General features: G+C 53.5%; 5 protein-coding genes and 1 long non-coding RNA gene across 18 annotated transcripts; 1 reads left to right on the top strand and 5 right to left on the bottom strand.

Annotated features, from left to right (window-relative positions):
* The first annotated feature begins 16,474 nt into the window (after positions 1-16,474).
* LOC116951287 (uncharacterized) lies at positions 16,475-30,405 on the top strand. The gene is made up of 3 exons (XR_012946585.1): positions 16,475-18,081; positions 19,358-19,596; positions 26,318-30,405. It is a non-coding gene; the product is annotated as an uncharacterized LOC116951287 (long non-coding RNA).
* Positions 26,581-33,500, bottom strand: LOC116951285 (uncharacterized). The gene is made up of 6 exons (XM_032969803.2): positions 33,166-33,500; positions 32,359-32,508; positions 31,574-31,785; positions 30,923-31,083; positions 30,278-30,410; positions 26,581-27,129 (listed from the first exon to the last, which is right to left on the bottom strand). Exons 1-6 carry the CDS (start codon positions 33,320-33,322, stop codon positions 26,845-26,847), a joined length of 1,098 nt encoding a protein of 365 aa, XP_032825694.1. The 5' UTR covers positions 33,323-33,500; the 3' UTR covers positions 26,581-26,844.
* Positions 33,501-36,390: 2,890 nt separating this feature from the next.
* On the bottom strand, positions 36,391-88,727 carry LOC116951286 (tetraspanin-33-like). The gene is made up of 8 exons (XM_032969804.2): positions 88,233-88,727; positions 87,126-87,183; positions 45,123-45,250; positions 44,859-44,933; positions 44,598-44,693; positions 44,129-44,257; positions 43,089-43,310; positions 36,391-38,247 (listed from the first exon to the last, which is right to left on the bottom strand). The coding sequence occupies exons 1-8, from the start codon at positions 88,305-88,307 to the stop codon at positions 38,104-38,106; spliced, it is 927 nt and encodes a 308-aa protein (XP_032825695.2). The 5' UTR covers positions 88,308-88,727; the 3' UTR covers positions 36,391-38,103.
* A 922-nt stretch (positions 88,728-89,649) lies between these two features.
* Positions 89,650-107,125, bottom strand: MTMR14 (myotubularin related protein 14). Of its 3 annotated transcripts, none has more exons than XM_076073615.1 (18): positions 106,658-107,124; positions 102,334-102,485; positions 100,810-100,918; positions 100,044-100,228; positions 99,799-99,924; positions 99,538-99,611; positions 98,825-98,895; positions 98,496-98,570; positions 97,158-97,224; positions 96,740-96,825; positions 96,077-96,153; positions 95,731-95,767; positions 95,394-95,464; positions 94,700-94,758; positions 93,708-93,840; positions 93,181-93,324; positions 92,596-92,709; positions 89,650-91,505 (listed from the first exon to the last, which is right to left on the bottom strand). In XM_076073615.1, exons 1-18 carry the CDS (start codon positions 106,754-106,756, stop codon positions 91,346-91,348), a joined length of 1,839 nt encoding a protein of 612 aa, XP_075929730.1. In that variant the 5' UTR covers positions 106,757-107,124; the 3' UTR covers positions 89,650-91,345. The 3 variants fall into 3 exon arrangements, with proteins under 3 accessions (XP_075929730.1, XP_075929731.1, XP_075929732.1); XM_076073616.1 differs by having other exon boundaries at positions 93,199-93,324; positions 106,658-107,123; XM_076073617.1 differs by lacking the exon at positions 93,181-93,324 and having other exon boundaries at positions 106,658-107,125.
* A 5,745-nt stretch (positions 107,126-112,870) lies between these two features.
* LOC116951177 (putative protein BRICK1) lies at positions 112,871-117,075 on the bottom strand. Its single transcript, XM_032969648.2, has 3 exons — positions 116,908-117,075; positions 114,884-114,966; positions 112,871-114,372 (listed from the first exon to the last, which is right to left on the bottom strand). The coding sequence occupies exons 1-3, from the start codon at positions 117,023-117,025 to the stop codon at positions 114,346-114,348; spliced, it is 228 nt and encodes a 75-aa protein (XP_032825539.1). The 5' UTR covers positions 117,026-117,075; the 3' UTR covers positions 112,871-114,345.
* Positions 117,076-120,381: 3,306 nt separating this feature from the next.
* On the bottom strand, positions 120,382-130,117 carry LOC116951128 (nuclear respiratory factor 1-like). Of its 11 annotated transcripts, none has more exons than XM_032969555.2 (12): positions 129,909-130,044; positions 129,375-129,424; positions 126,473-126,546; positions 126,168-126,372; positions 125,946-126,060; positions 125,451-125,577; positions 124,486-124,632; positions 123,935-124,093; positions 123,264-123,548; positions 122,928-123,022; positions 122,294-122,394; positions 120,382-122,181 (listed from the first exon to the last, which is right to left on the bottom strand). In XM_032969555.2, the coding sequence occupies exons 2-12, from the start codon at positions 129,418-129,420 to the stop codon at positions 122,075-122,077; spliced, it is 1,461 nt and encodes a 486-aa protein (XP_032825446.1). In that variant the 5' UTR covers positions 129,421-129,424; positions 129,909-130,044; the 3' UTR covers positions 120,382-122,074. The 11 variants fall into 11 exon arrangements, with proteins under 11 accessions (XP_032825446.1, XP_032825447.1, XP_032825445.1 ...); XM_032969556.2 differs by having other exon boundaries at positions 123,270-123,548; positions 126,467-126,546; XM_032969554.2 differs by having other exon boundaries at positions 126,467-126,546.
* Positions 130,118-131,851: the final 1,734 nt, after the last annotated feature.

Raw genomic sequence — 131,851 nt, forward strand, 5'->3', positions numbered from 1 at the left:
TGGTGGTGATAATGACACTGATAATGGTGGATGAGATCATGATTAATAGTGATGGTGGTGGTGATGCTACCGATGGTGCTGATAGTGGTGATGATGAAGCTGATGTGGATGAAATTATGTTAATATTGCTACTGATAGTGATATTGGAGTCAGTGTTGCTGCTGATGATGATGTGTGTAATTATGTTGTGGAATCACGGTTGTAATAACGGTAATGGTGATGTTGGTGAAGGTGGTGATGGTGCCATTGAGGATGTTGGTGATGGTGCCAATGATGATGTTGGTGATGGTGCCATTGATGATGTTGGTGATGGTGCCATTGATGATGTTGGTGATGGTGCCAATGATGATGTTGGTGATGGTGCCATTGGTGATGTTGGTGATGGTGCCAATGATGATGTTGGTGATGATGCCAATGATGATATTGGTGTTGATGACGATCATGCTGTTGGTGATGGTGCCAGTGATGATATTGGTGATGATGCCGATCATGATGTTGGTGATGGTGCCAATGATGATGTTGGTGATGATGCCAATGATGATGTTGGTGATGGTGCCAATGATGATATTGGTGATGATGCCGATGATGATGTTGGTGATGGTGCCAATTATGATGTTGGTGATGGTGCCGATGATGATGTTGGTGATGATGCCGATCATGATGTTGGTGATGATGCCGATCATGATGTTGGTGATGGTGCCATTGATGATGTTGGTGATGGTGCCAATAATGATGTTGGTTCTGGTGCCAATGATGATATTGGTGATGATGCCGATCATGATGTTGGTGATGGTGCCATTGATGATGTTGTTGATTATGCCGATGATGATGTTGGTGATGGTGCCATTGATGATGTTGGTGGTGATGCCAATGATGATGTCGGTGGTGATGCCGATCATGATGTTGGTGATGGTGCCATTGATGATGTTGGTGATGGTGCCAATGATGATGTTGGTGGTGATGCCGATCATCATGTTGGTGATGGTGCCATTGATGATGTTGGTGATGGTGCCAATGATGATGTTGGTGATGATGCCAATGATGATATTGGTGATGATGCCGATCACGATGTTGGTGATGGTGCCAATGATGATATTGGTGATGGTGCCAATGATGATGTTGGTGATGATGCCCATGATGATGTTGGTCATGGTGCCATTGATGATGTTGGTGATGGTGCCAATGATGATGTTGGTGATGGTGCCAATGATGATGTTGGTGGTGATGCCGATCATCATGTTGGTGATGGTGCCATTGATGATGTTGGTGATGGTGCCAATGATGATGTTGGTGATGATGCCAATGATGATATTGGTGATGATGCCGATCACGATGTTGGTGATGGTGCCAATGATGATATTGGTGATGGTGCCAATGATGATGTTGGTGATGATGCCCATGATGATGTTGGTCATGGTGCCATTGATGATGTTGGTGATGGTGCCAATGATGATGTTGGTGATGATGCCGATGATGATGTTGGTGATCGTGCCATTGATGATGTTGGTGATGGTGCCAATAATGATGTTGGTGATGGTGCCAATGATGATGTTGGTGATGTTGCCGATGATGATGTTGGTGATGGTGCCATTGATGATGTTGGTGATGGTGCCAATGATGATGTTGGTGATGGTGCCGATGATGATGTTGGTGATGGTGCAATTGATGATGTTGGTGATGGTGCCAATGATGATGTTGGTGATGGTGCCAATGATGATGTTGGTGATGATGCCGATGATGATGTTGGCGATGGTGCCATTGATGATGTTGGTGATGGTGCCAATAATGATGTTGGTGATGGTGCCAATGATGATATTGGTGATGATGCCGATGATGATGTTGGTGATGGTGCAATTGATGATGTTGGTGATGGTGCCAATGATGATGTTGGTGATGGTGCCAATGATGATGTTGGTGATGATGCCGATGATGATGTTGGTGATGGTGCCATTGATGATGTTGGTGATGGTGCCAATAATGATGTTGGTGATGGTGCCAATGATGATATTGGTGATGATGCCGATGATGATGTTGGTGATGGTGCCATTGATGATGTTGGTGATGGTGCCAATGATGATGTTGGTGATGGTGCCGATGATGATGTTGGTGATGGTGCCATTGATGATGTTGGTGATGGTGCCAATGATGATGTTGGTGATGGTGCCAATGATGATGTTGGTGATGATGCCGATGATGATGTTGGTGATGGTGCCATTGATGATGTTGGTGATGATGCCGATGATGATGTTGGTGGTGATGCCGATCTTGATGTTGGTGATGGTGCCATTGATGATGTTGGTGATGGTGCCAATGATGATGTTGGTGATGATGCCAATGATGATGTTGGTGATGATGCCAATGATGATATTCGTGATGATGCCGATGATGATGTTGGTGATGGTGCCATTGATGATGTTGGTGATCGTGCCAATGATGATGTTGGTGATGATGCCAATGATGATGTTGGTGATGATGCCAATGATGATATTGGTGATGATGCCGATGATGATGTTGGTGATGGTGCCAATTATGATGTTGGTGATGGTGCCGATGATGATGTTGGTGGTGATGCCGATCATGATGTTGGTGATGGTGCCATTGATGATGTTGGTGATGGTGCCATTGATGATGTTGGTGATGGTGCCAATGATGATGTTGGTGATGATGCCATTGATGATGTTGGTGATGGTGCCAATGATGATGTTGGTGATGGTGCCAATAATGATGTTGGTTCTGGTGCCATTGATGATGTTGGTGATGATGCCGATGATGATGTTGGTGATGGTGCCATTGATGATGTTGGTGATGATGCCAATGATGATGTCGGTGGTGATGCCGATCATGATGTTGGTGATGGTACCATTGATGATGTTGGTGATGGTGCCAATGATGATGTTGGTGGTGATGCCGATCATGATGTTGGTGATGGTGCCAATAATGATGTTGGTGATGGTGCCAATGATGATGTTGGTGATGATGCCGATGATGATGTTGGTGATGGTGCCATTGATGATGTTGGTGATGGTGCCAATGATGATGTTGGTGATGGTGCCGATGATGATGTTGGTGATGGTGCCATTGATGATGTTGGTGATGGTGCCAATGATGATGTTGGTGATGGTGCCAATGATGATGTTGGTGATGATGCCGATGATGATGTTGGTGATGGTGCCATTGATGATGTTGGTGATGGTGCCAATAATGATGTTGGTGATGGTGCCAATGATGATATTGGTGATGATGCCGATCATGATGTTGGTGATGGTGCCGATGATGATGTTGGTGGTGATGCCGATCATGATGTTGGTGATGGTGCCATTGATGATGTTGGTGATGATGCCGATGATGATGTTGGTGATAGTGCCAATGATGATGTTGGTGATGGTGCCATTGATGGTGTTGGTGATGGTGCCAAAAATGATGTTGGTGATGGTGCCATTGATGATGTTGGTGATGATGCCATTGATGATGTCGGTGGTGATGCCGATCATGATGTTGGTGGTGGTGCCATTAATGATGTTGGTGATGGTGCCGATGATGATGTTGGTGATGGTGCCGATGATGATGTTGGTGATGATACCGATCATGATGTAGGCGATGGTGCCATTGATGATGTTGGTGATGGTGCCATTGATGATGTTGGTGATGGTGCCAATGATGATGTTGGTGATGATGCCATTGATGATGTTGGTGATGGTGCCAATGATGATATTGGTGATGATGCCGATCATGATGTTGGTGATGGTGCCATTGATGATGTTGGTGATGATGCCGATGATGATGTTGGTGATAGTGCCAATGATGATGTTGGTGATGGTGCCATTGATGGTGTTGGTGATGGTGCCAAAAATGATGTTGGTGATGGTGCCATTGATGATGTTGGTGATGATGCCATTGATGATGTTGGTGGTGATGCCGATCATGATGTTGGTGGTGGTGCCATTAATGATGTTGGTGATGGTGCCGATGATGATGTTGGTGATGGTGCCGATGATGATGTTGGTGATGATACCGATCATGATGTAGGCGATGGTGCCATTGATGATGTTGGTGATGGTGCCGATTATGTTGGTGATGGTTCCGATGATGATGTTGGTGATGATGATGATGTTGGTGATGGTGCCAATGATGATGTTGGTAATGATACCAATGATGATATTGGTGATGATGCCGATGGTGATGTTGGTGGTGCCAATTATGATGTTGGTGATGGTGCCGATGATGTTGGTGATGATGCCAATGATGATGTTGGTGGTGGTGCCAATGATGATGTTGGTGATGATGCCGATTATATCAATGGTTGTCATTTAAACCGCCGCCCTCTCGTCACGTCGACTCAATGGCTCTCTTATCAGACCCCAATTAACCAATGAATTCCCTTTCCTCCGCTCCCTCTCACCGCATGTAACCCACTGCACCCACCCCCACACTCACCCCTACCCCCACACTCACCCCCACACGACATGTAACCCACTGCACCCACCCCCACACCCACCCCCACACCCACCCCCACACTCACCCCCACACCCACCCTCACACTCACCCCCACACCCACCCCCACACTCACCCCCACACCGCATGCAACCCAATGCACTGCACCCCCACCCTCACTCACCCCCACACTCACTCACCCCCACACTCACTCACCCCCACACTCACTCACCCCCACACCGCGCTGCTTAACTCACAACGCAGTTTACTCCGTTCGCTCAGCTGACGCGGTTCGGCACGCATATTCAGCGACCTCCCTAGTTAATACTGCGTCAGTGGTGTATGAACTAAGAACCCACATAACGCTACACAGTGGATCGCTCTGCGTCCCGTGACGTCAATTAGAAAGAGTAAGCCATCGTGTGTCGGGGTCACGGTCATGTACAGTGTAAGTGACAGTGCGTGCGTTTGCCAAATTTTGTAAAAATAACGGTGCAGCAACAACAACCACAACCTCAGTTGGTATTACACCGCACTGCAGCAATTAGAGGCCTCCCATTGGCACACTCGTGTAACGACTACAGGTCAAGCTGCTCCTGGCTGCTGAGTCATCCTTAATAGAGTTTTTATTTGGATTAGATCGCGTATATATGTGTTGTGAAACCCGCCACCACCCGGCACAGCCAACTAGTAAGGGTTGTCACGTAAACAGAACGTGCCAATTCGTCACTAGTACAGCACACCGGTGTGTTGGAGAGCCAAGCCACAACATTTATAATCTGAGTACAAAGTTTCGGCACTAATACAACGACCTGAGAGAGGGCAAGTCGGGACATGGTAGTCTGGGTAAGCTCGAGAGGGCACGTGACCGGGACAGGGTGGTGAGGGGGGCCCGAGGGGGGCTTGAGGGACACGTGACGCTCGGTCGAGATCCTTCGGGAAAGATCTCGAAGGGGGCGTGGCCGAAGGCGGAGCGAGGCCACGCCCAGGGGCATAAAGGGGCGGTCCCGGGAGCCTTCTTGGCTGTTCTCTGGAATCAACCCTCGGGGCTACGTTTTTTCTAACTTCAGTCTTCGCTCGGCATCGTGGGTCATGTTGTTACCCTGCTAAAGTAGTCTTGTTACCTAGCTAAAGTAGTCTTGTTAACCAGCTAAAGTAGTCTTGTTACCCTGCTAAAGTCGTCTTGTTACCCTGCTAAAGTAGTCTAGTTACCCTGCTAAAGTAGTCTTGTTACCCAGCTAAAGTAGTCTTGTTACCCAGCTAAAGTAGTCTTGTTACCCTGCTAAAGTAGTCTTGTTACCCTGCTAAAGTAGTCTTGTTACCCTGCGAAAGTAGTCTTGTTACCCTGCTAAAGTAGTCTTGTTACCTTGCTAAAGTAGTCTTGTTACCCTGCGAAAGTAGTCTTGTTACCCTGCTAAAGTCGTCTTGTTACCCTGCTAAAGTCGTGTAGTTGCCCTGCTAAAGTAGTCTTGTTACCCTGCTAAAGTAGTCTTGTTACCCAGCTAAAGTAGTCTTGTTACCCTGCTAAACTCGTCTTGTTACCCTGCTAAAGTAGTCTTGTTACCCTGCTAAAGTCGTGTAGTTACCCTGCTAAAGTAGTCTTGTTACCCTGCTAAAGTCGTCTTGTTACTCTGCTAAAGTAGTCTTGTTACCCTGCTAAAGTCGTGTAGTTACCCTGCTAAAGTAGTCTTGTTACCCTGCTAAAGTCGTATTGTTACTCTGCTAAAGTAGTCTTGTTACCCTGCTAAAGTCGTGTAGTTACCCTGCTAAAGTAGTCTTGTTACCCTGCTAAAGTCGTATTGTTACCCTGCTAAAGTAGTCTTGTTACCCTGCTAAAGTCGTGTAGTTACCCAGCTAAAGTCGTCTTGTTACCGTGCTAAAGTAGTCTTGTTACCCTGCTAAAGTAGTCTTGTTACCCTGCTAAAGTAGTCTTGTTACCCTGCTAAAGTAGTCTTGTTACCCTGCTAAAGTAGTCTTGTTACCCTGCTAAAGTAGTCTTGTTACCCTGCTAAAGTAGTCTTGTTACCCTGCTAAAGTAGTCTTGTTGCCCTGCTAAAGTAGTCTTGTTACCCTGCTAAAGTAGTGTAGTTACCCTGCTAAAGTAGTCTTGTTACCCTGCTAAAGTAGTCTTGTTACCCTGCTAAAGTTGTCTAGTTACCCTGCTAAAGTAGTCTTGTTACCCAGCTAAAGTCGTCTTGTTACCCTGCTAAAGTAGTCTTGTTACCATGCTAAAGTCGTGTAGTTACCCTGCTAAAGTCGTCTTGTTACCCAGCTAAAGTAGTCTTGTTACCCTGCTAAAGTAGTCTTGTTACCCAGCTAAAGTAGTCTTGTTACCCAGCTAAAGTGGTCTTGTTACCCTGCTAAAGTCGTCTTGTTACCCTGCTAAAGTAGTCTTGTTACCCTGCTAAAGTAGTATAGTTGTCCTGCTAAAGTAGTCGTGTTACCCTGCTAAAGAAGTCTTGTTACCCTGCTAAAGTAGTCTTGTTACCCTGCTAAAGTAGTTTTGTTACCCTGCTAAAGTCGTGTAGTTACCCTGCTAAAGTAGTCTTGTTACCCTGCTAAAGTAGTCTTGTTACCCTGCTAAAGTAGTCTTGCTACCCAGCTAAAGTCGTCTTGTTACCCAGCTAAAGTCGTGTAGTTACCCTGCTAAAGTAGTCTTGTTACCCAGCTAAACTCGTGTAGTTACCCTGCTAAAGTAGTCTTGTTACATTGCTAAAGTAGTCTTGTTACCCTGCTAAAGTCGTGTAGTTACCCTGCTAAAGTCGTGTAGTTACCCTGCTAAAGTAGTCTTGTTACCCTGCTAAAGTAGTCTTGTTACCCTGCTAAAGTAGTCTTATTACCCAGCTAAAGTCGTGTAGTTACCCTGCTAAAGTATTCTTGTTACCCTGCTAAAGCTGTCTTGTTACATTGCTAAAGTAGTCTTGTTACCCTGCTAAAGTCGTGTAGTTACCCTGCTAAAGTCGTGTAGTTACCCTGCTAAAGTAGTCTTGTTACCCTGCTAAAGTAGTCTTGTTACCCTGCTAAAGTCGTCTTGTTACCCTGCTAAAGTCGTCTTGTTACCCTGCTAAAGTAGTGTAGTTACCCTGCTAAAGTAGTATAGTTGTCCTGCTAAAGTAGTCTTGTTACCCTGCTAAAGTAGTCTTGTTACCCTGCTAAAGTAGTATAGTTGTCCTGCTAAAGCAGTCTTGTTACCCTGCTAAAGTAGTCTTGTTACCCTGCTAAAGTAGTATAGTTGTCCTGCTAAAGTAGTCTTGTTACCCTGCTAAAGTCGTGTAGTTACCCTGCTAAAGTCGTGTAGTTACCCTGCTAAAGTAGTGTAGTTACCCTGCTAAAGTAGTCTTGTTACCCTGCTAAAGTCGTCTTGCAACCCTGCTAAAGTAGTCTTGTTACCCTGCTAAAGTAGTCTTGTTACCCTGCTAAAGTAGTCTTGTTACCCTGCTAAAGTAGTCTTGTTACCCTGCTAAAGTCGTCTTGTTAACCAGCTAAAGTAGTCTTGTTACCCTGCTAGTCTTGTTACCCTGCTAAAGTAGTCTTGTTACCCTGCTAAAGTAGTGTAATTACCCTGCTAAAGTAGTGTAGTTACCCTGCTAAAGTAGTCTTGTTACCCTGCTAAAGTCGTCTAGTTACCCTGCTAAAGTCGTCTAGTTACCCTGCTAAAGTCGTCCAGTTACCCTGCTAAAGTAGTCTTGTTACCCTGCTAAAGTCGTCTAGTTACCCTGCTAAAGTAGTCTTGTTACCCTGCTAAAGTCGTCTAGTTACCCTGCTAAAGTGTAGTTACCCCAGCTAAAGTAGTGTAGTTGTCCTGCTAAAGTAGTCTTGTTACCCTGCTAAAGTAGTCTTGTTATCCTGCTAAAGTAGTCTAGTTACCCAGCTAAAGTAGTCTTGTTGCCCTTCTAAAGTAGTGTAGTTACCCTGCTAAAGTCGTGTAGTTACCCTGCTAAAGTAGTGTAGTTACCCTGCTAAAGTCGTGTAGTTACCCTGCTAAAGTCGTGTAGTTACCCTGCTAAAGTCGTGTAGTTACCCTGCTAAAGTAGTGTAGTTACCCTGCTAAAGTAGTCTTGTTACCCTGCTAAAGTAGTGTAGTTACCCTGCTAAAGTAGTGTAGTTACCCTGCTAAAGTCGTGTAGTTACCCTGCTAAAGTCGTCTTGTTACCCTGCTAAAGTAGTCTTGTTACCCTGCTAAAGTTGTCTTGTTACCCTGCTAAAGTAGTCTAGTTACCCTGCTAAAGTAGTGTAGTTACCCTGCTAAAGTTGTGTAGTTACCCTGCTAAAGTAGTCTTGTTACCCTGCTAAAGTAGTCTTGTTACCCTGCTAAAGTAGTCTTGTTACCCTGCTAAAGTAGTCTTGTTACCCAGCTAAAGTAGTGTAGTTACCCTGCTAAAGTCGTGTAGTTACCCTGCTAAAGTAGTATAGTTGTCCTGCTAAAGTAGTCTAGTTACCCTGCTAAAGTCGTCTTGTTACCCTGCTAAAGTAGTCTTGTTACCCTGCTAAAGTAGTCTTGTTACCCTGCTAAAGTAGTCTTGTTACCCTGCTAAAGTCGTCTTGTTACCCTGCTAAAGTAGTCTTGTTACCCTGATAAAGTCGTGTAGTTACCCTGCTAAAGTAGTATAGTTGTCCTGCTAAAGTAGTCTAGTTACCCTGCTAAAGTCGTCTTGTTACCCTGCTAAAGTAGTCTTGTTACCCTGCTGAAGTAGTCTTGTTACCCTGCTAAAGTAGTCTTGTTACCCTGCTAAAGTCGTCTTGTTACCCTGCTAAAGTAGTCTTGTTACCCTGATAAAGTCGTGTAGTTACCTTGCTAAAGTAGTCTTGCTACCCTGCTAAAGTAGTCTTGTTACCCTGCTAAAGTAGTGTAGTTACCTTGCTAAAGTAGTCTTGTTACCCTGCTAAAGTCGTCTAGTTACCCTGCTAAAGTCGTCTAGTTACCCTGCTAAAGTAGTCTTGTTACCCTGCTAAAGTAGTCTTGTTACCCTGCTAAAGTTGTCTAGTTACCCTGCTAAAGTAGTCTTGTTACCCAGCTAAAGTCGTCTTGTTACCCTGCTAAAGTAGTCTTGTTACCCTGCTAAAGTCGTGTAGTTACCCTGCTAAAGTCGTCTTGTTACCCAGCTAAAGTAGTCTTGTTACCCTGCTAAAGTAGTCTTGTTACCCAGCTAAAGTAGTCTTGTTACCCAGCTAAAGTGGTCTTGTTACCCTGCTAAAGTCGTCTTGTTACCCTGCTAAAGTAGTCTTGTTACCCTGCTAAAGTAGTATAGTTGTCCTGCTAAAGTAGTCTTGTTACCCTGCTAAAGTCGTCTTGTTACCCTGCTAAAGTAGTCTTGTTACCCTGCTAAAGTAGTTTTGTTACCCTGCTAAAGTCGTGTAGTTACCCTGCTAAAGTAGTCTTGTTACCCTGCTAAAGTAGTCTTGTTACCCTGCTAAAGTAGTCTTGTTACCCAGCTAAAGTCGTCTTGTTACCCAGCTAAAGTCGTGTAGTTACCCTGCTAAAGTAGTCTTGTTACCCAGCTAAACTCGTGTAGTTACCCTGCTAAAGTAGTCTTGTTACATTGCTAAAGTAGTCTTGTTACCCTGCTAAAGTCGTGTAGTTACCCTGCTAAAGTCGTGTAGTTACCCTGCTAAAGTAGTCTTGTTACCCTGCTAAAGTAGTTTTGTTACCCTGCTAAAGTAGTGTAGTTACCCTGCTAAAGTAGTCTTATTACCCAGCTAAAGTCGTGTAGTTACCCTGCTAAAGTATTCTTGTTACTCTGCTAAAGTCGTCTTGTTACATTGCTAAAGTAGTCTTGTTACCCTGCTAAAGTCGTCTTGTTACCCTGCTAAAGTCGTCTTGTTACCCTGCTAAAGTAGTGTAGTTACCCTGCTAAAGTAGTCTTGTTACCCTGCTAAAGTAGTATAGTTGTCCTGCTAAAGCAGTCTTGTTACCCTGCTAAAGTAGTCTTGTTACCCTGCTAAAGTAGTATAGTTGTCCTGCTAAAGTAGTCTTGTTACCCTGCTAAAGTCGTGTAGTTACTCTGCTAAAGTCGTGTAGTTACCCTGCTAAAGTAGTGTAGTTACCCTGCTAAAGTAGTCTTGTTACCCTGCTAAAGTCGTCTTGCAACCCTGCTAAAGTAGTCTTGTTACCCTGCTAAAGTAGTCTTGTTACCCTGATAAAGTAGTCTTGTCACCCTGCTAAAGTAGTCTTGTTACCCTGCTAAAGTCGTCTTGTTAACCAGCTAAAGTAGTATAGTTGTCCTGCTAAAGCAGTCCTGTTACCCTGCTAAAGTAGTCTTGTTACCCTGCTAAAGTAGTATAGTTGTCCTGCTAAAGTAGTCTTGTTACCCTGCTAAAGTCGTGTAGTTACTCTGCTAAAGTCGTGTAGTTACCCTGCTAAAGTAGTGTAGTTACCCTGCTAAAGTAGTCTTGTTACCCTGCTAAAGTCGTCTTGCAACCCTGCTAAAGTAGTCTTGTTACCCTGCTAAAGTAGTCTTGTTACCCTGCTAAAGTAGTCTTGTCACCCTGCTAAAGTAGTCTTGTTACCCTGCTAAAGTCGTCTTGTTAACCAGCTAAAGTAGTCTTGTTACCCTGCTAGTCTTGTTACCCTGCTAAAGTAGTCTTGTTACCCTGCTAAAGTAGTCTTGTTACCCTGCTAAAGTAGTGTAGTTACCCTGCTAAAGTAGTCTTGTTACCCTGCTAAAGTCGTCTAGTTACCCTGCTAAAGTCGTCTAGTTACCCTGCTAAAGTCGTCCAGTTACCCTGCTAAAGTAGTCTTGTTACCCTGCTAAAGTCGTCTAGTTACCCTGCTAAAGTGTAGTTACCCCTGCTAAAGTAGTGTAGTTGTCCTGCTAAAGTAGTCTTGTTACCCTGCTAAAGTAGTCTAGTTACCCAGCTAAAGTAGTCTTGTTACCCTTCTAAAGTAGTGTAGTTACCCTGCTAAAGTCGTGTAGTTACCCTGCTAAAGTAGTGTAGTTACCCTGCTAAAGTCGTGTAGTTACCCTGCTAAAGTCGTGTAGTTACCCTGCTAAAGTCGTGTAGTTACCCTGCTAAAGTAGTGTAGTTACCCTGCTAAAGTAGTCTTGTTACCCTGCTAAAGTAGTGTAGTTACCCTGCTAAAGTAGTGTAGTTACCCTGCTAAAGTCGTGTAGTTACCCTGCTAAAGTCGTCTTGTTACCCTGCTAAAGTAGTCTTGTTACCCTGCTAAAGTCGTCTTGTTACCCTGCTAAAGTAGTCTAGTTACCCTGCTAAAGTAGTGTAGTTACCCTGCTAAAGTCGTGTAGTTACCCTGCTAAAGTAGTCTTGTTACCCTGCTAAAGTAGTCTTGTTACCCTGCTAAAGTAGTCTTGTTACCCTGCTAAAGTAGTCTTGTTACCCTGCTAAAGTCGTGTAGTTACCTTGCTAAAGTAGTCTTGCTACCCTGCTAAAGTAGTCTTGTTACCCTGCTAAAGTAGTGCAGTTGCCCTGCTAAAGTAGTCTAGTTACCCTGCTAAAGAAGTCTTGTTACCCTGCTAAAGTAGTCTTGTTACCCTGCTAAAGTAGTAGTTACCCTGCTAAAGTAGTCTAGTTACCCTGCTAAAGTAGTCTTGTTACCCTGCTAAAGTCGTGTAGCTACCCTGCTAAAGTAGTCTTGTTACCCTGCTAAAGTCGTCTTGTTACCCTGCTAAAGTAGTCTTGTCACCCTGCTAAAGTAGTCGTGTTACCCTGCTAAAGTCGTGTAGTTACCCTGCGAAAGTAGTCTTGTTACCCTGCTAAAGTCGTGTAGGTACCCTGCTAAAGTCGTGTAGTTACCCTATCATAGTCTAGAGTGTGTATGTTTATGTAGCTCGCCCTGTTGGGGATGTGTAATAATCGTGTTGCCTCCAAGCCGAATGTGTGCCTCTGTGTTCAACACTCGTAACGAATTGGCACTTTCTGTTAACGTGACAAACCTTACTAATTGACTGTCGGGTGGTGGCGGGTTGAACGACACATTTATATATTTATGCGATCTAACCCCAAAAAAAACCTGTATTATGGATGATATTGGTCGCGAAAGCCTACTTACGTGTTAAACTGCTGAGCCATATTGCTACCGCACATGTGTTGAGATGAGATTGCGAGGGCGTGGATCGTTTCGAGTGACCGAGGCACCGTTAGTACCAGCGCCATAGCGATACAAAATGACAACACACATCGTCGTCAGGGATGACACTGTGTTGTGGCCTGACATGAAGAAGGGCCATTTGCCCGAAACGTTGACTATTGTTTTCCCCGTTCAAGACCACACTGCGGTGTTGACGAATGAACTGTTGTCGCTGTTTGCGTTGGTGCAGCACTGCTAACGCAGCAGCAGCAGATCACGAAATATTTAATTGAAGTGGAAATATGATTGTTATTAAGCTCCCATCTCTCCTCCACTGCCTTGCGGTAGTAGAAGTGGGGGGGATGAGGCGGAGTCTTAGGAGGGGGCGGGAGGAATTTCCGCCCAGCCCCCCCCAACCCGCGTCTCGACATCGCGAAGCTGAGCGGCAGTGGAAAATTCCACCCAGCCCCGCCCCCTCTTGCCTCTCCCTTCTTACCCCCCCACCTCTCCACGCTGCTTATCACTGAGCCCCCCCCCCCCTTCATAATCCAAGTCCATACGAAATGCCCCCAACCCCTCCCCTCCATCCCCCAGCCCCCTTCCCACCTCCATGATCAACATCGCCTCCTCCAAAGTTCCCCCGCAGCCCCCCCCTCCGCAGGCTCTTCCCCCCACAGCCCCGCCCCCTGCTGCCCACAACCCCGCCCCCACCCACCCCACAGCCCCGCCCTTCCATTGTATTGCGGGACCACGTGATCCGCCGTTATAAAAAAAGTCATCGTGGAAAAACCCCGCACAATTGACGCCACGTGGTTTGCGCGCAAGAGTGTATGTGCACCTAGCCTGGCACAAGCGTCGTGGTAACGTCACTGCCGGCTCAGTTTGGCGATCCTGGGGGTGTTGTTGCCACACGGTCTGCGTGAACACACGCACGTATACACACGCGCACACACGCGTGCGTGAACACACGCACAAACACACGCTTGCGTGAACACACGCGCGTGAACACACACGCGCGCGTGTGATAGCTCCGTACAACTTGCGCGCGTGGGTTGTGCGTGCGCGGCCCCATATGTGTGTCACTGTCTTCACTGCGCGCGTACTCTCGTCGTCGTGGACGGCTGACTCCCGTGTTTGTCGATTTGGAGCCGGACCTGTTATGGACTCGCGGCGATGTCACGACAGAATTTTAAAAATATATATTTGTATATAACGGTTCTCACCAAATATGTAAGGCAGTCAAGTGTGGACAGACATCCCCCCCCCATCACCCTCCTCGTATAGCCCGAGCAGACTGTTGGGGCAAGTGCTTTTAGCGAATACCTATGAAGGCCGGAACGACACACGAGGGGGCGATGTGGCCAACACCACGCATGGCCGTCTTTGTCTCGCTCGTGATGTTTACACACCGCGCCAGGTACTCAATCTGAGGCTGAGTCGACCTAGGGGAGGCCCAGGACCGGTTCAGATATTGGTCACCGGTGTTGGCCGTGAGCTGGAATCGGAACTCGGATCGACGGGTTCGCAAGCTCAGCGCGCTGACAGCTGCGCTACCGCTCCCCACGTACACACGTGTAACAGCCACGTGTCTCCATGTGCAGAGGGTGTAGTGTAGCACTGTGTATACCACGTAACATACGTGGTATGTCAGGTTACATGTCAAGTGCTGACACGCCAAAGCCGTGACCATCGGTGGAACACTGCTGATTAGTGAACGCAGTGGCCGGATGGGGTTCACGGAACTCCAAACACATTCACCGGTCTGCTGCGTTCTTGAGCATGATGGCAAGCTGCAAGATGTTCAGGAGCTAGATAACAATGTCGCGATCTGCTGCTGACCACGACGAGGGGCTCCAGCACACAGAGAGAATTCGCGACGTTTTGCTGCTCTTCCATTTGGAGGAGCGCAGACTACAGTATTTTTACTATATGGGTCAATAGTATGTCTTGCATGGCCACAATCGCACGACTATGGCTCGTGTATTAAATTTTCCATTGGTGAAGGAGATGCGGTGCCACATAGGCCTGGTGATGATGTTCTAATGTGGTTGATGGTTGCATCACCAGTGTGTTCGAGGAGGAGGAGGTGGAATGTCAAAGTCAGGAGCGTGTGCGGTGGTTGTGTCTACAATGAGGTGTTTATTCTGGACGTCCCCGTGGTTTCAGGCGGTTCGCCAGCGATTGAACCATGCGTTTAGACAATTTACATTATTTTTCTGCTGTAAATGTCAAAATGATAAACCATATTGTTGAGCTATCATTTGTGGCGAGGTCGCTTTTGAAAAAATAAGTCAATACCTCAGTGGGCTAAGCTGGTAGGATGAAGATGGTTCAGTTTTATTTGTATGTGTTGAGTGATTTGTTTATGTTTCTTGTACTTTGCACTCCTAAACGTGTTTTTGTACTGTTTGTTGTTTTAGCGTTCTGACCCGCCCCGACTGGACATCTGTGAAAAAGAAGTTTATAGCTCATCGGATTCCTCCAGCATAAATACATATTCTGATTACGATTGGTTTGGACCAGGGTGAGATTCCCAGATGGTCACCGCAACAGCACGCTCCCAGAAGGGCGATCGGGACGTGAGTCGTTCGCGGCGAGGTTTAATGTTGAGATCTTGGTTGAGGATGGTTGCAGGTGGTGGTTGTCGTTGGCAAGAAAACCTGTCAACTCCCTCGCAGTTTCCGCCATGTCCCCGCCGATATTGGCAGAATGTTCGCTAGAACGGGGAGCCAGGGGATTGGTGTTGGTCTCAGTGTTCGCGGTTGTGATGCGCAGAGCGTTACGTAATCGTGCATCTCGCGGTTTTTTTTTGCGTACGAGCTCCTGGACCAGTATGGAGCAGCAGTTCGCAGTCCATCAGCTGAGGCGCCCCCAGGGTCGTTCCTGCAAGCTTCTGTAGCAGGCCGACTCTGGATTTAGTCTTACCATAAATGTTTTATATGGGGTTTAAAGGTCAGGCTCCGATCCATGATAACCGCTAGATCGCCTGGGAGCACTGGGCTACCAGAGGACACATTAAGGGTGGCATTTGCTGCACAGTTGTTCACGTGGAAGGGCGCTTGCGGTGGTTTTGGAAAGATTTGATCAGTCTCCAGCGTCGGAAAGATGCCTCCAGTAAAGTGAGATCAGCTGTTAGCGCATTGGCAATGTTCTCGAGGTTGGTGCCCTTTGCAGCAAGGGCTATGTCACCTGCATTACGGACTTGTGAGATGATGTACGTGGCAGGTCACGTTATAAATGTTAAATAGTGACGGTGCCAGTTCCGATGTACACGACTTGATGATGAATACGGGTCCATCACCCCACAATCCACCATGTTTCTATCTGCATGTTATCCCGTACCTTGCTGCACTGAGATCAATGGGTGGCCCCAAGGTTGTAAATACTGGCAAAACGTCGTACTCAGTTTGTAAATGTTGTGGCTTGGCTCTCCAACACACCGGTGTGCTGTACTAGTGACGAATTGGCCACGTTCTGTTTACGTGACAACCCTTACTAGTTGGCTGTGTCGGGTGGTGGCGGGTTTAATGACACATTTATACATTTACGCGATCTTACCCAAAAACTTCTATTATGGCCCCAGAGTGTTTCAGAGAGACAGGGAGAGAGACAGAGAGCACTCGCGAATAACACCACGGCCTAGCCCGGCGTTATGGCATTTGTCTTAAGAGGCTACACCCCTGCTGATGATTTCTAGAACGTTTAAATCGGTTCAAAAGGGCGATGTAGTTATGTTGGTGCAGATGCCACGGGTTGATGAGGTAACATCCGCGAGTCCTGATGCCATCACTGAGCGGTGGTGATGATGATGATGGGGCATTTCCCGTAAGCGGCTTGGCATGGTGCGTGGTGCGTGGTGCGTGGCCGACATGTCTTGTCATGCTTTACACAACTGCGTTGTGTCATCTCCGTGACACAACGCTGGGTGTCGTCAAGGCCGTTACGTGACCAAGGCTGAGAAATGAGGGAGTGTTTGTGGGGGGGGGGTCGTGGGGGGCGGAAGGCAGGGGGCTTCACTCAAATCCATGTACGAGCTGATAAAGGCGCAGGTCTGCATCTGCCCGCCCACGCCACTGTTGACTGAAGATTCCTCCACTAGGGGCGTCGCTCTGGAGAGAGATAGAGACCCTCTCGTAAAGGGTATGTTTGTCCTACTCTTCCAAGTCTTGGCCAGACGTCTTGGAAAAAAAGAGGTGGGAGCTATCCACTATTTACTCACGCAACCTGCCAATCACATACTATGCATGGTGTACACAGTACACCCGTGCACACCCGTGCGCTGTATCATGCTTTATGGACAAGTAAGGGGGGGGGGGGTTAAGTATTACCCTTTGTTTAACCAAATGAATTACCTCCCACAGGTTACAAGCAACACGAGTCCTGCTGCCAGGGGACGCGTTCCTGAGTCAGCAACCAGCGGAGCAGTGAAGTGGCAACATCCGCCAACCGCCAATCCACTCACCCCCCATGTCACCCATGCCCCCACGCTCCACGTCACCCTCCTCCCATCTCACCTGGCTGACAGCCACCACAGGGGTAGGGCGCGACGCACAGGTGTGCGCCGCCCAACCCAGGAGGAACCACAGACGAGAAGCCGGAAGGCAGCAGCAGCCGAGCCAGCGCGAAATCCCCCCCTCCCATCAAGCTCTGCAGTTCTCTATATATGAGGAAACCAGAGCTACCGCAAAAAAATCCACGTGTGAGAGGGATAACACTATATTCCCGTACAGATGGAAACAGATGGCGATTAGTCCACTTGCTGTACCACCTTTTCCTGGCGAGCTAGGGTATGGATTTGTGGTGCCACTGCAGTGGAGCCGCTCCGTCGGGGCCGTGCCCACCGCTGCGACGCCGCCACCGGGGAGTAACGACGCCGCCGCTGCGCGCCCTTGCCGCCCCCTCCCCGCATGAATACACACACACCCCGCACACGCATGCCCCAAATAGGGCCTGCGGGGTGGGTCACCTGGCCAACAGGTTTTCGTCCAGAAGCTCCTAATGTGATCGAGCTTCATGGCTTCCTGCGGCCGGGGAATTGGGCGACCTACCTCCGAGGCTGACCAGCACCGCGGCGCCGTGGCCTGATATTATAATTATATAGCCACGGCAGGGGGCTGTAAAGCCACCACGGATGAGATCACACACACATGGCACGGGGCGTGGGAACAGCGATACGCCTTTGTTATAGGTAGCATTAGGGACCCCAATAACAACGGGACAGGAGCATTCCGAAATCTGAATGGACAAGGCAGCACGGGGGGTGGAAGCAGCGGGACGCTTTTTTTACAGGTAAGATTACAGATCCGAATGTGAAAGAGACGAGAATAACTCGATCTCTGAATGGACAGGGCAGGCACGGGTGCGGAAGCATCTGAATGCCTTTTGTTCTAGGTAAGGTCACGGATCCGAATATAAAAGAGACGAGAATAACTTGGCCTCTGAATGGGCAGGCACGGGTGCGGAAGCATCTGAATGTCTTTAGGGTGGATAAAAACGCGGAGGCTTAGGGTAGCGGGACCAGTGTTCTTCAAATCATCGCGGTCCACGGAGCAGGAGAGTCAGCCGTTCGAGACGTCCGTGTGACGAGCTCCAGCGCAGCCAGCGTTCAGCGCTGCAGAGTGGAAGTAAGTGCAAGTGAGAGAGAAGTGAGTTTGAGTGATTTAATCGAGAGTGGAGCGACAGGCAGAGTAAATTCAGTCTCGGATCCCAGGGGGAATAGGCTGGCACCCACTGACCCACACAATTACGCGTAGCTTAACGGGTTACTCGCGGTAAATAAAATCACTAGTAGGGGGATAAACTGTGTCGTGTGGTCTTTGGGAGTGTGAAGAGGAGGGTAGAGCGTGCTGGGTGTTCGCGTGCGTACGGGGTTTACCCCGAGGCGGAGTGTTCAGCGTGCGCATGCCTACGCGACTGTTTTTGGTGGTATTTAGCGCTCGCGTACCTGTGCGATTGCTTACAGTAGTGCTTAGCGCTCGCGTGCCGGTGTGACTGTGTTGCGGTCGCGCGCCTGCGCGATTGTCTAATAGCGAGATAGCGAGCTAAGCGCCTGGCGTGCGCGTATTCGCGCGGCTGTTTAAACGGCCCTTTAAATCGGAGCGACCCCCCCCCACTACCTCGCGTGTGATTGGGGTACGGAGCTGGCAGGTAGCGGCGTCGGGTGTGTTATTGCCTGGGCGCGTGGAGCGTGTGTGTGAGGGAATCGCGCGTCGGCGCGCCGCACCTGTTCATGTGCGGGACAGGGTTTTACTTTGCGAGCGCGCTCACCGCGGCACGCCGCCACTGAACAGCGTAGGGCGTCGTAAGCGTAAAGCAGGCGGCCGCATCGAGTGAAACATACGTACGCGGTCGACAACACAGTCAGGGGCACAGGGGGGCGAGGGATTGGGGGTCGGTAGCCCGGACCCGACAGAGCAGCCGGGGGGTAGTGGTATGAATAGAACGGGGGAGTCGGAGAGCAACGGCCCCGACAATTCGGTGATGGCGGGGGACGGTAGCCCCCACAGATTCACAACGCCCACCCACGGGGAGTTTCACAACAACATCCGTGCGGTGATCCATCAACCCTCGCTGCTGCCTCCACAGTGCTGGATGATCACAGCAGAACCACCGGCGGGGGGGGGGGGGGTTCATGACGAGGCTGGGTCCATCGACTCGGTGAACTCCAGAACCGGGTCTCGCCACAGGCGAGTAAAACCCGGATTTGAACTCATGACCTCAACAGTGCCAGCTGTCTCCGACAGGGCCATTATGAACCCACTGACCCACCTGGAAGGTGTGTGCGTGTGTCAGAATGAAATTGGAGAGCGGTAGCGTAGCGGTTCGTGCGCTGCGAATCCGGCAATTCGTGGCTCAAAGGTGTGAGGGACTTTCAACAGGATCTACATCTTTTCTCTGTAGACTTGGTCAAGACCTATGATGCCATCAAGGGGCACGATGCGATGGTTGCGCACGCCTGGTTGAAGCTGCGCGGCCGGGAGTCGCAAGCGCAGTTCCCCTGTTCACAAATCGCCGGTGGGACACTGTCGCCACTTAGGGGCGAAGGGCGGTAGTTGCTGTCGCCCGGGAGAGTGTCGCCCGGGAGAGTGTCGCCCGGGTGAGTGTCCTGGAATCCACACAGCCTCGAACACCGCTACAAGGTAAGAGAGTCCAGACACAGTCACTACATTTGGAGATTTAATAAATTACAACAGAGGCGCCTCGGGTAACTGTAACTCTCCACCGTAATCAGACCACTCACCACACTCACCACAATCATCCCAGTCACACCACAACATACTCACTGCACTGACACCACCCACTGCACTCACCGCAATCATCTTACTCACCAATCTCACCCCACTCACCGCACTCACGCCACGAACTCCGCACGCCACCGCACGCCCTGCGTGGATGCTTCTGCCGCGTCCCCCCCTCCACCCGCGCCCTCTGGATCAAACTGGGCCCCTAGCGCAGTCGCGCACACGCTCTTCCTCATCCGCCACAGGGGGGGTGCCCCGCGAGTAGGGGAGTAGCGGGCACCCTGTCGTCATGGGGGGCGCAGGGCCCCCCCCGGGCCTGGAGGCCTGCGAGCGTAGCCACGCTCGCAGGCCTCCACGCTCCGCACGAACCAGGTGCGGTCCACGATGGCGGCCAGCAGGTCGGTGCGCACCAGGCAGACGCCGAGGAGCGAGGCGGTGGGCACCGGGGGCAGCGTGCGCTGCCGGGCCCTGCAAACACCTGCACGGTGCCCGCACACAAAGGGAAACCCCCCCCCCCCCCCCACCGCGTCGCGTTCAACGGATCGTCCGGGATAATGAGAGCTGCTCACGAGCGGCGCCTAGAAAGGCCAGCACGGCACGCGACGGTGGAAATGTGGTCGCCTTTGTCTCCACCCGCGCTGATGTTTACACGCAGGGAACCGGGTACCCATTTGATGCCGAGTCGACCTAGGGGAGACCCAGCACTAGACCAGATATACGTGACCAGTGTTGGCCGTGAGCGGGAATGGACCCCGGGTCGCCAGTTTCGAAGTGCAGTGCGCTAACTGCTGCGCCACCGCTCTCCACACACGTGTACACGTGCAAACAAACACGAACGTGTACACAAAGATGCGTGCGCGCATGTATACACACGCGCACACACATACACAGACAAATGTACAAGGGAAAGCGTGCAAGAGCGCACCCGTGTATATTGTTGGTGATGGTGTGAGTGAGTGATGTTGATTGTGTTAGTGATGGTGTGAGTGAGTGATGTTGCTGGTGTTGTTAGTGATGGTGTGAGTGAGTGATGTTGCTGGTGTTGTTAGTGATGGTGTGAGTGAGTGATGTTGTTGTTGAAAGGGGTGCGGTGCCGCATAGGCCTGGTGATGATGTTCTAATGTGGTTGATGGTTGCATCACCAGTGTGTTCGAGGAGAAGGTGGAATGTCAAAGTCAGGAGCGTGTGCGGTGGTTGTGTCTACAATGAGGTGTTTATTCTGGACGTCCCCGTGGTTTCAGGCGGTTCGCTAGCGATTGAACCATGCGTTTAGACAATTTACATTATTTTTCTGCTATAAATGTCAAAATGATAAACCATATTGTTGAGCTATCATTAGTGGCGAGGTCGCTTTTGAAAAATAAGTCAATACCTCAGTGGGCTATGCCTGGTAGGATGAAGATGGTTCATTTTTATTTGTATGTGTTGAGTGATTTGTTTATGTTTCTTGTACTTTGCACTCCTAAATGTGTTTTTGTACTGTTTGTTGTTTTAGCGTTCTGACCCGCCCCGACTGGACATCTGTGAAAAAGAAGTTTATAGCTCATCGGATTCCTCCAACATAAACACATATTCTGATTACGATTGGTTTGGACCAGGGTGAGATTCCCAGATGGTCACCGCAACAGCGCGCTCCCAGAAGGGCGTTCGGGACGTGAGTCGTTCGCGGCGAGGTTTAATGTTGAGGTCTTGGTTGAGGATTGTTGCAGGTGGTGGTTGTCGTTAGCAAGAAAACCTGTCAACTCCCTCGCAGTTTGCGCCATGTCCCCGCCGATATTGGCAGAATGTTCGCCAGAACGGGGAGCCAGGGGATTGATGCTGGTCTCAGTGTTCGCGGTTGTGATGCGCATCTCGCGTTTTTTTTTTGCGTACGAGCTCCTGGACCAGTATGGAGCAGCAGTTCGCAGTCCATCAGCTGAGGCGCCCCCAGGGTCGTTCCTGCAAGCTTCTGTAGCAGGCCGACTCTGGATTTAGTCTTACCATAAATGTTTTATATGGGGTTTAAAGGTCAGGCTCCAATCCATGATAACCGCTAGATCGCCTGGGAGCACTGGGCTACCAGAGGACACATTAAGGGTGGCATTTGCTGCACAGTTGTTCACGTGGAAGGGCGCTTGCGGTGGTTTTGGAAAGATTTGATCAGTCTCCAGCGTCGGAAAGATGCCTCCAGTAAAGTGAGATCAGCTGTTAGCGCATTGGCAATGTTCTCGAGGTTGGTGCCCTTTGCAGCAAGGGCTATGTCACCTGCATTACGGACTTGTGAGATGATGTACGTGGCAGGTCACGTTATAAATGTTAAATAGTGACGGTGCCAGTTCCGATGTACACGACTTGATGATGAATACGGGTCCATCACCCCACAATCCACCATGTTTCTATCTGCATGTTATCCCGTACCTTGCTGCACTGAGATCAATGGGTGGCCCCAAGGTTGTAAATACTGGCAAAACGTCGTACTCAGTTTGTAAATGTTGTGGCTTGGCTCTCCAACACACCGGTGTGCTGTACTAGTGACGAATTGGCCACGTTCTGTTTACGTGACAACCCTTACTAGTTGGCTGTGTCGGGTGGTGGCGGGTTTAATGACACATTTATATATTTACGCGATCTTACCCAAAAACTTCTATTATGGCCCCAGAGTGTTTCAGAGAGACAGGGAGAGAGACAGAGAGCACTCGCGAATAACACCACGGCCTAGCCCGGCGTTATGGCATTTGTCTTAAGAGGCTACACCCCTGCTGATGATTTCTAGAACGTTTAAATCGGTTCAAAAGGGCGATGTAAAAATGTTGGTGCAGATGCCACGGGTTGATGAGGTAACATCCGCGAGTCCTGATGCCATCACTGAGCGGTGGTGATGATGATGATGGGGCATTTCCCGTAAGCGGCTTGGCATGGTGCGTGGTGCGCGGCCGACACATGTCTTGTCATGCTTTACACAACTGCGTTGTGTCGTCTCCGTGACACAACGCTGGGTGTCGTCAAGGCCGTTACGTGACCAAGGCTGAGAAATGAGGGAGTGGTTGTGGGGGGGGGTCGTGGGGGGTGGAAGGTGGGGGGCTTCACTCAAATCCATGTACGAGCTGATAAAGGCGCAGCTCTGCATCTGCCCGTCCGCGCCACTGTTGACTGAAGATTCCTCCACTAGGGGCGTCGCTCTGGAGAGAGATAGAGACCCTCTCGTAAAGGGTATGTTTGTCCTACTCTTCCAAGTCTTGGCCAGACGTCTCGGGAAAAAAAGAGGTGGGAGCTATCCACTATTTACTCACGCAACCTGCCAATCACATACTATGCATGGTGTACACAGTACACCCGTGCACACCCGTGCGCTGTATCATGCTTTATGGACAAAGGTGGGGGGGGGGGGGGAGTTAAATAAAATCGCCCCCATTATTTCAACTGCCGCGCCGGGAGATCGAACTAATCCGTCGATCTCTCGATTGCAAGTCCCGTGCACTGCTCTCCCACTGTCAATCTGCTGTCAATCCACTGCTGGACTGGGCACCTCTCCCCTCCCGCCTTGGGGGGCAGCGAGGAACCGTTGATCATACTTCACTAGCCCTGTCCCTCTGCTGCCCGCAATCCCCAACCACACCTCTCTATGTCGCCCCTGTCAAGCGCTGTCCAGGCTGAAACCTGCTTAGCTTCCGAGGTATGGCACATCCCGGATGGACGTGCGTAAGGGAGGGGGGGGGGGTTAAGTATTACCCTTTATTTAACCAAATGAATTACCTCCCACAGGTTACAAGCAACACGAGTCCTGCTGCCAGGAGACGCGTTCCTGAGTCAGCAACCAGCGGAGCAGTGAAGTGGCAACATCCGCCAACCGCCAGTCCACTCACCCCTCACGTCATCCATGCCCCCACGCTCCGCGTCACCCTCCTCCCATCTCAGCTGGCTGACAGCCACCACAGGGGTAGGGCGCGACGCACAAGTGTGCGCCGCCCAACCCAGGAGGAACCACAGACGAGAAGCCGGAAGGCAGCAGCAGCCGAGCCAGCGTGAAATCCCCCCCTCCCATCAAGCTCTGCGGTTCTCTATATATGTGTAGTGCCTTGGATTCACTCAGACGACAATCGCCTTTCTTCCACCGTCGCTTTTATTTCCATCGTTCCGCACACACACTATGTAATTTCTCCTCTCCGCGCTCCGCCAACTCGAACACTCGAATTCCCCTCAGCACCGTCCGCTCATACTCCTTGTCTCCCCACACAGTCTCTTCTTCTCTCCACGCACACACAGTGGTTCGATCTCTATCTCCTCACACACAGTGACTCGTCTATCTCTTCACACGCAGTGACTTATCTATCGCTAACTCTTCCTGTACCTACCTATACCGTAATCTCCACTCTGCTAACGCTATCGCTATTTATTGTCCTCTGGGTTCGGCTCTCAATCTATTTCCCACTAACAGTTGCCGGCTTCCCTCTTCGCATCTTTCTCTACCCGCTGCTGTCTCCACTTCTCGCCAACAACTCTCTCGCCGTCCAAATCACCTAGCGTTTTTATCCCCTTTCCAATCAGCCTTAATTAATTGCCACGTGCCTCGCTGGCATTTTCCCGCCAGCTCCGCAACAGTCCAACGGTCCAGACTCCGTGACGCCGCCACTTAATGCTAACAGCCTCTCGACCAATCACAGCCCTCGTCCCTTGACTCCCTTAATTAATTTGGCTTGCTTACGCCACCCGTGACTTCATCACCTGCCCGACCTTACATGACCCACACTGTTTGTATGTACTGTATATGGCCAATTTACCTATGTGTATCTTCTACTCCACTATATATGTAGTGTTCGATTTCACTCGGACAACTTGTCTTTCTCCGAACACCACTTTATTTACAACTCTCAGCATGTCCTCCACATTCCACAGTATCCAGGTCGCCACGGCTCGCTCGCCATGCTTCACTCGACTCACTCGCCACCTTTGTCTCTCCACTCCCCACGATTACTTCGCTTACTCCCCACGATTACTTCGCTTACTCTGCCGCTACTTCTTCGTCTACGCTCTCCGCTATCACCGTCACTGTTCTCTCCACTGCTAACTTCTTCGTCTTTGTTCACCGCTATCACGTCACTATGCTCACTCCGCTGCTAACTGCTTCATCCCTGTTCACCGCTATCACCGTCACTGTGCTCACTCCACTGCTGGCTGTTCTTGTCTTCAGCTCCGCTATCGATACGCTCTCTCCGCTGCTGGCTATTCTTGTCTCCAGCTCCGCTATCGCTACGCTCTCTCCACTGCGGGCTATTCTCGTCTTCAGCTCCGCTATCGCTACGCTCTCTCCACCACTAACTACTTCGTCTTTGTTCAGCTTCGCTATCGCTACGCTGTCTCCAAGCTCCGTCTCCCTTCCACTCTGTCTTCCAAACTCTGTCTCTCAAACTCTGTATTCCAAACTGTCTCAAACTCTCCACACTTCAATTCCCCCTGTTGACTCCAAGCTCTCCAAACTCCAACTTCCACCCCCTCTGTTGACTCCGACTCCCGCTCTTATACCCGCTTTCATTACACCCTCAATTAATTAACCTGCGTCTCAACGGCACTCCGCGTGACCGTACACCTGTTTCTCGCCAGACTTCCAGAAGCCCCTCCGGCCCTGGCAACAGCACCAACCAATCACAGCCGTCCTTGGCTCTCCCAGCTTAATTGCCCTAACATAACCTGCACTGTATTTGCCTTCGTTACAGGCTGACCCAACATGAACCCGAATGACTTTGCCTTCACAACAGGCTGACCCAAGATAACCCGTACTGTCTGTGTGATCATGTAATCACGCTGTTTGTACTACGCACCTTCCTACTCCACTACATATATGAGGAAACCAGAGCTACCGCAAAAAACCCCACGTGTGAGGGATAACACTATATCCCCGTACAGATGGAAACGGATGGCGATTAGTCCACTTGCTGTACCACCTTTTCCTGGCGAGCTAGGATATGGATTCACAACGCCCACCCACGGGGAGTTTCACAACATCCGTGCGGTGATCCATCAACCCTCGCTGCTGCCTCCACAGTGCTGGACGATCACAGCAGAACCACCGGTGGGGGTGGGGGGGGGTTCGTGACGAGGCTGGGTCCATCGACTCGGTGAACTCCAGAACCGGGTCTCGCCATAGGCGAGCGAAACCCGGATTTGAACTCATGACCTCAGCAGTGCCAGCTGTCTCCGACACGGCCATTATGAACCCACTGACCCACCTGGAAGGTGTGTGCGTGTGTCAGAATGAAATTGGAGAGCGGTAGCATAGCGGTTCGTGCGCTGCGAATCCGGCAATTTGATTTCGATTCTCGCTCACAGTTACCAACACCAGTGACGATTACCTGAACCAGTCCTGGGCCTCCTCTCGGTCGACTCAGTCTCAAATGAGAATTTGGTGCAGTGTGTAGCAAGCATCGCCGCGATGGAGACAAAGGCGGCCGGGCGTGGTGCTGGAAACCCACCCCCTCGTGTGCCATGCTGGCCTTAATAGGTGCTCGCAAACATCACTTGCCCCTACAGTCTGTTGAGGCTAAACCGGGGATTTTTGTCTTTGTCAGAGAAAGAAGAGGCTTATCGCAGCCGTGGCTCAAAGGTGTGAGGGACTTTCAACAGGATCTACATCTTTTCTCTGTAGACTTGGTCAAGACCTATGATGCCATCAAGGGGCACGATGCGATGGTTGCGCACGCCTGGGTGAAGCTGCGCGGCCGGGAGTCGCAAGCGCAGTTCCCCTGTTCACAAATCGCCGGTGGGACACTGTCGCCACTTAGTGGCGAAGGGCGGTAGTTGCTGTCGCCCGGGAGAGTGTCGCCCGGGAGAGTGTCGCCCGGGTGAGTGTCCTGGAATCCACACAGCCTCGAACACCGCTACAAGGTAAGAGAGTCCAGACACAGTCACTACATTTGGAGATTTAATAAATTACAACAGAGGCGCCTCGGGTAACTAACTCTCCACCGTAATCAGACCACTCACCGCACTCACCACAATCATCCCACTCGCACCACTCAACATACTGCACTCACCACCCACTGCACTCACCACAATCATCTTACTCACCACTCTCACCCCACTCACCGCACTCACGCCACGAACTCCGCACGCCACCGCACGCCCTGCGTGGATGCTTCTGCCGCGTCCCCCCCTCCACCCGCGCCCTCTGGGTCAAACTGGGCCCCTAGCGCAGTCGCGCACACGCTCTTCCTCATCCGCCACGGGGGGGGTGCCCCGCGAGTAGGGGAGTAGCGGGCACCCTGTCGTCATGGGGGGTGCAGGGCCCCCCCGGGCCTGGAGGGAGCGAGCGTAGGCACGCTCGCAGGCCTCCACGCTCCGCACGAACCAGGTGCGGTCCACGATGGCGGCCAGCAGGTCGGTGCGCACCAGGCAGACGCCGAGGAGCGAGGCGGTGGGCACCGGGGCGCAGCGTGCGCTGCCGGGCCCTGCAAACACCTGCACGGTGCCCGCACACAAAGGGAAAAAAACCACCCCCCCCCCACCGCGTCGCGTTCAACGGATCGTCCGGGATAATGAGAGTTGCTCACGAGCGGCGCCTAGAAAGGCCAGCACGGCACGCGACGGTGGAAATGTGGTCGCCTTTGTCTCCACCCGCGCTGATGTTTACACGCAGGGAACCGGGTACCCATTTGATGCTGAGTCGACCTAGGGGAGACCCAGCCACCGCTCTCCACACACGTGTACACGTGCAAACAAACACGAACGTGTACACAAAGATGCGTGCGCGCATGTATACACACGCGCACACACATACACAGACAAATGTACAAGGGAAAGCGTGCAAGAACGCACCCATGTATATTGTTGTGGATGGTGTGAGTGAGTGATGTTGATCGTGTTCTTGGTGATGGTGTGAGTGAGTGATGTTGATCGTGTTATTAGTGATGTTGTGAGTGAGTGATGTTGATCGTGTCGTTAGTGATGGTGTGAGCGAGTGATGTTGATGGTGTTGTTAGTGATGGTATGAGTGAGTGATGTTGATCGTGTTATTAGTGATGGTGTGAGTGAGTGATGTTGATCGTGTTGTTAGTGATGGTGTGAGTGATGTTGATCGTGTTGTTGGTGATGGTATGAGTGAGTGATGTTGATCGATTTGTTGGTGATGGTGTGAGTGAGTGATGTTGATCGTGTTATTAGTGATGGTGTGAGTGAGTGATGTTGATCGTGTTGTTAGTGATGGTGTGAGTGATGTTGATCGTGTTGTTAGTGATGGTGTGAGTGATGTTGATCGTGTTGTTGGTGATGGTGCGAGTGATGTTGATCGTGTTGTTGGTGATGGTGTGAGTGATGTTGATCGTGTTGTTGGTGATGGTGTGAGTGAGTGATGTTGATCGTGTTGTTGTTGATGGTGTGAGTGAGTGATGTTGATCGTGTTGTTGGTGATGGTGTGAGTGAGTGATGTTGATCGTGTTGTTGGTGATGATGTAAGTGAGTGATGTTGATCGTGTTGTTGGTGATGGTGTGAGTGAGTGATGTTGATCGTGTTGTTGGTGATGGTGTGAGTGAGTAATGTTGATCGTGTTGTCAGTGATGGTGTGAGTAATGTTGATCGTGTTATTAGTGATGGTGTGAGTGAGTGATTTGATCGTGTTGTTGGTGATGGTGTGAGTGAGTAATGTTGATCGTGTTGTCAGTGATGGTGTGAGTAATGTTGATCGTGTTATTAGTGATGGTGTGAGTGAGTGATGTTGATCGTTTTGTTAGTGATGGTGTGAGTGAGTGATGTTGATCGTGTTGTTGGTGATGGTGTGAGTGAGTGATGTTGATCGTGTTGTTGGTGATGGTGTGAGTGAGTAATGTTGATCGTGTTGTCAGTGATGGTGTGAGTAATGTTGATCGTGTTATTAGTGATGGTGTGAGTGAGTGATGTTGATCGTTTTGTTAGTGATGGTGTGAGTGAGTGATGTTGATCGTGTTGTTTGTGATGGTGTGAGTGAGTGATGTTGATCGTGTTGTTGGTGATGGTGTGAGTGAGTGATGTTGATCGTGTTGTTGGTGATGGTGTGAGTGAGTGATGTTGATCGTGTTGTTGGTGATGGTGTGAGTGAGTGATGTTGATCGTTTTGTTAGTGATGGTGTGAGTGAGTGATGTTGATTGTGTTGTTAGTGATGGTGTAAATGAGTGATGTTGATCGTGTTGTTAGTGATGGTGTAAGTGAGTGATGTTGATCGTGTTGTTAGTGATGGTGTGAGTGAGTGATGTTGATCGTGTTGTTGGTGATGGTGTGAGTGAGTGATGTTGATCGTGTTGTTGTTGATGGTATGATTGAGTGATGTTGATCGCGTTGTTGTCATTGATGGTGTGAGTGATGTTGATCGTGTTGTTAGTGATGGTGTGAGTGATGTTGATCGTGTTGTTGGTGATGGTGTGAGTGAGTGATGTTGATCGTGTTGTTAGTGATGGTGTGAGTGAGTGATGTTGATCGTGTTGTCAGTGATGGTGTGAGTAATGTTGATCGTGTTATTAGTGATGGTGTGAGTGAGTGATGTTGATCGTTTTGTTAGTGATGGTGTGAGTGAGTGATGTTGATCGTGTTGTTGGTGATTGCGTGAGTGAGTGATGTTGATCGTGTTGTTGGTGATGGTGTGAGTGAGTAATGTTGATCGTGTTGTCAGTGATGGTGTGAGTAATGTTGATCGTGTTATTAGTGATGGTGTGAGTGAGTGATGTTGATCGTTTTGTTAGTGATGGTGTGAGTGAGTGATGTTGATCGTGTTATTAGTGATGGTGTGAGTGAGTGATGTTGATCGTGTTATTAGTGATGGTGTGAGTGAGTGATGTTGATCATGTTGTTGGTGATGGTGTGAGTGAGTAATGTTGATCGTGTTGTTAGTGATGGTATGAGTGAGTGATGTTGATCGTGTTGTTTGTGATGGTGTGAGTGAGTGATGTTGATCGTGTTGTTGGTGATGGTGTGAGTGAGTGATGTTGATCGTGTTGTTGGTGATGGTGTGAGTGATGTTGATCGTGTTGTTGGTGATGGTGTGAGTGAGTGATGTTGATCGTTTTGTTAGTGATGGTGTGAGTGAGTGATGTTGATCGTGTTGTTAGTGATGGTGTAAGTGAGTGATGTTGATCGTGTTGTTAGTGATGGTGTGAGTGAGTGATGTTGATCGTGTTGTTGGTGATGGTGTGAGTGAGTGATGTTGATCGTGTTGTTGTTGATGGTATGATTGAGTGATGTTGATTGCGTTGTTGTCGTTGATGGTGTGAGTGATGTTGATCGTGTTGTTAGTGATGGTGTGAGTGATGTTGATCGTGTTGTTGGTGATGGTGTGAGTGAGTGATGTTGATCGTGTTGTTAGTGATGGTGTGAGTGAGTGATGTTGATCGTGTTGTTGGTGATGGTGTGAGTGAGTGATGTTGATATTGTTGTTGTTGATGGTATGATTGAGTGATGTTGATCGTGTTGTTGTCGTTGATGGTGTGAGTGATGTTGATCGTGTTGTTAGTGATGGTGTGAGTGAGTGATGTTGATATTGTTGTTGATGGTGTGAGTGATGTTGATGTTGTTGTTGATGGTGTGAGTGATGTTGATATTGTTGTTGTTGGTGATGGTAGCAATGTGACGGTGATGTCCACCTGTGGGTTGACGATTGTGTTCCCGTCATCGGGGCGGATGTTGTCGTCGATGAAGATGTGGTGGACGCTGGGGTCAAACGGGTCCACCCACAGGGGCTTTCCCCCCTTGCTCGTGAAGCCGTGCCTCGCCCACCTGCGCCGCATCCACAACCACAATCACCACCACTGCAATCACAATCACCAAAATCACAATCACCACAATCACTACCACCAACAACCACAGCCAACACCTCCACCACTACAATCACAACCGAGACCACAACCACAAAAAGGATCTTGTCTGCAGACCGGACGACAAGAACAACAACACAGCTGTGACCGCAACCAAGAGAGCACTCTTTGGGTGAGTGAGTCCTTAGACCAGAGAGTCAGTGAGCGAGTACTTAGGCCGGTGAGTACTTAGGCCAGAGAGCCAGTAAGTGAGCGACCATATGAGAGTAGATGACAGCTGAGTCAGCGCTTGGGCAAAGAAGCACGTGGACGAGCGTGAACATGGGCGAGCGACGGGGCGAGTGAGCGGGCATACCCAGGTAAGTGAGTTATGGGCGAGTGAGCGAGCCAAGTTGGCGAGTACACGGGTGAGTGAGCGAGCAAATCTAATGACTGTGTTGGCGAGTGCGGGTGAGCGCGTGGGGGAGTGCGTACCAGCGGAAGTCGTCCTGCAGTCCGTGCACGCCGACGAGCGCCGACAGGACCCTGTATGGAGCTCTCCCGTCCTCCCAGCTATTCACGCTCGTCCCCTCCATGCTCAGAGTCACCCCCCGGGGGCCCGGGCACACGCTCCCCACCTGCACGGCCACATCCACCTACGGGGGGTGGGAGAGGGCATGCGGGTAGATTTGGGCACGGAATGGTGGGGGGGGGCAATAAGCTGTGGCAAGAGTCAGGGCAAGGAGTCAAGGTGGTTGTGGTGTAGGAGGTATTGGGGTCACAAGAGGACAGTGTCGGGGTCACAGGGGTCGGGATTGAGGTTGGGTAATTTAGGGTTGTGGTCAGATTGAACTAGGTCAAGGAGGTCGGGAATAGAGGCAACGACTGGGGTCTAGGTCAGGGAGGTCGAGGCTGGACGAGGGTCGGTGTCAGGAAGCGTGGCGAGGTCGGCGAGTTCGGGGGTCGGCGAGGTCACCATCGGCGTCGTAGACTTCGAGCCGTGCATTCGTCGTTCACGGCAAAGGGAACTCAATCACTGCACACGGGGCAGCAGAACAAGCGGGTTACAGCGGCTACGAATCGGGGAAGTATGTCAAAGGTCAGAGTTCAGGAGTCAGCCCCTTCCACCCCCACGTGTGAGCACACCTGCCGCTGGGCGAGCTGGGGGAAGTCCGGGTGGTGTCCGTCGAAGGCGCGCCGCACTGCGCCCAGCGCCGCCTCAAGGTCAGTGCCGAACGTGCGCAGCACCAGGCCGAAGCCTGGGCGCCAGCGCGCAAGCCAGCACAGCAGCTCCAGGAAGCCGGGCAGCAGCAGGTGGCACAGGCGGCCGCGGGGTCGGCGGGGCCCCCCCTCGCCGCCTGCGGGAGACGAGGGGTCAGGGCCGCGGCGTAGGGGGACGGGGTCACGGTCGGGGCACATCGGGTAAGTTCAAGCGGTGGGAGACGAGGTTAAGGGACAGCAGGAGGGGGTCAGGGGAAATTATTTGAGGTCAGGGGTGAGCGGGAGGGGCGTGTAGCAGGCTTGAGCGGGGGGGAGCAGCAGGGGTGAGCAGCAGTGGTGAGCGGGAGGGGTGAGCAGCAGTGGTGAGCGGGAGGGGCGTGTAGCAGGCTTGAGCGGGGGGGAGCAGCAGGGGTGAGCGGGAGGGGTGAGCAGCAGTGGTGAGCGGGAGGGGTGAGCAGCAGTGGTGAGCGGGAGGGGTGAGCAGGAGGGGTGAGCGGGAGGGGTGAGCAGCAGTGGTGAGCGGGAGGGGTGAGCGGGAGGGGTGAGCAGCAGTGGTGAGCGGGAGGGGTGAGCAGCAGTGGTGAGCGGGAGGGGTGAGCAGGAGGGGTGAGCGGGAGGGGTGAGCAGCAGCGGTGAGCGGGAGGGGTGAGCAGGAGGGGTGAGCGGGAGGGGTGAGCAGCAGCGGTGAGCGGGAGGGGTGAGCGCCGCACCTCCGGGCAGGGTAAGCTTGGGGTCGTCCCCGTGATTCCACTCCAGCCGTTTAACCGCGCTCCTCACCACGGCCTCCGTGCCTCCCAGGGCCCCCCACTCCTCCAGCAGGGGGGCCACCACGGGGTCACTGCTCAGGGGTTCCCCCTCCTCTGTTAGGGATGGGGGGTGGGAAGGTGGGGGCCACAGCCACGTCTCGGATGAGTCAAGTGGGGCCGTCTTTCGGTGACACTTCCAGGGTGCGTCTCTCCCCGCTTGATCACAGCGGAGTTCAAGAACCGCGTGGCGCAGCAGGCGGTACACGACCAACACATTGGGGTCATCCGTCCCACAACGGTTCAATTGACCGAGGATGCACGTTTGGGGTAATAGCAACCCGAGAAGGGCACCCCCAGCGGCAGCTGTCCTCGTGCGGCATGAGGGGACTCGTATACCGTCAACCCATACGGTTTATCCGTATTCCTGTACAGCGAAATTGGGTAAAACAATTTGTGTTGCTTATTTGTTTGTACCTTGTGATGGGACTTTGCAGATGAACGTTGAGATGTACAAGGGCACGGGGTGACTAAGAAGCTCTGAGTTGGTCTGTAATAAGGGGTTCACAGCTATGAGCTATGGCCACTCAGCACCTGACCTGACAACGCTACTCTGCCATTCGTGATGCTGCTGTGCGTGTAATCCCGGTCGAGTAGCTTGCGTCTTAAAACCCACTACGGAGAAGGCCCGTTGCCCGAAACGTACATTAACATAATTTACATAATTTATGCGGCCACGCCCACCGCGGGCGCCTCGCGAAAGCCGGGCCTCACCAAGCCTTAGGCGCAGGAAGTTGGCGAGCGCCTCTTCTGGGCCCTGCGACGTCACGGAATCGGCCACCACCACGGTGTTGTTGAGGTCGACGTGAAGGACGAGCTTGGGCCTCCATCTCGTCCCCTCGTCCACCTCCTCCTCGTCGTCGTCCGCCATCGCCTCCCACGTTATCCGCCGCAAATCGCAAGCCGGCTTCTCAGCAGGAATCGATTGCTTCGATGTAATTCGTAACGCCGATTATCGATTCCTTACTTTATACTTTACGGGAATCGATTGTCTCGCAGGGAGCGCAAAGTGGAATCGAACCGCGTCGCCCTTGAACCAGCTTTTTGCGTCGCGCCGGAAATTGGCAACGCGTGGGGGGCGTGGCTTGTCAACGAGTGACGTCATTCGCTAACATAATTTATGTGTTCTTGGTTCTTTCGGTAAAGTCACGTAGAAGGGAAACAATAAAATAATAAAAATAGAAAACATTTTTATTTTATTGTTTCCCTTCTACGTGATTTTACCGATAGAACCAAGAATATGAATCCCTGCAGTCACGAAAGCTTTAAATCAAAATTTATCATTTATGGGGCTCAATTGCGTACCGCCTTACGTCATCTGTGGGGCTATACGGTCCTCCTCCCTGGCTCCGCCCCCCCTCTCTTACCTATACAGCCTCGTGATACAAGCATCTCTTTTACTGGTAGGAACCTCCTGGTTACACCAGCCCACAGGGGATTATTGTGGACGTCCGTCGTGCATCCAAAAATGGGCGTGGTGGGGCTGGGTGGAGAGGGGAGGGTGGGGAGGGTGGAGAGGGGCTGGGTGGGGAGGGGAGGGTGGTGAGGGGCTGGGTGGGGAGGGTGGTGAGGGGCTGGGTGGGGAGGGGCTGGGTGGGGAGGGGAGAGTGGGGCTGGGTGGGGAGGGGCTGGGTGGGGAGGGTGGGGAGGGGCTGGGTGGGGAGGGGCTGGGTGGGGAGGGGCTGGGTGGGGAGGGTGGGGAGGGGCTGGGTGGGGAGGGGCTGGGTGGGGAGGGGAGAGTGGGGCTGGGTGGGGAGGGTGGGGAGGGGCTGGGTGGGGAGGGTGGGGAGGGGCTGGGTGGGGAGGGGCTGGGTGGGGAGGGGCTGGGTGGGGAGGGTGGGGAGGGGCTGGGTGGGGAGGGTGGGGAGGGGCTGGGTGGGAAGAGTGGGGAGGGGCTGGGTGGGGAGGGGCTAGGTGGGGAGGGTGGGGCTGGGTGGGGAGGGGCTGGTCACCCCGTGGTGCCCTTATAAAACTCAACGTTTATTTCTAGATTTGAAGCTTTCGTGACTGCAAGGATTCATACTCTGTTTTTTTCGGTAAAGTCACGTAGGTAAAAAATAAAAAAAATGAAAACTAAATTAAATCACGACGTTTCGGAGGCAACACAAGCTTCCTTCATCAGGTGTAAAAAAGGGCACATCAAAATAACTGTAGAGAGCTATTTGTGGTGATACACTGTTATATAGGGTAAGAGGAGGGGGAGGAGCCAGGGAGGATGGGCGCAGTATGGGGGGGGGGGGGGTGTGGAGCCAGGAAGGTAAAGCTAAAGAAGAACATCGGAGCCACGGATGGGGGGGTGGGGATGCAGGTGGGGGAGAGTATCGGTTTAGGTTTAACATGGTTAATCGCATCTTTCCAATGATTGCTCAATTTGAATCCATCTTCTCGGTTGAAGTTATGTCTATGTTTGTATATCTGTATGGCTTCATGGACAAATCTTTGGTGGTATCCAGACGGCTTGCAGAGTACCTTGGTATCGGAGAAAACAATATCATGATAACCCACAGTGTTGTAACAGTGATCAGTCATTATGCACTGCTGTAGTGAAAGCAGGTACCACCACAGTCGGTATGCACTGCTGTAGTTATAGGAGATACTGCTATCGAGTTGGTAGATACTGCTATTTAGAGTTAGTAGATACTAAAACAGTCAGTATATACCACTACAGTCAGTCAATACTGCGACAGTATACAGTCAGTACATACTACTACGGTGAGCAGCTACAAGAGTCAGTAGATACTACTATACAGTGAGTAGATACTGCTATAGAGTTAGTAGTTACTACTATACAGTTAGTGGTTACTACTATAGAGTTGGTAGATACTACTGTAGGCCCAGTAAATACTACTACACAGTCAGTAGCTACTACTGGCTCAGTAGATAGTACTGTACAGTCAGTAGATACAACTACAAAGTCAATATATACTACTTACTCTGTTGTATGGATAGTGTGTAGGTATATATACTTACGTGGGGGTAAAGATATTTTTTAAGGGGGGGTCCACAATTTTCGGAAACCTTTTACATCAACTATTTAGCCCACACTTTCCATATCTTTTTGGACTTTTGCAAGCCTCTTATAATTTTGTTGGTGGAGAAATGGACAAACGGCCCACTGGGCTTTTACAATACCTTAGTATCTGTGTATGTATATGTAAGGTTTTTAAGATAAGTTTTGAAATAAAATTTTCGCCCGGGCAACGCCGGGTACTTCCCGCTAGTACCCTATATAACAGTCTATCACCACAAATAGCTCTCTCTACAGTTATTTTGCTGTGCCCTTTTTTACACCTGATGAAGGAAGACTGTGTTGCCTCCGAAAGGTCGTGATTTAATTTAGTTTTCATTTATTTTATTTTTTACCTACGTGACTTTACCGAAAAAACCCAAGAGTACTCAACGTTTAACCTACTCACGCCGGCTTGTGCCCACCCTCACAGTCGGGCATATTTGCGGAATACACCACGTGGTGCCGCCGTTGACCCTGGCCATTGACCGAGCAACCCAACGTTCCTACCAGCTCCCTCCGCAGGAATGTGTTGCCCATTTCAGCAGTTGCTTCTTGCTGTGGTTGTCCCACCTGATGACGGACGCTTGTGTTGCACCCGAAACGTCGTAATTTAATGCATTTTTTATTTTATACCTACGAAACTTTACCGAAAGAACAAAAGAGTAATCGAGGTGTTTTTGCAAAACCGGTAACCGGTTAAATTCGATTCCCCGGTGTGTGGTGGGGTAAAGAGTGGGTAAGTTCCACCTCCTAATTAACATTCCACTGTAAACGACGACGAGACTTAATATATTATCCAAATGGTTACCGGTTTCCGACCCGAGCCTGACTCTGCTGATGAGACCTCAGAAGGTTGAAACCAGTCCGGAGCTGCTTGCTGCAACTTGCTGGGACTGCTACTGCTGTTATCGCTCTGGACAGCCAAGAGGTGCATTCACTAAAACACAAAAGTTATTTATTCACATATAGAGTATAGTTTTACACAGCTGCTGAGAACAGTAGGCCCAAAGGCCCGAAACATCAAAATGACCAGCAACAAATAGCACTATCAAAGTTGTAATAGATCATTAAGAGTGTAGCCTGTGTCTAATGAGTAAATGGTTGGGTGAGTGGATGGCTGGGTGAGGTGAGTGGATGGGTGGGTGAGTGAGTGGATGGGTGGGTGAGTGAGTGAGTGGATGGGTGGATGAGTGAGTGGATGGGTGAGTGAGTGGATGGGTGAGTGAGTGGATGGGTGGGATGAGTGGATGGGTGGGTGGATGAGCGGGTGGATGGGTGGTTGAGTTTAATACAATGATGGGAGGCAATTCCAAAGTGACTGGCGCTTGTGTCGCCTCGTCGTGTCGTGTATGCAGTCAAATGTCTTCGTAACCCTCCACCACCCAGCAAGTCAGCCAATCTAATCGCGTTGTTCCGCCGTGGGCAAACGCCCCCCCAATCGACTTGGTTTATCAGTAACGGAGGAGGAGGAATATTGAGAAGCCCAAACCAACATATTGACAATGTTGTCCGACTTTCAGCTGACGTTGCCAGCAGACAACATCAGACGTTAACAAAAACCCTCCGCGTGAAATCAAAGTGTGGGCGAGAGACACGGACCCTGACGAAGGGAATGGAGCGACGGTCAAAGCGTTCACAAAGAACGCTTGGAGAGGAGCATGCTGGGGATTACACCGAGAAACAGGAGCACTTGAATTAGAGAACGTGCACAGGGTTAGACAACGCCGCATTGATCTTCAACCGGCAGTGGATAGACCATGACGACGACGACGATGATGTGATTAAACCAAAAGGCGGCGGTGCTGACTCGTACCCGTACCTAACGTGTTGTCTGGCGCGTCCTGCTCTCATTGTATGTGTGCTGTCTCTTTCGTTTGCGGCCGTCAAGCGCCCCGTTTGTTAGTGGTACAATATTCCCCGTGTCCCCCGTGTCTGCAATGTCGATGCTTCTGTCTTCGCTGCTCCTGCTACTGTTCTCACGAACCACGGATCACCCGTGCAACATACCTGGGCAATTGGCGAAACCTGATCATCCGTGTAACGAATCAAATAAACTTTACACTCAAGTATTATGACCCTCGTTTACCCAGCACAGTCTCACCGATCCTAAAAACTGTTTCAGGAGGGTTCTGACAAATGTTTCGCAGGAGGGGACTATGACCGCAACGTACACTATATCTGCTATACACACATAGCAAGTCTGTGGGTCTCTCTGTAAGTCTATAGGTTCCTATACGAGTCTGTCGGTGTGGGAGACTGTCAGGGTAGTTCTATGGATGGTCTCTGTTCGAGTGTGTGGGTGACGATGCGAATCTAAGGCCAGATGGTGCAGGTAGGCCGTCAGGGCGGATCTTGGAGTTCGCTGTGGGATTCGAGCGGACAGAGCGCGTTAGTAGTGGTGAGGTGCGGTGATGGCTTCATGTGGGTGCCGGGTTGGCGCGTTATAAGCAAGTAGGGCCTGGGTTCGATCCCCATCGCAGCTGTTATTTTGCGTGGAGTGTTTCCTATGAATGGTTAATACCACACCAGAGTATTAACCGGGGTGGCCGCTGGATTCAAACCGTGTAAACCCTTTGCCCACAAGCGGCGAGTGCACTACCACTGGGCTGCGTCACCGCCCTGATGAGCGATGCACGAGTCACCTACAAGTCCACCTGCTCCATCATCAGCTTCATATCCTGCGGCTGCAGATGCTGCTGCTGTAGCTGTTGCTGCTGCAGTTGCTGCAACTGCTGCAGCCTCTTGACGTAGGCGATGAGCGCGCAAGCCAGGCTGATGCCGATGAGCTGAGGACACAGGGCGCACGAGGAGACACTTGAAGATGCGGAAAAACACATGGAGACACATGGGACACGCGGAGACACAGGGGGACTCAGGGGGGACGGGGAGACACGGGGAGACACGACGCCCCGAAAAGCCCAGCGGCCAGCAACAAGCAATGCTATCCAAGTTGTATGATATAAGAGCGCCTGAACACGTGTCTTGCATTGAGCAAGGTTATTGTGAGACCTTGGAGGGGGGGGGGGGAAGAGATGACGATGATGATGGAAGGAGGAGGGAAGTCCAGAGTGGAGCAGTGCAAGAGAAGATGCAGAAAGAGAAGTGAGGTGAACTGTAGTGTGGTGAGTGGATGGGTGGATGGGTGGGTGAGTGGTTGAATGCGTGAGTGGGTGGTTTCACGAGTCAATGTTGTTTCTTGATGTGAGAAGAAACATAATAAGGAGTGGAGAGTGCCGGGGGGCATAAAACTGTGTAACAATTTTATATTTTTTTGTTCCTGGGTAGTAAGTGTTATTTTCTAATTGCTTATGCCTCAAAAGTAGAGAAAATGGCTATTATTCCCCACAAACTTTGCTTTTGTGACCAAGACAGTGATATTTTGAAATTTACTTATTTTCCAGAACATTCCAGATAGATTCAGTGCTGAGTAAACTTGGAGTGACTTATAGAACATTATGGAACTTTCCAGTAATATAAATAGTATAAATACAGGGGCCTTAAGCCCACCAGTTCAGTTTAGTTCCAGCTGCCTAAGTGGATACATATCTGCATTTTTCTGAGATGGTATCAAGAGGCTGCAAGCAGACGCATTTTGCGATGTCTGCGGCCAATATATCAAGACAAGAGCGACAAAGTACTCTGTGGAAGCATCTGCTAAGATGTGTGAGGCCTACAAGGCATATTTTGGCATGCCTGTCGGGGATCAACCAAACCCTGGGCACCTCATTTCACCTGCGAGCAATGCAAAAAAAACTCTGGAAGGTAAGATGGACAATTGTTGCTCGGAATTTTGTTATAAAATTTGTTAACATTTTTAAAATTGTAAAAGTTTTTAATTTCAAAATGTTTTACAATTTTCAATGTTATTGAAAAAATATATATCATATATGCAATACGTTGCGATAATCTCTTACACATTAGTCATGGTTAAATAAATGTATTTTTGTAGGATGGTACAGAGGGGAAAAGAGAGCCATGAAGTTCGCTATCCCAAGAATTTGGCGGGAACCCACTGACCACTCAAGCAACTGCTACCTCTGCATGGTGGACCCTTCCAAACGTTGGACTGGCAAGACTGTACCTATACTCTTTGGTTCTTTCGGTAAAGTCACGTAGGTATAAAAAATAAAATTAAATCACGACGTTTCGGGTGCAACACAAGCGTCCGTCATCAGGTGGGACAACCACAGCAATAAACCATTGCTGAAGTGGGCAAAAGGGCTGCTGTAACAAGAGGCAATATAGGCAAGAGAGGGGGGAGGAGCCAGAGAGGAGAGAGAGCGGGGGGCGGGGGTGTGGGGTAGGGATTAGGAAACGCGCAAGGGAATGCTGGGGAGGGGGGAAGTGGGCAGGACTTGGAGTGGGAGGGTGAAGAAGCTGGAGATGTTATTAGGGGGGTGTGGGGTAGGGGAAGTGGAGCACTGCAAGAGGGAATAAGGGGCGAGTACGGAAAAATGCCGAGCAAGGGAATGCTGGGGGGGGGGGGGTGAGGAAGTGAGCGGGGCTGGGACTGGGAGGCTGAAGAAACTGGAGATGCAGATATGAAGGCAAACCATAAAGCCGTTAAGGTTTTACCTGGATAATAACATCCTTCCAATGATTGCTTAATTTGTATCCATCTTCTCGGTTGAAGTTATGTCTATGTTTATATATCTGGATGGCTTCATGAACAAACCTTTGATAGCCCGAAGGTTTGCAGAGATTGCACCTGCTATCACGTATCCGGACCTTCCTTCATCTATTGCCCTGGTGCCACATTGCCATGAACTCCTCGTACCAACTCATCCAGAGAGATAGCAGACATCTTTAGAAGAGAGCAGCAAGTCAGATTTCCAGATGACAATTTTAGAGGAGGAGCTGAGGAGAGAAACCCATACTACCCCAAGCAAAAAGACCTCAACAATTTGATCAGAGATCTTGGTCTCACCAAGTCCAATGCCGAGCTTTTGATGTCGAGGCTCAAGCAGTGGAACTTGTTGGATGAAAGTGTGCAAGTCGCAGATCAGAGGAAGCATCACAAACCTTTTTGCAGCTTCTTCACCCGTCAAGATGGGCTCTGCTTCTGCCAGAATGTGACCAGTCTGTTTGAGGCAATCGGAATTGCCTGTAACCAGAATGAGTGGCGCCTCTTCATTGACAGCTCATCCAGGAGCCTCAAAGCTGTGCTGCTCCATAATGGTAACAAGTACCTATCTCTCGCCTGGCTCACTCGGTGCACCTCAAAGAGGATTACAACAGCATCAAGACCTTGCTGGACGCCTTGAAGTATGATGAGTACGGCTGGGAGGTAAATGTCAGACTTCAAAATGGTGGCAATTCCTGATGGGTCTCCAAGGCGGTTTTACCAAGTTTCCCTGCTATCTTTGCCTTTGGGACAGCAGGGACACCAAGGTGCACTACCACAGGCGAGACTGGCCACAGCGGACCGAGTTCTCTGTGGGGAGGAACAACGTCAAGTGGTGGACCCCCGGAAGGTGCTGATGCCACCAATGAACATCAAATTGGGCCTTATGAAACAATTTGTCAGAGCTGTAGATAAGGAGTCGGCAGCCTTCAAGTACCTTCAAGACTTCTTACCTATGCTGTCTGAGGCAAAGGTCAACGCCAGTGTCTTCGTCGGACCACAGATAAAGAAGATGCTGGAGTGCAATGAATTCCCCAAGAATCTCACTAGTAAATAGAAAGCGGCTTGGGACAGCTTTATCACAGTGGTTCGTGGCTTCCTGGGCAATCACAAGGTCGAAAACTATGTGGAGCTGGTTGAGACTCTGGTGAAGAACTATGGCACAATGGGCTGTAGGATGTCCCTCAAAGTCCATATCCTTGATGCTCATCTTGATCAATTCAAGGAGAACATGGGAGCGTACTTGGAGGAGCAAGGGGAGCGCTTCCACCAGGATATACTGGACTTTGAACGCCGCTACCAAGGACAATATAACGAGAACATGATGGGAGACCACATTTGGGGGCTGATCCGTGAAAGTGATTTACAGTATAATCGTAAATCTCGAAAAACTACTCACTTCTAAATCTTTTGTACTCATTTTTGTATTACTTTAGTATAAATATATGTTGTTTTTCTGACTTTATGTGAACGAAAAGACAGATTCCCCCATTTTCTCATTGAAAATAGGGACATTTAAAAATATCTCTGTCCTGGTCACAAAAACAAAGTTTGTGGGGAATAATATCAATTTTCTGTACTTCTTAGGCATAAGCAATTACGAAATAACATTTACTACCCAGGAACAAAAATTGTGTTACATAGTGCAATCATAATAGCCCTGCCAGAGCCAGTGGTGAAAATTACACATTCCTATGCAAGGGGTTAGTCCATCTACAAGACAACCACTGTCGATTTTTATCGACTCCCGAGGAGGGAGTGGGGCACCAGGAGGCGGTGGGGCTGAGATGAACATACGAGAGTCGTAAGGGGTGAGCAGTGACGGTGTGGAGGAGCTGTAGCCAAGGGGCAGCACACAAGGCAGATCGATATAAGAGGTGCTGATGATACTGCTGATGGTGATGTTGGTGACAGTGACGATGACAATGACTACGATGATGATGATGATGCTTCTTCTGCTGACGATGATTCTTCTGCTAACGACCCTGATGATTTCGATTTTAAGCTTTCGTGACTGCAAGAATTCATCTTCTTTGGTTCTTTCGGTAAAGTCACGTAGAATGAGAATAAAATAATAAAATAAAATAAGACAACAAAATTCTCACGACGTTTTGGCCACAACACAAGTAGCCTTCATCAGGTGAAAGAACAGAACTGTCGGGACGACAGTGCTCGTAGTGTCTTTGACTCTAACACAGCTATTTCTGTCACAAGCTAATCCCTCAGCTATTTCAATGCTAAATTCTGCTTTGATACGTAAACTCCTTTGTCAAGACGTTTCATGCATCTCACCGAGCTTAAAAAACACTTATTATATAGTGTAGTGTATACCCAGTTGCTTTGTGATTAATAGCCCAGCTTATTGAAGAATATATTAAGTACATTTATTATATTGATGTAATATAGACTTAGTTCGTTTCACATCGGTTTACTGTATGATAGTTGGGTAGTTGGAGGCCTTTAGCGTCCATATACTAAATGCCTCTGTTGATAGGTAAACTCTGACTTTAACATAGCTATTTCTGTCACAAGCTAATCCCTCAGCTATTTCAAAGCTAAATTATCCTGCTTTGATACTTAAACTCCTTTGTCAAGAGGTTTCACGCCTCTCATCGAGCTTAAAAAGATGCTACGAATCTTAACAATGCTCATTGGAGCACTGTCGTCTCGACAGTTCTGTTCTTTCACCTGATGAAGGCTACTTGTGTTGTGGCCGAAACGTCGTGATAATTTTATTGTCTTATTTTATTTTATTATTTTATTCTCATTCTACGTGACTTTACCGAAAGAACCAAAGAAGAAGGATCCTGATGATGCCATTGCTGTTGACGACAATGATAATAATATTGACGATGCTGCTGATGACTTTGATGTCGATGTCACTGCTGCTGATGACGTTGCACCTGTGGCACAGTCGGTCCGATGGCGTTGCTACCCTGCTACCAAGAGGAGGAGAAGGTTCGAGCGGCAGAGCTGCTGACGAGCACGGCGATGGCGAGGTACCTGCAGCACGGCGAGACCGAACGCGAGGCCCAGCAGCAGCAGGAGGTTGGAGTCGACCCACCGCTCCACGCGGCCCAGGCACCCCTCGGTGAACACCGGGGCTCTGGCCACAACACCGCCATCACCGCTGCCACCACCACCGATCCCACCACCACCGCCGCCACCACCGCTACCGTCCGGCAACAACTGGGCTCCATAGCCACACATGGTGTTCATCACCACCTGCACAACGATACCACCCGGTGGACGACCACACCGCAAGTGGGGATTCAGCCACATCACCCCTGGTGCTCAAGCACACAACCTGAGCTAGCACACACCACCAGGGTCAGCAGCAGCCAGAAGGGGCAGCCACACCACCAGGAGGTGAAGCAGCGACACTATCAGAGGTTAGCCACACCACCAGGCTTAGCCACATTATCTGGGTCACCCACACCAGCAGAGCTCACCCACATGACCAGAGGTCACCGACACCACCAGAGGTCATCCACAACACCAGAGGTCACCCACACCACAAGAAGTTACCCACACCACCAGTGATCACCCACACCACCAGAGGTCATCCACACCACAAGGAGTCATCCACACTACAAGAAGTCACCCACACTACCAGAAGTCACCCACATCACCAGAGGTCACCCACACCACCAGAGGTCACCCACACCACAAGAAGGTACCCACACCACCAGAGATCACCCACTCCACCAGAGGTCATGCACACCACCAGAGGTCATCCACACCACCAGAGGTCACCCACACCACAACAAGTCACCCACACCACAAGAAGTCACCAACACCACCAGAAGTCACCCACACCACAAGTCACCCACACTACCAGAAGTCACCCACACCAGAGGTCACCCACACCACCAGAGCTCACCCACACCACCAGAGGTCACCCACACCAGGTTCTCACCACACTACATTACCGAACCAACATCACCACCACTCCCGAGGTCCACGCGTGTCCCCACGTGACCTCCGAGCCCCCTTCATCCCCCTGTCCCTACTCTGACCCCCACACCCTGCAGCCCCCTCACCTCCCCCTGGATGGGCACACAGCACGAGTAGGGGACCCCACAGCGCTCGGGGCTTGGGTTGTCCGCGGAGCACTGGAAGTACCGGCTCCGATTCCAGTCCAGGCGGCTCAGGGCCCCACAGCACAGGAACTGGGGGGGAGAGAAGGGTAGGGAGGGAGAGGGACAGAAAGCGGGGAGATGCGGTGAGTGGAAGTGGTGATATCGATGAGGTTAGGCTGCAGTCGTGTAAGTGATGATGATCTGTAGTCCACCTCTCTCTGCATGTAGTCTATCTGTAGATGACGATGCGGATGATGGTAACGGTGAGGATGGTGACGACGATGCGAATGGTGACGACGATGCAGATGGTGACGACGATGCGGATGTGGAGGAGGTGGCGGTCCAACTCTCTCTGAATGTAGTATATCTGGAGATGACGATGCGGATTATGATAACGACATAGATGATGACGACGATGCAGATGGCCCACCTCTCTCTGCATGTAGTCGATGGCGTTCTGCAGGTCGTGGTCTCCCCGGTACTCCTGGATGGCGGCGTGCACCAGCGAGGTGACGCGCGCTCGCACCTACTCAGCACGGGGGGCACGTGACTTGGTGGTCATCAGGGGAGGCTATGGGGTCGTCAGGGGGGGGCATGTGAGGGGGGGGCGTATGTGACTTGGGGGGGTTGCAAGGGGGAGCTATGGTGGGGTGGGGGGGGGGTGCTGGCTACGAGGGGGGACCTCACCGACCTTGGTCTTAAAGATGAAGGCAATGACCCCTGCGGCGAGCTGAGCCGTGAACACCACACAGAGCGTCCCTGTGAACTGGAGACATGGGGGACACGGGGACAAGGGGTTGGGGGGGGGGGTACGGATAAACACGGGGACACGGGAGACACGGGGGATAGGGGAAGACACGGGGGAGACGGGGGGACATGAGAGACACGGGAGACCAGGTGAGTGTATAATTTAGTGTATAGGTGAGTCTAGAGGTGAGTCCGGGTGAGCGCTGACCGTGTACAGGAGGCACGTGTTCTCCCTGAGGGCCCCCACGCAGCCGCAGAACGCGAGGAGGAAGGTGAGAGCCCCCACCACGATGAGCAGCACGGCCGGGTCCCCCACCAGGGAGCCCACGGAGCCAGCTGCGGCACACAGACCCCCACTCACTTACCCACACAGACCCCCACTCACCCACACAGACCCCCACTCACTCACCCACACAAACCCCCACTCACTCACCCACACAGACCCACACTCACTCACTCACTCACCCAGACCCCCACTCACTCACCCACACAGAACCCCACTCACTCACTCACCCACACAGACCCCCACTCACTCACCCACACAGACCCCCACTCACTCACCCACACAGACCCCCACTCACTCACCCAGACAGACCTCCACTCACTCACCCACACAGACCGCCCACTCACTCACTCACTCACCCACACAGACCCCCACTCACTCACCCACACAGACCCCCACTCACTCATACAGACCCCCACTCACTCACCCACACAGACCCCCAGTCACCCACACAGACCCCCACTCACTCACCCACACAGACCCCCACTCACTCACCCACACAGACCCCCACTCACTCACCCACACAGACCCCCACTCACTCATCCAGACCCCCACTCACTCACCCACACAGACGCTCACTCACCCACACAGACCTCCACTCACTCACCCACACAGACCCCCACTCACTCACACACAAACCCCCACTCACTCACCCACACAGACCCCTACTCACTCACCCACAGAGACTCCCATTCACTCACCCACACAGACCCCCACTCACTCACACAGACCCCCACTCACTCACCCCCACAGACCCCCACTCACTCATCCAGACCCCCACTCACTCACCCACACAGACCCCCACTCACTCACCCACACAGACCCCCACTCACTCACCCACACAGACCTCCACTCACTCACCCACACAGACCCCCACTCACTCACTCACCCACACAGACCCCCACTCACTCACCCACACAGACCCCCACTCACTCACCACACAGACCCCCACTCACTCACCCACACAGACCCCCACTCACTCACCCACACAGACCCCCACTCACTCACCCACACAGACCCCCACTCACTCACCCACACAGACCCCCACTCACTCACCCACACAGACCCCCACTCACTCACTCACTCACTTACTCACCCAGACCCGCACTCACCCACACACACCCCCACTCACTCACTCACCCACACAGACCCCCACTCACTCACCCACACAGACCCCCACTCACTCACCCACACAGACCTCCACTCACTCACCCAGACAGACCTCCACTCACTCACCCACACAGACCGCCCACTCACTCACTCACCCACACAGACGCCCACTCACTCACCCACACAGACCCCCACTCACTCATACAGACCCCCACTCACTCACCCACACAGACCCCCACTCACCCACACAGACCCCCACTCACTCACCCACACAGACCCCCACTCACTCACCCACACAGACCCCCACTCACTCACCCAGACAGACCCCCACTCACTCATCCAGACCCCCACTCACCCACACAGACCCCCACTCACTCACCCACACAGACCCTCACTCACTCACCCACACAGACCTCCACTCACTCACCCACACAGACCCCCACTCACTCACACACAAACCCCCACTCATTCACCCACACAGACCCCCACTCACTCACTCACCCACACAGACCCCCACTCACTCACCCACACAGACCCCCACTCACCCACACAGACCCCCACTCACTTACCCACACAGACCCCCACTCAGTCACCACACAGACCCCCACTCACTCACCCACACAGACCCCCATTCACTCACCCACACAGACCCCCACTCACTCACACAGACCCCCACTCACTCACCCACACAGACCCCCACTCACTCATCCAGACCCCCACTCACTCACCCACACAGACCCCCACTCACTCACCCACACAGACCCCCACTCACTCACCCACACAGACCTCCACTCACTCACCCACGCAGACCCCCACTCACTCACTTACACAGACCCCCACTCACTCACCCACACAGACCCCCACTCACTCACCACACAGACCCCCACTCACTCACCCACACAGACCCCCACTCACTCACCACACAGACCCCCAATCACTCACCCACACAGACCCCACTCACTCACCCACACAGACCCCCATTCACTCACCCACACAGACCTCCACTCACTCACACAGACCCCCACTCACTCACCCACACAGTCCCCCACTCACTCACCCACACAGACCCCCACTCACTCACCACACAGACCCCCCATTCACTCACCCACACAGACCCCCATTCACTCACCACACAGAACCCCACTCACTCACTTACTCACCCAGACCCGCACTCACTCACCCACACACACCCCCACTCACTCACTCACTCACCCACACAGACCCCCACTCACTCACCCACACAGACCCCCACTCACTCACCCACACAGACCCTCACTCACTCACCCACACAGACCTCCACTCACTCACCCACACAGACCCCCACTCACTCACACACAAACCCCCACTCATTCACCCACACAGACCCCCACTCACTCACCCACACAGACCCCCACTCACCCACACAGACCCCCACTCACTTACCCACACAGACCCCCACTCAGTCACCACACAGACCCCCACTCACTCACCCACACAGACCCCCATTCACTCACCCACACAGACCCCCACTCACTCACACAGACCCCCACTCACTCACCCACACAGACCCCCACTCACTCATCCAGACCCCCACTCACTCACCCACACAGACCCCCACTCACTCACCCACACAGACCCCCACTCACTCACCCACACAGACCTCCACTCACTCACCCACGCAGACCCCCACTCACTCACTTACACAGACCCCCACTCACTCACCCACACAGACCCCCACTCACTCACCACACAGACCCCCACTCACTCACCCACACAGACCCCCACTCACTCACCACACAGACCCTCACTCACTCACCCACACAGACCTTCACTCACTCACCCACACAGACCCCCACTCACTCACACACAAACCCCCACTCATTCACCCACACAGACCCCCACTCACTCACCCACACAGACCCCCACTCACCCACACAGACCCCCACTCACTTACCCACACAGACCCCCACTCAGTCACCACACAGACCCCCACTCACTCACCCACACAGACCCCCATTCACTCACCCACACAGACCCCCACTCACTCACACAGACCCCCACTCACTCACCCACACAGACCCCCACTCACTCATCCAGACCCCCACTCACTCACCCACACAGACCCCCATTCACTCACCCACACAGACCCCCACTCACTCACCCACACAGACCTCCACTCACTCACCCACGCAGACCCCCACTCACTCACTTACACAGACCCCCACTCACTCACCCACACAGACCCCCACTCACTCACCACACAGACCCCCACTCACTCACCCACACAGACCCCCACTCACTCACCACACAGACCCCCAATCACTCACCCACACAGACCCCACTCACTCACCCACACAGACCCCCATTCACTCACCCACACAGACCTCCACTCACTCACACAGACCCCCACTCACTCACCCACACAGTCCCCCACTCACTCACCCACACAGACCCCCACTCACTCACCACACAGACCCCCATTCACTCACCCACACAGACCCCCATTCACTCACCACACAGAACCCCACTCACTCACCCACACAGAACCCCACTCACTCACCCACACAGACCCCCATTCACTCACCCACACAGACCCCCATTCACTCACCCACACAGACTCCCACTCACTCACTCACCCACACAGACCCACACTCACCCACACAGACCACCACTCACTCACCCACACAGACCCCCACTCACTCACCCACACAGACCCCCACTCACTCACCACACAGACCCCCACTCACTCACCCACACAGACCCCCACTCACTCACCCACACAGACCCCCACTCACTCACCACACAGACCCCCACTCACTCACCCACACAGACCCCACTCACTCACCCACACAGACCCCTATTCACTCACCCACACAGACCCCCACTCACTCACACAGACCCCCACTCACTCACCCACACAGTCCCCCACTCACTCACCCACACAAACCCCCATTCACTCACCCACACAAACCCCCATTCACTCACCACACAGACCCCCACTCACTCACCCACACAGACCCCCACTCACTCACCCACACAGACCCCCACTCACTCACCCACACAGACCTCCACTCACTCACCCACGCAGACCCCCACTCACTCACTTACACAGACCCCCACTCACTCACCCACACAGACCCCCACTCACTCACCACACAGACCCCCACTCACTCACCCACACAGACCCCCACTCACTCACCACACAGACCCCCAATCACTCACCCACACAGACCCCACTCACTCACCCACACAGACCCCCATTCACTCACCCACACAGACCTCCACTCACTCACACAGACCCCCACTCACTCACCCACACAGTCCCCCACTCACTCACCCACACAGACCCCCACTCACTCACCACACAGACCCCCCATTCACTCACCCACACAGACCCCCATTCACTCACCACACAGAACCCCACTCACTCACTTACTCACCCAGACCCGCACTCACTCACCCACACACACCCCCACTCACTCACTCACTCACCCACACAGACCCCCACTCACTCACCCACACAGACCCCCACTCACTCACCCACACAGACCCTCACTCACTCACCCACACAGACCTCCACTCACTCACCCACACAGACCCCCACTCACTCACACACAAACCCCCACTCATTCACCCACACAGACCCCCACTCACTCACCCACACAGACCCCCACTCACCCACACAGACCCCCACTCACTTACCCACACAGACCCCCACTCAGTCACCACACAGACCCCCACTCACTCACCCACACAGACCCCCATTCACTCACCCACACAGACCCCCACTCACTCACACAGACCCCCACTCAATCACCCACACAGACCCCCACTCACTCATCCAGACCCCCACTCACTCACCCACACAGACCCCCACTCACTCACCCACACAGACCCCCACTCACTCACCCACACAGACCTCCACTCACTCACCCACGCAGACCCCCACTCACTCACTTACACAGACCCCCACTCACTCACCCACACAGACCCCCACTCACTCACCACACAGACCCCCACTCACTCACCCACACAGACCCCCACTCACTCACCACACAGACCCTCACTCACTCACCCAAACAGACCTTCACTCACTCACCCACACAGACCCCCACTCACTCACACACAAACCCCCACTCATTCACCCACACAGACCCCCACTCACTCACCCACACAGACCCCCACTCACCCACACAGACCCCCACTCACTTACCCACACAGACCCCCACTCAGTCACCACACAGACCCCCACTCACTCACCCACACAGACCCCCATTCACTCACCCACACAGACCCCCACTCACTCACACAGACCCCCACTCACTCACCCACACAGACCCCCACTCACTCATCCAGACCCCCACTCACTCACCCACACAGACCCCCATTCACTCACCCACACAGACCCCCACTCACTCACCCACACAGACCTCCACTCACTCACCCACGCAGACCCCCACTCACTCACTTACACAGACCCCCACTCACTCACCCACACAGACCCCCACTCACTCACCACACAGACCCCCACTCACTCACCCACACAGACCCCCACTCACTCACCACACAGACCCCCAATCACTCACCCACACAGACCCCACTCACTCACCCACACAGACCCCCATTCACTCACCCACACAGACCTCCACTCACTCACACAGACCCCCACTCACTCACCCACACAGTCCCCCACTCACTCACCCACACAGACCCCCACTCACTCACCACACAGACCCCCATTCACTCACCCACACAGACCCCCATTCACTCACCACACAGAACCCCACTCACTCACCCACACAGAACCCCACTCACTCACCCACACAGACCCCCATTCACTCACCCACACAGACCCCCATTCACTCACCCACACAGACTCCCACTCACTCACTCACCCACACAGACCCACACTCACCCACACAGACCACCACTCACTCACCCACACAGACCCCCACTCACTCACCCACACAGACCCCCACTCACTCACCACACAGACCCCCACTCACTCACCCACACAGACCCCCACTCACTCACCCACACAGACCCCCACTCACTCACCACACAGACCCCCACTCACTCACCCACACAGACCCCACTCACTCACCCACACAGACCCCTATTCACTCACCCACACAGACCCCCACTCACTCACACAGACCCCCACTCACTCACCCACACAGTCCCCCACTCACTCACCCACACAAACCCCCATTCACTCACCCACACAAACCCCCATTCACTCACCACACAGACCCCCACTCACTCACCCACACAGACCCCCACTCACTCACCCACACAGACCCCCACTCACTCACCACACAGACCCCCACTCACTCACCCACACAGACCCCACTCACTCACCCACACAGACCCTATTCACTCACCCAAACAGACCCCCACTCACTCACACAGACCCCCACTCACTCACCCACACAGTCCCCCACTCTCTCACCCACACAAACCCCCATTCACTCACCACACAGACCCCCACTCACTCACCCACACAGACCCCCATTCGCTCACCCACACAAACCCCCATTCACTCACCACACAGACTCCCACTCACTCACCCACACAGACTCCCACTCACTCACACCCCCACTCACTCACCACACAGACCCCCATTCACTCACCCACACAGACCCCCATTCACTCACCCACACAGACCCCCACTCACTCACCCACACAGACCCCCACTCACTCACCCACACAGTCCCCCACTCACTCACCCACACAGACCCCCACTCACCAAACAGACCCCCATTCACTCACCCACACAGACCCCCATTCACTCACCCACACAGACCCCCACTCACCCACACAGACCGCCATTCACTCACCCACACAGACCCCCATTCACTTACCCACACAGACCCCCACTCACCCACACAGACCCCCACTCACTCACCCACACAGACCCCCACTCACTCACCCACACAGACCCCCACTCACTCACCACACAGACCCCCATTCACTCACCCACACAGACCCCCATTCACTCACCACACAGACCCCAACTCACTCACCCACACAGACCCCCATTCACTCACCCACACAGACTCCCACTCACTCACTCACCAACACAGACCCCCACTCACTCACCAAACAGACCCCCACTCACTCACCCACACAGACCCCCATTCACTCAACTCACAGACACCCACTCACTCACCCACACAGACCCCCATTTACTCACCCACACAGATTCCCATTCACTTACCCACACAGACCCCCACTCACCCACACAGACCCCCATTCACTCACCCACACAGACCCCCACTCACTCACCCACACAGACCCCCACTCACTCACCCACACAGTCCCCCACTCACTCACCCACACAGACGCCCACTCACCACACAGACCCCCATTCACTAACCCACACAGACCCCCATTCACTCACCACACAGACCCCCACTCACTCACCCACACAGACCCCCATTCACTCACCCACACAGACCCCCATTCACTCACCCACACAGGCTCCCAATCACTCACACCCCCACTCACTCACCAAACAGACCCCCATTCACTCACCCACACAGACCCCCACTCACCCACACAGACCGCCATTCACTCACCCACACAGACCCCCATTCACTTACCCACACAGACCCCCACTCACCCACACAGACCCTCACTCACTCACCCACACTGACCCCCACTCACTCACCCACACAGACCCCCACTCACTCACCCACACAGACCCCCACTCACTCACCACACAGACCCCCATTCACTCACCCACACAGACCCCCATTCACTCACCTACACAGACTCCCACTGACTCACCCACACAGACCCCTACTCACCCACACAGACCCCCATTCACTCACCCACACAGACCCCCACTCACTCACACAGACCCCCACTCACTCACCCACACAGTCCCCCACTCACTCACCCACACAAACCCCCATTCACTCACCACACAGACCCCCATTCACTCACCCACACAGACCCCCATTCACTTACCCACACAGACCCCCACTCACCCACACAGACCCCCATTCACTCACCCACACAGACCCCCACTCACTCACCCACACAGACCCCCACTCACTCACCCACACAGTCCCCCACTCACTCACCCACACAGACCCCCACTCACCACAGAGACCCCCATTCACTCACCCACACAGACCCCCATTCACTCACCACACAGACCCCCACTCACTCACCCACACAGACCCCCATTCACTCACCCACACAGACCCCCATTCACTCACCCACACAGGCTCCCACTCACTCACACCCCACTCACTCACCACACAGACCCCCATTCACTCACCCACACAGACCCCCACTCACCCACACAGACCGCCATTCACTCACCCACACAGACCCCCATTCACTTACCCACACAAACCCCCACTCACCCACACAGACCCCCACTCACTCACCCACACAGACCCCCACTCACTCACCCACACAGACCCCCACTCACTCACCCACACAGACCCCCACTCACTCACCACACAGACCCCCATTCACTCACCCACACAGACCCCCATTCACTCACACACAGAACCCCACTCACTCACCCACACAGACCCCCATTCACTCACCCACACAGACCCCCATTCACTCACCCACACAGATCTCCACTCACTCACACAGACCCCCATTCACTCACCCACACAGTCCCCCACTAACTCACCCACACAGACCCCCACTCACTCACCACACAGACCCCCATTCACTCACCCACACAGACCCCCATTCACTCACCACACAGAACCCCACTCACTCACCCACACAGACCCCCATTCACTCACCCACACAGACCCCCATTCACTCACCCACACAGACTCCCACTCACTCACTCACCCACACAGACCCACACTCACTCACTCACCCACACAGACCCACACTCACTCACCCACACAGACCCCCACTCACTCACCACACAGACCCCACTCACTCACCCACACAGACCCCCACTCACTCACCCACACAGACCCCCACTCTCTCACCCACACAGACCCCCACTCACTCACCACACAGAACCCCACTCACTCACCCACACAGACCCCCATTCACTCAACCACACAGACCCCCATTCACTCACCCACACAGACTCCCACTCACTCACTCACTCACCCACACAGACCCACACTCACCCACACAGACCACCACTCACTCACCCACACAGACCCCCACTCACTCACCCACACAGACCCCCACTCACTCACCACACAGACCCCCACTCACTCACCCACACAGACCCCCACTCACCCACCCACACAGACCCCCACTCACTCACCCACACAGACCCCCACTCACTCACCACACAGACCCCCACTCACTCACCCACACAGACCCCACTCACTCACCCACACAGACCCTATTCACTCACCCACACAGACCCCCACTCACTCACACAGACCCCCACTCACTCACCCACACAGTCCCCCACTCACTCACCCACACAAACCCCCATTCACTCACCACACAGACCCCCACTTACTCACCTACACAGACCCCCATTCACTCACCCACACAAACCCCCATTCACTCACCACACAGACCCCCACTCACTCACCCACACAGACCCCCATTCACTCACCCACACAGACCCCCATTCACTCACCCACACAGACTCCCACTCACTCACTCACTCACCCACACAGACCCCCACTCACTCACCCACACAAACCCCCATTCACTCACCACACAGACCCCCACTCACTCACCCACACAGACCCCCATTCACTCACCCACACAGACCCCCATTCACTCACCTACACAGACTCCCACTGACTCACCCACACAGACCCCTACTCACCCACAGAGACCCCCACTCACCAACACAGACCCCCACTCACTCACCCACACAGACTCCCACTCACTCACCCACACAGACTCCCACTCACTCACACCCCCACTCACTCACCACACAGACCCCCATTCACTCACCCACACAGAACCCCATTCACTTACCCACACAGACCCCCACTCACCCACACAGACCCCCATTCACTCACCCGCACAGACCCCCACTCACTCACCCACACAGACCCCCACTCACTCACCCACACAGTCCCCCACTCACTCACCCACACAGACCCCCACTCACCACACAGACCCCCATTCACTCACCCACACAGACCCCCATTCACTCACCACACAGACCCCCACTCACTCACCCACACAGACCCCCATTCACTCACCCACACAGACCCCCATTCACTCACCCACACAGGCTCCCACTCACTCACACCCCCACTCACTCACCACACAGACCCCCATTCACTCACCCACACAGACCCCCACTCACCCACACAGACCGCCATTCACTCACCCACACAGACCCCCATTCACTTACCCACACAGACCCCCACTCACCCACACAGACCCCCACTCACTCACCCACACAGACCCCCACTCACTCACCCACACAGACCCCCACTCACTCACCACACAGACCCCCATTCACTCACCCACACAGACCCCCATTCACTCACCACACAGACCCCAACTCACTCACCCACACAGACCCCCATTCACTCACCCACACAGACTCCCACTCACTCACTCACCAACACAGACCCCCACTCACTCACCACACAGACCCCCACTCACTCACCCACACAGACCCCACTCACTCACCCACACAGACCCCCATTCACTCACCCACACAGACCCCCATTCACTCACCACACAGAACCCCACTCACTCACCCACACAGACCCCCATTCACTCACCCACACAGACCCCCATTCACTCACCCACACAGACTCCCACTCACTCACTCACCCACACAGACCCACACTCACTCACCACACAGACCCCCACTCACTCACCCACACAGACCCCCACTCACTCACCACACAGACCCCCACTCACTCACCCACACAGACCCCCACTCACTCACCCACACAGACCCCCACTCACTCACCCACACAGACCCCCACTCACTCACCACACAGAACCCCACTCACTCACCCACACAGACCCCCATTCACTCACCCACACAGACCCCCATTCACTCACCCACACAGACTCCCACTCACTCACTCACTCACCCACACAGACCCACACTCACCCACACAGACCACCACTCACTCACCCACACAGACCCCCACTCACTCACCCACACAGACCCCCACTCACTCACCACACAGACCCCCACTCACTCACCCACACAGACCCCCACTCACCCACCCACACAGACCCCCACTCACTCACCCACACAGACCCCCACTCACTCACCACACAGACCCCCACTCACTCACCCACACAGACCCCACTCACTCACCCACACAGACCCTATTCACTCACCCACACAGACCCCCACTCACTCACACAGACCCCCACTCACTCACCCACACAGTCCCCCACTCACTCACCCACACAAACCCCCATTCACTCACCACACAGACCCCCACTTACTCACCTACACAGACCCCCATTCACTCACCCACACAAACCCCCATTCACTCACCACACAGACCCCCACTCACTCACCCACACAGACCCCCATTCACTCACCCACACAGACCCCCATTCACTCACCCACACAGACTCCCACTCACTCACTCACTCACCCACACAGATCCCCACTCACTCACCCACACAAACCCCCATTCACTCACCACACAGACCCCCACTCACTCACCCACACAGACCCCCATTCACTCACCCACACAGACCCCCATTCACTCACCTACACAGACTCCCACTGACTCACCCACACAGACCCCCACTCACTCATCCACACAGACCCCCACTCACTCACCACACAGACCCCCACTCACTCACCCAAACATACCCCCACTCACTCACCCACACAGACCCCCACTCACTCAACCACACAGACCCCCACTCACTCACCACACAGAACCCCACTCACTCACCCACACAGACCCCCATTCACTCACCCACACAGACCCCCATTCACTCACCCACACAGACTCCCACTCACTCACTCACTCACCCACACAGACCCACACTCACCCACACAGACCACCACTCACTCACCCACACAGACCCCCACTCACTCACCCACACAGACCCCCACTCACTCACCACACAGACCCCCACTCACTCACCCACACAGACCCCCACTCACCCACCCACACAGACCCCCACTCACTCACCCACACAGACCCCCACTCACTCACCACACAGACCCCCACTCACTCACCCACACAGACCCCACTCACTCACCCACACAGACCCTATTCACTCACCCACACAGACCCCCACTCACTCACACAGACCCCCACTCACTCACCCACACAGTCCCCCACTCACTCACCCACACAAACCCCCATTCACTCACCACACAGACCCCCACTTACTCACCTACACAGACCCCCATTCACTCACCCACACAAACCCCCATTCACTCACCACACAGACCCCCACTCACTCACCCACACAGACCCCCATTCACTCACCCACACAGACCCCCATTCACTCACCCACACAGACTCCCACTCACTCACTCACTCACCCACACAGACCCCCACTCACTCACCCACACAAACCCCCATTCACTCACCACACAGACCCCCACTCACTCACCCACACAGACCCCCATTCACTCACCCACACAGACCCCCATTCACTCACCTACACAGACTCCCACTGACTCACCCACACAGACCCCTACTCACCCACACAGACCCCCACTCACCCACACAGACCCCCACTCACTCACCCACACAGACTCCCACTCACTCACCCACACAGACTCCCACTCACTCACACACCCACTCACTCACCACACAGACCCCCATTCACTCACACACACAGAACCCCATTCACTTACCCACACAGACCCCCACTCACCCACACAGACCCCCACTCACTCACCCACACAGTCCCCCACTCACTCACCCACACAGACCCCCACTCACCACACAGACCCCCATTCACTCACCCACACAGACCCCCATTCACTCACCACACAGACCCCCACTCACTCACCCACACAGACCCCCATTCACTCACCCACACAGACCCCCATTCACTCACCCACACAGGCTCCCACTCACTCACACCCCCACTCACTCACCACACAGACCCCCATTCACTCACCCACACAGACCCCCACTCACCCACACAGACCGCCATTCACTCACCCACACAGACCCCCATTCACTTACCCACACAGACCCCCACTCACCCACACAGACCCCCACTCACTCACCCACACAGACCCCCACTCACTCACCCACACAGACCCCCACTCACTCACCACACAGACCCCCATTCACTCACCCACACAGACCCCCATTCACTCACCACACAGACCCCAACTCACTCACCCACACAGACCCCCATTCACTCACCAACACAGACTCCCACTCACTCACTCACCAACACAGACCCCCACTCACTCACCACACAGACCCCCACTCACTCACCCACACAGACCCCCATTCACTCAACTCACAGACACCCACTCACTCACCCACACAGACCCCCATTTACTCACCCACACAGATTCCCATTCACTTACCCACACAGACCCCCACTCACCCACACAGACCCCCATTCACTCACCCACACAGACCCCCACTCACTCACCCACACAGACCCCCACTCACCCACACAGACCCCCACTCACTCACCACACAGACCCCCATTCACTCACCCACACAGACCCCCATTCACTCACCACACAGAACCCCACTCACTCACCCACACAGACCCCCACTCACTCACCCACACAGACCCCCACTCACTCACCACACAGATCCCCACTCACTCACCCACACAGACCTCCAATCACTCACCCACACAGACTTCCACTCACTCAGCACACAGACCCCCACTCACTCACCCACACAGACCCCACTCACTCACCCACACAGACCCCCATTCACTCACCCACACAGACCCCCACTCACTCACACAGACCCCCACTCATTCACCCACACAGTCCCCCACTCACTCACCCACACAGACCCCCACTCACCCACACAGACCCCCATTCACTCACCCACACAAACCCCCATTCACTCACCACACAGACCCCCACTCACTCACCCACACAGACCACCATTCACTCAGCCACACAGACCCCCATTCACTCACCCACACAGACCCCCATTCACTCACCCACACAGACTCCCACTCACTCACTCACCCACACAGATCCCCACTCACTCACCCACACAGACCCCCATTCACTCACCCACACAGACTCCCACTCACTCACTCACTCACCCACACAGACCCCCACTCACTCACCACACAGACCCCCATTCACTCACCCACACAGACCCCCATTCACTCACCACACATAACCCCACTCACTCACCCACACAGACCCCCATTCACTCACCCACACAGACCCCCATTCACTCACCCACACAGACTCCCACTCACCCACACAGACCCACACTCACCCACACAGACCACCACTCACTCACACACACAGACCCCCACTCATTCACCCACACAGACCCCCACTCACTCACCACACAGATCCCCACTCACTCACCCACACAGACCTCTACTCACTCACCCACACAGACCCCCACTCACTCACCACACAGACCCCCACTCACTCACCCACACAGACCCCACTCACTCACCCACACAGACCCCCATTCACTCACCCACACAGACCCCCACTCACTCACACAGACCCCCACTCATTCACCCACACAGTCCCCCACTCACTCACCCACACAGACCCCCACTCACCCACACAGACCCCCATTCACTCACCCACACAAACCCCCATTCACTCACCACACAGACCCCCACTCACTCACCCACACAGACCCCCATTCACTCACCCACACAGACCCCCATTCACTCACCCACACAGACCCCCATTCACTCACCCACACAGACTCCCACTCACTCACTCACTCACCCACACAGATCCCCACTCACTCACCCACACAGACCCCCATTCACTCACCCACACAGACTCCCACTCACTCACTCACTCACCCACACAGACCCCGACTCACTCACCAAACAGACCCCCACTCACTCACCACACAGTCCCCCACTCACTCACCCACACAGACCCCCACTCACCACACAGACCCCCATTCACTCACCCACGCAGACCCCCATTCACTCACCACACAGACCCCCACTCACTCACCCACACAGACCCCCATTCACTCACCCACACAGACCCCCATTCACTCACCCACACAGGCTCCCACTCACTCACACCCCCACTCACTCACCACACAGACCCCCATTCACTCACCCACACAGACCCCCACTCACCCACACAGACCGCCATTCACTCACCCACACAGACCCCCATTCACTTACCCACACAGACCCCCACTCACCCACACAGACCCCCACTCACTCACCCACACAGACCCCCACTCACTCACCCACACAGACCCCCACTCACTCACCACACAGACCCCCATTCACTCACCCACACAGACCCCCATTCACTCACCAGACAGACCCCAACTCACTCACCCACACAGACCCCCATTCACTCACCCACACAGACTCCCACTCACTCACTCACCAACACAGACCCCCACTCACTCACCACACAGACCCCCACTCACTCACCCACACAGACCCCCATTCACTCAACTCACAGACACCCACTCACTCACCCACACAGACCCCCATTTACTCACCCACACAGATTCCCATTCACTTACCCACACAGACCCCCACTCACCCACACAGACCCCCATTCACTCACCCACACAGACCCCCACTCACTCACCCACACAGACCCCCACTCACCCACACAGACCCCCACTCACTCACCACACAGACCCCCATTCACTCACCCACACAGACCCCCATTCACTCACCACACAGAACCCCACTCACTCACCCACACAGACCCCCACTCACTCACCCACACAGATCCCCACTCACTCACCCACACAGACCTCCAATCACTCACCCACACAGACTTCCACTCACTCAGCACACAGACCCCCACTCACTCACCCACACAGACCCCACTCACTCACCCACACAGACCCCCATTCACTCACCCACACAGACCCCCACTCACTCACACAGACCCCCACTCATTCACCCACACAGTCCCCCACTCACGCACCCACACAGACCCCCACTCACCCACACAGACCCCCATTCACTCACCCACACAAACCCCCATTCACTCACCACACAGACCCCCACTCACTCACCCACACAGACCACCATTCACTCACCCACACAGACCCCCATTCACTCACCCACACAGACCCCCATTCACTCACCCACACAGACTCCCACTCACTCACTCACCCACACAGATCCCCACTCACTCACCCACACAGACCCCCATTCACTCACCCACACAGACTCCCACTCACTCACTCACTCACCCACACAGACCCCCACTCACTCACCACACAGACCCCCATTCACTCACCCACACAGACCCCCATTCACTCACCACACATAACCCCACTCACTCACCCACACAGACCCCCATTCACTCACCCACACAGACCCCCATTCACTCACCCACACAGACTCCCACTCACCCACACAGACCCACACTCACCCACACAGACCACCACTCACTCACACACACAGACCCCCACTCATTCACCCACACAGACCCCCACTCACTCACCACACAGATCCCCACTCACTCACCCACACAGACCTCTACTCACTCACCCACACAGACCCCCACTCACTCACCACACAGACCCCCACTCACTCACCCACACAGACCCCACTCACTCACCCACACAGACCCCCATTCACTCACCCACACAGACCCCCACTCACTCACACAGACCCCCACTCATTCACCCACACAGTCCCCCACTCACTCACCCACACAGACCCCCACTCACCCACACAGACCCCCATTCACTCACCCACACAAACCCCCATTCACTCACCACACAGACCCCCACTCACTCACCCACACAGACCCCCATTCACTCACCCACACAGACCCCCATTCACTCACCCACACAGACCCCCATTCACTCACCCACACAGACTCCCACTCACTCACTCACTCACACAGACCCCGACTCACTCACCAAACAGACCCCCACTCACTCACCACACAGACCCCCACTCACTCACCTACACAGACTCCCACTCACTCACCCACACAGACCCCTACTCACCCACACAGACCCCCATTCACTCACCCACACAGACCTCCATTCACTCACCCACACAGACTCCCACTCACTCACCCACACAGACTCCCACTCACTCACACCCCCACTCACTCACCACACAGACCCCCATTCCCTCACCCACACAGACCCCCATTCACTTACCCATACAGAATCCCACTCATCCACACAGACCCCCATTCACTCACCCACACAGACCCCCACTCACTCACCCACACAGACCCTCACTTACTCACCCACACAGTCCCCCACTCACTCACCCACACAGACCCCCACTCACTCACCACACAGACCCCGATTCACTCACCCACACAGACCCCCATTCACTCACCACACAAACCCCCACTCACTCACCCACACAGAACCCCATTCACTCACCCACACAGACCCCCATTCACTCACCCACACAGGCTCCCACTCACTCACTCACTCACCCACACAGACTCCCACTCACTCACACCCCCACTCACTCACCACACAGACCCCCATTCACTCACCCAAACAGACCCCCACTCACCCACACAGACCCCCATTCACTCACCCAAACAGAACCCCATTCACTTACCCACACAGACCCCCACTCACTCACACAGACCCCCATTCACTCACCCACACAGACCCCCACTCACTCACCCACACAGACCCCCACTCACTCACCCACACAGACCCCCACTCACTCACCACACAGACCCCCATTCACTCACCCACACAGACCCCGATTCACTCACCACACAGACCCCTACTCACTCACCCACACAGACCCCCATTCACTCACCCACACAGACTCCCACTCACTCACTCACCCACACAGACCCCCACTCACTCACCACACAGACCCCCATTCACTCACCCACACAGACCCCCATTCACTCACCACACAAACCCCCACTCACTCACCCACACAGAACCCCATTCACTCACCCACACAGACCCCCATTCACTCACCCACACAGGCTCCCACTCACTCACCCACACAGACTCCCACTCACTCACACCCCCACTCACTCACCACACAGATCCCCACTCACTCACCCACACAGACCTCTACTCACTCACCCACACAGACCCCCACTCACTCACCCACACAGACCCCCACTCACCCACACAGACCCCCATTCACTCACCCAAACAGAACCCCATTCACTTACCCATACACACCCCCACTCACCCACACAGACCCCCATTCACTCACCCACACAGACCCCCACTCACTCACCCACACAGACCCCCACTCACTCACCCACACAGACCCCCACTCACTCACCACACAGACCCCCATTCACTCACCCACACAGACCCCGATTCACTCACCACACAGACCCCTACTCACTCACCCACACAGACCCCCATTCACTCACCCACACAGACTCCCACTCACTCACTCACCCACACAGACCCCCACTCACTCACCACACAGACCCCCATTCACTCACCCACACAGACCCCACTCACTCACCCACACAGACTCCCACTCACTCACCCACACAGACCCCCACTCACTCACCACACAGACCCCCACTCACCCACACAGACTTCCACTCACTCACCCACACAGACTCCCACTCACTCACCCACACAGACCCCCACTCACTCACCACACAGACCCCCACTCACTCACCCACACAGATCCCCACTCACCCACACAGACCCCCATTCACTCACCCACACAGACCCCCATTCACTCACCCACACAGGCTCCCACTCACTCACTCACCCACACAGATCCCCACTCACTCACCCACACAGACCCCCATTCACTCACCCACACAGACTCCCACTCACTCACTCACTCACCCACACAGACCCCCACTCACTCACCACACAGACCCCCATTCACTCACCCACACAGACCCCCATTCAATCACCACACAGAACCCCACTCACTCACCCACACAGACCCCCATTCACTCACCCACACAGACCCCCATTCACTCACCCACACAGACTCCCACTCACCCACACAGACCCACACTCACCCACACAGACCACCACTCACTCACACACACAGACCCCCACTCATTCACCCACACAGACCCCCACTCACTCACCACACAGATCCCCACTCACTCACCCACACAGACCTCTACTCACTCACCCACACAGACCCCCACTCACTCACCACACAGACCCCCACTCACTCCCCCACACAGACCCCACTCACTCACCCACACAGACCCCATTCACTCACCCACACAGACCCCCACTCACTCACACAGACCCCCACTCATTCACCCACACAGTCCCCCACTCACTCACCCACACAGACCCCCACTCACCCACACAGACCCCCATTCACTCACCCACACAAACCCCCATTCACTCACCACACAGACCCCCACTCACTCACCCACACAGACCCCCATTCATTCACCCACACAGACCCCCATTCACTCACCCACACAGACCCCCATTCACTCACCCACACAGACTCCCACTCACTCACTCACCCACACAGATCCCCACTCACTCACCCACACAGACCCCCATTCACTCACCCACATAGACTCCCACTCACTCACTCACCCACACAGACCCCGACTCACTCACCAAACAGGCCCCCACTCACTCACCACACAGACCCCCACTCACTCACCTACACAGACTCCCACTCACTCACCCACACAGACCCCTACTCACCCACACAGACCCCCATTCACTCACCCACACAGACCCCCATTCACTCACCCACACAGACTCCCACTCACTCACCCACACAGACTCCCACTCACTCACACCCCCACTCACTCACCACACAGACCCCCATTCCCTCACCCACACAGACCCCCATTCACTTACCCATACAGAATCCCACTCATCAACACAGACCCCCATTCACTCACCCACACAGACCCCCATTCACTCACCACACAAACCCCCACTCACTCACCCACACAGAACCCCATTCACTCACCCACACAGACCCCCATTCACTCACCCACACAGGCTCCCACTCACTCACTCACTCACCCACACAGACTCCCACTCACTCACACCCCCACTCACTCACCACACAGACCCCCATTCACTCACCCACACAGACCCCCACTCACGCACACAGACCCCCATTCACTCACCCAAACAGAACCCCATTCACTTACCCACACAGACCCCCACTCACCCACACAGACCCCCATTCACTCACCCACACAGACCCCCACTCACTCACCCACACAGACCCCCACTCACTCACCCACACAGAACCCCACTCACTCACCACACAGACCCCCATTCACTCACCCACACAGACCCCGATTCACTCACCACACAGACCCCTACTCACTCACCCACACAGACCCCCATTCACTCACCCACACAGACTCCCACTCACTCACTCACTCACCCACACAGACCCCCACTCACTCACCACACAGACCCCCATTCACTCACCCACACAGACCCCACTCACTCACCCACACAGACTCCCACTCACTCACCCACACAGACCCCCACTCACTCACCACACAGACCCCCACTCACCCACACAGACTTCCACTCACTCACCCACACAGACTCCCACTCACTCACCCACACAGACCCCCACTCACTCACCACACAGACCCCCACTCACTCACCCACACAGATCCCCACTCACCCACACAGACCCCCATTCACTCACCCACACAGACCCCCATTCACTCACCCACACAGGCTCCCACTCACTCACTCACCCACACAGATCCCCACTCACTCACCCACACAGACCCCCATTCACTCACCCACACAGACTCCCACTCACTCACTCACTCACCCACACAGACCCCCACTCACTCACCACACAGACCCCCATTCACTCACCCACACAGACCCCCATTCAATCACCACACAGAACCCCACTCACTCACCCACACAGACCCCCATTCACTCACCCACAGACCCCCATTCACTCACCCACACAGACTCCCACTCACCCACACAGACCCACACTCACCCACACAGACCACCACTCACTCACACACACAGACCCCCACTCATTCACCCACACAGACCCCCACTCACTCACCACACAGATCCCCACTCACTCACCCACACAGACCTCTACTCACTCACCCACACAGACCCCCACTCACTCACCACACAGAACCCCACTCACTCACCCACACAGACCCCACTCACTCACCCACACAGACCCCCATTCACTCACCCACACAGACCCCCACTCACTCACACAGACCCCCACTCATTCACCCACACAGTCCCCCACTCACTCACCCATACAGACCCCCACTCACCCACACAGACCCCCATTCACTCACCCACACAAACCCCCATTCACTCACCACACAGACCCCCACTCACTCACCCACACAGACCCCCATTCACTCACTCACACAGACCCCCATTCACTCACCCACACAGACCCCCATTCACTCACCCACACAGACTCCCACTCACTCACTCACCCACACAGATCCCCACTCACTCACCCACACAGACCCCCATTCACTCACCCACACAGACTCCCACTCACTCACTCACTCACCCACACAGACCCAGACTCACTCACCAAACAGGCCCCCACTCACTCACCACACAGACCCCCACTCACTCACCTACACAGACTCCCACTCACTCACCCACACAGACCCCTACTCACCCACACAGACCCCCATTCACTCACCCACACAGACCCCCATTCACTCACCCACACAGACTCCCACTCACTCACTCACACAGACTCCCACTCACTCACACCCCCACTCACTCACCACACAGACCCCCATTTCTCACCCACACAGACCCCCATTCACTTACCCATACAGAATCCCACTCATCAACACAGACCCCCATTCACTCACCCACACAGACCCCCACTCACTCACCCACACAGACCCTCACTTACTCACCCACACAGTCCCCCACTCACTCACCCACACAGACCCCCACTCACTCACCACACAGACCCCGATTCACTCACCCACACAGACCCCCATTCACTCACCACACAAACCCCCACTCACTCACCCACACAGAACCCCATTCACTCACCCACACAGACCCCCATTCACTCACCCACACAGGCTCCCACTCACTCACTCACCCACACAGACTCCCACTCACTCACACCCCCACTCACTCACCACACAGACCCCCATTCACTCACCCACACAGACCCCCACTCACCCACACAGACCCCCATTCACTCACCCAAACAGAACCCCATTCACTTACCCACAGAGACCCCCACTCACCCACACAGACCCCCATTCACTCACCCACACAGACCCCCACTCACTCACCCACACAGACCCCCACTCACTCACCCACACAGACCCCTACTCACCCACACAGACCCCCATTCACTCACCCACACAGACCCCCATTCACTCACCCACACAGACTCCCACTCACTCACCCACACAGACTCCCACTCACTCACACCCCCACTCACTCACCACACAGACCCCCATTCCCTCACCCACACAGACCCCCATTCACTTACCCATACAGACTCCCACTCACCCACACAGACCCCCATTCACTCACCCACACAGACCCTCACTTACTCACCCACACAGTCCCCCACTCACTCACCCACACAGACCCCCACTCACTCACCACACAGACCCCGATTCACTCACCCACACAGACCCCCATTCACTCACCACACAAACCCCCACTCACTCACCCACACAGAACCCCATTCACTCACCCACACAGACCCCCATTCACTCACCCACACAGGATCCCACTCACTCACTCACTCACCCACACAGACTCCCACTCACTCAAACCCCCACTCACTCACCACACAGACCCCCATTCACTCACGCACACAGACCCCCACTCACCCACACAGACCCCCATTCACTCACCCAAACAGAACCCCATTCACTTACTCACACAGACCCCCACTCACCCACACAGACCCCCATTCACTCACCCACACAGACCCCCACTCACTCACCCACACAGACCCCCACTCACTCACCCACACAGACCCCCACTCACTCACCACACAGACCCCCATTCACTCACCCACACAGACCCCGATTCACTCACCACACAGACCCCTACACACTCACCCACACAGACCCCCATTCACTCACCCACACAGACTCCCACTCACTCATTCACCCACACAGACCCCCACTCACTCACCACACAGACCCCCATTCACTCACCCACACAGACCCCACTCACTCACCCACACAGACTCCCACTCACTCACCCACACAGACCCCCACTCACTCACCACACAGACCCCCACTCACTCACCCACACAGATCCCCACTCACCCACACAGACCCCCATTCACTCACCCACACAGACCCCCATTCACTCACCCACACAGGCTCCCACTCACTCACTCACTCACCCACACAGACTCCCACTCACTCACACCCCCACTCACTCACCACACAGACCCCCATTCACTCACCCACACAGACCCCCACTCACCCACACAGACCCCCATTCACTCACCCACACAGAACCCCATTCACTTACCCACACAGACCCCCACTCACCCACACAGACCCCCATTCACAAACCCACACAGACCCCCACTCACTCACCCACACAGACCCCCACTCACTCACCCACACAGACCCCCACTCACTCACCACACAGACCCCCATTCACTCACCCACACAGACCCCGATTCACTCACCACACAGACCCCTACTGACTCACCCACACAGACCCCCATTCACTCACCCACACAGACTCCCACTCACTCACTCACCCACACAGACCCCCACTCACTCACCACACAGACCCCCATTCACTCACCCACACAGACCCCACTCACTCACCCACACAGAACCCCATTCACTCACCCACACAGACGCCCATTCACTCACCCACACAGGCTCCCACTCACTCACTCACCCACACAGACTCCCTCTCACCACACAGACCCCCATTCACTCACCACACAAACCCCCACTCACCCACACAGAACCACATTCACTCACCCACACAGACCCCCATTCACTCACCCACACAGGCTCCTACTCACTCACTCACCCACACAGACTCCCACTCACTCACACCCCCACTCACTCACCACACAGACCCCCATTCACTCACCCACACAGACCCCCACTCACCCACACAGACCCCCATTCACTCACCCAAACAGAACCCCATTCACTTACCCACACAGACCCCCTCTCACCCACACAGACCCCCATTCACTCACCCACATAGACCCCCACTCACTCACCCACACAGACCCCCACTCACTCACCCACACAGACCCCCACTCACTCACCACACAGACGCCCATTCACTCACCCACACAGACCCCGATTCACTCACCACACAGACCCCTACTCACTCACCCACACAGACCCCCATTCACTCACCCACACAGACCCCCACTCACTCACCCACACAGACTCCCACTCACTCACCCACACAGACCCCCACTCACTCACCACACAGACTCCCACTCACCACACAGACTTCCACTCACTCAACCACACAGACCCCCACTCACTCACCACACAGACCCCCACTCACCCACACAGACTCCCACTCACTCACCCACACAGACCCCCACTCACTCACCACACAGACCCCCACTCACTCACCCACACAGATCCCCACTCACCCACACAGACCCCCATTCACTCACCCACACAGACCCCCATTCACTCACCCACACAGGCTCCCACTCACTCACTCACTCACCCACACAGACTCCCACTCACTCACACCCCCACTCACTCAACACACAGACCCCCATTCACTCACCCACACAGACCCACACTCACCCACACAGACCCCCATTCACTCACCCACACAGAACCCCATTCGCTTACCCACACAGACCCCCACTCACCCACACAGACCCCCATTCACTCACCCACACAGACCCCCACTCACTCAGCCACACAGACCCCCACTCACTCACCCACACAGACCCCCACTCACTCACCACACAGACCCCCATTCACTCACCCACACAGACCCCGATTCACTCACCACACAGACCCCTACTCACTCACCCACACAGACCCCCATTCACTCACCCACACAGACTCCCACTCACTCACTCACCCACACAGATCCCCACTCACTCACCACACAGACCCCCATTCATTCACCCACACAGACCCCACTCACTCACCCATACAGACTCCCACTCACCACACTGACCCCCATTCACTCACCCACACAGACTCCCATTCACTCACCCACACAGATCCCCATTCACTCACCCACACAGACTCCCACTCACTCACCCACACAGACACACATTCACTCACCCACACAGACTCCCACTCACTCACCCACACAGACCCCCACTCACTCACCACACAGACCCCCACTCACTCACCCACACAGACCCCCACTCACTCACCACACAGACCCGCACTCACTCACCACACAGACCCCCATTCACTCACCCACACAGACCCCACTCACTCACCCACACAGACTCCCACTCACTCACCCACACAGACCCCCACTCACTCACCCACACAGACCCCCACTCACTCACCTACACAGACTCCCACTCACTCACCCACACAGACCCCTACTCACCCACACAGACCCCCATTCACTCACCCACACAGACCCCCATTCACTCACCTACACAGACTCCCACTCACTCACCCACACAGACTCCCACTCTCTCACACCCCCACTCACTCACCACACAGTCCCCCATTCACTCACCCACACAGACCCCCACTCACCCACACAGACCCCCATTCACTCACCCACACAGAACCCCATTCACTTACCCACACAGACCCCCACTCACCCACACAGACCCCCATTCACTCACCCACACAGACCCCCACTCACTCACCACACAGACCCCCATTCACTCACCCACACAGACCCCGATTCACTCACCACACAGACCCCTATTCACTCACCCACACAGACCCCCATTCACTCACCCACACAGACTCCCACTCACTCACTCACCCACACAGACCCCCACTCACTCACCACACAGACCCCCATTCACTCACCCACACAGACCCCACTCACTCACCCACACAGACTCCCACTCACTCACCCACACAGACCCCGACTCACTCACCACACAGACCCCCAGTCACTCACCCACACAGACTTCCACTCACTCACCCACACAGACTCCCACTCACTCACCCACACAGACCCCCACTCACTCACCCACACAGATCCCTACTCACCCACAGAGACCCCCATTCACTCACCCACACAGACCCCTACTCACCCACACAGACCCCCATTCACTCACCCACACAGACTCCCACTCACCCACACAGACCCCCACTCAATCACCCACACAGACCCCCATTCACTTACCCACACAGACCCCCACTCACCCACACAAACCCCCATTCACTCACCCACACACACCCCCACTCACTCACCCACACAGACCCCCATTCACTCACCCACACAGACCCCCACTCACTCACCCACACAGACCCCCACTCAATCACCACACAGACCCCCATTCACTCACCCACACAGACCCCCATTCACTCACCCATACAGACCCCCACTCACCTACACAGACCCCCATTCACTCACCCTCACAGACCCCCATTCACTCACCTATACAGACTCCCACTCACCCACACAGACCTCCATTCACTCACCCACACAGACTCCCACTCACTCACCCACACAGACCCCCACTCACTCACACACACAGTGCCCCACTCACTCACCACACAGAGCCCCACTCACTCACCACACAGACCCCCATTGACTCACCCACACAGACCCCCACTCACCCACACAGACCCCCATTCACTCACCCACACACACCCCCACTCACTCACCCACACAGACCCCCATTCACTCACCCAAACAGACCCCCACTCACTCACCCACACAGACCCCTACTCACTCACCATACAGACCCCCATTCACTCACCCACACAGACCCCCATTCACTCACCCATACAGACCCCCACTCATCCACACAGACCCCCATTCACTCACCCTCACAGACCCCCATTCACTCACCTCAACCGACTCCCACTCACTCACACAGACCCCCATTCACTCACCCACACAGACTCCCACTCACTCACCCACACAGACCCCCACTCACTCACCCACACAGAGCCCCACTCACTCACCACACAGAGCCCCACTCACTCACCACACAGACCCCCATTGACTCACCCACACAGACCCCCATTCACTCACCCACGCAGACTCCCACTCACTCACCCACACAGACCCCCACTCACTCACCACACAGACCCCCACTCACTCACCCACACAGACCCCCACTCACTCACCACACAGACCCGCACTCACTCACCACACAGACCCCCATTCACTCCCCCACACAGACCCCACTCACTCACCACACAGACCCCCACTCACTCACCCACACAGACCCCCACTCACTCACCTACACAGACTCCCACTCACTCATCCACACAGACCCCTACTCACCCACACAGACCCCCATTCACTCACCCACACAGACGCCCATTCACTCACCTACACAGACTCCCACTCACTCACACGCCCACTCACTCACCACACAGACCCCCATTCACTCACCCACACAGACCCCCACTCACCCACACAGACCCCCATTCACTTACCCACACAGACCCCCACTCACCCACACAGACCCCCATTCACTCACCCACACAGACCCCGACTCACTCACCCACACAGACTCCCACTCACTCACACCCCCACTCACTCACCACACAGACCCCCATTCACTCACCCACACAAACGTCCACTCACCCACACAGACCCCCATTCACTCACCCAGACAGACCCCCATTCACTTACCCACACAGACCCCCACTCACCCACACAGACCCCCATTCACTCACCCACACAGACCCCCATTCACTCACCCACACAGACCCCCACTCACTCACCCACACAGACTCCCACTCACTCACTCACCCACACAGACCCCCACTCACTCACCCACACAGACCCCCACTCACTCACCACACAGACGCCCATTCACTCACCCACACAGACCCCGATTCACTCACCACACAGACCCCTACTCACTCACCCACACAGACCCCCATTCACTCACCCACACAGACCCCCACTCACTCACCCACACAGACTCCCACTCACTCACCCACACAGACCCCCACTCACTCACCACACAGACTCCCACTCACCACACAGACTTCCACTCACTCAACCACACAGACCCCCACTCACTCACCACACAGACCCCCACTCACCCACACAGACTCCCACTCACTCACCCACACAGACCCCCACTCACTCACCACACAGACCCCCACTCACTCACCCACACAGATCCCCACTCACCCACACAGACCCCCATTCACTCACCCACACAGACCCCCATTCACTCACCCACACAGGCTCCCACTCACTCACTCACTCACCCACACAGACTCCCACTCACTCACACCCCCACTCACTCAACACACAGACCCCCATTCACTCACCCACACAGACCCACACTCACCCACACAGACCCCCATTCACTCACCCACACAGAACCCCATTCGCTTACCCACACAGACCCCCACTCACCCACACAGACCCCCATTCACTCACCCACACAGACCCCCACTCACTCAGCCACACAGACCCCCACTCACTCACCCACACAGACCCCCACTCACTCACCACACAGACCCCCATTCACTCACCCACACAGACCCCGATTCACTCACCACACAGACCCCTACTCACTCACCCACACAGACCCCCATTCACTCACCCACACAGACTCCCACTCACTCACTCACCCACACAGATCCCCACTCACTCACCACACAGACCCCCATTCATTCACCCACACAGACCCCACTCACTCACCCATACAGACTCCCACTCACCACACTGACCCCCATTCACTCACCCACACAGACTCCCATTCACTCACCCACACAGATCCCCATTCACTCACCCACACAGACTCCCACTCACTCACCCACACAGACACACATTCACTCACCCACACAGACTCCCACTCACTCACCCACACAGACCCCCACTCACTCACCACACAGACCCCCACTCACTCACCCACACAGACCCCCACTCACTCACCACACAGACCCGCACTCACTCACCACACAGACCCCCATTCACTCACCCACACAGACCCCACTCACTCACCCACACAGACTCCCACTCACTCACCCACACAGACCCCCACTCACTCACCCACACAGACCCCCACTCACTCACCTACACAGACTCCCACTCACTCACCCACACAGACCCCTACTCACCCACACAGACCCCCATTCACTCACCCACACAGACCCCCATTCACTCACCTACACAGACTCCCACTCACTCACCCACACAGACTCCCACTCTCTCACACCCCCACTCACTCACCACACAGTCCCCCATTCACTCACCCACACAGACCCCCACTCACCCACACAGACCCCCATTCACTCACCCACACAGAACCCCATTCACTTACCCACACAGACCCCCACTCACCCACACAGACCCCCATTCACTCACCCACACAGACCCCCACTCACTCACCACACAGACCCCCATTCACTCACCCACACAGACCCCGATTCACTCACCACACAGACCCCTATTCACTCACCCACACAGACCCCCATTCACTCACCCACACAGACTCCCACTCACTCACTCACCCACACAGACCCCCACTCACTCACCACACAGACCCCCATTCACTCACCCACACAGACCCCACTCACTCACCCACACAGACTCCCACTCACTCACCCACACAGACCCCGACTCACTCACCACACAGACCCCCAGTCACTCACCCACACAGACTTCCACTCACTCACCCACACAGACTCCCACTCACTCACCCACACAGACCCCCACTCACTCACCCACACAGATCCCTACTCACCCACAGAGACCCCCATTCACTCACCCACACAGACCCCTACTCACCCACACAGACCCCCATTCACTCACCCACACAGACTCCCACTCACCCACACAGACCCCCACTCAATCACCCACACAGACCCCCATTCACTTACCCACACAGACCCCCACTCACCCACACAAACCCCCATTCACTCACCCACACACACCCCCACTCACTCACCCACACAGACCCCCATTCACTCACCCACACAGACCCCCACTCACTCACCCACACAGACCCCCACTCAATCACCACACAGACCCCCATTCACTCACCCACACAGACCCCCATTCACTCACCCATACAGACCCCCACTCACCTACACAGACCCCCATTCACTCACCCTCACAGACCCCCATTCACTCACCTATACAGACTCCCACTCACCCACACAGACCTCCATTCACTCACCCACACAGACTCCCACTCACTCACCCACACAGACCCCCACTCACTCACACACACAGTGCCCCACTCACTCACCACACAGAGCCCCACTCACTCACCACACAGACCCCCATTGACTCACCCACACAGACCCCCACTCACCCACACAGACCCCCATTCACTCACCCACACACACCCCCACTCACTCACCCACACAGACCCCCATTCACTCACCCAAACAGACCCCCACTCACTCACCCACACAGACCCCTACTCACTCACCATACAGACCCCCATTCACTCACCCACACAGACCCCCATTCACTCACCCATACAGACCCCCACTCATCCACACAGACCCCCATTCACTCACCCTCACAGACCCCCATTCACTCACCTCAACCGACTCCCACTCACTCACACAGACCCCCATTCACTCACCCACACAGACTCCCACTCACTCACCCACACAGACCCCCACTCACTCACCCACACAGAGCCCCACTCACTCACCACACAGAGCCCCACTCACTCACCACACAGACCCCCATTGACTCACCCACACAGACCCCCATTCACTCACCCACGCAGACTCCCACTCACTCACCCACACAGACCCCCACTCACTCACCACACAGACCCCCACTCACTCACCCACACAGACCCCCACTCACTCACCACACAGACCCGCACTCACTCACCACACAGACCCCCATTCACTCCCCCACACAGACCCCACTCACTCACCACACAGACCCCCACTCACTCACCCACACAGACCCCCACTCACTCACCTACACAGACTCCCACTCACTCATCCACACAGACCCCTACTCACCCACACAGACCCCCATTCACTCACCCACACAGACGCCCATTCACTCACCTACACAGACTCCCACTCACTCACACGCCCACTCACTCACCACACAGACCCCCATTCACTCACCCACACAGACCCCCACTCACCCACACAGACCCCCATTCACTTACCCACACAGACCCCCACTCACCCACACAGACCCCCATTCACTCACCCACACAGACCCCGACTCACTCACCCACACAGACTCCCACTCACTCACACCCCCACTCACTCACCACACAGACCCCCATTCACTCACCCACACAAACGTCCACTCACCCACACAGACCCCCATTCACTCACCCAGACAGACCCCCATTCACTTACCCACACAGACCCCCACTCACCCACACAGACCCCCATTCACTCACCCACACAGACCCCCATTCACTCACCCACACAGACCCCCACTCACTCACCCACACAGACTCCCACTCACTCACTCACCCACACAGACCCCGACTCACTCACCCACACAGACTCCCACTCACTCACCCACACAGACCCCCACTCACTCACCACACAGACCCCCATTCACTCACCCACACAGACCCCACTCACTCACACACACAGACTCCCACTCACTCACCACACAGACCCCCACTCACTCACCCACACAGACCCCATTCACTCACCCACACAGACCCCCATTCACTCACCTACACAGACTCCCACTCACTCACACGCCCACTCACTCACCACACAGACCCCCATTCACTCACCCACACAGATCCCCACTCACCCACACAGACCCCCATTGACTTACCAACACAGACCCCCACTCACCCACACAGACCCCCATTCACTTACCCACACAGACCCCCACTCACCCACACAGACCCCGATTCACTCACCCACACAGACCCCGACTCACTCACCCACAAAGACTCCCACTCACTCACACCCCAACTCACTCACCACACAGACCCCCATTCACTCACCCACACAAACCTCCACTCACCCACACAGCCCCCGATTCACTCACGCAGACAGACCCCCATTCACTTACCCACACAGACCCCCACTCACCCACACAGACCCCCATTCACTCACCCACACAGACCCCCATTCACTCACCCACACAGACCCCCACTCACTCACCCACACAGACTCCCACTCACTCACTCACCCACACAGACCCCGACTCACTCACCCATACAGACTCCCACTCACTCACCCACACAGACCCCCACTCACTCACCACACAGACCCCCATTTACTCACCCACACAGACCCCACTCACTCACACACACAGACTCCCACTCACTCACCACACAGGCCCCCACTCAATCACCCACACAGACCCCATTCACTCACCCACACAGATCCCCATTCACTCACCCACACAGACTCCCACTCACTCACCCACACAGTCCCCCACTCACTCACCACACAGACCCCCACTCACTCACCCACACAGACTCCCACTCACTCACCCACACAGACGCCCACTCACTCACACAGACCCCCATTCACTCACCACACAGACCCCCACTCACTCACCCACACAAACTCCCACTCACTCATCCACACAGACCCCCAATCACTCACCCACACAGACTCCCACTCACCACACAGACCCCCACTCACTCACTCACACAGACCCCCACTCACTCACCACACAGACTCCCACTCACTCACCCACACAGACCCTCATTCACTCACCCACACAGACTCCCACTCACTCACCCACACAGAGCCCCACTCACTCACCACACAGAGCCCCACTCACTCACCACACAGACCCCCATAGACTCACCCACCCAGACACCCATTCACTCACCCACGCAGACTCCCACTCACTCACCCACACAGACCCCCACTCACTCACCACACAGACCCCCACTCACTCACCCACACAGACCCCCACTCACTCACCACACAGACCCGCACTCACTCACCACACAGACCCCCATTCACTCACCCACACAGACCCCACTCACTAACCCACACAGACCCCCACTCACTCACCCACACAGACCCCCACTCACTCACCTACACATACTCCCACTCACTCATCCACACAGACCCCTACTCACCCACACAGACCCCCATTCACTCACCCACACAGACCCCCATTCACTCACCTACACAGACTCCCACTCACTCACACGCCCACTCACTCACCACACAGACCCCCATTCACTCACCCACACAGATCCCCACTCACCCACACAGACTCCCATTCACTTACCAACACAGACCCCCACTCACCCACACAGACCCCCATTCACTTACCCACACAGACCCCCACTCACCCACACAGACCCCCATTCACTCACCCACACAAACCCCGACTCACTCACCCACACAGACTCCCACTCACTCACACCCCCACTCACTCACCACACAGACCCCCATTCACTCACCCACACACACCCCCACTCACTCACCCACACAGACCCCCATTCACTCACCCAGACAGACCCCCATTCACTTACCCACACAGACCCCCACTCACCCTCACAGACCCCCATTCACTCACCCACACAGACCCCCACTCACTCACCCACACAGACTCCCACTCACTCACCCACACAGACCCCGACTCACTCACCCACACAGACTCCCACTCACTCACCCACACAGACCCCCACTCACTCACCACACAGACCCCCATTCACTCACCCACACAGACCCCACTCACTCACCCACACAGACTCCCACTCACTCACCACACAGACCCCCACTCACTCACCCACACAGACCCCATTCACTCACCCACACAGATCCCCATTCACTCACCCACACAGACTCCCACTCACTCACCCACACAGACCCCCACTCACTCACCACACAGACCCCCACTCACTCACCCACACAGACTCCCACTCACTCACCCACACAGACCCCCACTCACTCACCACACAGACTCCCATTCACTCACCCACACAGACCCCACTCACTCACACACACAGACTCCCACTCACTCACCACACAGACCCCCACTCACTCACCCACACAGACCCCATTCACTCACCCACACAGATCCCCATTCACTCACCCACACAGACTCCCACTCACTCACCCACACAGACCCCCACTCACTCACCACACAGACCCCCACTCACTCACCCACACAGACTCCCACTCACTCACCCACACAGACCCCCACTCACTCACACAGACCCCCATTCACTCACCACACAGACCCCCACTCACTCACCCACACAAACTCCCACTCACTCATCCACACAGACCCCCACTCACTCACCCACACAGACTCCCACTCACCACACAGACCCCCACTCACTCACTCACACAGACCCCCACTCACTCACCACACAGACTCCCACTCACTCACCCACACAGACCCCCATTCACTCACCCACACAGAGCCCCACTCACTCACCACACAGAGCCCCACTCACTCACCACACAGACCCCCATTGACTCACCCACCCAGACACCCATTCACTCACCCACGCAGACTCCCACTCACTCACCCACACAGACCCCCACTCACTCACCACACAGACCCCCACTCACTCACCCACACAGACCCCCACTCACTCACCACACAGACCCGCACTCACTCACCACACAGACCCCCATTCACTCACCCACACAGACCCCACTCACTCACCCACACAGACCCCCACTCACTCACCCACACAGACCCCCACTCACTCACCTACACATACTCCCACTCACTCATCCACACAGACCCCTACTCACCCACACAGACCCCCATTCACTCACCCACACAGACCCCCATTCACTCACCTACACAGACTCCCACTCACTCACACGCCCACTCACTCACCACACAGACCCCCATTCACTCACCCACACAGATCCCCACTCACCCACACAGACTCCCATTCACTCACCAACACAGACCCCCACTCACCCACACAGACCCCCATTCACTTACCCACACAGACCCCCACTCACCCACACAGACCCCCATTCACTCACCCACACAAACCTCCACTCACCCACACAGACCCCCATTCACTCACCCAGACAGACCCCCATTCACTTACCCACACAGACCCCCACTCACCCACACAGACCCCCATTCACTCACCCACACAGACCCCACTCACTCACCCACACAGACTCCCACTCACTCACCACACAGACCCCCACTCACTCACCCACACAGAACCCATTCACTCACCCACACAGATCCCCATTCACTCACCCACACAGACTCCCACTCACTCACTCACCCACACAGACCCCCACTCACTCACCACACAGACCCCCACTCACTCACCCACACAGACTCCCACTCACTCACCCACACAGACCCCCACTCACTCACACAGACCCCCATTCACTCACCACACAGACCCCCACTCACTCACCCACACAGACTCCCACTCACTCATCCACACAGACCCCCACTCACTCATCCACACAGACTCCCACTCACTCACCCACACAGACCCCCACTCACTCACCACACAGACCTCCATTCACTCACCCACACAGACCCCACTTACTCACCCACACAGACTCCCACTCACTCACCACACAGACCCCCACTCACTCACCCACACAGACCCCATTCACTCACCCACACAGATCCCCATTCACTCACCCACACAGACTCCCACTCACTCACCCACACAGACCCCCACTCACCACACAGACCCCCACTCACTCACCCACACAGACTTCCACTCACTCACCCACACAGACCCCCACTCACTCACACAGACCCCCATTCACTGACCACACAGACCCCCACTCACTCACCCACACAGACTCCCACTCACTCATCCACACAGACCCCCACTCACTCACCCACACAGACTCCCACTCACCACACAGACCCCACTCACTCACCCATACAGACCCCCACTCACTCACCACACAGACCCCCACTCACTCACCCACATAGACCCCACTCACTCACCACACAGACCCCCACTCACTCACCCACACAGACCCCCACTCACTCACCACACAGACCCCCACTCACTCACCCACACAGACCCCCACTCACCACACAGACCCCCAATCACTCACCCACACAGACTTCCACTCACTCACCCACACAGATCCCTACTCACTCACAGAGACCCCCATTCACTCACCCACACAGACCCCTACTCACCCACACAGACCCCCATTCACTCGCCCACACAGACTCCCACTCACCCACACAGACTCCCACTCACTCACCCACACAGACCCCCACTCACTCACCACACAGACCCCCATTCACTCACCCACACAGACCCCACTCACTCACCCACACAGACTCCCACTCACTCACCACACAGACCCCCACTCACTCACCCACACAGACCCCATTCACTCACCCACACAGATCCCCATTCACTCACCCACACAGACTCCCCCTCACTCACCCACACAGACCCCCACTCACTCACCACACAGACCCCCACTCACTCACCCACACAGACTCCCACTCACTCACCCACACAGACCCCCACTCACTCACACAGACCCCCATTCACTCACCACACAGACCCCCACTCACTCACCCACACAGACTCCCACTCACTCATCCACACAGACCCCCACTCACTCACCCACACAGACTCCCACTCACCCACCCACACAGACTCCCACTCACTCACCCACACAAACCCCCACTCACTCACCACACAGACCTCCATTCACTCACCCACACAGACCCCACTCACTCACCCACACAGACTCCCACTCACTCACCACACAGACCCCCACTCACTCAGCCACACAGACCCCATTCACTCACCCACACAGATCCCCATTCACTCACCCACACTGACTCCCACTCACTCACCCACACAGACCCCCACTCACCACACAGACCCCCACTCACTCACCCACACAGACTTCCACTCACTCACCCACACAGACCCCCACTCACTCACACAGACCCCCATTCACTCACCACACAGACCCCCACTCACTCACCCACACAGACTCCCACTCACTCATCCACACAGACCCCCACTCACTCACCCACACAGACTCCCACTCACCACACAGACCCCCACTCACTCACCCATACAGACCCCCACTCACTCACCACACAGACCCCCACTCACTCACCCACATAGACCCCACTCACTCACCACACAGACCCCCAATCACTCACCCACACAGACCCCCACTCACTCACCACACAGACCCCCACTCACTCACCCACACAGACCCCCACTCACTCACCCACATAGACCCCACTCACTCACCACACAGACCCCCACTCACTGACCCACACAGACCCCCACTCACTCACCCACACAGACCCCATTCACTCACCCACACAGATCCCCATTCACTCACCCACACAGACTCCCACTCACTCACCCACACAGACCCCCACTCACCACACAGACCCCCACTCACTCACCCATACAGACCCCCACTCACTCACCACACAGACCCCCACTCACTCACCCACATAGACCCCACTCACTCACCACACAGACCCCCACTCACTCACCCACACAGACCCCCACTCACTCACCACACAGACCCCCACTCACTCACCCACACAGACCCCCACTCACCACACAGACCCCCAATCACTCACCCTCACAGACTTCCACTCACTCACCCACACAGATCCCTACTCACTCACAGAGACCCCCATTCACTCACCCACACAGACCCCTACTCACCCACACAGACCCCCATTCACTCGCCCACACAGACTCCCACTCACCCACACAGACTCCCACTCACCCACACAGACTCCCACTCACTCACCACACAGACCCCCATTCACTCACCCACACAGACCCCACTCACTCACCCACACAGACTCCCACTCACTCACCACACAGACCCCCCACTCACTCACCCACACAGACCCCATTCACTCACCCACACAGATCCCCATTCACTCACCCACACAGACTCCCACTCACTCACCCACACAGACCCCCACTCACTCACCACAAAGACCCCCACTCACTCACCCACACAGACTCCCACTCACTCACCCACACAGACCCCCACTCACTCACACAGACCCCCATTCACTCACCACACAGACCCCCACTCACTCACCCACACAGACTCCCACTCACTCACCCACACAGACTCCCACTCACTCACCCACACAGACCCCCACTCACTCACCACACAGACCTCCATTCACTCACCCACACAGACCCCACTCACTCACCCACACAGACTCCCACTCACTCACCACACAGACCCCCACTCACTCACCCACACAGACCCCATTCACTCACCCACACAGATCTCCATTCACTCACCCACACAGACTCCCACTCACTCACCCACACAGACCCCCACTCACCACACAGACCCCCACTCACTCACCCACACAGACTTCCACTCACTCACCCACACAGACCCCCACTCACTCACACAGACCCCCATTCACTCACCACACAGACCCCCACTCACTCACCCACACAGACTCCCACTCACTCATCCACACAGACCCCCACTCACTCACCCACACAGACTCCCACTCACCACACAGACCCCCACTCACTCACCCATACAGACCCCCACTCACTCACCAACATAGACCCCACTCACTCACCACACAGACCCCCACTCACTCATCCACACAGACCCCCACTCACTCACCACACAGACCCCCACTCACTCACCCACACAGACCCCCACTCACCACACAGACCCCCAATCACTCACCCACACAGACTTCCACTCACTCACCCACACAGATCCCTACTCACCCACAGAGACCCCCATTCACTCACCCACACAGACCCCTACTCACCCACACAGACCCCCATTCACTCGCCCACACAGACTCCCACTCACCCACACAGACCCCACTCACTCACCCACACAGACTCCCACTCACTCACCCACACTGACCCCCACTCACTCACCACACAGACCCCCATTCACTCACCCACAGAGACCCCCACTCACTCACCCACACAGACCCCCATTCACTTACCCACACAGACCTCCACTCACCCACACAGTCCCCCATTCACTCACCCACACACACCCCCACTCACTCACCCACACAGACCCCCATTCACTCACCCACACAGACCCCCACTCACTCACCCACACAGACCCCCACTCACTCACCACACAGACCCCCATTCACTCACCCACACAGACCCCCATTCACTCACCCATACAGACCCCCAGTCACCTACACAGACCCCCATTCACTCACCCTGACAGACCCCCATTCACTCACCTATACAGACTCCCACTCACCCACACAGACCCCCCATTCACTCACCCACACAGACTCCCACTCACTCACCCACACAGACCCCCACTCACTCACCCACACAGAGCCCCACTCACTCACCACACAGAGCCCCACTCACTCACCACACAGACCCCCATTGACTCACCCACACAAACCCCACTCACTCACCCACACAGACTCCCACTCACTCACCCACACAGACCCCCACTCACTCACCCACACAGACCCCCACTCACTCACCTACACAGACTCCCACTCACTCACCCATACAGACCCCTACTCACCCACACAGACCCCCATTCACTCACCCACACAGACCCCCATTCACTCACCTAGACAGACTCCCACTCACTCACCACACAGACCCCCATTGACTCACCCACACAGACCCCACTCACTCACCCACACAGACTCCCACTCACTCACCCACACAGACCCCCACTCACTCACCCACACAGACCCCCATTCACTCACCACACAGACCCCCACTCACTCACCCACACAGACTCCCACTCACTCATCCACACAGACCCCCACTCACTCACCCACACAGACCCCCACTCACTCACCACACAGACCCCCACTCACTCACCCACATAGACCCCACTCACTCACCACACAGACCCCCACTCACTCACCCACACAGACCCCCACTCACTCACCACACAGACCCCCACTCACCCACACAGACCCCCACTCACCACACAGACCCCCAATCACTCACCCACACAGACTTCCACTCACTCACCCACACAGATCCCTACTCGCCCACAGAGACCCCCATTCACTCACCCACACAGACCCCTACTCACCCACACAGACCCCCATTCACTCACCCACACAGACTCCCACTCACCCACACAGACCCCACTCACTCACCCACACAGACTCCCACTCACTCACCCACACTGACCCCCACTCACTCACCACACAGACCCCCATTCACTCATCCACACAGACCCCCACTCACTCACCCACACAGACCCCCATTCACTTACCCACACAGACCCCCACTCACCCACACAGACCCCCATTCACTCACCCACACACACCCCCACTCACTCACCCACACAGACCCCCATTCACTCACCCACACAGACCCCCACTCACTCACCACACAGACCCCCATTCACTCACCCACACAGACCCCCATTCACTCACCCATACAGACCCCCACTCACCTACACAGACCCCCATTCACTCACCCTCACAGACCCCCATTCACTCACCTATACAGACTCCCACTCACCCACACAGACCCCCACTCACTCACCCACACAGATCCCCACTCACTCACCACACAGAGCCCCACTCACTCACCACACAAACCCCCATTGACTCACCCACACAGACCCCCACTCACCCACACAGACCCCCATTCACTCACCCACACACCCCCACTCACTCACCCACACAGACCCCCATTCACTCACCCACACAGACCCCCACTCACTCACCCACACAGAACCCCACTCACTCACTCACCACACAGACCCCCATTCACTCACCCATACAGACCCCCACTCACCCACACAGATCCCCATTCACTCACCCTCACAGACTCCCATTCACTCACCTCAACCGACTCCCACTCACCCACACAGACCCCCATTCACTCACCCACACAGACTCCCACTCAATCACCCACACAGACCCCCACCCACTCACCCACACAGAGCCCCACTCACTCACCACACAGAGCCCCACTCACTCACCACACAGACCCCCATTGACTCACCCACACAGACCCCCATTCACTCACCCACACAGACTCTCACTCACTCACCCACACAGACCCCCACTCACTCACCACACAGACCCCCATTCACTCACCCACACAGACTCCCACTCACTCACCCACACAGACCCCCACTCACCCACACAGACCCCCCACTCACTCACCCACACAGAGCCCCACTCACTCACCACACAAAGCCCCATTCACTCACCCACACAGACCCCCACTCACTCACCACACAGACCCCCATTCACTCACCCACACAGACTCCCACTCACTCACCCACACAGACCCCCATTCACTCACCCACACAGACTCCCACTCACTCACCCACACAGAACCCCACTCACTCACCCACACAGAGCCCCACTCACTCACCACACAGAGCCCCATTGACTCACCCACACAGACCCCCATTCACTCACCCACACAGACTCCCACTCACTCACCCACACAGACCCCTTTCACTCACCCACATAGACTCCCACTCACTCACCCACACAGACCCCCACTCACTCACACAGACCCCCCCACTCACCCACACAGACCCCCCCCCCCCCACTCACTCGTGTACCGAGATGACGCTGATACGAATGCTGTTGTTGGTGCTGTTGTAATGATGATGCCGCTGCTGCTGATGATGTTGCTGAAGGTGATGTTGCTGATAATGATGTTGCTGATGGTGATGTTGCTGATGGTGATAATGATAACGATGTTGCTGATGGTGATGTTGCTGCTGCTGCTGCTGATGATGCTGCTGCTGATGGTGATGGAACCCCCCACACTCACCGGCTCGTTTCTCCGTACGCGCATACACTCCGACTGCAACCAGCGACGCCCCGACAACCTGGACTCACCCAGATTCACCTGGTGAGCGACCCACTCACCGACACTCACACCCAGTGTTGATATTGTTGGCGGCGGCGGTGATGCTGACGTTCGTGTTGATGTTGTTGTTGATGGTGTTAGTGATATTGCTGTTGATGTTTGCTGGTGATGGGGGGAGGAGCTTTGAGCAAGATGAGGAATTCACCCTCAGGGTTGGGGCGAGACGAGACAAGGAGAGAATGCGAGCTGCCGCTTACTCACGCGTGGACTCATGGACACACCAATGATCCCCCGTGTAGCCTTAACAGGCTGTTGGGGCAAGTGGCCTTAGCGAGCACTTACGAAGGCCGACACGGCACACGAGGGGGTGGGTGGCCAGCACACCACGCTCGACCGCCTTTGTCTCCCCGGTGGCGATGTTTTTACATACCAGGCCAGTTACTTGTTTGAGGCTGAGTCGACATAGGGGAGGCCCAGTACAGGTTCAGATAACCATCACTGGCGTTGGCCGTGAACGGGAATCCAACCCGGGTCGCCGGGTTCGTAGCGCAGCGTGCTGACCGCTACACTACCGCCCACCACAACTCAGGTACACACAGGTACTCACACACATGTGCACAGGTGTGTGCTCAAGTGTGTCTACTCAGATGAGTGTATTTAGGTATGCATGTGTACAAGCGTGTGCACAGGTGAGTGGGCATATGTACAGGTGAGTGTACAGGTGTGGGTGTACAGGGTACGGGGAGAGGTGGTGTAGCGGTTAGCGCTACGCTGCGCTACAAACCTGGCGAGCAGAGTTCGTTCCCGCTCACGGCCAACACCAGTGACGATTATTTGAACCAGTCGTGGGCCTCTCCTAGGTCGACTCAGCCTCAAATGAGTACCTGGTGGAGTGTGTAAACATCGCCACTGGGGAGACAAAGGTGGTGTTGTCCACCCACCCCCTCGTGTGCCGTGACCGGCCTTTATAGATGCTCGCTGACAGCACTTGCCCCAAAAGTCTCGTGAGGCTATACAGAGGGGGGGAATCTTTGTCAGTGTTTGTGTACCCAGGCAACCCGTCCTCACCCAGAAGACGAGGTTGAAGAAGAAGAGAGTCCATTTCACGCAGCATCTCACGTCCACACCCGGGTCGCAGCCCATGCCGGAAGGGAGGGGGGGTCAAGAGGGGCAGCAGCAGGAGCGGGCAGCTGAGGGCAGCAGCTGGGGAGGAGGCAGTGCGGCTGAGGACCACGAGGGGCGAAGGGCAGCGGAGGGCAGCGGAGGGGGAAGCGGCACGTGGAAGGAGTCCCACTGTGGCGGTTTGAGGGTGCGGAGCAGGAATGTGGAATGGCAACCCAGCACACGGGGGGCAAGGCGGGGTCCCCCGGGGGAGGGGGCGCGAGGGGCGGGGCTGGCCGGTGGGAGACTGAGGAATCGATGGAGTTCGTTGAAAATTCACCATGTAACATGATTTTTGTTCCAGGGTAGTAAGTGTTAAAGTACAAAAAAATGGCTATTATTCCCCATAAACTTGGCTTTTGTTACCAGGACTTTGTGAAGGAATGACACAAATGCACACGTTTTCTCATTGAAAATAGGTAAATTTCAAATATCTCTGTCCAGCTCACAAAAGAAAAGTTTGTGGGGAATAATAGCCATTTTCTGTACTTTTGAGGCATAAGCAATTAGAAACTAACACTTACTACCCAGGATTTTTTTTGTATATATCATGAAATCTGAGCCATGGACCGTGGTGAACGCGGAGACGCGGGGTGGTGATGCGAGCGAGATTCTGTTGGTCGTGGATTGTGCGGCGTTGGGTCCCAACCAGGAGCCCGTGGGGCAAGCTCGACAGCATCATCGGGTCAAGCGAGCCAGACTCCTGCTGATGAGACGCTGAAATGTCGAAACCGGTCCGGAGTGTCGCTTGCGTTGAATCAACGCCACTGAAATGGAGCAATCCCCCCCCCCCCCCCCGAAGGCCGTGCTGTCTTAACGGGGCGTGTGGAACGTGTTCACTTGTCAGCTGAGCTGGCAAGGGTCAGGACGGTCTGCCCACCGCCGCCTCTACACCAGAAGACCCTCCTCGTCTGGGGCCATTTTGTGCGAATGGTGACGACCACACCGCAGCATTAGCCAGGGTGGCCGCTGGGATTCGAAACGTGAACCTCTGTAAAAGTGGCGTCACCATCCCCCCACCGCCTTGCCTCCTCCCCCACCACCAGGAACCGGGCCTCCCCCTCCACCACCACCAAAACCCGGGACCCCCCCCCCACCACCACCAGGAACCCGGGCCTCCCCCAATACCCGGGCCCCCACTCTCGAGTCCAACAGCAACCTCGATGACTCGGCAGGCAGCCAGGCACAGATGAACCCAGGACTCTCGGTCTCTCTCTCGGTTTAACCAGCATTCTGTCTCTTAGCTTGATCAACACTCCGTTTCTCTCTCGGTCTCTTGGGCCGGTCACTCCTGCACAGTGGCCACTCACGCAGAGACTTCAGCTTTGAGCGCACGCACCTGCGATGCATTTATTTATATATTTACAGGACGAGCACGTGTGCCAGCATGTAAAGGTGTGTGTACAAGTGTGAATACGGGTGTGGGAACAAGTTTGTTCCTATGAACGTCCAGGTGCGTTCCTGCCATGGCCGGGTATGTGCCAGAGAGTGCTCTCAGATGTGTGTGTGTGTGCGAGTGTGTGCGTGATGGGGCAGTTGTGGATAGTGTGGAGAGTTTCCATACCTGGGCAGTGTGCTCATGACCGGCTCCGGTTTGACAGCAGATGTCTCACACCGAATCAGTCGAGCGGCATTATCTTTTAATCGGTTGCGTAATGCTGTGTGGAAGCTACCTGGTCTCTCGCTGCACTTGAAGCTTCAGGTCTTCTCGGCCAGTTATGCCCTCCCTTCTCTACGCTTGCGAAAAGTGGACCCCCCTAATGGAACATCTTCGTCAGTAAGAAACATTTAGGCTGGCCTGCCTACAATCCATCCTGGGTTTAACCAGGCTGGATTGTGTGCGGAGCTCACAAATCCTTGAAAGACCTGGACAAAGTCTCAACGGTGAGCTCCTCCGGCCAGGCAAGGCTGCGTTGGCTGGATCATGTAGCCCGCATGCCCAGCCACCGCATGGCCTAAACAGCTTTTATTCGGGCGGATAGAGGGCTAAAAGGGCGTCGCACGGGCTAGAGAAGAGATGGAGTGATGTGGTACAGGAGGATTTGGAGCTGAGTGGACTTGCCGATGACTGGTACCAGCGGTGTCAAGATCGGCCTCTGTGGAGGAGGCTCGTGAAGGACGCTACTGGGCAGTTGGAGGCAGTCGCCCTCCAACAACGGAGGGCGGAGGAGCGACGCTCACAACAACGAGCGGAGCGCCGGGTGGCTAAAGTACAGCAAGTTGGCACAGTAGGGGGCACAGGTGGTACAGCAGCCAGTCGTCTCAAGTCAGTCAAACCATGGCACCTCGGTCTGTCCTGTGACCTGCCAGCATGCGTTCGACACTTCACGTGGCCTCAACGTGCACGTAGCCTGGAACAAGCGCCGTGGTGACGTCACCGCCACTTAGTGGCGAATGGCGGTGGTTGTTGTTGTGTTCCCAGATGGCGTGCGTGCCCGCCTAGGGGTGTGAATCACTGTGTGAGTGTGAATCACTGTGTGCGTGTGTGTTCTAAAGTGCGTGTGTTCTCAGGTGCGAGTGTATTGTGATGTGTGTTACTGTGTGTACGTGTGCGGGTCCCAGTTGAGTGTGTGAGTGAGTTATAAGATGCGTTATTCACATGTGAGCGAGTCCCTGGAAAGTGTGTTCTTATGTTTGTTACTAAGTGTAGGTGTGCCAGTTCCAGGTGAGTCTGAGTGGGTCTGAGTCCCTGATGAGTCGGGTGAGTGACTCCCTGGTGAGTCAGGTGAGCGAGTGAGTCCCTGGTGAGTCAGGTGAGCGAGTTCCTGGTGAGTCAGGTGAGTGAGCCAGCCTCTGGTGAGTCAGGTTGAGTAGGCGTGTCTCTGGTCGAGTCAGGTGAGTGAGCGAGCGAGTCCCTGGTGAGTCAGGTGAATGAGTGAGTTTCTGACGAGTCAAGTGAGCAAGTGTGAGTCCCTGGTGAGTCAGGTGAGTGATCGAGTTCCTGGTGAGTCAGGTGAGTTAGCGAGTCCCAGTTGAGTCAGGTGAGCGAGCGAGTGCCTGGTGGGTGAGGTGAGCGAGTCTCAGGTGCGCAGGCCGCGGACGAGGTGCTCCAGGAGGCCGGTGAGGGAGGGCGTGGGGGGCCCTGGCGGTGAGCGCAGCCCCACGGTGAGGCTGTACGCCGCCAGGAACACCGAGCGCACCTCCTCCAGCCGCACCTGGCGCGGTGACGGGCCCGGTAGCCTCCACATCGATACGGAAGGGGGGGGGGGGGTGTTACTCGTGGTGAGACGCTGGGCGGTGATGCCGTGTGTCTTCACGGTTTGACAATCGGCGGACCGCCCCGGCGGACGCCGCCGTCGTATTAAATGCCAAGCGCTATCGAGCGTTGTCCGCCTCGCTCGCTCGTGGCGGGCGGTAAAGAGCCCCATGGTGCCATTCGCAAGAGCAGGCCGTGGTGTGCCGGCGTCAATGTGCAAATTTGCCAAATTTGGAACGGCAATCACGGGGAGACACGGGGAGACAGTGAGTGAGCGCGAGTGTGTGAATGAGTGTACGTCAGTGAGTAACACTCACTCAAAGTGATCTCCTGCTCAAATGCGCATTGAGGCATTGTTACTCATGTCTTCTCTACAGCAGTCAGTGGAGGAAATTCCACATTCATATGGTGGGGGCGAGTCTGTGCGTGAGTAGGACATCCTCTGTTGATTTCCCACGCAAGGTAGTGCTTGTCTTTATCGAGCTCGGAGGGAGGGCTCATGGGCCAAGCTGACCCCCAACCAGGATGTGAACTCACGACTTCCCGATTGCGAGCCATCCCGCTCTATGGCTGGGCATCCCCGGCTGGTGAGTGAGTGTGAATGCGAGTGAGTGTGGATGCGCGTGAGTGTGGACGCGCGTGAGTGTGAACGTGAGTGAGTGTGAATGCGAGTGGATGTGAATGCGAGCGAGTGTAAATGCAAGTGAGTGTAAATACGAGCAAGTGAGTGTGAAAACGAGCAAGTGAGTAGTAACGCGAGAGAATGTGAATGTGAGCAAGTGAGTGTGAATGCGAGCCAGTGTGAATGCGAGTGAGTGTGAACGTGAGCGAGTGTGAATAGGAGTGTCAATGCGAGTAAGTGTGAATGCGAGCCAGTGTGAATGCGAGTGTGAACGTGAGCGAGTGTGAACGCGAGGGAGTGTGAACACGAGCGAGTGTGAACGTGAGCGAGTGTGAACGCGAGCGAGTGTGAACGCGAGCGAGTGTGAACGCGAGCGAATGTGAACGCAAGGGAGTGTGAACGCGAGCGAGTGGGTGAGTGTGAACGCAAGCGACTGATTGTGAGTTGCTCACTGGTGAGGGAAAGGGGAGTCTCTGCCCATCCCCCGCGCCGGACCCCTCAGGCTGCCGGAGTCTGACACGAGTTGCCAGCTCTCGCTCTCACACGAGGATGCCACAGAGCCCGTCCTGAAACCGCACCACGTCACGCCAACGTCACCACCAACACGACATGTCACACCAATACTGCACTACGTCACACCAACATCACCACCAACACCAACACCGTGTCAGGTCATGCCAACATCACCAAGACCCCGCCACGTTAACGTTACCGTTACAACCACCAACACCGCACTAGGTCACGCCAACACCGCACCACGTCACACCAACACTGTGCCAGGTCGCATGTCACGCCAACATCATCACCAACACGACACGTCACACCAACACCACACCGCGTCACACCAACATTGCGCCGACATCACACCAACACTGCACGTCATACCACATCACAACCAACACTGCATCACATCACACAATACCATACCATCACACGACATCACACCTACACTGCATGTCACACCACATCACAACCAACACTGCATCACATCACACAATACCATACCATCACACACTCACTCTGCACTGCACACCTACCCCGCCACCTGCCCCCACCTCTCTCTCGTCGGCACGGCCAATGGGCTGCTTCCTCTCTGCTGCAGTAAGCCGTGCTCTGATTGGTTGGGATGAGCGGCCATCCTGTCTTCTGATTGGTGGAGGAGATGGGACCGCGTCTCTGCACTGAGGAGGCAGGGGGTTAGAGGTTGTCGCTTGTAACATCACTACCACCATCACCGCTACCATCGTCGCTACCGTCATCGCTACCGTCACCGCTACCGTCACCCGCTACCATCACCGCTACCGTCACCATCACCACCACAACCGTCACCACCATCACCACCACAACAATCACCACTACCCCCGTTACCATCACCATCATTACCAGTACTGTTACAACCATCACCACCACAACTGTCAACACTATCACCACCGCAACCGTCACCATCATCACCATCATCACCAATACTACCGTTACCATCACCACCATCACCGCTATCGTCACCATCACCATGAGTAGGCAAATGGGAGAGCGAGTGGGTGGGTGAGTGAGCGGGGGGGTATACCAGTGGTGTGAACGGGCGAGCGGATGAGCGTGCGGGTCGCCGGATTCTGTGAGGACGGACGGAGAATCGTCCAGCAGGGTGGACAAGCTGCCCACGCTGTTCAGGCTGCTGCTGCTCCCTGCCAGACGCCCATCTGCACCACGCGGAGGACAAGCGACAGCAGCCGCGTCACACCTCACACACGCAGCGCACAGACTCACACAGCTACACACACCAAGCCACTCACGGCAACACACACACACAAACAACAGCAGCCGTGTTACACGTCCCACACGCAGAGCACAGGCTCACACAGCTACACACGCACAACAACACAGCCACATTCACATGCAAGCACACACAGCTACACACATGCAACCACACACAGCCACATTCACAAACAGCTACAAACAACAGCAGCAGCGGCCCTCACAGACAGCAAGATGCAACCCACAGAAAGAACGCCGAGACTTGATAGGTGGACATGGCACACGCAGGTGGATGGAACAGGTGGACAAAACAGGCGGACACGGTGGGGACACGGTGGGGACACGGTGGGACACGGTGGGGACACGGGGGGGACACGGTGGGGACACGGTGGGGACACGGTGGGGACACGGTGGGACACGGTGGGGACACGGTGGGACACGGTGGGGACACAGTGGGGACACGGTGGGACACGGTGGGGACACGGTGGGGACACGGTGGGACACGGGGGGGACACGGTGGGGACACGGTGGGGACACGGTGGGACACGGTGGGGACACGGTGGGACACGGTGGGGACACGGTGGGGACACGGTGGGGACACGGTGGGGACACGGTGGGACACGGGGGGGACACGGTGGGGACACGGTGGGGACACGGTGGGACACGGTGGGGACACGGTGGGACATGGTGGGGACACGGTGGGGACACGGTGGGGACACGGTGGGACACGGTGGGGACACGGTGGGGACACGGTGGGACACGGGGGGGACACGGTGGGGACACGGTGGGGACACGGGCTTATACCAAGGGCTCCACCGTCGTCACTGCGTCCCTCCGTTTCCCGTGAGGACTCCCGCTTTCTCCTATGCACACACAGACAGCACGCGTGTTCTAACAAGACAAAAATCCTCCGTGTAGCCTTAACAGACTGTTGGGGCAAGTGCTGTTAGCGAGCACCTATGAAGGCCGGCATGGCACACAAGGGGGTAGGTGGCCAGCACCATGCCCGGCCGTCCCCCCAGTGGTGATGTTTACACACCACATGAGGTACTCATTTGAGGCCGAGTCGACCTAGGGAGAGGCCCAGGATCGGTTAAAATAATAGTCACTGATATTGTGCCATTAGCGTTCTCCACAAAATATAATTTCCCATAACGGGAATTGGACCCGGGTGCAACTGGGTGAAAACCAGGAATCCTCACGACTGGACCATACAGGAAGACGAACACACAGCAGACAAGTCAGGATAACTGTGAAACCTGACCTGACTTTGTAATCAGGTGTCATGGGATGAACACGAACATAAAATCTAATTTGAACTTAATATTAACCATTACAAATAACATTTAAATTGAATCCAAATGTATCTGGGCCAATGATGAATTGATTGAATGATAACATTCCTGCTGCTATGGAACAGGGTTGGGGGGGCGAAGGGAGGAGGGGTGGGGTGTGGAGGAAGGAGTTGGGGGGGGAAGTGGGGTTTGGGGGCACCTACCGCTTTCTCCGCAGAGCTGAGAACTCGTCGCCGGAGATGTGCTTCAAGAAGTTGAAGCAGAAGAAGAAAATCTGAGAGAGAAGGAGGAGATGGTCACGGAGACAGAGGATCGAGTCGAAGACACAATGAGATACAGAGACACGGAAACAATAAAACAAAGAAACATGGAGACATGGGGACCATGTGGCATAGAGCCAAAGACAATTGTGCAGGAATGGGACCAGCTCAACATTGCTGTGAGTAGGGTCACAGGATCACGGGGTCACGGAGTCACAGGGTCAAAGTGTTACAGGACTGAGAGGTCGTGTGTCATGTTCCTCTCTGGCCTTGCCCTCACCTCCTCACCCTTAAGGAGCCGGTCCTCGAGCATGTGCCTGTGGGAACACCACACGGAGACATGAACACACGGCCTCGCGATTCCACCATGCCACAACCGCACCACGCCTTCACCAAACGTCCACTGCATGTACACCACAGGCTCACTACACACTCAGTACGCACTGTGCAGTGGTGGCACTGGTGCCTCGCAGCGAGAAGTTCCTGGGTTTGATTCCCGACCCGAGCCCCTGTCCAAGTGGAGTTTGTTCGTTCTCTACGTGTGTGCGGTTTTATTGTTCTCAGGGGCAAGGGGAGGGGGGCAGGGGGGTAAAAGGTTACGGGCGGGAGGTTAAAGGTCACTGCACCCGAAGAGGAACCAGTCGTAGGCGATGGTGAGGTAGAGGATTTCCTCGGGCCCCAGGGATGCGTGGACCAGTCCGTCCTACACGTACAAAGACAAAGATATCCCTTATAGTCTTAACAGACTATATATATAAAAAAAAAAAACTTTAACAGACTGTTGCGGCAAGCGCTGTTAGCAAGCACCTATTAAGGCTGGCAAGAAACGAGGTGGGCGACCAGAACCACGCCCAGCCACCTTTGTCTCCCTGGTGGCGATGTTTACATACCACACCAGTTACATATTTGTGGCCGAGTAGACTTTGGGGAGGCCCAGGACCGGTTCAGGTAATCATCACTGGTGTTGGTGGCCGTGAGCAGGAACTCGGGTCGCCGGGTTCGTAGCGCAGCACGCTAACCGCTACCCTACCACTCCCCACAGACACGCACACTGTCACACGTGCGTGTGCACGCACGCACACACAGATGCACACACTCGCTCACGTGTTGTGTGGTGATACAGGAACTGGGCGAGAGCTCAGAATGAAACCGTGGAGAAGCGAACCCGAGAACTTCCATCCTCAGACCCACGCAGGTCTCAACCATTGCATGGGGATATGCGGAGACATGCAGAGACATAAGGAGACACACGGAAACATGCGGAGAAGTGCGGAGACACAGGTACTCACGGCCCACAGGGAGAGTCTCAGGAGGGAGATGAAGAGCGGTGTGCGGTCCCAGCCCGAGATGCAGTGAACCAGGAGTCCACTCTCGTCTGCACAAGGACACACGCACCAGTCTCCTGTCCACACGTCTCCCGGCACCTCCCTGTGTGTCTCCCCGTGTCTTCCTGTCCCTCGATCATCTCTCCCATCTCATTCTTCTCCAACGCGTCTCTCGGAGTCTCCCGTCGCTTCAGTCTTTCCTGCTTCACACGCAATGCACCTGAAACCCATGGGCCTGCCACTCGGTACCATCCCTGGCACGTACCGAACCGCCCAACCCACACCGCCCTGCCTGGTCCTTCCAGTACATCGTACTGCCCTGTACTTCCTTGCCCAACTCCTGTCCCTGTACTGCCCTGCCCTGTGCTGGCCTGTCGCTCACCGTCCAGGTTGATGATGTGCAGCAGGAGGCGCAGGTAGTTTTGAGTCTGCTCCATCAGGTCCCATGACTGTGGGTACAACGAGGAGGGCGGAACGTTACCTACAAATTACCGGGAGGTGCACGTACATGCACGTGTGTGTGTACTGGGGTCTCAGAGTGCATCTAGCCTGGTGGAAAAACGGTGGTGATCTCTCTGCCATTTGGTGGCGAGTGGCGGCTGTTGATGTATGTGTGTGCTAGGAGCAGGGAGACAAAGGCGGCCACGCCACCCACTCATACGGTGCCGCTGGCCTCTATAGGTGCTCGCGAACAGCACTGGTCCCATTAGCCTGTGTAGGCTACATGGGGGATCGTTGTTGTTTTCATCCGTGCGTGCGGCACTCACCGACTGGCCACGCGTAAACGTGCAAACCGCACGGCGGTCTCAGTCGCAGCGTAGTACAATGCCCCCACATTTCTCAGTTGAGAGGTACAGGCGCAGACTCTGCAATTGCTCGCCAATGTCACTGCTGGCGGAAGGGGCCTTCGCTAGAGGGGGGCTCTAGAGAGGGTAAATGGCCTACTCTTTCACGCTGGGCCAGAGGTTTAGGAAGAGGCGGGGCGTAACCACACTTTACCCCACCAAACGCGACCCGTTGATGGACTGGCACCCATTTACACTGGGGCTGGGCGGACAGGGGAGGGGGAGGCGAGATGTGAGAAACTTGCACCATGGTTTGAACTGCCGCACCAGGAGATGAAGCGAAATCGGCGACCTCTGGATGGCGAGTCCGAGGGTGGTGGCCACTGTGGTACCACCTCCCCCATCGCGTCTCAGTTAAAAATCATAGCACGTCGTGTTTACTGCTCTGGACAATGCCGTGTGGAAAATCGGTTACTGGTTATGAAACCCTACTCCAAAGCGCGTGTGAGATTACACACGTGAGAGTTTGTGTGCATGTGTGTGTGTGTGTGCATTTGTGTGCACACGTGTGTGTGCGAGTTTGTGTGAATTTGTGTGTGCGTGTGTGTGCATGTGTGATTGCACGTGTTTTTGCGTGTGAGGGGGAGAGCGGTAGTGTAGCGGTTAGCTCGCAGCACTACGAACCTGGCGACCCGAGTTCGATTTCCGCTCACGGCCAACATCAGTGACAATTATCTGAACCAGTCCTGGGTCTCCCCTAGGTCGACTCAGCCTCAAATAAGTAAACATTGCCACGAGGGAGACAAAGGCGGCCGGGCGTGCTGCTGGCAACCCACTCCCTCGTGTGCCGTTCATAGGTGCTCGCTAAAAGCACTTACCCCAACAGTCTGTTAAGGCTATATGGGGGATCTTTGTTTGTGTGTGTGCGTACTTGCCCTGTATCCACCCCAGTTGATGGGCAGCCCCTCCCTGAGCTCCTCGGGGACGCTGAGCGGAGCGTCCACATAGTCCTGCCTCAAGAACCACGCACGCGCACACACACACAAACGGACGTACGCACACACAAAGACACAAATGCGCACATGCACGCACACACATACCCGTGCACATGCACACCCGCACCCCCACGCACGCAAACACGCGCACGCACAGACTGAAAGCGTTAATAAAAAATAGACACTCGTGACCCCGTCTCGTCCCAATCACTACCCCCGCAGTTTAGGCCGAGCGAACCGCAGTGCGGGACGGCACCCGCAGTCCATACCTGACTCCAGTCGAACACGAGTCCCTCGCCCGAGTAATCCCGCTCTCGGTAGGCCTTGAAGAACTCGCAGCCTACAAGACGCAAACACCAGGCCACAGTCAGCCCACTGCCGTAAGGAGGCCCCCCCCTCCCCCCAACCCGCCGCCACCTCTCACGATCCCGCGACGCGACAATCCGCACGGCTGCTGCATCACGAAGAGGCCACCGCCTCGTCGTTCCGTCTCCACTGCGGATGCACCATCCAGCGCGCTTTCTCCTTCGGCTGCCATTTCGTCCTTAAGTCTCGACCACCGGCCGCGGTCCCTTCTGGCTGTGACGCATCCTGCCCAATGCCTATATGGCCTAAGCGAGGCCTCTGCTTCGTGTGTGTTCTCTCAGCTGCGTGTTCCTCTCTCTGCCTCTTGCTGCGATTCTGAGCGTGCGCTTTTCCGTTGCTTCTTTGCGCATTTTTCAGCTTTTGTTCCACACGCACGTAAATCTAAATAAATCAGCTCAAGCCTCCCATACGTCGTGTGACTTCTGTGTGGCCTTGACATGGCCCTGCAACTCTTGACCTAACCTGGTAATCCTTGACCTGGCCATCACCTTCACCGAATACTGTGGCCCTTGACCTGGTCATGTGACCCTGGACCTGACCCTCGATTTGGCAGTGACCCAACCCTGTGACCCTTGAACTGCCACGGTGACCCATGACTTTACTACTGAGGCCGTACCGGGGTAGGGCAGGGATAGAAGGGTGAAGTCGGCGTAACGCTGAGCCTTGTCCACCTTCTCCGACGATGTGACGCTGCGGAACACCACACACCGTCACCATCGTCACACCTCATCGACATCACACACTGTAACCATCGTCACACCTAGTCACACGTGGTTGCTATGGGTGAGTGTACATTCGCGAGGGTGAGTGTGCGTTGGCGAGGGTGAGTGTGCGATGGCGAGAGTGAGTGCGCGAGGGCGAGCGAGGGGCGACTCACTTCATGCCGAACTTCACCTTCTTGTTCTCCACCATGAGGTCGCAGATGAAGCGCACTCCCAGGTGCTTGAGCAAATTGATGTCATTTCCCCGGATGCGGTTAAACAGCTGGGACTCCCGGCCATTCCTACAAAGACAAAGGTCCCCCGTGAAGTCCTTAACAGACTTTCGGTTGGCAAGGGCTGCGAGCGGGCAGCACCAACGAAGGTCGGCACGGCGCACGAGGGGGTGGTGGGTGGCCAGCACCTGAGCCAGGCTTCGTCGTTGCTCCCTACGCCGCCCCCTCCCCCATCTCCGTCCACCCCTCCCCCTCCGCCGCCGCCGCCGCCGCCACCGCCGTCGTCGATGCCCCCCGTAGAGAAGAGGTAGTTGTAGCTGCTGCGTCCGTAGATCTCGCCCCACCCGGCAAGTGTAGAGGATCGGCAAATGTGCTGTGGACACATGGGTACACGGACACATGGGTACACGGACACATGGGTACACGGACACATGGGTACACGGACACATGGGAACACGGACACATGGGGTACACGGACACATGGGGTACACGGACACATGGGGTACACGGACACATGGGTACACGGACACAGGGGTACACGGACACAGGGGTACACGGACACATGGGTACACGGACACATGGGTACACGGACACATGGGTACACGGACACATGGGTACACGGACACATGGGTACACGGACACATGGGAACACGGACACAGGGGAACACGGACACAGGGGTACCCTGACGCAAGGGTACAAAGATAGAGACACACGTTTTTTTTCCAACTTCATCTATCCTATCTTCCGGCATCAACCTCACTGTGTTCATCTCACAAGCCTCAGCGTGTTGATCACCGCCCTCGCCTCACTGCCGCGACCTTACTGTTTCGGCTTCACCGCTCCACCCTCACCACGGCGATCTCACCGCCCCAGTCTCACCCTCACCATGGTGACCTCACCCTCACCACCGATGCCTCAACACCAAAGCCTCACCCTCACCGCCCAAGCCTCACCTTGCCGCCGTAGAGGATGACAGGGCACACGAAGCGGCCGCGGCACCGCGCCATCTTGCTCTTCGTCACGAGCTCCCGCAGGCGCTGCACCTCCAGCACGCTCTCAAAGCTGCGCAACCACACAACCACACTGCAGCACCACACTACACCACAACCACACTGCAGCACCACACTACACCACAACCACACTGCAGCACCACACTACATCACAACCACACTGTAGCACCACATTACACAACCACACCAGACTCCACCACAACCTCACTGCAGCACCACACTACACCACAACCACACTGCAGCACCACACTCAACCACAACCACGCTGTAGCACCACACGACCCAACCACACCACACTACACCACAACCACACTACATCACAACCACACTGCAGCACCACACTACACCACAACCACACTGTAGCACCACACTACACCACAACCACACTGCAGCACCACACTACATCACAACCACGCTGTAGCACCAAACGACCCAACCAAACCACACTATACCACAACCACACTACATCACAACCACACTGCAGCACCACACTACATCACAACCACACTGTAGCACCACACTACACAACCACACCACAACCACACTACACCACAACCACACTGTAGCACCACACTATACCACAAACACACTGCAGCACCACACTACATCACAACCACACTGCAGCACCACACTACACAACCACACCACACTACACCACAACCACACTGTAGAACCACACTACACCACAACTACACTGTAGCACCACACTACACTACAACCACAGAACCACACTACACCACAACCACACAACCACACTGCTGCACCACACCACAACCACACAACCGCACAACACCACACATCACCGCGCTGAAGACACAGGGTTTAGGCGATGTAGGCAACAGAGACCCAGGCACAAAGGTAGTCGCAGCACATGTGGTTTACGAGCCAAGTGTTGATGAGATTATGAGACCTCTTTTGCCAGTAACAAGATATAGGAATAGGTTTTACCCTTTTAACTGGCACAAAAATGCTGCCTTGAATAAAGGTGTCAGTTTTTGTGCCAGTTAAAAGGGTAAAACCTATTCCTATATGTTGATGAGATTTTGACTTGAAGAGATGATCGCCCCGTGCTGGGTCACGGCTCACCTCAGGCTGGGCTCTGGAAACCCGGCTCAAGGCCACGCGGTTACCTTAAGCTGGCTCCGAGCGTGGCGCCTAGCCGTGCACTCAGGATTTACGCGGGCCGAGCATGAGCTGAGCCACGGGCAGGCCACAGCCGAGCTGCTCAATGGCCCGTCTTTGGAAGTAACCGAGCGGCTCGAGCCAAAGCTGGGCCTCGTGTTAAGAGGCAGAGCTGGAGCCGAGCCATGGGGAGGAACGCGGCTCTCAGGAACCCAGCCAGCGGACGGGGACGCCGAGAATAGGGTCCCAGGAATTAGGGGAATCGGACCCCGGCAAGGGGGGTGGGGATTAACGCGACCCCGTGACCTGACCAAGACCTCCACACGACCTCGCCCAGGCGCTCACCGCTCGTTGTGGCGCCCGGCGTGCGTCTCGTACTCGAGCAGCGCAACGTGCAGCGGGTAGTGGCCGCACAGCTCGCCGCCTGCATTCTCCAGCCAGGCGCAGACGTAGTCGCGCGAGAACAACTCCAGGCAGCGCACCTGGATCTCGTCGACCTGCACACCGCCACGGCCGCCCAACTCATGCTGACTGCACTGTCTATATTCCCCCCCCGCCCTCCCAGTGTAAATTTTGCCCCAAAGTCAAATTGAGTTATGGTGCTCGTCTACCGTTTACAGCTCAGAGTCGGTGATGGAAATTCCACATTCCTATGGTGGAGATGCGTATATCCAAAGGGCAACCGCTGTTGACTTACCCACAAAGTGGTACTCGTTTTATCAAACCCAGTGGGAGGGATGATTGGCTTTAAACTCGCATTTTTTAAACTGAACGAGGATGTAAGAATTTGGGAAGAGAGACGATGGGAGAGGGAATTCAAAGCAGAACGGTGCGAGTGTAATAAACAGAAAGAGACGTGCACTCACCTGCATGGTGGCGAGCGAGTGAGTGGATGAGTGAGAGTGTTGTTGTGATCTGCAGTGTGGTAGTTGAGTGGGTGAGTGTGTGGGCGAGTTGTTTTGACCTGCAGTGTGGTGGTTGAGTGGGTGAGTGTGTGAGTGCGTAGGCGAGTTGTGCGTGACCTGCAATGTGGTCATTCAACACGTGTTTGGATGAAACTGCGGTGCATTTAGGAAGACCGGCTATGGTAATTGGCTGCACAATATAAGTTCACTGATTGGCTCAGCTGATCATATGAAATACACAGACCAAGACTCGACTGGACCTCCACAGCTTTCCCTTGACCAGAACGAGCCTCCGGCTAAAATAAAATACGGCGACTCGATTTGCTAGAGTGGGGGGTGGAGGGTTTGTTGTTTCTCCGGGTCTCCCCCCCACCCACCACACCCCCCTCAAACATTTCCAAACGGTGAGGTCACGTGTTAAACTCGAAGGGGAGCTCTGGTGCTCAGAGATGCTGAGCCAGGGCTGATAAGATCCAGGGTCCAAAGTGGGGGGGGGGAGGGGTGTCACATTTCAACTGCCCAACCCTTTGATTAAAAATTGGTTCCCCAGTGAGTGGAGTTGAAGATCTCAGGCTGGTCAACAAAGACATAAGAGCCCCCCCCCCACCGTTGACTGCGTAGTAGAGACCATGGACTCGCGTAGAAACTAAAATTCGCGTCAACAGCAACAATCACAGTTCCAACTCCTAACGGGTCACCGCAGTATTCGCTCGCTCTCCCCAACAGAGAGAACCACCAGGAGGTGCGGGGGGAACCACACACAAGTGCAGAGGCAGCCATGCAATGGGCCTGTGCCAAATTATCTTGTGCTGTCCTGTGGGGAAGGGGGGGGGAACCGGAGTACCTGGAGAAAACCCACACATTCCAGGGGGGAAATTGCTCTATCCTATGCAACTGGACACAGGTAGAGTCCACATTTTCTGTGCTGCCTTCTCTTGCAAAGCCAGGGTTATGCTGCTTCGATGTCCACGGGAAGGAGAACTTCACACCATGTGTGTGATCCACAGACCCTAGACTCCGTACAGCTGGATTACAGGCATGCGCGTGCCATCACCCTCCGGTAAGAGAAGCCCAGAGACTTACACAGAGATCCAAAGACTCCCGTAGAGACCTATAGACGTACATTTATGATTATTATTCTTGCATACTCCAGAAAAGCCTCACTAAGTCTGATGACTGTATTTTTTCCAAAGTGTCCTGCCAAATTTAAGCAGAAGGGGGGCGATGCTTGCCACGTGAAATACCAATTGAGTAATTTGCGTTGAAATCTACTCGCGTGCAGGCGCCAATTTGTATAGTTGAATTATAGGGTCGTGAGAGATGGTGACAACTTCAGAATCATATTTATTTATACTGTTGAAATCCGATGAGCTATAAAGTTATTTTTTCACAGATATCCAGTATGCCTTCATTGAGCAGTGGATAGTGGCCAATTACCATGATACATAGCTAGACTGAGTTGTATGTATGTATGTGTCCTGAACTTCTATCGCACAATACGTAGCCAACCGTGCTAATCGGAGGTTTTGACAAAACTGAGCTCAAGTGAAGTGATTTCATTGTCCCAGCCCGGTCACCAATTGAGCTCCACAGACTCTCAGACTCGGAGAGAGACCCATAGACTAGCACAGACCAGGGTGATTCGTGGAATGCCTTGCTCATCCAAGGAATGTATCATTTCGTGTGAATTTACTATTCTTTGAATGACACAGAGTGACAGAAAGAGGAACACAAGAATTTGAGAACATAATGCAAATCAGAGACATCACATTTTGACTATGAATAAAAGTGAAGTGGGCTTGGGCCTGACACGTCATGGCCAGAGGGGATGATACCTGGTGGCTAAGGCCAACGCAGAGGGAGGCAGATAAAGGAGAAAACGCGTCCGATAGGACGTCCACCGAGGAGACTCCGCGATGGGATCAGTTCGTATGCAGGTGCTAGGGGGGACTGTTGCATCGCATCGACCAGCGGATTGATCATGGCTGATGCCGATGACTGCTGGTCTCGTTATCTCTACTGTGCTGTTAACTGTGGTGTTAACCTCAGATCTTGGTAACTGACACCAGTTTGCTCATCTATGGATTAGGGCCAGCCACGGTGGTAAGATGTTTACTCCCTGGCCTGGTATACAGGAGGTCGTAGGTTAGATCCCGACCGTGACGATACCTGTATATTTGGAATTTGCATGTCTCTCTCTCCGTGGTCGGGTGAATATTTCTCCGGGCCCTCCGGTTTTTTCCTCCACATTTAGAAACATCACGCGTTTAAATTTCGATTTAAAGCTTTCGTGACTGCAAGGATTAATCTTCTTTGGTTCTTTCGGTAAAGTCACGTAGAATGAGAATAAAATAATAAATTTATAAAATAAAATAACACAATATTCTCACGACGTTTCGGCCACAACACAAGCAGCCTTCACCTCATGAAGGCCTTCACCTGATGAAGGCCGATTGTGTTGTGGCGGAAACGTCGTGAGAATATTATTGGTTATTTTATTTTATCAATTTATTATTTTATTATCATTCTACATGACTTTACCGAAAGAACCAAAGAAGATCACGCGTTTAGTCTTTGGCTGATCAGCCACTGCGTTGAGCTATCATTTGTGGCCAGGTCTCTTTTTTAAAAAAGAGCTTTTTAGGCCAGTGGGCCCTACCTGGCAAAATACATTTTTTTTATTGTTTTTCACTTCTCCCAGTAACACCACTACCTGTCATACTGCCCTCCTTGTTAAATGTTAAAATCCTGCATAACCGTAACCAAACAGCAGCCACGATCTATCCACTGCTGGATGAAGGCCTCTCTCCAAGTTGTCACCATCTCTCACGGTCGTGCGATGCAGCAATGCAAACTGGCGCCTGCGTTGGAAGTTTTTCTCTCCTTTGACTGCCATCCGTCGTGAGTCTCGACCACCACCCGTCGCCCCGTCCAGCCTTGACGAGCGCTGCCCCAAGGCCCACAACTTGCATGGTTCGTCGAGTGGCGTAGCGTCTCCAATCGGTGTTCATCTTTCTATATCTCGGGGTTCGATCCAAGCGTCCAAACTTTCCACCGTGCCCTTTTTTTGGCGCACTTCTTAGCTTCGTTCCATTTTCTTTTGCTAATAACCACGTTTCTAATCCATGGGTATGTGTTGCGTTTCACGAGAGATTTCGTAACGATTTCATCGTAAATCAAGTCGCCGACGCGTGTTAAATAACCAAAACACATGACACGTGACGCGGGGTCGAATAATGGACACGTGGATGATAAATATTGGTTAATGTACGGTACAGACACCCGCGTGGTGAAGTATGGTCAAAAAGTAGTAACGGTTCCCGTGAGCTACACTCATCGACTCCTCCCTCCTAGCCGCTGAAGTGAGGGCTCCGTTTAATGGACAGCAACCGAAGTTAGACGAACCAGACGCCAAACCCCGTCGTGACACAACGACAGAGTTGGGGGGGCCAGAGGCGTTCGATCCAGCAGTGGACTGAGACTGGCAGGGCGCGTGGATGGCGCCTGAGCTTGAGTTAACAACAACACGCGCGCGGCACGGCACAGAGGCGCAGTCACACGACCCGCGAGGGACAAAGTCCAGCGTTCAACCCAGGACCACGGCCTCCGAGAGATGGGAGAGAGATTGGTTGGGAGGAGGGGGGGGGGACGACAAACGAGGTTCTGGCGTGCCGAGACAGATTAAACGGCGGACTCGGCTGTCGCGAGAGAGGGTGAAGAGAGAGAGAGACAAAGACTGCCGGGGAGCGGGTCACGCAACTCGCCTTGCACACGCCCTCGCGCGCGCGGTACGTGTTCTTGGAGAAGTAGTCGATGAGGTCTCGCACTTCCTCGTAGCGGCCGCCTCTCGCTTGCTCCCCCATGGCTCACCCAGATCTCCCCCCCCACCCCTGACCCCTCTCACTCCATGGCCGCCTCGCCCCGGCACTCGGATAGCCGCCGCTGCCCGCCACCAGCTCACTTCCGGCCGGCCCAGGAGACGAAGTCGCAGCGGGGGTGGGTGAGCGGGGATCGTTGGTTAGCGGCTATGGTCGGCGAAATGAATGACGGGGCGTGCGCGAGAGGGGGACCGAGTGGAGGAATGAAGGGGGCCCGCAGGAGGCGATGAGAGGAGGCGAGAGGTGGGCGGGGGGTAACAGGGGTCTCGGGGGTCCTACAGGGACCACCGCTGTCGCTGCAGCCTCTCAACGAGGGGGGCACCCCGGAAAGGAAGCGAATCGAGGGGGAGCGAACCCCGCCCACAGCGTGCCGAGACCACGCCCCTGATGACGTCACACAGCAGCCACGCCCTCTAGCGTGGGGGGGGGGACACGCTCCTGTTGTGCCCACTAAACTTGTTCACGGTAATGTAACACGTTGTAGTGGTTAGTCGTTGTTGTGTTTTCGCGACCAATATCCATAATGGAGGGGGGGGGGGGTTTGGGTGAGATCGCGTAAATATAAATGTGTTGTGAAACCCGCCACCCACCCGGCACAGCCAATTATTAAGGTTTGTACATTTTGTGGATTTTACTCTCCAACACACCAGTGTGCTGTGCTAGTAACGAATTGCACGTTGTGTTACGTGACAAACCTTGCGAATTGGCTGTCCGGTGGTGGCGGGTTTAACGACATTTATATTTAGGCGATCTAACCCGACAGCCTCTTATGGACGGTACTGTAATTTCAATCTTGATTTGAAGCTTTCGTGACTGCAGGAATCCATACTCTTTGGTTCTTTCGGTAAATTTACATAGGTATAAAATAAAATAAATCATGACGTTTCGGGCGCTACACAAGCGTCCGTCATCAGGTGGGAAAGTTGTAATTGTTCATTTAATTAACTTATTAACGTTTTTCTTGATCCAGCTGGACAGGATTGGACAAAACTTAGCCCACTTTTCACTCAGGCTGGATAGCACAGGCTAATTGTTATTAACATTTAAACGAGCAATGCAATGTTTAAAAATCACAATTACTAGACAAACAGCATATATACTATTTACAAATAATTATTCTTTTATAACTGTAAAACTTAATTTACAATGTGCGATTGTGCAATTAATAAAACAAGAAACTCGACACATTCATCAATAAGTGTGGCCTAAAAAATGTATATCGAAGACGTTTCACAGTGGCCATTCGTAGCACAAGCACCGTATTCTAGATTTGAAGCTTTCGTGACTGCAAGGATCCATACTCTTTGGTTCTATTCGGTAAAGTCACGTAGGTAAAAAATAAAACAACAAAAAATCACGACGTTTCGGCCACAACACAAGTGGCCTTCATCAGGTGAAGGGACCAAACTGTCCAGAGGACAGCGTTGGAGTGAAGAAAGCCAAGCCCAGGTCGCCTCCTTTAAGCTGAGGGAGTAAACAGAAAAACGCCTTGACAAAGGAATTAGCATAGAATGTACTACTGTGAAAGCTTGGAATTAGCATAAAATGCTGTACTACCGTGAGAGTTTGGGATGCCGCTACTTGAATAAATATACTGTACCATTGAAAATTAGTTTAATGTTTGGTTCGATTTAGAACATCTTTCCAATGATTGATCAATTTGAAACCATCCTCTCGGTTGAAATTGTGTCTGTGTTTGTAAATCTGAATTGCCTCGTGGACAAATCTCTGATAAAAACCCGTGGGTTTGCAGAGAACCTTGGTATCGGAGAAAACTATATCGTGATCACCCACAGCGTTGTAACAGTGATCATCTACGGCAGAAGAATTCATTCTGCCATGTTTCAAATCTGATTTGTGCTCGAGAATTCGGTCAGAGACATGTCGTTTCGTCTCCCTGATATAGCCGTTACCACAGGTGCAGATCAATTTGTAAACCCCGGGGTACTGTAAGTCAGGAATGACGTCCTTCACGGAAGGGATCAGGTCACGGATTTTGTGTACTGTATTGAACCGGACCTGGATCTTGTGTTTGTTTAGAATTTTGGAAATCTTTTTAGTAACGCCTGCTATATATGGTAGTGTGATGGTTTTGATCGAAGTATCAAGTGGCTGTTTCTGTATGGAGGGAGAAACAGCTTGGCGGATGGTACGGTCAGAGTATCCGTTCCTCTTTAGGGCCAGATGTACATGTTTTAATTCACTGGTCAGGTGGTGTTGGTCCGAAATGCAATGAGCCCTGTGGTATAACGTTTTGATGAGAGAATTATTTTGCGTCGGGTGGTGGTGGGAATCAGGTTTCAAGTAGGAATCTGTGTGGGTGGGTTTCCTGTAGACAGAATGTCCCAATGAGCCATCAGGTCTCCATTCAAACAGAACATCCAAGAATGGCAGCTTGCCATCTTTCTCCACTTCCATGGTGAATTTGATAGCGGGGTGTCTGGAATTGATGTGGTCTAGGAAAAGGTTCAAAGCTGGGAGGCCATGTGGCCAAATGACGAAAGTGTCATCTACATATCTCTTCCACAGGGAATGTCTGAGGGTGGAAGTCTGGGTGGCGTCTGATTCAAATTTCTCCATGAAAACATTGGCTATCACTGGTAACAAGGGGGAACCCATGGAGGTACCCTCATTTTGTTTGTAGAAGGAGCCATTCCAAGTAAAGTAGGTATTGGTGAGGCAGTGCCTAACCAGCGCAGGTGTATCGGGGTCTAGTCCATGTTGGACCAAATTTTCAATTATTTCAATGGTATCAGGTACTGGGACCTTGGTGAACAGAGAGACCACAGTACCCCGGGGTTTACAAATTGATCTGCACCTGTGGTGACTGCTATATCGGGGAGACGAAACGACATGTCTCTGTCCGAATTCGCGAGCACAAATCAGATTTGAAACACGGCAGAACGAATTATTCTGCCGTAGCTGATCACTGTTACAACGCTGTGGGTGATCACGATATAGTTTTCTCCGATACCAAGGTTCTCTGCAAACCCACGGGTTTTTTTTATCAGAGATTTGTACACGAGGCAATTCAGATTTACAAACACAGACACAATTTCAACCGAGAGGATGGTTTCAAATTAAGCAATCATTGGAAAGATGTTCTAAATCGAACCAAACATTAAACTAATTTTCAATGGTACAGTATATTTATTCAAGTAGTGGCATCCCAAACTTTCATGGTAGTACAGCATTTTATGCTAATTCCAAGCTTTCACATAGTACATTCTATGCTAATTCCTTTGTCAAAGCGTTTTTCTATTTACCCCCTCACAGCTTAAAGGAGGCGACCTGGGGTTGGCTTTCTTCACTCCAACGCTGTCCTCTGGACAGTTTGGTCCCTTCACCTGATGAAGGCCACTTGTGTTGTGGCCGAAACGTCGTGATTTATTGTTGTTTTATTTTTTGCCTACGTGACTTTACCGAATAGAACCAAAGAGTAAGCACCGTATTGTGTGCATCATGTGCCCTGAATAAGAACCATTGCCTTGCGACACCCATTTTTGATTATTCTATGAAGTCCACACTCCACACAGTGTTATCGACGAACGTGTTGGGGTTGTCCCTATAGGGCCTATAGTGTTACGAAGACAAGATCCTCATTATAGCCTTCACAGACTGTTGGGGCAAGTTACGTTAGCGAGCAACTATGATGACTGGAACGGTACACGAGGGTGGTGGGTGGCCAGCACCACGCCCGATCGTCTTTGTCTCCCAAGTGGCGATGTTCACACATTGTACCAGGTATGCATTTGAGGCCAAGTTGACCTAGGGGAGGCCCAGAACCGGTTCAAATATTCGCCGTTATTGGCCGTGAGGGGGAATCGAACTTGGGCGGGCCGGGGTTTGTAGCGGAGCGCGCTAACTGCTGCGCCACCGCCCCCCACTTTCTACGATAGCAGTGCAGCTGCATGACTTCACGACACACCCACTACGAATGGGGCAAGCCCCCGGCGACGTTCCCCCCTCCAACCCCTTCCCCCGAGAAATTCCTGGACGCTGCCACATGACGTCAAGAAGGTCACAGCTGAGCGAACCTGACATTCAGCGTCTTATCAGCAGCAGCAGTCAGGATCGCTTGAACCAATGGTGGTGAACGGCCAGATTTCTATTCGCAAGGTGTAGTTTTGACAGTCTTATCAGCACGAGCTCGCTTGAAATAATGCTTAGCTGCCAGATGTGTATAGGCAAAGACCCTCTCCGAGTCAAAACCAATAGTGGTTTGCTTGTGGTGAACCAATGCTGCTGAATGTATGCACTCCCAGAAATCCGTGAGGGCTGATTGGATGTGTAAACACTTTGTTTTATATGGCGTGACAAACATGGCCCGATTTCTGTCTGAGATCCTGCTTCCTTTCACGGGCAAGTCCACCTCAGCTGTACTGAAATCACCTCACTTGGTTTCTCTAATCAAAGACATCTGTCTCCAGATAATTTGCTTGTCAGTTTCGATGTAGTCTCTCTGTTCACCAATGTACCTGTACTTGACACCATTGCAATCATTGAAGACTTGGTCCAAGGACTGAATCCAGATGTACCAACTTTGGTAAGGCACTGTCTTTCCAACACATACTTCACCTGGAATAGTACATTCTAAAAACAAAATGAGGGTACCCCCAACGGGTTCTCCCTTTTTGCCAGTGGTAGCGAATGTTTTCATGGAGAAATTTGAGACAGATGCGATCCAGACATCCACCCTACGTCCTTCCTTGTGGAAGAGATACGTAGATGACACGTTCGTCATCTGGCCACATGGCTTGCCAGCACTGAACTAAATTCTCAACCACATCAATTCCATACACCCGTCTATCAAATTCACTATGGAAGTGGAAAAGGATACCATTCCTGAATGTTTTGATCGAGAAGAGACCCGATGGCTCATTGGGACATTTGGTCTACAGGAAAGCTACCCACACGGATGCCTATCTAAAGCCTGACTCCTACCACCATCCAGCCCAGAAGATTCCCATATCAAAACACTACACCATAGGGCCCGTTGCATCTCCGACCAGCACCACCTAGCCAGTGAGTTGGAGCACGTACACCAAGCCCTCAGGATGAACAAATACTCGGACCGTACAATCCGCAAAGCTGTCTCCCCAGTCATGCGGAGACAACCTTCTGAGGATCCAACCAAAACCATCACTTTACCGTACATAGGGGTTACCAAAATTATTTCCAAAATCTTAAACAAACACAAGATCCAGGTTCGTTTTAACACAGTACACAAAATCCGTGATGTAATCCCATCTGTAAAGGATGTGATTCCTGACATGCAATACCCTGGTGTCTACAAACTGAGTTGTGGTTGCGGCAGCAGTTACATTGGGGAAATGAAACGTGTCGGACCGCGTCCGTGAACACATGGCGGATCTGAAACACGGTAGGACCAATACCTCTGCCGTTGTCGATCATTGTTTTAATGCTATGGGCTCACACGAAATTATTTTTCCAAGACGGAGGTACTCTGCAAATCTACCGGCTACCTTCAGAGATTTGTTCATGAAGCCATCCAGATATATCAACACAGACACAACTTCAACGGAGAAGGGTACAAACTGAGCAATCATTGGAAGGACGTTATTAACCAGGTACTGTCTTAACTGTGATGTTTCCATCCTACCTGCCTATGTCAGCTGTTATTTCCGACTCTCTATGCCTCCCTCTTAGATCTCTCATGCTCACCCTCCTTTTCTACAGGTACATGCTAATCTCTCACATTAACATAGCCACTTCCGTGTCCTCGTCTAGGAGGCCGCTTTCCTATCTTACAGTTACATGCCAATTTCTAACATTAACATCACTAGCCCCGGCCACTTCTTTGACCCTTGGGCTACACCCATTTCAAACCTTTTAAAAGTTTGCCTCAGCAGCAGACTATGCTTTCCCACCTGATGACGGATGCTTGTGTTGCGCCCGAAACGTCGTGATCTATTTTAATTTTATACCTACGTGACTTTACCAAAAGAACGAAAGAGTATGTGAAGGAGGCTAATTGTCTGTTTATGAATGTTTCTTATATTCTATACAATAACAGGCAGCTCACCAGCCTGCACACAGCCATAATCACGAGGACAAAGAGGGGCACGAACACAGGGCCAAGGATGCGACGTTTATTCGTGACACGGGGGGGGGGGACACCTTGAGAACCCGCGGTGATGAGCGTGGGGCAAAGGGGGCGGAGGGGGAGTAGGTGGCGTTGCTCCCGGCTGGCGCCAATCGAGTCAGCGTGTTTTACACAACTCCTCTTTTCCACTGTGGTACGGAGGAACCGATATCGCGGATCCTATCATAGACGGGCGACTATTTGTCAATAATTTCGAACGCAAAGTTAACATTTAAATGCTACCCTCGGCAAAGCCCTCCAATCATCCCCATACAGCTCCACCACACGCGTGCAAAGAAAACCTGACACGGACTCACGTGCGGCATGGGCAATTAACGTGGCCGGGTGGATCGGAGGGCGGTTGTACCCTCGGGGTAGGGGTTAGTGGTTCAGTCTTGGTAAAAAAAAGGACAGATATAGACTCCCACGCAAAGAAAGTTTACAATGTTACAAAAAAACACAAGGGGGTACAAGTATTTGGAAGGGGAACTTGCACACAGTAGTGAGCAGTGACTTGTCTCGGGCCTGGTCACCAATGACTTCACAAGAAACCATCAAATACAATTTGGGAGTTTTCAACTAAATTTGGCAAAATCCAGGCTCTGACAGGTTTGACGGAACACTCATTGCACGGCGTATTGAAAAAAGTTCATCTGAAGTTTGTATTAATAAGTAATCTGTGACATCAACTTCCAGGGTTGTTGTGACACGAGGTGGTGCGCTGCTCGCTGAAGATTTTGAAACGAAGATTTGTCCGTCTCATGGTGATGCAGCAGCGCCGTTGTAACCCAACATGGGAAGGCAGTGGAATAAAAATAACAAACGCTCAATGTACAAAAATTGCCACATCGGGCATGGGACGCAGGCAAACTCAACAACAGGTGGCCTCTGTGTGTCATGAGAGGCCCCCAGGGACACACCAGCAGGAGCAATGGACCCCAACACCTAGACATGCTAGGGGTGTAACAGTTCACCGCCCTGCAATCCGACAAGTCCTCAGGATTCAGATAATACATCTGAATCAACCATAATTAGTTTGTTTACACTATAGTGAATGTACTGGCCTCTTGTGGCTGCAGGGGTCACACAAACCCATTACGTGCAACATACACGCATGTCAAACGTGCGATTCTTTAAAACCGCGAGTCGAGGCGCGCACAGCGAGCTTTAAGGAGCGACATCAAAATTGATGACTGGCGCCCAAAGAGACCCGCGGTGCGTGCCATGGCGGACATGGACATGCTCCCAGCTCGCAGGCAAGGCTTCGTGTTTAAGGCAATGGTGAAGGGCAGCGAGCGGTGAGCAGTGGTGGTTAGTGGTGGGTAGTGGTGAGTAGTGGTGAGTAGTAGTGTTATCGGCGCGCGGTGGGGGAGGAAACGGACGCGGAGGAAGAAGGAGGGGCTCCGCGCAGAGGGCAGATGGGACGATGAGGATCCGTGTGGTGACGGTGACACGTGGGGAAGGTCTGCTAAGTCAACGTCTCCCCCTTGGTCACCTGCGGCGAGACGAAGACACATCAGCGTGGTTATATTTGGCAAAGGTATTTTCCTGTGATCTTCCATGTGGGTGGGGAACGGAGGCATGGCATCTCCCCTCTTTGTATCTCTCCTCACAGTGTCTCTCTCGCGTGTCTTTCTGTCTCATATTTTGCATATCCTCTGTCTCACCCATGTGTCTCCCTTATGTGTCTCCACTTTCTCCATCTCCACTCACTCAGTCTCCCCTCCTTACAGAAAATTATTAAAATATAATAAGACAACCCAAATAGGACAGTGTAATATGAGATAGACCATTAACAAAACAACAAAATCGAGTCTACAAATGACACAAAAAAAACACTCAACCCATGACTTGAGTTGTTACTCTGAATTATCGCGATGTGTGGAACCGTGGGGGGATGCTATGCTTTAAGATGCTGGGGAGGGGCCCGTGTGTGTGTGTGTGTCTCACCGCCCTGCCTCCCCCCACCGCTCTGGTCACCCCCCCACCACTCCCCCTCCTCTTACCCGAGCCTCGATGTACTCCACACGCCGCTCGAGTGACGTCAACTTCTCGTTCAGCACGGCGAGACGGGCACGGCACGACATGTCTGCGCCGCGCACAAGCAGCCGGTGGGAATGACGGTAGCAGTGGTGGCAGCAGCAGAGATGATGCCAGCAGCAGTAGAGACAATATCAAAGGCAAAGTGGGTTAGGATTAGGTATTTTCAAGACACCACAGCAACACCATCATCAGCCATGATCGATCCACTGCTGGATGAAGGCTTCCCCAAGTTGCCACCAACTCTTACGATCCTGCGATGCAACAATCTACCCATCACTTGTTGGCCACGTGTGGATCTCATCGCTCCATCTCGATCGGTGGCCGATCCTCTCGGACGTGCTCCATCCCTCCATAGCACCATCACAGAAACACAGTAACATCATAGCGCCATCACGGAAATATCACAGAACCATCATATCACCATCACACATCACAGTACCATCACAGAAACATCTCAGCCACAGCACCATCACAGAAACATCACAGTACCACCATAGGACCATCACAGAAATATCACAGTGCCATCACAGTCATAGAAACATCACAATGCCATCATAATCATAGAAACAAAGAATATTATCACAGATACATTATAATTGACAGAAAACGCTACATCATCTATTCACAGCTCCATCACACAACATCGATCACAGCACGCCACAGAACCATCGCAGCTGCATCAAACATATCACGGCACCATCAGAGTAACATCACAACACCATAACATAACCATTACAGCACCATCAAATATCACATTAGAGTAACATCACAGCACCATCAAAGATCACATTAGGGTAACATCACAGCACCATCAAAGATCACATTAGAGGAACATCACAACACCATCAAACATCACATTAGGGTAACATCACAACACCATAACAGATCACATTAGGGTAACATCACAACACCATCAAAGATCACATTAGAGTAACATCACAACACCATAACAGATCACATTAGAGTAACATCACAGCACCATCAAAGATCACATTAGAGTAACATCACAGCACCATAACAGATCACATTAGGGTAACATCACAACACCATCAAAGATCACATTAGAGTAACATCACAACACCATAACAGATCACATTATAGTAACATCACAACACCATCAAAGATCACATTAGGGTAACATCACAGCACCATAAAAGATCACATTAGAGTAACATCACAACACCATAACAGATCACATTAGAGTAACATCACAACACCATAACAGATCACATTAGAGTAACATCACAGCACCATAACAGATCACATTAGGGTAACATCACAACACCATAACAGATCACATTAGGGTAACATCACAACACCATAACAGATCACATTAGGGTAACATCACAACACCATCAAAGATCACATTAGAGTAGCATCACAACACCATAACAGATCACATTAGGGTAACATCACAGCACCATAACAGATCACATTAGGGTAACATCACAACACCATAACAGATCACATTAGGGTAACATCACAACACCATAACAGATCACATTAGGGTAACATCACAGCACCATCAAAGATCACATTAGAGTAACATCACAGCATCATAACAGATCACATTAGGGTAACATCACAACACCATAACAGATCACATTAGGGTAACATCACAACACCATAACAGATCACATTAGAGTAACATCACAACACCATCAAAGATCACATTAGAGTAGCATCACAACACCATAACAGATCACATTAGAGTAACATCACAGCGCCATCACCAAAGGGGTAAATCTACCACTACTATAAACACAGAGGGAAGTCGATATCCTACGCCGGATAAATATCGCCGGCCGTGTTGGCGATTCCCATTGGCCAAAAGCAGCATCACGTGCTCTCGCAAGACCAACTGCGACCTTCGTAACGGAGCGCGTGCCTGAGCGCGCTGGGGAATGTAAACGGCGGAGGGTGAGGGAAAGAGGGGGGCGAGGTGGGGGGGGGGTTGGCACGTCGGGGGCTTCCCGCTTTCTCGCACCGAACGAGTTGAGGAAGTCGGCGATCTTTTTGATGCTGCTGGAGATCACTTCGATGTACTCGCGATTCGCCCAGTCCTGGTGGATCTCGCGCTGCACGGGATCGAACTGGCCCGCCATTGTCGCCCGGGCTCTCAAGCCCCGCCCCGTTTACCACGAGCCCCGCCCCTCGTTACAAACCCCGCCCATCACTACAAGCACCGCCCTTCACTACAAGCCCCCGCCCGCCACTGCAAAGCCCCGCCCCTCGTCCCCACTGCAATCCCTGCTCTTACCTTAACTACTTAAAAAATCGGTAATAAAAACCAGGCTTTTCAACGCACACTTTTCTTTGCATTAAAAAGTAGACAACACATTTGTTTGACCCCGGAATTAATCGAATTTGATGTGCTCAATAAAAGTGGGCAGCTTTCGATGTTTAATTTTCTTTGATGCAAGCTTACACTTTTATTGACCACATCAAATTTGATTAATTCCGGGAGTCATTGTAATTTATTTTATACTTTTGAGTGCAAATAAAAGTGTGTGCATTGAAAAACCTCGGTTTTTATTACCTCACAATACTCTTTGGGTCTTTCGGTATAGTCATGTAGATAGAAAAATAAAATTATATCTACGTGACTTTACCGAAAGACCCAAAGAGCATTAATTCCTGCAGTCACGAAAGCTTTAAGTAAAGATTTACCTCATAATAGTTTATATTCTTTGGGTCTTTCGGTAACCTATCTACGTGACTTCACCGAAAGACCCAAAGAATATGAATTCCAACAATCAAGAAAGCTTAAGTCAAGATTTCATAATAGTTTGTAGTGCAATTGTTACTCTTTCACCGAGGAAGAAGAGGGTAGCACAGCGGCCGCTCAGGCGCCATGACGAGCGGCGATAGAAGCGCTCCTTTCATTGCTTATAGGCTGGGCAGCAACAGCCGCTGTCATTGGACCAGACGTTTGCCCACGTAGGGGGGCGCGACCATTCTTGATTTTAAAAAATTGGGAGGGGGGGGTGGATAAAGTGTAAGATCATTATGTATATTCTTTGGGTCTTTCGATGAAGCCACGTAGATAGAAAAATTATAAAAAATATCACGTTTCGATCGCACCACAAGCAATCATCATCAGGTGAAAAAAAATAAAAATATAGCGGAAGAGCTGCTGAAGCGGGATGTTTCTAGGTTTGAGATGGGTTTAGCCCAAGGGTAACGGGGTGGGGCTAGAGATCCGAGAGTTGACACCCCTCCACGACGACGCAGCTGTGGAGGTGGCCATTGTTTTGGGAGAGATTAGCAGGTCAATTTAAGCGAACCACCGCAACGGTGGCTGTGCTTGAGACATCCAGCTCGTTAAAAAAACGAGGGACACTGCCAACTCGAAGACAAGGGGCAACGGTGGCTGTGTTAGTTAGCGTGTATGTAACTCAGAGAGTGGGAAATAACTGCTAACATCGGCAGGTAGGATGGAAACATCACAGCCAGTTATGACTTAAACTGGTTAATAACGTCCTTCCAATGATTGCTCAGTTTGTACCCATCTTCTCGGTTGAAATTGTCTGTGTTCATATATCTGGATGGCTTCATGAACAAATCTTTGTTGCAGAGGACCTTCGTCTTGGAAAAATAAATGTAGCGTGTGCCCACAGCGTTAAAACAATGATCAGCCACGGCTGAGGTATTGGTCCTACTGTGTTCCAGATCTGCCTTATATTCGCGAACACGGTCCGAGACATGTCGCTTAGTTTCCCCAATGTAACTACTGCCGCAGACACAGCTTAGTTTGTAGACACCGGGGTACTGCATGTCAGGGATCACATCCTTCACAGATGAGATCAGATCACAAATTGTATGTACTGTGTTGAATCGAACCTGGATCTTGTGTCTGCTCATGATTTTGGAAAGGTGATGGACATCACCTTGCCATACATAAAAGTTACCAAAAAGATTTCCAAAATCATGATCAAACATTTTATCTGTGAAGGATGTGATCCCTGACATGCAGTTATTTCCGACTCTCTGAATTACGTATACCATCTCCGGACAGTACCCACTACCTACCTCTAGGGGACAGTTAACGGGTTGAGCCAGTACCTGGGGAGTATAGCCAAGAGGCTGATAGTTGAAGGCCAGATCGGATCCTGGAGCAAATGGGCCAGCACTCAGGTAGGGGGCTGTCGGGGAATGATGTCACTCTTCCCGAACCTGGTAGAAGGTTCGGGAAGGGAGGCGTGGCTAGGGCGGAGCAAGCCACAGAGCAGCATAAAAGGCAGGAGCCCGAGAGGGTCTGGGCAGTGCTGCCAGCGAAGACTGACGAACCAGTGGAAGACAGGCCAGCTAGCCAGGACCCTGGGACTCATCTGACCCGCCGTCCTTATCAGCGCCGGGCAGAGTGAGCCAGTGGTACAATCCTGGAAGCCTCGGAGCCCGACCTCCTCATCAGGGCCAGGTCCGAGTGGCCAGTGGTTGAGACCTGCGCCTTGGCTGGGCCAGGTCAAGCTCGCCTCCCCTAGGGCCGTGTAGCCGGAGGACCCCGAGACCTTAGCCAGGAATAAGGCGAGTACAAGAGGGGCTATACCCTTCCAGGCAGCAGGTACAGGGGCCGTTACCCCTGTGTAGCTAAGGACTGTGTTGTGTAATGTTAAGTCCTTTGTAATAAATAAGTGTTGCCTCCAATCATCCGTCTATGCCGTCTTAAAGAACTCACAAAACATACACGCTAAATGCCTCATTAACACAGCCACCGTTGCTCCTTGTCCTTGAGTTGGCGGTGTCCCTCGTTTTTTAACGAGCTGGATGTCTCACAAGCACAGCCATCTTTGCGGTGGTTCGCTTACATTGACATGCTAATCTCTCACAATACAATGGCCACCTCCACAGCTGCGTCGTCGTGGCTGCAAATTCCATCTCTAGCCCCACTCACTTACCCTTGGGCTAAGCCCATCTCAAACCTATATAACATCCTGCTTCAGTAGCTCTCCCGCTATATATATTTTTTACCTGATGACGATTACTCATGTTGCGATCCAAACGTGATATTTTTATTATTTTTCTATCTACGTGGCTTCACCGAAAGACCCAAAGAATATGAATTCCTGCAGTCATGAAAGCTTTAAGTCAAGATCATTATTTAGTAAGATTTAGTTAAAAACACGAATAGGACCATGATGGGCGAGGCCTGGACCGGTTTTAAAATTGAAATCTTGAATTGTCACGCGAGGCGAGGCTGCGTAGGTAATGTCAGCTCGTTAGGCTTCGTAGATCTGAAGATATTAAGCATTAAAGATTCCAAAGAATATAATGACAATGCGGCATGTTCAATAAGTGTGTGAAAAAAGGAGCCATACAGCTCAATGGGCCTTACTTGGTAAAATACAAATAATTTCAGTTTGCTTTTCATACAACTGCTAACCTCAGCAACAATCGGCAAATACGACACTTCCGTTGGCCCGTGTCGTCCCATTTCCATGCATTGAAAGCACACTGCACACACGGATATAAACGGTCTTTATTTCGCAAAATTAACATCATGTATAGTATAGAATAACGCTCATTTTTTACAGCACACACACGCGCGCGCATCATTAGTAATAAACAAAACACGCACAAAGGGAGACCCTGCACCCTCAGCGCGTGAAGATATTTGACTGCATTCCAAGAGTTGAAGCATCCATGAGCCATACAGCCCCCACTGCCAACTCGCCCCCCTCTCCTCCTCCAACGTGCAAAGGATTCAATGCATTCGCCGACTCCTGGGCTGCAAGAGATTCCTGTTCTCGCAATACGAATGGAGTGCCAGCAAGACACGAGACTATTGTCATAGCTACAGCAAAGTAGACTACATGTGGTGTGCCGGGTGCTGAATGAAAGCCTCTGCACAAAGCTGGCGTACAATTTTCATGGACCCTAAAAAAAACGATCGTCGCACACAAAACTTGATGCGGTCAAGAACTGTAAAGGTCACGACAAATATTTTTTTCGGTAAGATCGTGTAAATGTGTCGTAGACACACCTCCACATGACAGCCAATTAGTAAGGTTTGTCACGTGAACAAAACGTCCCAGCACACCAGTGTTAGAGAGCAAACCCGCAACATTTACAATTAATGCCATCACTTTACTCTAATTAAGACCCAAAATAGGAAGACTTATTTAGCATTCTGGCAATAACCTGACGATGCTGATTGTAATCACCAACAAAACGTCAAAATGGTCAATTGTAAATGTTGTGGGTTTGCTCTCCAACACACTACTGGCAGGTCCTGAGGTTGTAACTAATTTGTATGTTTTGCTCGTTCCAATCCGTACTAATTAACTGCATCGGGTGGAGGCAGGTGTACAACACTTTTACATGTATGTGATCTAATCCAAAAAAAACTACTTCATCATGAATAATTGGGCACGAAAGCCGACTATGTGTTAAACAGGAATGGAGTGGCAGCCAAGGAATGGAGCGCATCCGAGAGGACTCCCACTGAGGAAATGCATCAAGCAGATTGGTTCGTGTGCGGGTGCCCAATGGATCATTGCACCGCAGGATCACAAGAGGTGGCAGCAACTTGGGGATGCCTTCACCCAGTAGTGGATTGATCATGGACAACGACCACAACTGGACGCGTGTACCGCGGCGCGGGCGTTCGGATGGATTCTATTAAACTTTTTGGTAAATTGTTACTTGCAACCACCCTTCCTCTCACTCCTGACGCTACCCACACCGCCAACCCCAAAAAATCTGCCTTCTACTTCTTTCCTTTTCCTGTCCAGCCCCTCCCCGCAGGGACACTGGGGTCCGTGAACTTCCAGCAATAGCGGCAGCGGCTATACTCCACTGTGGGCTATCATCGTCATCAAATTCCATCTGCTCCATCCGTCAGTCTCCTGTCTTTTTCCTCCCTCTGCCTCTGTTTCTTTCCACTATCATTGTCATTGCTTTTGTCAGATTGCTGTTTTGGTGGTTTTGTCACGACACGACCGTACAGCGACACTTTGCGTTGCTCACTTCTTGCCGTTGTTGTTCAGTCCACCTAGAAATAGGAATCCCCCCCATCCCCAAAAAGGGTCCTCTCCGCCCCTCCTAGGTTCCCATGCATCAAGTGAAAGGTGTCCCTCTTCTCACAGTTCATGGGTTTGCAAGTCCGCTGCGTGACCTCGCGTACCTCCGGGAAGGAAGAGGTCACGGCGACATCACCCCAGGGTCACAACCTCCACGTCTTCGGCACACGCCAGTCCGTGCGTCGCTGCCACGGAGACCTGGGCAGGGTGGTCCGACGCCAAGCTCACGTGGTAAGACCCTGTGGGGTCGGGAGGTCACGGAGGGCGTGGGTCAGGGTAAACGTGAGGTTGGCTCAAGGTGAATTCAGGCCAGGGAAGTGTGGAGTGGCGAGTAGTGAGGGAGAGCTGTACCCTCGTGCTGGGCAAGGGCACCCACGGCGGCCGCCGCTTCGCCAGAGAAGAGGATTTGGTTCCCACCGGGCAGGGTCGTCACCGCAGTGACCGTGCCTTCGCTGTAAAGACAATCAGAATATTTATTTACATTGGAAGAATCCGATGAGCTACAAAGCTCTTTTTCACAAATGTCGAGTAGATCTCCCTTGTAGCCTTAACAGACTGTTGGGTCAAGTACTGTTAGTGAACACCTATGTGTAGTCCGGGACGGCACACAAAAAGGTGGGTGGCCAGGACCACGCTGGGCTGCCTTCGTCTCCCTAGTGGCGATGTTTACACACCGCACCAGGTACACATTTGAGGCTGAGTCGACATAGGGGAGGCCCAGGACTGGTTCAAATAATCATCACTGGTGTTGGCCATGAGCGGAAATCGAACTCGTGTCGCCGGATTCATAGCGCAGCGCGCTAACCACTGCGCTACCACCCCCCACACAGACACACACTGACAGACTCGTGTTCACTTTTGTGTGTATGAGTGTTAGGGTGCGTGTGTTACGTGTGTAGTATGTTAGGTGCCAGGGTAAGTGTTAGGGCAATTGTCAGTGTGATTGTCAGTATGAGTGCTGGGTCTCGGTGGCACAGGCTGGCACCTGTTAATGGCCACAGTGACGGTGGCCGTGTCGTGGACCCCCGCCTGGTAGACCATGTCGGAGAGGGTTTCCACCTCCGTCCATCCCCTGTCCATCTTTCAGGGGAGGAGACAGGTGGTGAGTGGTCGGTCATACTTCGTCATCAGCCATCTTCTATCCGCTGGATGAAGGGGTTCGACGGGGGGTGTACTACGGGTTTCTCCCAAACTCTCATGGATAGAACTGGATAAATATAAGCACCAACACACTTACCACATTCGCCATCACCCATGCACTCACTATCACCCATGCACTCACCAGACACACACTCACTATGCACCCCATCACCACACTCACCATCACCTGTACGAGGGACAAGGAGCCATCAGGGTTGATCGCCTGCACCATGGTGGCGCCACCGCCGTCATCGTCCGTGCCAAGTAGCATGCTCGTCAGTGTGGTGGCCTGCTCCTGCTCCGCAATGGTGGCACCATTGTCGCCGGCAACATCGTCGCCGGCCCGCCCTCCCGCCGCGGCCACCTGTGGCATGGGCCCATCGTCGAAGGCGTAGAGCAGGTCCTCACGCCCGTGCTGCCGGTAGCAGTTCTTGACGATGGTGCGCAGTGCATGCGTCCAAGACACCTGCCACCGTGCGCCACACGGCCGCCCGGTTGCACAGCTTCATGAGTTGGTGGCTGCTCTGGTTAATACTGCGGTGCGTGTTAATAAAGAGTAATTCCACAAATGAGTGGATGCCAAAGATTCACTGAGCTCTGCAGTCCTCTACATATTAAGGTGTTATTGGCCAATTGATATGTGTGTATACATATGGGAGGAAACAAGAGTACACGGACAAAACCCAAACGTGCGAGGGTGAAACACTATCCTGTACAGATGAGTCCACATTTTTGTTATACCGTCTTCTCGGCTATATATATGTATCTATGTTGAACTTCTTCCATGCCGTACGTAGCAAACCGTGCTATGGGGGATCTTTGTATGTGTCTGTGTCGATGTGTGGTTCCCACCAGCTGTTTCTGCTGGTGGGAGCGTGCGTCGGAGCGCACGTTGGCCCACGGCACGTGGGGTGGCCACCACGGCGGTCGGCACGCCTCCTTTCCCCAACCTGGCTTCCCGCGGCCCGTTGAAAACTTCAGCATCTCAGGGATGAAGGCCCGCAGCTGGGCCTGCTCCATCACCACAGTGTCACAAACAAAAGACAAAGATCCACCGTATAGCCTCAAGAGCCTTTTGGGGCAAGTCTTGTTAGTGTGCACCTATGAAGGCCAGCAAGGCACACGAGGGGGTGGGTGGCCAACACCATGCCCGGCTGCCTTTGTATCCCTAGTGGCAATGTCTACACACCACACCAGGTACTCATTTGAGGCTGAATCGACCTAGGGGAGGCCTAGGACCGGTTCAAATAATTTTCACTGGTGTTGGCCATGAGTAGGAATTGAACACGGATCGCCGGGTTCATAGCGCAGTGTGCTAACCGCTACACTATCGCGCCCAACACAAACATGTGCATACACACACGAGCGTGTACACACACATGCATGTGTGTGTGTACACGTGCCTGCGTCATCTTGTCCACGGATACGGGGATGCCGTCGATAAGGAGTGGCGGGAGCTCCGGTTGCCGTTGCCCCCCGTGCACCGCGGGGGCATGCACTGAAAGTGCCTCCTCCACATCCTCCAGGATGGACGACTTGTACCGGCGCACCTGGGGCAACGAGTGTATGAAGACAAAGATCCCCCATACAACCCTTAACAGACTGTTGGGGCAAGTGCTGTTCGCGAGTAGTGCCTATGAAGGCCGGCACGGCACACGAGGTGTGGGTAACTAGCACCACGCCCGGCTGCCTTGGTCTGCTTGGTGCTGATGTTTACACATAATACGATGTACTAATTTTAGGCTGAGTCAACGTAGGGGAGGCCCAGGACTGGTTCAACGTGTATAAACAGACGCGCACGCAAGTGCACGGATAGACATCTACACACTCACGCACTAAGACAACACAGATTCCCCATTGGGCCCACACAAGCTGTCAGGGCAAGTGCTGTTGGCGAGGATCTATGAGGGGGCGGGATGTGGCCAGCACAATGGCCAAACACCTTTGTTTCCCCAATGCTTAGATTTAATACACACCGAACCAGGAACTATTTAAGGTCGACCGAGGGGAAGCCCTGGACTGATTCAGATATTCGCTGCCACTGATGTTCGCTATGAGCAGGGATCAAACTTGGGTCACTCGGTTCATAGCGCAGTGGTGGGGAACAGCTTCTTCGCACGGTTCAAAATCGTCCAAGCTCACTCCACGCTCTCCCTTGCTCACCCCATGCTCTCCCTCGCTCACCATTTCACCGCTCTCACGCACGCTCACCCCAACCCAACGAGTCCCCACTTACCCAATTCTCCCCGGCTCACTCTGGCTCACCCTTCCTCACATCCCTGCTCAATCGCTCGCCCACTCGCTCGCTCGCTCGCCCGCCCGCCCGCCCGCCCGCCCGCCCGCCCTCACTCCCTGCTCGTCCCTGTACCACGTTGTCGAGCGGCGCGGCGCCGAAGGCCTTGAAGACGGGGTTGGGTTTACGTGGAGACACAAACAGCACCACTGCTTGCTGCCCCACGCGGGTCGTGTACTCGTCTATCATGCCCCTCAGCTTCCTAGGGGGGTAGGGGGGCAGGGGTGGGGGAGAGGGGGTGAATCACGACATTACCAGTGAGGAAGCAGCGAATTTGGATGCAACATGAGTGAGAAGAGAGTAAGGGGAGTGTGAGGACAGGGTGAGGAGAGTGAGAAAACAGTGAGGAGACAGTGAGGAGAGGGTAATGAGAGTGAGAAAAGTGAGGCAAATGCGGGAGACAGTGAGAAGAGGGTGAGGAAAGGGTGAGGGGAGCGTGCAGAGAGAGTTAAGAGTGAGGAGTGTGAGGCGAGAGGTAGGCTAGATTGAGGAGCATAGGGTAAGGCACGAGTAACACGAGAGGGAGGAGCGAGTGAGAAGAGAGTGCGGGGTGTGTGCCACTTGGCTGACCGCAGAAGCCTCGTCTGCTGCCGCTTGCGCACGAACGGGTTCGACTCGAAGGCATGCAGCCGCCGCCTCCTCCTCCCCGTCGCCACGGCAGCAGCGGCCGCCAACCCCACGGGGCCTCGGGTGATACAACGCGGACGCGTTAGCTCTCACAGCAGTGGCGGCATCGCGCATCCAGCCTGTGAGTGTGGGTGAGCATGGGCGAGCCTGGGTGAGCGTCCTTACCAGAAGCGGCGAGGTGTGCCGTGACCTGATCGGCCACGCTGGACGCAAGGAGACCACCGCCACCATCGCCGCCATCGTCGTAACCATCATCGTCGTCGTCATCATCAGCTGAGGATGATGACGGTTCATCATTATCTTCGTCAAAATCTTCAATATCTTCTTCGTGAGCCATCGTAGGTCCCAGGACCCTTGTGTAGGCATCCATCTGTTGGGTGATAGTGTGTCAAGAGTCGGTGTGTTAGGCGAGGAGTCAGTGTGTCAGGAGTTGGTGTGTCAGGCGACGAGTCAGTGTACCAGACCTCCACCTGATTGGCAATCGCTGTGTCATCAGTGGTGGGACTTGGTAGCTCCTCCTCCATGCCGGCCGGCTCCTCCATGGCTGCATGGGTCAACCACAAAACATGGGAAACACGGGGAGGAAATGATTCAATCGGCAGGATGTGATTCATTTGTGTAGTCATTGATAACTGGGATGAGACCACTCACTACACTTCAAAACCCAATTTAATCACAACTCAGTCCATGTCAGTCTATGGGTCGACATAATTCTATGGTTCTCTTCAAAAGTTATTGGTGACCGGGCTGAGACCACTAACTTGCTATACTCGGCTTAATCATTGGTGGATGGCCGACACCTCGATTTGAACCCAAGTTCTCAACAGTGCTGGCTGAGTGATTGACAAAGGCCATTATGAATAGCACAAGCCACACTAACACGACAATGTGGTTGTTTAACTGCTCATTGAGGAATGTTGCAGGACACAATTTTAGACATGAAAGTTAATTCTAAGGAGAATGTAAATATTGCCAATAGATTTGTCAATATTGGACCTCTAAGGTTCCATTTACACTGTTCAGTGTAAACATCGATTAACGCGGTTCTCTATGTACAGTGCAAAAGACGTTCAAACATATACATTCGTCAGCCCATGATCAATCGCCTGGAATGCAACTGGTCTTATCAGATTTCCAAAGCAAAGCATGGTTGAACCTGGCTATTGATTAAATGGGCGATAACCACAAACACAATCAGGTTGTCATAAAGCAGCTGTGCGATACGTTTTGGGTAGCAGAGGGGAAGGAAACAAAACCCTTCATTGCACTGTACATTCTAAATCTTTAAATAAAAACCCAACGCAGGACCCTTCTGAAAAGGAGTCCTACGACTCAGTGTGGCTTTCATGAATACGTTCTTATCGACAAAACGGGCTGTACATGTACATGTTGGCATCCATATGTACGCGAGTTAGAATTCCGTGTGAATAAGTGGAGAGATTATTACCGCGTGGGTGAATGGGTGGATGAAATTACCGTGTGAGTGAATGAGATTACCAAGCTAATGAGTGAATTAGGTGTCAGCTCAGTTGTTGGTGCATGACGTTTGTCAAGTTCCCACCTGAAGGACGCTTGTGTTGCGCCCGAAACGTCGCGATTTAATTTTTTTCATTTTTTTACCTATGTGACTTTACCGAAAAAAAAACAAAGAGTATGAATCTTTGCAGTCACGAAAACTTCAAATCTAGAATTAAGTCAAATAGAGGCCGACCGAAATTCGGTTTCGATTTCGGCGCCGAAAGTTGGCAAATGGCCACTTTCGGCAGACTTTCGGTTTCGGCCGAAAGTAAATTTTTAACTTTCGCTTTTGGCCGAAACTGATATTGACTTTCGGTCGTCAGACGAAGATCTATTTTTAGAATATAACGCTAGTGCTACGTCTATCAATCTACCTATCGGCCCGTCCGTCGGCGCTAGGCAATCCTATGCGATAGGCTGCAAACACACACACACGTCAGCAGCAGCAGCTTGGGCAGCTTGGGAGCGAAGTTACAGCCGCAACGATGGTCTGCTAATGTCAACAGACGGCAGCCTGCATCTGTATCCGTGGGTGGAGTCTCTTTGGCGGGACGACAACAAAGTGCCTCTGTTGTCTGTTCCCAGCCGCCTGCCCGCTTTGGCTTATGTGTTGCGTTCGCTTAAGTCTACACGCGTGTTGATACCGAAATTCGAAGTCTGATAATATTGATATTCAGTTAGTTAATAGTTCCGTGGCGAATTAGTGATAACGAAATTATGAACCTGAGTGAAGTAGAAAATTCAAGTTAATAAACGGAGCAGTTAATCAGAAGAACATCGAAACATGCGGTGTGGGATTACTTCACTAAAGTCGATTCTGAATAAAGGCGCAGCAACCTGCTGGGCGAGAATGCGGAAAAACTGGTATTTCTTAACTACAACATTCGTTTGTTTGGATATAATTACGAAGTAACACCTAAAGATTTGATATTTAGCGACTCTTACTGCAGGCTCTGAATGATTAGTTCGAGATTTATTTTTAATTAAAGTAGTATTGCATCATGACATTTCATAAATCTTGTGTTCGGTAACTTCGGTTATAAACCTTTCTGTTTCGGTCTCCGTCGAAAGTGAAGTTAAACTTTCGGTTTCGTCTGAAAGTCAATTTTTCACTTTCGGTTTCTGGCCAAAACCGAAACCAGAAATTCAGTTTCGGTCGGCCTCTCAAGTCAAATGTCAACCAAGATATGTTGTGACGTGTGAGGTCATGTAAGTGACCTTGCGTACGACGCTAAATAGTGAGGGGGGAGGTCACCTCCAGTGCGGCTGCGCAGCTCGGCTCAACTGCGGACTGAATCGCGGTGCCTCTCCACTGCCAAGCTCCTAGTTCCTATAGCCCCAAGTTTGTATAGCCGCCAGCTCCTATAGCTCCACATTCATATCGCCCCAAGTTTGTATAGCTCCTCGTTCCTATAGCTCCACATTCATATCACCCCAAGTTTGTATAGCCGCCAGCTCCTATAGCTCCACATTCATATCGCCCCAAGTTTGTATAGCTCCTCGTTCCTATAGCTCCACATTCCTATCACCCCAAGTTTGTATAGCTCCTCGTTCCTATAGCTCCACATTCATATCACCCCAAGTGTGTATAGCTCCTCGTTCATATCACCCCAAGTTTGTATAGCTCCTCGTTCCTATAGCTCCACATTCATATCACCCCAAGTGTGTATAGCTCCTCGTTCCTATAGCTCCACATTCATATCACCCCAAGTGTGTATAGCTCCACATTCATATCACCTCGAGTTTGTATAGCTCCTCGTTCCTATAGCTCCCAACTACTTGAGCCAGCTGTTTAAGGCCACCTACGCCAGACTTAAGAATAGCCCACAGTGCGTCTGCGGTCACGGGCCTCACCACAACGTTCGGTGGGTCGTAAGGGTTTATCTTGACCATACTTCATCACGCTGGTCGGTGTGGATTGTTGGGGGCGGGGGAGGGCATAGACTTTAGAGTACAGTATAACTATGTAGCACTATATTTCACAGCACTGCCCTCAGCAGCCTCTAACACCTGTTTATCCATGTGGGTCGCCCAGAAAAGCACTACTCAGGCTCAAACATGCTCAAGGTCTGAAGTTTGATGCGCATTTTTTTCATTGCATTATTCGTGACGCAGCAACGTTAGATATTACAATTATGTTCGTTAAAGTATACATTACTTACAACTGCAATTCATAAAAACTCCCCTACACGTTTGTTACTTTACACTGTGGGTCTAGGCTATATGTGTACGCCTATGTAAACATAAATTGTTACCAATGAGTGAACGCACTAAACCTACACGCACAGAAATGTAAATATGCGCACGTGTTAAATTAAAACAACTTAAGAACCGCGCTCGCTCCGTAAGACGGACGTGCCCCGAGCCCCAGTGTCGCACTGGCCTCGCCTGGTTTCGTTCGCCGACTTTGGAGCCTCTTCCACGGCGTAACTGGCAAGCGAGGGACAAGGCTCGGCCGGGCCTGCAGGGCCCCGGGGGTTGGGCTCGCCGCTCCTTTGACTAGACGCACTGCGGTGATGACGCAATCACGTACCCCGATGATGTCATCACGTACGGAGTTGCCCAATTAACGACGTCAGGCCAGTTATGAGATCATCACGTAACAAGTTACGCTTGGCGCACGGCGCGCAGACTGAGTTACGTCATCGCGCACAACGTTGCGCGGAGTAGGGGGGGAGGGAATTGTATGAAGATGTCATCTAGGTTTGCGATGACGTCATTACGCAATTCTCTGAATAGGGCAATTATATCATCGTGCACATATCGACAAACCACTTTTAATAAGTTTAACACATTCTTGGTTCTTTCGGTAAAGTCACGTAGAAGGGAAATCCTGCGGCCTTTCACTGGAAAAAACACCTCTGTGGTACAAAATTCTACTCACCTGGTATGGACACTCAAGGGTATTTCTCTGTCCCCAGATGACCTTCTTGTTAGTTTTGATGTAGTTTCCTTGTTCACCAAAGTTCCTGTACCTAACACCATCGCAATCATTGAAGACTTGGTTCATCAAGGACTAAACACTGAGGTACCCCCCCTGGTAAGACACTGCTTAACCAATACATACTTCACTTGGAATGGAGCTTTCTACAAACAAATTGAGGGCACCCCGATGGGCTCCCCCTATCTCCGGTTGTAGCCAACATTTTCATGGATAAATTTGAGACTGACGCCATCCAGACTGCCACTCTGCGCCCAACCTTATGGAAGAGGTACGTGGATGACACTTTTGTCATTTGGCCACATGGCCGGCCTGCTCTAGACCAATTCTTCGACCACATCAATTCCATACAACCAGCCATCAGATTTACCATGGAAGTCGAAAAAGATGGCAAGCTACCTTTTTTGGATGTCCTAATAAAAAAAACCTGATGGTTCAATGAGCCACTCTGTCTACAGGAAAGCTACCCATACGGATGCTTACCTGAAACCAGATTCCCACCACCATCCATCCCAGAAGAATTCTCTCATCAAGACTCTGCACCATAGAGCCCAATGCATATCTGACCAGGACCATATAGCCAGTGAACTCAAGCACGTACACCAAGCTCTTAAGGCTAATGGTTATTCCGACTACACAATCCGCAAAGCTATCACTCCAACCATGAATAAGGACCCTCGAGGAGTCTTTCCAAACCATTACTTTACCTTACATTGCGGGGATCACAAAAAAGATCTCCAAAATCTTGAATAAACAAGATCCAGGTCCGTTTCAACACATTAAATAAAATCAGTGATCTGGTTCCGTCCGTAAAAGATGTGATTCCGGACATACAGTACCCTGGCGTCTACAAACTAAGTTGCCTCTGTGGTAGTAGTTACATTGGAGAAACAAAACGACATGTCTCAGACCGCATTCGTGAACACAAAGCTGACCTGAAACACGGTAGGACCAACACCTCGGCCGTGGCAGATCACTGTTATAATTCAGTGGGTTCACATGACATTGACTTCTCCAAGACAGAGGTTATTTGCAAGCCATCTGGCTACCATGAGAGATTCGTTCATGAGGCTATCCACATATACAAACACAGAGACAATTTCAACCAAGAAGATGGATTCTGGCTTAGCAATCATTGGAAGGATTTGATAAACCATTTCGGGCCTTAATTGATTGATCACGCTTAAGGTGGCTTTCAGACCGCATTCATTATTTTTCGTCTCCCCCCTCCTCTTTTCCGAACATAGATGGACTCGTCGATCTGAACAAACTGTCAAATATCTCTCCGTAGTGCTAACGTTAAAAATAACCGCCACTTTTTTCAAATTTTCTTGTGGTTTTCACACCTGATGATGATTGCTTGTGTTGCAGTTGAAACGTCGTGAGAATT

This window comes from Petromyzon marinus, chromosome 42, assembly GCF_048934315.1.
Source record: "Petromyzon marinus isolate PM22_M1 ecotype Great Lakes invasive population chromosome 42, UKy_Petmar_22M1.pri1.0, whole genome shotgun sequence".
Taxonomy (NCBI): Eukaryota; Metazoa; Chordata; class Hyperoartia; order Petromyzontiformes; family Petromyzontidae; genus Petromyzon; species Petromyzon marinus.

Coding starts and splice junctions, on each gene's coding strand:
- LOC116951286 (XM_032969804.2), bottom strand. CDS start 88,307: ATGGGCTGCGACCCGGGTGTGGACGTGAGATGCTGCGTGAAATGGACT. Junction 87,184..88,232: donor TCTTCAACCTCGTCTTCTGG/GTGAGGACGGGT, acceptor GGGTGAGTCCAG/GTTGTCGGGGCGTCGCTGGT. Junction 38,248..43,088: donor TCGGTCTCGCCGTGCTGCAG/GTACCTCGCCAT, acceptor CTGTGTCCTCAG/CTCATCGGCATCAGCCTGGC.
- LOC116951177 (XM_032969648.2), bottom strand. CDS start 117,025: ATGGCGGGCCAGTTCGATCCCGTGCAGCGCGAGATCCACCAGGACTGG. Junction 114,967..116,907: donor CGACTTCCTCAACTCGTTCG/GTGCGAGAAAGC, acceptor TGCGCGGCGCAG/ACATGTCGTGCCGTGCCCGT. Junction 114,373..114,883: donor TGGAGTACATCGAGGCTCGG/GTAAGAGGAGGG, acceptor GTCTCGCCGCAG/GTGACCAAGGGGGAGACGTT.
- MTMR14 (XM_076073615.1), bottom strand. CDS start 106,756: ATGGGGGAGCAAGCGAGAGGCGGCCGCTACGAGGAAGTGCGAGACCTC. Junction 96,826..97,157: donor GCACATCATCAACCTGGACG/GTGAGCGACAGG, acceptor GTCCTTGTGCAG/ACGAGAGTGGACTCCTGGTT. Junction 95,768..96,076: donor TACGACTGGTTCCTCTTCGG/GTGCAGTGACCT, acceptor GTGTTCCCACAG/GCACATGCTCGAGGACCGGC.
- LOC116951128 (XM_032969554.2), bottom strand. CDS start 129,420: ATGAAGTATGGTCAAGATAAACCCTTACGACCCACCGAACGTTGTG. Junction 124,633..125,450: donor CCGCGCCGCTCGACAACGTG/GTACAGGGACGA, acceptor TCGTTGCCCCAG/GTGCGCCGGTACAAGTCGTC. Junction 122,395..122,927: donor GTCACTGTGGCCATTAACAG/GTGCCAGCCTGT, acceptor TTGTCTTTACAG/CGAAGGCACGGTCACTGCGG.
- LOC116951285 (XM_032969803.2), bottom strand. CDS start 33,322: ATGGCGGACGACGACGAGGAGGAGGTGGACGAGGGGACGAGATGGAGG. Junction 31,786..32,358: donor CAAGCTTACCCTGCCCGGAG/GTGCGGCGCTCA, acceptor CGTCTCCCGCAG/GCGGCGAGGGGGGGCCCCGC. Junction 31,084..31,573: donor CCCAGCTCGCCCAGCGGCAG/GTGTGCTCACAC, acceptor CACCCCCCGTAG/GTGGATGTGGCCGTGCAGGT.